Source organism: Phacochoerus africanus, chromosome 8 (genome assembly GCF_016906955.1).
Source record: "Phacochoerus africanus isolate WHEZ1 chromosome 8, ROS_Pafr_v1, whole genome shotgun sequence".
Lineage (NCBI taxonomy): Eukaryota > Metazoa > Chordata > Mammalia > Artiodactyla > Suidae > Phacochoerus > Phacochoerus africanus.
In genome coordinates, this window is record NC_062551.1 from 120,908,186 (window position 1) to 121,052,364 (window position 144,179).

The window sequence follows — 144,179 nt, forward strand, 5'->3', positions numbered from 1 at the left end:
TTTCTTTCTTTTTTTAACCTGGAGGGAATACAACTTCAGCATCTCCACCCACTTTATAAATACTTTGACAAATGGTTTCTCTGCTGCCGTGCTTACCCCAAGCAGAGGCATCTGTCATTTTGGAAGCAACTGTTTACAGCCCTTCCGACCTTTAATGCAGAGTCAGCGTGCTGGGGGGAAGGGGGGTGACATAGAGGAGGGGGTGGGCAGCCAGGCCACTGTAGTTCATCAGGCCCAGAATTTAAAAAACAAAAGAAAGGAAGAAAGAAAGGCAGAAAAACCTTACCCAACTCAGAGTAATTGCCGTTTCCTTGGCAACGAAGCAGCAGTCTGGGGCCCTGGGCTCTGCCATCCTTCCCAGGTCTGGGGAAGGCAAGGGACAGCTGGGAGAGTGTTTCCCACCCTCCTGTGGCATTTGGAAGAAGGATCTGTTTTCAAGTCACTCTTCAGGCACCTTTATTGTTTCTCTCGGTCTCTCAGCTGCAGTTCCTACTTTCCAGCCCAGCATTCAAGGGAAGCATGGCAGGAGGTGCTATGGTGAGGACCCTCCGAGCCAGTTCCCTACCATCAGTGCTTCGTTTGAGGAGGTGAGTCTCTCCTCCACTCCCTCCTCCTCTCTGACTTCTCAGGAAGTGACTTTCTCTCTGGGAATCTTGCAGAAGGACTTGGCCTTTGGGGCCCATGAGTATACCACTGAGAGCAGGGAGCTGAGGGGAGGGGCCTTTTTTTTTTCTCTTTAGGGCCATGCGGCACATGGAAGTTCCCAGGCTAGGGGTCAAAATGGTGCTGTGGCTGCAAGCCTACACCATGGCCACAGCAATGCCAGATCAGAGCTACGTTTGCGACCTGCACCACAGGTCATGGCAGTGCCCAATCCTTAACCCACTGAGCAAGGCCAGGGATCGAACCCGCATCATCATGGATACTAGTTGGGTTCGTAACCTGCTGAGCCACAACAGGAACTCCTGGGAAGGGGCCTTCTGAGACATGCGGAAATCCTAGAGGCTGGGAGCGGTCTGGTGTGATCTCATGGCACAGGGAGCCAAGCAAAAGCAAAAAAAAAAAAAAAAAGCTTCCTCCAGAGGTTCGGCAGGAAAGGAGGAAAATTCCACCTGCCCACCACCCACCAACCACCTGGACTTGCTGCATGTAGAGACTGGGGATGGAGCAAAGGCTTCCCTTCCCCAGTATGGCTCCCTTCATCCTTCTAGAGTAAGCTCTGGTCTCCCCTTCTCTAAGAAGTCTTCCCTAGTTGTACCACCTCTAACAGCGCCATCCTGCCCTTCTGCCTGCCAGCCACACCCCTCACATTGAGTGCCTGTCTGTCATTTGGGAGGTGAGGTGGCCCCCCAGACAGGGTAGGAGCAGCCTGAGAGCAGGGCTGAGTTTCATCTTTCTGGGTGTCTCTGTGATGACATGGGTGTTCAGCAAACCTGTGTCCATGAATGAGGCATGGGCTCATCCAGTCAGAGCCTTACTCCAAAGAGAAAGGCTCCCAGAACTATTGGACAGGGTGAGGACCATCTTACTGAGGAGCTTGCTTTTCTCTGTTCTTGCAGTTATCCCAGGCTTTCCTTAACCAGGACCAACCTTCTCTTTCCTGTTTCATCTATTAGGCTATTCTCTGCAGCTCTTCTTACTGTTCTGAGACACACCTGCTCATTCCCACTACTCCGCCCAAGTTCACGCTGATCCTAGCCCCTGGAATACTCTCCCTGGTCCTTATGCTTATTTTTATCCAACCTGTGCCTTCAGGCCAAGTTCAAATGCCCCCTCCTCGATGGAACCTCCCTGAGGTGTTGAGGAATCTTTTCACCCATTGTCCTGCTATAACAGCTGCATTCCTAATCAGTTTTCCCGTATGTCCTCCAATTGGTTCATGATGATCTAAGTCTTTCCCTTTCATGCAGGTGGATTGTATGTGTGTGTCTGTGTGTGCGTGTATGTGTACATGTAAGCCTTCTGACAGGTGTGGAATGGGCACCTCTGAGCCCAGCAAACAGAAGAGATGCTGACATTCCTGGAGAAATGGTGGAATCAGTGTGTCTAGTTCACAGCGCTTCTTAGTACCTCTGTCTGCATCTTCCCCATCCCAACCCATCGCAGATGCCCAGAGCTCTTATGATCTCTGGCCCTGGTGTTCAAGGTAATCTGCTCTTTGCTCCTCTTCCCCTCATCTGAAGGGGTCCTTGACTATGAGCAAAACATGAGGCCCCCTCCCCACTTCCACTCAGGAAGAAGGTATTATAAGCAGGAAACAAAACTGCCTGTGAAGGTAGCAACAGTTCCTGGTACCCACTAGGTTGGCAAGTGAGGGCTTCTCCACAGTGTGGCACATGATTGGCAACTATTTATTGAGCACCTACTGTATGCACAGCACTGCTAGATGCTAAAGAGTGGGAAGTGGAGCTTCCTTCTTTGGACATGGTGTTGACCTCAGGGAACTCAGAGTTCACTTGAAGAGCAAGGCTGATGCACAAACAGACAAATCACATGAGGAATCAGGGGGAAGTAAAACTCTGTTGGCCACTCATCTGAAATTGACCCACTGGGCCCCAGTCCCAGGCCCACAGAGGCCCTTGTGGTAAATAAACATCTTAAGGAAAGCAAAGGGAATTAGAATTTTAGAAACCTTCCGGTGGTAATAAAATCCGGGGTGTAAAATGGGTTAGGAAATTTATTTTTTCAATATATGATTTTTTGTTCCCTCCCTCCTCTGAAAATCCACATATCTATTTCGCTTCAGGTTGGGGCTCCTTTAAACGGTTTTATTAAAAAAATCATTTACTCTGGGCTTTTCAGTTCAACTTTAACTGGACCGGGTGGAAATTAAAAAAAGGATATTTTAAAAATAAATTATATAAATTACAGCCCTAATTATAAAGGAACTTTTAAAAATGTATCCAAGCATTACAAGAAATTTTTTTTTTTAAATGCCCCATTTCCCTGTTCCATTGCAGGAGCATAATTTAGAGACTTTTAACAAATCCTCATCTGTTGGAAGAAGCGGGCACTCCAGGCCCATTTGACTGTGTCTCTTTCTGCGTGCTATTATTATTTGATAACTTTGGGCTTAAATCTGCATGAGAGCCAATTATCTCTCTTTGTCATCGAGCTGGCTTGCTGTTCGGCCGTGGTTTTTACAGTACGGTGAAAGCCTGACAGAGCCTGGAGGAGGTGGATTTGCGGTTTGGATCACACTCGGTTTTGCCTCCCCCGTGACTTCCTTTAGTCCTTTTTTGCTTTCTGCTTTTCGCCCTTCCCAATGCAACAAGTAAGTCCTCCTCCCCATGCTGTGCGGCTCTCTCTGCCCCGCCCCCCCCCCCCAGGAGTGCAGCAGGGCCCCTCATTCATGGAGCTCATTGTCTTCCCCGTGAGACCAAACAGACCTACAGAAGGGATGGACACAAGGCTGGTGCTGGATCAGGAGCTTGGCAGTGAACTGAGGACTTCCTTAGAGGTGGGAGTGCCACTCTCTGTCCTAGGGTCCACCTCAGGCCTGGGAAGTTCCTGTTTTTGTTGCTCCACCAAGAAGAGAGGGGAGGTGATGACCAGAAAGGACAGACAGAGCTTCCAGAGGGGGTGGGGGGCCTCAGCCCTGCCCTGAAAGACTGGACCGGGTGGAGGAAAGGAAAGAATTCCTGGGCATCGGGGGGAGTAGGGGTGGTAGTAGAGACAGGACCCTGGCTGGACTGAGGTACTTCGTCCCACAGGAAAGGAGATGCTCGGTCTTTGCCACCTGGATTGGGCTGGGCACCTGGAGGCACCTGATATATTTTGGTGGAGTGAATGAATGAATGAATGAATGGATAAATGAATGATGAAGCTATGAAGGGAAAAGGATGGAGAGGCTGGAGATGGATCAGGAGGGTTAGGGTCTTAGATCATTCCTCTTCTGGTTAAAAAAAGAAAAAAAAATCACTTTCTGACTTGCTATCATCCTAAGCACAGCAACCTAGGCTGTGCCTTCCCTGTGCACCAGGCCTTCGCCTCTGCTCCTTTCTGGGCCTGTACACATGCTGTTCCCTCTGCTGGGGGGTTCTGCTCCCATCCACCTGGGTCTTTCTTCCATCACCGTTGCACCTCACTTCCTCTTTGAATTTCTTTTTGACCCCAAAGTCCAAGTCAGCTCCCCAGTGACTCAGGTTGTCACTAACTCTTCTCTCCTGGTGCTGACTCTAACCTGGCTCCTGGCCAGCAAAGGGAGCTTAGGGAAGACAGAGCCCTGACCATGGCCACGGACTAAGCCTTATCTCCATCTGGGCATTTCACACAAAATATAAATGACCCTCGACAGTGGCTAGAATTAACTACACGTGGACCAGGTGCTGCGGTCAGCATTTTATATAAGCTGTCGCACGATTCCTCAAGCTGAGCTTTAGAGACGGTGAATAACTTACTCAAGGCTAAACACAACAGACATGGTCGGAAGCTGATTTAGAACCCAGGCAGGTCTGGCTCTGAAGTCTTAGCTATTTCCACTCCGCTATTGGCTATGAGGGACTTGGGCTCAGAGAGGGTGTCTCACCCCACAGCTGTTGTGGCCTGGGCAGTGGTCTCCCACAGTGGCTGTCCCCTTAGCTGAGAGCTTGGCCCTGGGGTACATCATTGGGCTGCCCCCCCTTTTCATTTCCCAACCTACCCTCCCTCCCCCAGGAGATGTATTAAGACAATAAGATGGCCTGTTTTATCTCCATGGGCGACTGCCTAGGCCTGAGAGGCTGTGGGGGCTGTGCCTTCTACTTTTGGTACCACCCTCTGCTCACCCCCCAGCATGGGGACTGGGTGGGGGGGGCAGCTGGCTCTGTAGACTCTGTCTTCCACCTGGCCCTGAGTGAGCCAGGAATTCAGTGGGAATGAGTTGCTCCCCATCGGTGAATTCAGTTGGAAGGCTGGCATCTCCAGCTGAGTGCCCTGCTCTCCCTTCCCACTCAGAGGGTGCCCAGCAAGGGGCCAGCTGTTTGCATTTGGAATTCTGGTGTGGTCGTATTCCTGCTAGAGGGCATTTCTTTTATTTTTCAAATGAGGGCTTCCTGGGAGGTGATGGGAAACTCCACAATTTTTGCAAGAGTTATTGGGCGGGGGTGTGGGGGGGTGGGGTGATATTGTTCCCAGAGTGGCTACCAGGCAGGGGTGGGCTGGGTCCCCCCAAGAGCTGCCTGGTGGAGGCTGCAACTTTCAGCCCACTGCATGGACCATTTTCCTGTTATCATTTTAGCACAAGAGGTCACATGTCTGGGAACCCTCTCAGTTCAGGTCACCCCCTGCCCCTTGCCCTGGTCCACAGGGTGCAGCTGCTGTGGGCACTACTCCCAACTTCACTTGCCTCTCTCACTGGTGGAGTCTGGGAAATGGCTCGTCATGGGTGGTGGATGGAGCACGGCTGTGTGATGGATACGGCTGTCGCTCTGGTTAGGATGTACACTATGTGGTGATATCTTGCTCTGTGGACCCCCTGGGGCCAGGGACGGGCACCTTCAATCCCACATTCAAGTCCATCACCATTGCACAGGATTCGCTGAAGTGGGTCACCTGAGTCTCCTGGACATTTTAGGGGAGGCAGGGTTGGGGTAGAGATAATTGCACAGCACAGATGAGGGGCTGTAACAGGGGGAGAGTTTGTTGCAGTGCAAGAGACAGTGCTGGGACTGTGGGGGGTCCCACGGCTTGCTGGGTGGGGCTGGGTCCCATTGGGTCCTCCATGCTCCCTTCCTGGCCACCCAGCTCTTGATCGAGTGCTAACCACTCCAGGGCACTCTGTGGCCCCCCGGGGGGAAGGCCCTTTTGGTGGCTGCTTCCTGGCCTCCCACTGCTGGCTGGCAGGCAGGCGGGTGGGCGGGCAGGCGGAATATTACCCCTAAGATAAATGAAGAAGAGTTTCAGGCCTTATTGGATTATAGTTTTTATTGAACTTTATAAATTCCAATTAGCAGACCCCTGGGCAATAAGCGACATGCAGCCCGTGGCTCACTTTATGGCATGATTATGACCCTGTTTATCCTCCCCTGAACGAGAAGTATTAATGGAGGAAACAGAAGAAGTGGGGGCCCGAGAATACATAAAAACAGATATTGGTGACACAGAAATAAACAGACAGGGTCAGAGAGAGAAAATAACCTCCGGGCAGGCTACGGGGGACGGAGGACCAGAAATGCCGAGAACCCACGGCATCAGAGCCACAGCCAGCTTGCATGCCCTCCTGGCCTCCCTTCCAAGGCACGGAGCCCCCTGACCCTTGACGGCTGCTAGGGCCTGGGGAGCACCCCCCCCCCCCGCCCCTGCCACCCCCAGGCAATCTTGTTTGGGCTAGAGTTTGATTTACTAAGTGCAGGGCCTTGGTTTTCACTCTTGTACCGCCAGGTAGCCCGCTGACTCAAGAGGCCCCGACTCCATTGCTGAGCAGCTTGGGGGCAGCCCAGTGGTTTCTTAATGCTTCAAAGGCGTCCCTTGCTCTTTGAGAATTGGATGGACACTCAAGGCATTTGTCCTAGGAAAATGCCCCTGGTGCAAGCACAGCCATGAATGCACGCACACATGTATGCACACAAACAAGCCATTTGGCATAGAGTTTCAAGGGCGGCATTGGATCCCTGAAAACTGATCATGGATTTCCCGCCCCTCTCTCAGGGGATTAGAGCATCAGGTGAAGAGTCCTGGAGTTGGATGAAACACAGACCTGTTTCTTGTTATTTCCACCTGGAGGTGCTAAGAGTCTGCAGAGAGATGGGCAGCTTCTATGGTCCTGGCCACAGAGATGGAGGTGGGGGGTGCTCTGAACCCACCTGCTTTTCCTTTCTTCCTGGACACTTGAGTGTGTCCTCACTGTACACCACCACCCCCTTCCCCCCCAGCTTTAAGCCTTTAATAGCTGGGACCCAGAATAGCAACTGGGGAGAGGGGGAGTTTGCGGGTCAGGGGTGGCCACCTTCTCCCAGATTGGAACCCTTGCCAGACTTGCTGCATTTCCTGAGAGAAAGAAGCTTGCTCAGGGGCGCCGTGCCCTCCTTATTTTGTCTGGCTTTGTTTTGTTCCTTCCTCCCCCTTCTGTGGGTCATCTTTCTTGGAGGCTTCAGTGGAAGATTAAAAAAGAAAAAAAAAATTCCTCCTATCAGCACTTTGCCATTGTATGGAAGCACGAACACAGAGGTACCCAAGGAGGCTTTTGTAGTTTGAACAGAATGAAAAATGCTTCAGGTGTTGTCAGTCTGTGGCGGTATGTAAATAAGACACTGCGGAGATCTGTGAGCAGCCCAGGCCTCCCCTCTGTCTGTCTGGGTCCCTTAGGAGTTGTTGAGGATCCCTGGCTGCCAGTGTCCCCCCAGCGGGCCCGAGCCTCACTTGCCCTCTGTGCCTCTGTGATTTATGGAGCCCTGCCAGGGCTTGTCTGACTTCAGATAAGAAATGTGAATGTATGTAAGTTCCAGTGGTCATGAACCACCCGAGCCAAGACTTTTCTAATTCCTGTCCTCTGGAGGGAGGGTAAGCCGGGGGGGCCAGAGCAGGAACTGGGGACTTAGGTGAGGGCTGCAAAGTCCTGGGCTGGCCGAGTGGTGGGAGACCAGGTGTTCTCTTGAGGCCTGGGGAGAACCACGAGTGAAGATGGGCCTGTGGATGTTCTCAGGGACCAGGATCCTGTGTCCCTAACCCCTACGGTAAGACTAGGGCTTCCCAAGAACTTGTGGCCCTGGAGGAGGGGGGTTGGGCTGCCAATCAGAGAGACCATTCCTCAACTTCCCAGGTCTGTATTCTCTCCCCTCAAGCCCCAGGCACCCAAATTGGCTGAACCTGACCACAGAAGAACAGGCTGCCTTTTGCCCTGGCCCAAGCTCCCAGGAACAGCTCCTCCTCTCTGCCTACATCCTGGGCCCTTGGCAAAGGCCAGTGGTGCACAGGTCCAGGCCTGGAGCCACAGAAAGCACCCGAGGGTGCTTGTGGGCATTGTACCTTTCAGAGGACATTTTATGGGAGTAGAAAGAAGGCCTAGAGAGGGACTGTTTGGTCAGCTAGTGGTTACTTCCGAGCATTTCAGAGAATAGGCTTTTACTCTGGTTTCTCTGCTCCAGAAGGCCTCTAGGTTACCTGTTGACCCAACTGGTGGAGGGCAACAGATTTGGGGTTTTTTTTCCCCTGCGTAGTTGAAGCAAGACAGGTTTGTGTGGGCAGAGGGATGATAGGACCCAAGCGCAGAGCTGGAGCCTAGAGGCCTCTCTAGCCCCGCCGGCTCCTTGGAACCCGGAAGTGCTTTCCAAGGAAAGGAAAGTCCTTTCCTTTCAGGGTCTGCCTAGTTCTGTTGGCACCCACACGAGCTAGGGCAGAGGCTTCAGCCTAGATCCTAAGACATGGGCTTATCCCTTCCCACCTAGACTGAACAGTCTTATGACATCATATGTTCCTTGGTGGTCACTTGGTTCCCATCATTCTGCCATAGCCCTAGCGGATGTTCAGCCCAGGATCTGAGCAAGCAGAGGGTCAATGCCAAGTTCGCAGGTGTTGGAAGCAGATGGGCAAGCCTCAGGGCCTTGAGGCCTTTCTTGGCCCCTCTGCAGTCACCCTGCCATGGCCCTCCAGGCCTTGTTATGTGAAGGGTCCCTTCAAAAAAACCAGTGGACCTCTGAGATCCTTTGAAAGAGATGAATAAGCCATTTGCCCAGGCAGCCTCTTGCCAACTTGGGATGGGGGGAAATGAATGTACCAGGGGGCTTTAGGGCTTCCACCAATGACCTTCCCCAGCTTCTGGAGGCCTTGGGGACACATCGTGCAGAGTGGGCATGGAGGCAGAGCTGGCCTTCACAAAGCCTGGGCTCTACCCCACCTCTGTCACCCCCTAACCAAGGGACTGTGGCCTTGTCACTCCCCTAGCTGGGCCTTTGTTTTCTCATAGCAAAGTGAAGGAGTGTGCATGGCCGATCTCTGAGGTCTGTCTAAAATACATGGATTCTCGCCGCTGATGTTGCAGGCACAAACACAAATTAGCACATATGGAAAACTGTGGGTGAGTGATAATGCCCCTCAGCCCCCGCCCCAAACACACACACGCTCTTCTCTTTCTCTTCATGCCCCCTGTAATAGATCATACAGGATGGATTACATTAATTTTCTATAAACTATATCAACTTGAGTGACATGTCCTTAAGGGTTGGCTGATTGATATCTACAATGCGGTCTTATAATCTAAAATCATATTAATATTAATATTAAAGATTTTCTGTCCTTTACGCGCACCATTAAATCTGGAGTATAAGGTGAAATTGACAACATACATTTTGACAGCTTATCTATAATAAATATGCAAATCTTGATGCCCACATGTCATCACAGATGCACCGCAGCTCTCTGAAGATCAGAGCCTGCCTGTCTCCCGCGTGACATTTCCAGCAGAGGATCAGAGCACCCGTCTAGGCTGCAGGAGCAGCGCTGTGTGCGCCTTTGCCGGCGGTGACCCTGGCCTCTCCTGTCTGCCTGTGAAAGCCTGTCCTTCATCTTGCCACACAGGCAGGGGGGCTTGAGGAATGACAGTCACCGAGAGCAGGGGACGCCATCTCATGTACTCTAGAGAATGCAGGAGAGTCCAGCTTCTTTTAAGTCACAGAGGGATACTAGATGCCCCCTTCATCCCTCTGGTTACAGCAGTTTGTCATCACTCAGCACCCAGTGAGTTTAAGAGTTGGGGCCCTTAAGTTGGCAAACCTGGGTCCAACCCCATCTCTACCACTAACTTCTGCTTTTTTTTTTTTTTTTTCGCTTTTTAGGGCCACATCCATGGCATATGGAAGTTCCCAGGATAGGGGTGGAATCAGAGCTGCAGCTGCCAGCCTACATCACAGCCACAGCAACACGGGATCTGAGCCACATCTGCAGCACCACAGCTCACGGCAATGCCGGATCCTTTAACCCACTGAGTGAGGCCAGGGATTGAACCCGCATCCTTATGGATACTAGTTGGGCTTGTTACCACTTAGCCACAATGAAAACTCCACCAACCTCTGCTCTTAACCTCCCATGGCCAGTTTCTGCACCTGTAAGCAGAGAGGGGAAATGTGAGAACTGAATGAGATCCTAGAAGCTGGGTGCCCAGCACACACAGTGATGCCTCAGGAAAGGCAGCCCTTAGATTGTTTTTTTCTAAAAGTGTCCTACTTCCTCTGACCCCTGCAATCCTTCCTATTCCTAATTCCTTGCCCTTGTCACACAGAATCTACTGCTTTGCACACCGACCATCTCAGATTCTTCTCTGCTTCTGGCCTGTGCTGGACGTGAGCACCAAACCAGCAGGTATACACATCTCCCTGTGTCCCCAGACCTGGCCCAAGACCCAGGGGGAGCTGAGAGGGGATGGACTGAGATTGGGACAAAGGAATCAATTGCAAGGGGAACATCTAGTCACCTCTCTGCTGAGACTCTGCCAGGTTCGACAAGATGGTTGTGTGTGTGTGTGTGTGGTGTGGTGTGTGTGTTTTGGAGGGGGACAATGAAGTGAGCTTGTAAAATGTATTATCCTTCTCACACTAATAGGAAGGTTGGCAGAAGAGCTGAAAGTGGTGCAGAGGGATTTTAAACAGGTGCATCCTTGTTGATTTGATAGAGCTCCAGGCCCTCTCAGTGGTCCCACCCTCATTGTGCATCTGCTGACAGGGCAGCAGGTGCCCACCAGGGGCCCTGGGGCCATCCTTCTGATCACTGGCTTCCTTCCAGACTCTCTGAGCCCACCTTGCCAGGTGACATTGGGTCTCCTGGGTTTGATCCATTGGTTTGAGCCTCTTCAAGTTCCTGGCATTGCATTCACCCTACTCCCTGTCCACTCCCTCCACAAAACCATCCCATATCAGGCCAGCCCCAGGGAGCTGTCTCTGAACTGCAGGATTTCCAGAGTGAAGACCCATAGGACAATGCTCCTTGTCACCTCCTTGTATTGTTCTGTAATTGGTTGGCAGTGGACCGTTCTCCACAGCTAGACTGAAAATGAGGGGGGTGGGGACTGCTTTCTCTTTCTGATCCTCTGAGTGGCTCACTGTGTGGTCAGGCACAAGTGCAGATGTGCAGGTTTGCACCTTTCAGCACTCTGGCTCAGAGTAGGAACAGACGTGAGACTCCATGGATCTGGAGATGGGTGGAGAGGTTCAGCTGTCAGCATCTCTTGAGAGACAAGATCACTGTTGACCTGGACCCACTTTCATGCTTCTCTGGGTCTCTTCTGGGGCCAAAGGCAGGGCTCAGAGGGATCCCAGACATTCTTCTGGGATGTCAGAAAGTCCCTTCATACCTCCTACCTCTCCTGCAGGGTGGTGTTTTGGAGGGAGCTACATTGTTCACCATTTGTACCTGCCATGCATCTCCATCCCTGGGCTAACCCTGGCTCTGGGATCCAGAACCTGCTGCCCTGACCAGGGCTAAGAAGGTTAGTGAACCAGGCTGGAGGGACAGGCTTGCTGGGGGAGGGCAACTGCTGGGAGAGCCAGCTAGCAGGTACCTGTCCAATTTGGTCCTGGGAAATTCAGGCTCATCGTGGGGTACTCGTCAACAGACTCCTTCAGCTTAGGTAGCGAGCAGAATGGATCCTAGGGAGATGGTGGGACCCCATGGTTTGCTGAGAGGAACCCTACTTACAGAGATTTTTCTGGGCTCCCATACCCATTGTCTCACAGAATCTCTTGCCACGAACCCCTCTGGTCCTTCATCTCAGTGTGAAACTTGAGTCTCCACACTGTCTTTAATACAGAACCACCGATCAATCATCTACGATGAATCAGTCAACAAAGGGTAAAGAAGGGAGGAGGCGGGATGGAGAGGAAAGAGTGTGTGGCTTTGGGCAACTCTCTCGGGTTCACTGAGTATCCACAACATCTGCCCTACACATTACTGCCCATTGCTTTGTATATTCATTCCATCTTTCAACAGACTCATACTGGCTCTGAATTACACAGGCTGCCTTGGATGCTGTGGATGGGCTGGGGGTGGGGAGGAGATGGACCCTGCCCCTGCCCCATGCCCTCAGAGCCTGTCTTCTGGGGCTGTAGAAGAGGTTAGTTAAATGAGCTAATGTTTGATAATCCCCGGGTACAGCGCCTGGCAAACCTCCATAAAGCTGGCTCCTCTCTCTGCCTTGAATGAGTCTCATCTGGTTGGAGAGAAAAGGCCACTTAAAGTAGGACCAGATAAGATTATGGGGGAAAGCTAGGTAAGGAAATGGGTCAGGCTGAGGGGTGCCCATGGCGTTGGCGTTGGTGGCTGGGGAGGGGGCGGTGACAAGGTGGGTGGAAAGAAGGAAAGTGGCTTTGAATGCCAACCCCAGGAATTAGGATTCCATGCCTTTTAAAATTCCTTTCTTTCTCCCTTCTCATTCATCCCTTCCCTGCCTCTCTCTTCCTCCTCCCGCTCCCTCCTCCTCCTCCTCCTCCTGCTCCTCCCCTCTCCTTCCCACAATTAACCCCAGGCTGTCATGATTGCTCCCTGCGGTGACGAATGTTTCTCCTCTCTCCCCATCCCCCCCCCTTTTTTAAAATTTGTGTTGACTTGACTCGACAAGCCCTAATCCCTGACTCAGCTCCCACTTCTTGTTAAACCAAAGGTAAATTCTCTCGGCGGCCGGCGGGGCGGCCTGGAGCAGGAGGATCTACACCGCGGAGCAGCCGCGGGAAATATTGATATTAGCCGACCTCTGGCGCCGGCCGCCCGCGGTGAAAATAGGACGCGAGGCCAATCAATTACAGAGCCATTAAGGGCAGGGAGGCAGGAGGCAGCGGAGAAAAGACGGGGCTCCCCCCTCCAGGCATCGCCCCCTGGGGGTGAGGAGCTGCATCCCGCGCTGCGCTCCCCGCGCACTCCGGCTACATCCCCCAGCGGTCAATGTCAGTGACCTCATCGAGCGTTGGGGAGACCCCAGTCGGCCCGGCGGGAGGCGGGGGCGCTCCGAATCTCCGCTCGGACCTATCCCGCCCTAGGCTGGCGCTCTCTTTGTCTGCACCTCCCGCCCTTTTTCTGGAGTTCCTGCTCTCAAGCCCCCTCTTTCTCTCTCAGCCAGCCCTCCTCCTTCTTCTCTTTGTTACAACCTCTTCTCTTTCCTTGGTGCCTTTAGCTCCTCGGACCACCCTGCTCTTGTTTTTGTCTGCCTTTCCCTTCCTCCTGAGCCTGCCACGGGGTGGCTCCTGTCGCCCAGTGTGTTCTGAGCTCCAGTGGGACTGGTCCTGCAGCATTCTGGCTGGGATGCTGGCTGGTCCCTCCCTTCAGATCTCACACCCATTAACATCTGTTTTCACCGACAGGAACCAACATCAGGTCTTTCTGATTTGGGGTCCATGACTTCTGGAAACACTTTCCATTTGTAATTTGTTCCTTCTCACTCAGATAATAGCCACATGTTAGGTGAGGACCCCCACACCTAGACCAGGAAACAGCTGTGCTCATGACAGAGCCCTCGGCTGCTGGATTTCTGAGGGGTGTGAAGGGGAGTGGGAACAACCTTCAGTGTTTGGGTGGCTGTGACCAGGTTTGTGTGGGTGGAGGTGAGGGGCTGGGAGCAGACAGGTTGTGGACTTGAGCAAGCACTGTACTTTTCTTGAGCTGACCTTTCTTATGGGTGTGGAGAGAATGAGGTATTGGACTCATTTGGTGATTGGTTGATAGGTCTATAATATTTCTCCAAACTTCCACAGATTCTTAGACAAACAAATGGCATTCAGGAAGGCTTAAATTGATCAGCTATGATGCTAGAGGGAGTAAGTTGTACTTTTTCCACTTCAAATAAAGATTCTGCATTTTACAAAATTTGACAATGTAATAGCCATATCCCTTTCACAATGTCCTTTGTTCACCGTTCTCAAAGTGTGGCCCCAGACCTTCAAAATAAGCCCGTGGGCCTCACCTGGGAAATTGATTAGAAAGACAAATGCTTTTAGAAATTCAGATTCTCAGGCCTTCCTCTGAGGAGGGGCTTGGCCATCTGTGTTTCACAAGCCCTCTCTGAAGGGCACTGAAATCTGAGTGTCACTGACCTCAATTATCCCCTCAGCTCTGGAAGGCAGATGGGGTGAAAATGATTCTATCATCATTTTACCTCCGGAGGACCAGTGGCAGAGGACCATTGCATGGCCAGATGGTAGCAGGGTCAGGGGTGGGACAATTCTTGGCTTCCGTGTGAGGCAGCCTATAAGGGTGTTAGAGGTGCATTTTATTTCAACTCTCAAGCACTGCTTCGTGGAGGTAAATATTCCATTCCGAGAGGTGACTGTCATTTGCCTGGCTGTGGGTCTCCTGTGACCTACCTGTAGGAGGTAGAAAGTTTCCAGATTTCTGAGGCTCCTTTGGCCTCAGTGCTTTGGAAGTGGGGATAACTTGAGGGGATAGCCACTTACATGAAAAATAGTATGATTCTTTATGATTGATTTTTTCATTGGGCCATTGAAAGCAGCTTGCGGTCGAGCTGTGTCTTTCACCACCCACAACCTACCCCAGGGTCATGTCTGGTGCTCCAAGGCCCCCACCTGACAAACAGGTTCCAAAGTCCAGGGAGAAGGCAGTTCCGAGGGCTTGGGGGGCTCTTGGGAGAAGCTTTGGTGTCCAATGGGTAGAGTTTAGACCCCAGCTTTGCCCCTGACGGACTGTGTGGGACCTTGGTCAAGTCTTGTATCCTAAACATCTTGAAAGAGCCCAACTGGTAGAGTGTGGTCACCACCCAAGTTCAGAAACCAGCTTCTCTGGGCCTCAGTTTCCTTGTCAGCAGCTGGACCAGGAGCCTCTCCAGCTGTAACAAACTGCAGCTAATACTGTTAATGGATATAAGCCCCAAATAGCAGAATCCCCAATGCACTGCAATGGTTTTCCCTCTGTTCCCACCTGCTGCCCAGGAAGATGAGCCAGCCTGCCGTCAATGAACACAACCATCAAGGAAAACACAGCAAGCCCTGTGCTTTGGAGAGCTGACCCAAAGACAAAAAATGACACCTAACATCACCTTGCCACCATCAATCCAACTTGCGGCCCTCTGGCTACAGGAAGGCTTGCCTGCTGAGGCTGTCAGTGTGGAGACGACAGATTTGGATCCCACACCGGAAAAGGGTCACCTACCCTGGGCTGACTGAAGTAGGAGAGGAGCTCAAGCCTCCAAAAAACTTTTTCTTTTTTAACCTTCCATTATCCAGAAAACAAAATTAATTAGACCCCTCCATTTTCTGAGAACTTGGGTTAATTAAGGTTTATATGTATGTCGTGATCCCCCCTGCCCCCAGTAGTACAATGAAGTGATGTCTCCATGAAGAACACAGTACTTAGTGAAACTGCTGGGATGGGAACGGATCTTCACTGAGCTGTAACGTCAAATCATGCTTGCAGACAAACCTGGCATTTCATTGAGTTGCAGCCCAAGGTGGGCAAAGAAGCAGACTGTGAGGTGACTGCAGGGGAGAGAGAGGATGCCAGCTGACTTTCCAGGCTTGGGGTGAGGGTGGAATAAAAATGTTTGCTATTTTCATGTCCAGCAGACGTCCTCTGTGCCTTTTCCTGCCCCTTCCGTGCAAGTTCTGCCTCCTCCAAGGAGCTGCCCCAGCTACGGCTCTTTTGATCCCTCTCCTGTGACCGTCAAGCCAATAGCCTGAACCACACGAATCTGCACTTGATTTTGGAATGTCCCAAGTTGCTCCTTAAATCTCTGGGTGTGTTCCATTCACTCCCCAGCTGGGTTTTCGGTTCTTGCGGGCTAGGAGAACTCCCAGGTCTCAGACAGTTTCAATGCACAGCAGGTGCTTAGTAGATACTTAGAATCACAGACAGGTGGAGCTAAAAGCATCCTTACAGATCAACTGGTCCACACTTAAGCTTGAAGGTGAGGAAACTGAGGCCCACCATGCAGAATGACTTGTTGAAAGCCTCATAGCCGGTGTCAGGGCAGGAACTGAAACCCAAGTCTTGGCAAATATAAAGTATTTTCTGACTATGCACTATGTTACTAAGGAGGTTGGGAAAGCAAGAATTTAAAAAAAAATGATTTAATGAGAGCTTAACTAGGTACATTCTCTTTGGAAATAAATGTCCATCGAAAGGTAGGAAGCTCAGAAATAATTTCACTTACAAGAATTTATTTTACAGGTGGGATCACACATGTGTACAAGTGGTGTGCACAAAGATATTGATTGTGTATTATTTATTTATGTCTTTTTAGGACCACACTCAGAGCAAATGGAAATTCCCAGGCTGGGGTGGTGAATTGGAGCCGTAGGCCTAGGCTTACATCACAGCCACACACAGCAACACCAGATCTGAGCCTCATCTGAGATCCATGCCATAACCTGTGGCAATGCCGGATCCTTAACCCACTGAGTGAGGCCCGGAATCAAATCCAAATCCTCATGGTTACTAGCTGGGTTCCTTACTGTTGAGCCATAATGGAAACATGTGTGTGTGTGTGTGTGTGTGTGTTTTAATAAAACACAAAACTAGAAATGGAATGTTTCTCAGTAGGGGCCTGGCTATGTAAATGAGTAAATATCTGGATAACTGAATGCTCTGCAGCTACCAAGTGGGATGAAGAGGCTCCACATGAGTGTCGATCTGGAAAGAGCCAGGATATACTGGAAAGTCAAGGTGCATGGCAGTGTGGGAAGCATGTCCTGATTTCCACAACAGAAAGTGTCTGTGGGTGTGTTTGCGTGTGCCTGTCTGTACTTGACATATTTCTGGCAGAAGACACAGGAAACTGCTCCTTCTGGTGAGTGGGAGGGGGTCTGGAGTGGGAGGGGGAATCACACTTCATTGTACACCCCCTTGCACTTTTTACCATGTGCATGTGTTATTTTTATAATAATAATAATTTTAAAGCCTCAACATTGCAGTCTGCTGGATCTGTGTTTCCCCTCCCTCTACCCAGTCGCCTCTCTTGCTGTTATTCTATAAATTGGTAACTTGGAGTCTAAGCATCATCCTTTCAAGTAGGTAATAAACAACAAACAAGCCATCTGTTCTTAGCACATCACTTTACTTTTTAAACCCCCAGATTTCTGCTTTTCCAGGGGGCTGAGGCTCCAGGGTGGAGCACCCCACAAGGTGGAGGTGCAGTATAGGGTTAAGAACCAGGCTCTCAAGTCCAGTATTTATTAGGCAAGACCCTCAGTGCTCTGTGCTTCAGTCTCCTCATCTGTAAAATGGGGATAGTAACAGTTCCAGCCTTCCTGGTAAGCAGGAACAGAGCTCCTGTCTGTCCAGCGCTCTGTCCCAGACATGGGTCAAGGTACCTGTGAACCTGGAGACACTGTCTCTGACCTTGGGCAGTTCAGACCTGGATGCAGCACAGCAGGCTTGCTGCATGAAGGAGCCTACCCAGGAAGCAGATTAACGAGGGCACACCTAAGGAACCCAGCCCCAGCTCCCTCGTGATGGAAAGTGGGGAGAGGGAAGTGGGCAGGGACAGAAAAAGGGAGATAAGATGCTCCAGCAGGTGAGTCAGCCTGGTGCCTTGCCTTTCTCTGGGTCCAGGAAGCTATATGTTTTGGATTTTCTTTGCGAGCAGCTGGCAGATCTCTGGACAAGCCGGTCATGACCCTTTCGGGGAGACTGTGGTTTGATACTGGTTGTGAGATAAGAGCCTAGATTCTATTCCCCAGGGGGGTTCCAGTACCCAGCTCTCCACCCAGCGGCCCCCAGAGCTTGGGCAGGAATTTGACTCGGTCTCGGTATCTCCACCTGAAAAACGCAGGTACCTGGGCTTCATCTCCAGGGATTCTGACAGTGCAGACTGGGTCCTGAGGGAGCTGCTGCAGACAGTCCTGTGGGTTTGTTGGGGGTAGGGGTGGGAGTCCAATCACAGAATGGATGCTAGTCAATGCACAGATTCAAATGCTTTCGGTTACATCAGAGTTGACACTGCTAACTGCTGTATTGTCCATGAAGACTGCATTTCCCAGCCCCCGTCTGCCCCACCCCAACTCTGTCCCTCTTGCAAAGAGGACCGTGGACCAGACTCTGGTCCTGAACTTTGGATGAAGGTGTAATAACTATTTATTAATAAGACTAACACTTAGGCTCTTCACAAATAATTCTCACCATGACCCTCTAAGGTTCTGACAATTACTGTGTCTGTTTTACTGGGGGCAGGTGTGTGTGTGTGGGTGGGGAAACAGGCAGGGAGAGGTTAAGGAACTTGTTGAAGGTCTCTCGTGGGTCATCCAGCTCCTCAGTTCCCCTACTGTGTGCCATTCCAGCAGTCCCCTGTCCCAAACAGGCTCCCCCATTCTGGACAGGCAGAATGTCCAGGGCAGTTCCTTGGTGCAGTTTCCTCTTGTGGACGACCCCAGGCAAGGGCCCAAGTGTCTGCAGCCTCAAAAGAGATGAAACCCCTGCCCCTGCCTGCCCAGCAGGCTGCTTTGAGGATGGAGAAGGGCTGACAGGGGGCGCATATGGCCACCACCATCGTTCCCCACCCCTCCCTGGATCCCTGCCCAGACGGACAGATCACATTTGTTTCCTGGGGCAGCCACTCTTTGTTCCCCTTCCTCCTCCTGCTGGTGATGTGGTCACCTTCCCAGGAGATAATGCCCGCGTGGTTCTCTCCTGACAAGCCCTTTCGGCCCTATCTCTAATCTTCTCTGGGTTTAGGATTAATAGACTTTTTCCTCGTTTAGGATCAATAAGTACAGAGAGAGAGAGAGAGAAAAAAAAAAGGAAGGAAAAAAGTCAGCAGGATTAAAAAAACAGGCTGATAAGAATCTTGTCCAGGTCCTAGAACCCTTATGTTGCCAGTGGTATCTTTCAGCTGGGTAGGGGGTTTGGGGGAGTTGGGTGGGGGGAGGAGGAGCTAGGGGGCCACCTGTGAGAAAATAGGCTCACAGGCTTGTGACTGAGGCCCCAGGACCCTCAGCCTCAAGCCCAGGGAAGGTTCCAGCCTGAATCTCGGTCTGGGAGGACTCTCTGAGTCCTGGCTTGCCCATCCTGTCTTCCTCCCACGTTCCAGAAGAAGCATCTTTCCCAGCAGCCGGTCCCCACCATTCGGGAGCTGGGTCCCCAAACTACTGTCTTCTAGGCTCCCAAGATCCCTCAAGGGTGTGGACTGTTTAGCTGAGCTTGGCAGCCCCGAGTCCCAGAACCCGAGCTCTTTCTCAGTATTTCACAAAGCCTAATGGAAACTGCACATGTCCCCTTGATGAGCCTGCATGGGGAAAATAAAAATAGCACCTCGCTGCTTTTAGCAAGAATTATACCTACTCCGTGTGGCTAACACTGGTTGTTGCATGCCGCTCTGCAGCTCTGATTAGCCTTTGATTAATAAAAAATGGGATGGGAATCAATTATTTATTTAATAATGGCAGTTTGTTTTAAAGGCAAAAGCTTTAAGAAAGCAGAGGACACGGGGGTGCAGTGAGGTAGGGTGAGAAGGTGCTGAGAGAGAGGGTCTTTGCTGGGAGGAGTTTGGGGTTGGAGGGTTTCTGTCGTGGAGTTGGCATCCTGTGCGCAGGCTGGAGGGCTGGTTTCCTTGGGCTCTCAGAACGTAGGATGCAGCCCCGAGTGAGGGGAGCCAGGTTCCAGCATCCCGGGATCTGGTGCAGCTGGAGTCATTGAGTGCAGGGGACTGGAGTTCAGGAGGGCAGAGCACTGTCTGCTTTGGTCCCTGTGGGGGCGATGAGTGCGTGAAGCCCAGCCCAGCCCCCTCATGCCCTTCCTGTTACCTCTGGCCTCAATCCCTGGTGGACCAACCCAGGAAAATCTCCTTGAGCAGTGCCTGAGCATGTGGTCCCTGATCGTCGACGACCTCCCGGCCTCTAGGCCTACACGGTTTATGCCAGCTCCCATTTACCCATCCATGCAGGGGCCCGTTGCCCAGCCTGGTCCTGCTCCTCTCTGCCACCAGCTCAACCCGCTTTCTCCTTGTGGCCGGCACTGCTGCTGGTCTCTGCATTTCACAATCACATACATTCATCAAGGCCGAGATGGAAGGACGCCCCGAGCGGCAGCTCCCCAAGTCATCCCGCGGGAGACAGCCTTTCTTCTTCTGAGCATTCCCGGCACTTTGAATGTGTGTTCCTGGGGCAGTTGGGGAAAATGCGGCTTTGTACTTGATTTCTTTGTAGGTATTTTGAGGCCAGGGATGGAATCTCAGTCACCTTTGTTAACCCCTGCCCGGGGTGTGTGGAATATGGATGGAGGGGTGGAGGCTATCTTTGGGGGAGACTGTACCCCATTTACCTCTGAAACCACTTTCAGATTGAGAAATGGACCTTTAATGGAAATGAGAATAGCCTCTTTGAAGGACATAGAGGAAAGAGATGCTTTTGCACCTGAGAGAAGCAGAGTAGAGTACACGGTCAGGATTTTAACTTTTTTTTTTTTTTTTTTTTTTTTTTTGTCTTTTAGGGCTTCACCCACAACACATGGGGTTGGGGTCAGATTAGAGCTGTAGCCACCAGCCTACACCACAGCCACAGCAATGCTGGATCTGAGCCGTGCCTGCGATCTACACCACAGCTCACAGCAATGCTGGATCCTTAACCCAGTGAGTGAGGCCAGGAATCAAACCTGTGTCCTCATGGATGCTAGTCAGATTCGTTTCCGCTGAGCCATGACAGGAACTCCAACTTTTTTAAAAAAATTTCTGGAAGATAAAGCAGGCCAGGGAAAAAAAAAAAAAAAAAAAAAGCTTGATGACACGGTAATATTTCTGATAAAAATGAACTTGGCCTTTATCTATGGAAATAACTGCCCTTTTCCTCAACAGTGATATTCAGGCTCAGTTTCCTCATCTGCCAATTGGGAGGGTAATTAATGTTCCACCTACTCACAGGGCAGTCACAGACTGCACACGAGAGAAAAGCAAAGCGAGAACTTTGCAGAGGAGAAAGTGCTCTGTCTATAGGCATGAGCTGTCTGTTTAGGTAATTACTGATTATCTAAAGTTACTGTGTTTGTGATCCTCTGGAAAGTGGGATGGTGCATAATTATTCAAGCTCCAAAGTCCTTCTTCCCGGTTCCATTATCTGGATATCTCTCATGGAACTTAAATTTCCCAGAATGATCTGGGTTATTGCCATCACTTTCTTCTGAGCTTACTGGTATGGGCGGCTGTTTCCAGCATGAAGCCTTCCAGCAAGCTCCAGATACCACACCCTTAGCTTCAGCTAGGGTTTCGGGTGCAGGTTTGAAGCAGAACTACATGTTTGCTTATGCACAAATGTCTCCTCATCCAGAAAATTTCCAAAATGTCTGCTTTCACAGGCATTATCCTTTGGCCTCACCCCAAATTCCCTGCATGGGAGGTGGGGAACACCAGAGATGGGACCTGATTTGCTGAGCCACATAGAGCCTGTGAGGTGTTCTCCTGTCTCTCACATGGCAAGTGACAAGTTTGAGAGTCAAGGGTTTCCATAGTGGAGTTAGTGTTCCTGGCTCCCAATCTCCCCAGCCATTGTCCCCTACAGTAGTGGTGGTGGTGGGGTCACCTGAATGAGGGGTTTTCCATTCAGAGAATCGGTCACCTGGTAATTCAGGAGTGGCTTGAAGAAGTGTGGCGTGTGGGACCACAAAGCTTTTAAAAGAGATGAATTCAAGGGCGACAATTCACACGGCAGGGGATTCTTTCATTTCTAAAAGGATTTCTTCTAAGGCTCTACTGATGAGCAAACACAGCACATTTCAAATGGGATTCATTGTAAAATAAAGAGGAGAAGAAAAAATGAAGAAGACAAAAAAGAAGATAATAACAATTTGCATTCGCTGTTTGAGGAGCAGCTCTTATGAAAAGTAAGGCCCACCTGTTTCTCATCAAAGCGCCTGCAAGTCCCTCTCCTGGAGAAAGTGGGGAGCTGCAGAGACGGGGAGAAATTTGGGGGACGAGGATAGAGGTGTTACTGTGATCAAGTCTGTCCTTTGATTGGAACGAGACCTGTCATCTCCCTGGCAGGGGGCAGGGGGCAGGGGGCAGTGGGCAGGGAGCAGGGAGCAGGGAGCAGGGGAGGTCTTTGAGGTGGGGGCTTGCACCAGCCAGTTCTCCACTGTAAGCTGCCCGTTGGAATCTGGTTCCATGTGGTGTATGGCGGAGTTTTCCCAAAGACAGATCTGCTGACCCTGCCAGGGCCATGGATCTGGCCACTGGGTCTTGACAGATTCCTCCTCTCTCGTTTGTTACCAATGGGCTCCTGGCTTTGGCAATATTTGCCTCACGGCATCAGCGTGGCATTTCCCGTATTCACACAGTTAAATTAGTTAGCTGGATAGAAACCTCAGAGATGATGTATCTAGTTGTCAGTCGTGACTTGGTGCTAATGGCACTACAATTTGGTTACGGCCCTCGCCGTCATTAATCATCTGCCCCCAGCCGGCTGTATACGGGGTGCTGGGGACGGGAGGGTGGGGCCGGCTCTGGCAGAGAGGTGCCAGCACCCAGGCCAGGCCTCTCACTATTCCTCTGGGCAGCGTTCAGACCCGGTCACTGGGCAGGCCACCGCCCCTTGGTTCCCACCGTCACTGCCGCCACCAGCGCTGCGCACCTCTATTAGCATCATGCTACTTATGCTAATAGCAGACCGTACACTATTTCTGAGCATTAACATCTGCTCCAAGCAGCCGACTTTCACTTACAGAAACTGATTTCAGCTCAGTCAAGCAGATAAACAGAGAAATCAAAGCAGGTGGCTGAAAGTGAAGGAGAAATTCTCAATTCCTGCATTCAACCGATGAACTTCACTAAAACCATAATTAATATTCAGATAACTATATTCCGACACATAGAATAAACAAGATCATTTAAAGGATGCAAAATACATCCCCAGGGCCAGAGGGGAAGGAGAGGGAGGGGAAGAGAGGGAAGGCAAGGCAGAGGGCTGAATATGAATGCAGACACTTCCTGAGCTGGCCTATTGTCTGCATGGGCTCAGCCTTGGAGAAGTGGAGACACACCTCATAGAGCCGACAAGCCTGGTGTTTGCAGAGTCCCTTTTGCAGCCGCTGCGGCCCTGGCCATTCGAAACACTCTACGGAATAAGGGAGCGGAGGTGCAGCATCCCAGAGCAGGGCTGGCGGAAACCGCCCTCTGCACCAAGGAAAGCCAGGCTTCAGTGGCTGCCTCCCCGCATCTAGGCCTTCTCCTGCATGGCATGGCCGGCTGGCAATCCTTCCTGCCCATGATCGGTAATTATACAATTCGAAATAACATCTCTGTATAATTTGGATGAGGTGGAATCTAATTCTTTACACTCAAAGCTATGAGAGGGTATATACCTCATTGAGTTAATTTAAGTTTTTTGTGTTTTTTTTTCCCTAGATGTTCATTTCAGAAATAAGATGAACACCACCATCCAGGACAAACTGAAGGCAAATGTTCCTGTTCTCTAAAGATCAGTGGCCCCAAGGCTCTGAGCGGCAGACTTGCTAACCAGCAGACAGTCACATGTGACTCCCTGATGCACATGGCAAGACCTTGGACCTGACTCACTTTATGTTAGCATAGAATGATAGCGGGAATAACAGGAAAAGTGAATGGAACCCATCATCTGATAGGATGTACATGAGTGGGTGCACATGAGTGTGTGTGTGCGTGTGTGTGTGTGTGTGTGCATGTGCACACAGGCATGGGCCATAGATAATTTAGAGGTGTGATTTGAGTGTATTCATGTACTGTGAGCTCCAAAGGGACAGTAAGTGACAGTAAGTGACCAGTCCTGTTCCAAACTGGAGCCCCACTGGAGACTGAGGCGGCCACCAGGCCATGGGGCAGGGGCGGGGGCGGGGGAGGGGGAGGGGGGTGGCAAAGGAGCTAGATCAGGGGAGTCCTGCTCGCCAGGCTCCGGGTGGGCTGAGCTGGGCCCATCTGACTCCATTCCAGCTGTTCCAAGAGGAGAGCCAGGTCCATCCCCCATGAGAAGGCCCACGCTAACTTTTGCTCTGCTTTTTTTTTTTTTTTTTTGGTTTCTGTGGCTGCAAGGGCCCTGTGGCTAAACAACAATGACAACAAAATATTATTGATAACTTTAATTTCCACCTGGGGGAAACAGCATCTCCCTCCCCACGCCCCTGCACATATGTCCTGTTTATGTCCCTTCCTCTGAGAATGGTGTTGACAATGCCAGGAGCCCCGAGCTGCGTCCTGGGTGCTGTCAGTGCTCCTCTGGAACCACTTGCGCTGTAGTTGAAATCTCCCCTGATGCCTGGAATTTTTTTTTTTTTTTTTTGGTTTCCTTGGAAATGACTCCCTTTCTGAATCACAGCTGTTTGTGGCAGTTGGGGGAGGTGGGAGGATATTACCTGGAGGGCTGTTGGGAGGGGTTGGGAGGGTGGCAAACAGGCTTCCCCAGGGCACTGTGCAGGCCACCATGGCTGTGGGCTGAGGCTTCTGGGCTTCCAGAAGCCCCTGGAGATGGGCTTTCTGGTAAAAGGTGGGTTGGAGCCTGGACAGCCTCCCCCAACCCTTTCGTGCCTGCAGCCTGACTCTCTTTGGCGAGCTCTCCTGGCCCCCCACCCCCTCCATAAAGGATCTGGCTGAGTGGCAACAGTATTCCTGGGCGGGGCTGGTGTGTCCCAGTTACAGGTCCACTGTGGGCCCCTGTGGTGTGCTGGTGGCTTCCTATTCAACTCTGCCTAATTGGAGTGTCAAGACATCTGTGTGAGGTGAGCCAGGCTGAGGTAACCAATGCTGTTCACCAAGGCCAACTCGGAGCCAAGAGAGGTGCTGACACGTCTGAGACAGGGAGTGAGTTAGTGAGACAGGGTGGAGCCCTGGGTCTGGCCCCCAGCCTGCCAGTCAGATGGGTTTGCACTGGCTCCCTCTCACCCCCACACAGCCTGCAGTCGTGCACATCACAGAGCCATGGCACCCCCGTGCATCTCTCGCTCACCCCTCATGCACACACAGCTCCGTGGGAGGAAGAAGAAGATGCCTCTTGGTGCATGAGCTATGGGCTGTGGAGGAGGCAGGAGGCACCCCGCCTTGCCAGGTGCCTGATTCACAAGACTCATACACTTATAACCGAGGCAGACGTGGCCCGGCATGGCCCTGTGCCGTCCAGCCCTCATGGGCCTGATGCCATCTCACAGCAGTGCTGGTGGATGCAGGTCCTCAGCCTGACATTCCTGACTCTCTGCTGGCCTCTTGCCCCCCCCCACCCCCGCCTTTCTCCTCTGAATCTACTTCATCCTCCATCTCCTCCTTTTTTCCCTTCACATCTCCGGCTCTGCGCTCTGCACCAGTTATCGCCACCTCGATTGTCACTGTCATCTGAGTCTCCAAACTGTCATCTCCCAAAAGATGATTGCTGGTTCTCAGAGCCAGAAGAATAGCTGATTCAGACCCATCTCCTTTGGAGTTAGGGAAATTTCACCCAGCCTGGACAGAGGTGGGCCTGTGCATGCTCTGAAGACCCTGGGCTGCTCAGCAGGGAATGGGGCCTGCTATTCATGAGAGAGGGTCCCTGGGGGTGTCTTCTGTGGAAGAGCAGCCCAAGTGCTACCTGGCTGTAGCCTTTACCACTGAAGCAGAAAGTCTGGTGCCCGTTCAGGTCTCTAGAGAGGACAAAGTTCCTCTGTCTGCAAAAGGATGTGAACACTGCAGGTCTTTGGGGACCGTTTCAGCATTCTCTCTCCCCCTACCCCCACCCCCCAACTCCACACACACAGACTAGCAGGAGCTCTTTCTAGCCTCTGGATTGGCTGTGGGGGTAGGCAGATGAACCCCAGAGGTGGTGACAGATGGCGAGTCTCCTCCCTTTGCCTTCTCCAAATGGGAACTACTTGAAGCACGCCCATTTTATGTCACAACCAGGCTCAGGCTCGTCTTGGGAGAAACCTCTTTTATTCAACTGCAGGTGCCACCTTTATGAATGTGCCTGGTTCTGGGAGGGCCGTGAGATTTCTCTTGCCCACCCAAGCGTGCCCCTCTGAGCTGCTTGGATAGTTCTCCCATCTGGTATCCCACAACGGCACACCCCACGTGAGTATGTGAGTCTGTGCCCTGTGCGCAGAGGGTCCCAGGCTCTGAATCCAGAACCAAGGGTGGCCACTCTATGGTGGAAGCTGTGCAGTAGTCCTGGTGCCCTCTGCTGGCCACATCTGAAAACACAGGCAGCCTCCAGCCCGTGGCTGGGCAGGACCTTGTGTGTGGAAGTCTTCCAGGATAGCCAGGGCTGGTTGAGCCGGGATGATTCTGATCTGTCCCTGCGAGCATCTCTGAGGGACCCGCTCTCTGAACCTGACACACCAGGATAGGTTTCCCCCTTCCCTCATCTCTCCATGGGGAAGGGGCCTCATGCCTGGTTCTGGTCTTTAAAAGCCACATGGTCCTGGATCCCACCGCTCTGGACCTTATTTTGTCCTCTATAATGTCTCAGCCATCCTCAGAGCCCCTTTCCAAGGCCACTTCCGGTTTGTAATCTTTCTCACACAGGACCCTGCCCACATGGAAACATCCACCTCACCTCTGGCTGCCAAGGCCTTGGGCCCCTTTCTCAGGCCCTCAATTCCTGGAGGGCAGAGACCTGTTCATATCTTTTCTATGGTGGAACTCCTGGCAACAGCCACAGCTGATTTTACACAGAACAGGCACTCCGCAAATACCTGTTGAAGATTTGCTTTATTATTATTTATATATATATATATATATATTTATTTTTGGCTACAGCATGTAGAGGCATGACCTGGGATTTTAGGTCCCCAGTGAGGAACTGAACCCCGGCGCTGCAGCCCCAACCACTAGACCACCAAGGAACTCCAGATTTGCTTTAAAATACCTGCCCTGGACCAGAAATTCCCTCAGGTGGCCCCTTCCCCCTCAGCTCTGATTCTTGTTCCCCTGTCACTTGCGGGTTGATCTCATCTCCCAGGTGAGATATTAGATCCTAGAGGGCAAGGTGAGAGGGAATCACTGTCCTGCTGCTTCACCGAAGAGAGAAGGCAACGCCAGATCCAAACCATGTCTGTGACCTGCACCACAGCTCACAGCAATGCCAGATCCTTAACCCACTGAGCAAGGCCAAGGATCAAACCACAGCCTCATGGATACTAGGTGGGTTTGTTACCTCTGAGCCATGACAGGAGCTCCAAGAGAAGGAAGTTTTGACTTTGTAGGACGGTCATGCCCATAGCTCTTTCTCTCCATCCCAAACAATAACCTCCTCAGAGCAAAAGAGAATCTGTAAAGCACACGAGAAGTCCCACCTCCATCTAGATTTTAACCGTCCTCCTCCGTGTACACCTTTCCTCGTCTGCATCCTCCTCCTTGGCCCCACACCCATCTCTGCCCCACAGGGCAGTCCCCCTGCAGCTCCTCACAGGCTCACTCCCCAGCCCCCGAACTGCACAAGGATGAGGTGATTCTTGTGTCTCATCAGAGTTCTCAGCACCCCCCCACCCCCACAAGTGACTCTTCTCCAAGGATGCCCCACCCAGCAAACACACTGCCTCCTGGAAACGGCAGGAACAGCCAGTGTTTATTAATAGCTCCCGATGTGCTGGGAGCCACGCTGAGAGCTGTGTGCGTATTATCCCACGGAACGCTCCTAACAACCCTCTGCCACGCTCTGTTATTCTCTTGGCTTTATAAAGAGAAGGCTGAGGTACAGAGAAGTTAAGTCACTTGCCTAAGGTCACACAGCTGGAGAAGGGGAGAGAGACAGCATGTGAATCCAGGCAGTTTGATTCTGGAGCCCGTGTTCATAGCACTCTTTCAGGTGTGGCAGGAGGTCCGGGGGGTAAACAAGGACTCGGTACCTATAGGACACACACACACACATACACCCACACACACAGACACACACACAGCAGTGAAGCCTGCTCCTGCCCACGTCAAGTGTCCACACACACACACACACACACACACACACACACACACAAGCACACACATGGTCAGGTTGGCATGCACACATGTGATGTCCCCCTGCCTTACCCACCTTCAGTACTTTAGAGCAGTGCTGTCTGATAGGGTGTTCTGCCCTACAGGGAAGGTTCTACACCTGCTCTGTCTATCACAGAACCACTAGTTGCTTGGAATGGTTACTGAATGCTTGGAATGTGGCTAGTGCGACTGAGGAACTGAATTTTTAATTACTTTTCAATCAATGTACGTGTAAATGGCCACATGTGGATGCCAGGTGCCCAGCTGGTGACGTCATGGGATGGTTGGGGGGATGAAGAGCTGTGATGCGGCCATGCAGGCACTGCGGCCTGGCACGTCAGAGCGCTTGGCAGTGGGTGCGTTTTTACTATCACTTGGTGTGCTCTAAGGGTGCGTCACTTTACGTCCCTGCCTGTCCTCCCATCCTGCTACCCAGGGGCCTTTTGAAGCCCACCCTCCTGACAGTGGGCTCTGACCCAGGTGTGGCCACGACGGTGACAAGAAGGGACAGTTTGGCTCTGGGGTGTCTGGCCCCTGGAAGAGTCAGGGGGTTGCAGGCCAGCAGAGGGTGGCCTGTGGCTCTGGGGTGGGAGGAACCTTTCACTCCCAGTCTCTCTTGTCCCAGTCCAGCCTCCCAGAGCCTTCCAGGTGCCTAGGGAATGATCTCAGCTCTAATTTGTAAGTAAAACAGCTTATTTCATTGTGTGTTGCTTTTATTAGTTTCCACTTTAAAAGAGAGAAAGAAAGGGCCAGCAGTCTGTCCTGGGCATTTGGTGGTGGCTCTGGGGGCCACATAGAAATCCCTGCAGGGTGCTTCTCTTCCAGAGGTTCAGAGCAGTCACTAGTGAGGTCAGGTGGTGGGGGCGGTCAGGCAAGGGTGTGCGGGCTGCAAGGATGAGGGTGATGGGGCAGGCGGGGCAGGGAGCCTCAGAGGCTGCAGAGCAGGGAGGAGGGAGCTGGGCGACCTACATCTCTGTCGTGAATCCGGCTGACTCACCCGGACAGTCCCTGCTCCCTGTCCTGGGCGGAATGCAACTTCGGCATCCTGGGAAAGAGATGGTGGCCATGGCCTTGGCATAAGCTGGAGGGAATAAAGCTATGTTAAGGGCTTTAGGTGGGAGCCTGAGAAGGACAGATTCAAGCTAAGTTCCTTGAGACGGGGCAAGGGGTGGGGGGATTGAGGCAGGGGGAACAATGAAAAATCGAGGACTGGGTGGGCACCTGCTGAGATGCTGGGAGCAGGAGGCTCCTGGGACCATATCTCAGGCTTCATGCATGGCTGACTCAGTGCGCAGCATGCACTGAGCTAATGATGACCCAAATGATGCTCAGACCACACTGGGGAAGAGCAATAATCGCATCTGTGCAGTCTTGTTAAGTCTGTCCTGTTATAAATAACTTTACATCCCATGATAACAGATACCTCTCACATTTAGACCTCCAGCCCAGATCTTCACTCAGCTCCAGGGTCATAATCCATTTGCCTTCTTAATTCTCCACTCAGATGTCTAGTTGGCAACCCACTCTTAGCATGGCCAAGATGGAATTTTGATCTCCCAGCCCTAAAATGTGCCAGCCCGGTAAATGGCACCATCAATGGTCAAGTGGCTCAAGTCTTTCTGGGCTCCCAACTTTCTTCTCACTCCACATCCAATCTATCAACAAGGGATCCCCTATTTCCTGAGCACACCTTGAACCCAGTTATTTCTCACATCTTCACTGCCCATCCTAATCCACACCCCCATCATCACTCTCCCAGTTGCCTGCATCCACAGACATGCTGGTTCCCCACAGCAGCAGCCAGAAAGATCTTCAGGAAATGAATGTGAGATGAAATGGTTTGCAGCTTTTCATACAGTTAGAGTGCAATTCAGACCCTTCCTTGACCTGACAAGCCTGACATAACCTGCCCCCATTGTCTTCCCACTCCCCTCTCCCCATCACTCCCATGAGGCATTTGTCATACTGGTTTTTCTCCTGTCCCTTGTACACACGAAGCCTATTCCTGCCTCAGGACATTTGCACCTGCTATTCCCTCTGCCCAAAGAGCTCTCTCCATTTCTGCTTGGTGTTTGTATCTCAGTTTCACTGAGCTCCTGAGGGAGACCTTCTCTGCCCACACAGTATAGAACAGCTTCAGTCACCCTATACCTCATCCATACACTTTAATCCTCAGCATGGCTCTTACTTTTTATTTTTAATTTGTCGTCTAACTTCCCTCATAAAAACATAAGCTCCAGGAGAGCCAGGAGTTTCTCTGCCTTGGTCACTGTTGTGTCTCCAGCTGCTAGATTCGTGCCTGGCACTGAGTGGGTGATCAATAACTATTTGTGAATGAATGAATTATTTAATCCTGATGGTGTTTGTCTGAGAAGGCTTTTTGCCTGGGGTAGAAGTGTGAGCTCATGAATGTGTTTCCTGGACTGGCTCTTGTGTACGAATTGCAAGACTAATTAAACTCATACATATTTGTGGAAATGCAAATATAATTTTATTTACCAATGACTGTAATAAAGGTAAATGCTCCTTACTTAAACAAACAATTCACTTTGGGAATAGAGCTGTAAACAGAAGCAATAAATAAACACTCGTTATTGAGTGCTTACTGTGTATGCACTGAACTTCAGGAGCCGGCTCATCTGATCTTCCATCATGGTGTTTACACACCAAGACTTTCTCATCCCCAGACATGGGACTTAATGGGCACAGGCACTCTTAACCTGGTCTGTAACTCTAGAGGGCCCTGTTTGGCATTCTGGCTCTGCCGCTTCCTCACTGTGTGACCTGGGAAATTACTTAAACTCTCTGTGCCTCTGTCTCCCTGTCTGCAAAATAAAGAGGGAATCTGACCCTTCCCCTAGGAGAACTGGGGGCATTAAATGACATCGCTTGGTTTCGTGCTGAGCACATGATAAATGATAAAGGCATGTTAACCATTTCTTTTATTATCTTCTTATTATTATGCTTATTACCATTCTCCACGCCTGTTCTAGATGTTTCTATATATTCTCATTTAATTGCTGCAGTGCTGCATGGAGTCCGTGTGGTTATTTTTGGCTTACAGGCTGGAGCTCGGAGCTCAGGGAATAAAAGGCCTGTGGTCATCACCCAGCTCTTAAGTATTCAAATGCAAGTCTTTTGGACTCCGGGATCCAGTGCTTTCTCTGAGGCACCACCGCTGCCTCCCCTTGTTCTTTGGGAGAAGAGGATGCTAATGAGGCCCAATCACCACTCCCCCTTTATTCTGTTTTAACTCCTGACCAAGCCCTAGTCACAAGCTCTTCAATCCTTCCAGTTACCTCTGACCCCTGACTGTGGTTTCTGAGTGACCCCTCAAATCTTCTCACACTTGCTTCCAGCCTCCAAGAGTCCCTGAGGGTTGTGTGACTCTAGATGCTAAAACCAGCAAGAACCTCCCCTTATAGGTGATAGACTGTGAAACAGGAAACGTTCTTAGAGGTGATCGATTTCCTTGCCATTCCCAGGTGAGAAAGTGGAAATCTCAAAAAGCTCAGTGATTTATTCCAGGGACTCCTGGACGAGAACCCAGGGCTTCTGCTGACTTCCAGACCTTGACCACAGGAGCCAGGCATCCCCCATCTGACCAGGGCACACACTGGTGTCTGATGGTTGTGGGTGGGGCTAAGTTGTGATTCTTTTCTTTCTTTTTTTTTTTAGGGCCGCACCCACGGTATATAGAAGTTCCCATGCTAGGGGTTGAATTGGGGCTGCAGCTTCCGGCCTACACCACAGCCACAGCAACACAGGATCTGAGCCACACCTGTGTGATCTACACCACAACTTACAGCAACGGTAGATCACCAACCCACTGAGCGAGGCCAGGGATTGAACCTGCATCCTCGTGGATATTAGTTGGATTCATTTCCTCTGTGCCGTAAGAGAAACTCTAAGTTGTGTTTCATTTATGCTTTGGGCATTGTTTTCCCCAGTGTTATTTCCTCTCAGAGTCTGTGAATCTCTGAGTGCAGGGGCTGTGGCTCTTCCCTCTGCTTCTCACATGAAATGTGGCCCAGCACTGGGCACGCTGTAGGCGAGCAAGCTCAGTGTATGTGACTTCTGGGTGGAACTGCCAGCCAGACCTGAAGCAAATCACCGTGACGTTCACAGGAGTATCCTTGGGAGTTGGGACAATGGCTGCTTTCTCTTCTTGTCCCTTCCCATCTCGCTGGCTTTTTGTTATGAGTATTGCTCACGATGGAAATATTTATAATAAACTTCATATTAAAAAAGCAACTGGCCTTTGCTGGAACTGGGGTGAATGTGGCTCCAGGTGAAAGAAGGCGGCTCCCAAGAATCTGTGCCTGAGGTGTGTCTGGCTGAGCCTGGGGGGCATCTGTTGGTGGCTCGTGGGAAAAGGAGAGGATGGATGGACACGATGGACACACACTGGCCAGGGGAGGGTGCAGTGGGGTCTGAGGCTGTGGTTGGGGGTTCGAGCTGCTGCTGTTAGAGGCTTCCTGGAGGAGGTTCAGCGGAGGAACAGGTTTGGGTCTGGAGGAGGCAGAGGGAAGAGGGTGCTCTGGGTGGGGACAGTTTGAGCAGAGGTGGAGAGTGGGAACTGGTCTCCCAGGGAGGTGGGAGCACAAGGGCAGCCAGGCCAGAGGGGGGTGTCTGGGCTGGGATCCCTACCCCTTCTTTCTCTCTCTCACTTGTTATACAGCTACAGTTTCTCTCAGGCTTACTGTGTTCTAGGCACAGTGCCAAATGCTTGGCTTAGATTACTGAATTTCACCCTGGAAATAAACCCATTTAGACAGTGTATATGCCCCCATTTGCCAGACGAGGAAACTGAGGCTGGCCTAGTCAGTAAAGTGTCTTGACCGAGGACACATCTTGTCAGTGGAAAAGCTGGGGTTTGACCTCAACACTGCCTGTCTCACAGCCCCTGAGCCCCCTCAGGCGTGTCTACCTCCCACTGAATGGGGTCTGGAAGGCCTGGGAAGCTGTAGGAGGTGTCAAGCAGGGCCATGACTCCATGGGGCTGGGAGCAGAATAGCTCTCCACCTGAGTGTATCTGTGTGTCTATATGTGTGTAAGTGCGTCTGTAGGTGTCTGTGTATGTCTGAATGAGTATATCTGTATGTGTGAATGTATCTGTGTGTCTGTATGTGTGTCCGTGTGTGAAGGTATCTGTGTCTATGTGTGCATCTGTGTGTGTGTTTATCTGTGTATGTCTGCATGAGTGTCTCTGTGTGTGCATCTGTGTGTGAATGTATCTGTGTGTCTGTGTGTGTGTTTCTCTGTGTGAAAGTGCATCTGTAGTATCTGTGTTATCTGTGTGTGTATGAGTGTGCCCACGAGTATATACAAGCGTGAAGGGAAAATGTGAGAGGGTAATCTCTGGACCCCCTTCCTGGGGAACTGTGTATTTCCAGCATTATGGTGGCCTGACGAGGGGTTTTATGGTGTGACCATGTGGTCTTGGCTGTGTGGAGGTCACTCTCCTGGGGAAGAAAGCTGCAGCCTAGGGACCACAAGGCAGGGCACAGGAAGTTAGGGGACACAGGGATAGTGTCCAGCTTGGAGGCCGGAGGAAGTCAAAGTATTCTGAGAATGTGGACTAGGCACTACGGGGCTGGGCATTGCCATTAGGCCACCCTGGGGGTCAGGCATGGAGCCCCCTGAGCTGTTCTTCAACTGCAGAGTCCCTGCCCCATTTTCAGGGAATTCCAAGGTCTGGGGCAGAGCCGTCTTCATTTCTCACCAGATTTCCAGGGAATTTGGATACAGGGGCTCCAGCAAAGGCTAGGGAGGATCAGGGTCTGGCTTCGGCTGCAGGAAGATAAGGCAGGCTTCACCTACGCTCTCTGTGTGCCCGGGAGCTGCCTGCTGACGATGTTTCAGGCAAAGCACAGATGACAGCCCTGGATCTAAGCAGAGGGTAGTGCCCTGGTAGAGGCCAGCATGGTGTTTCCCTCTGACGCACTGGATCTGCGCCTGAGACCGAAGCACCCCGGGCGGGGTAGAGGGAGCAGGTGGGGAGGCTTTCCTCCTGCTGGCCTAGGAGCAAAGTGAGTTCACTGTGGGGCCAGTCTTAGGGAGAGCTTACTCTTCATGCCTGCACCCCAGGAGCTGGATCAGCCCCAAGGGCTCCGAGATGAGGCAAAGGAACAGGGCACCTACAGCTAGACACATGGGCCGGGCTCAGGGACCCTGGGCAGCATCTGAACAGAAATACAGATCTGAGAGGGCAGAGAGGCATTCAGCCTGGGAGCACTTCCTGGGAGCCCCACGCTGGCCTCTTTTGCTCTGTCCTTCCCTCAGGACACACTGCTTCCAAACGCTGCCTCTGGCCTTGCTGATCGGGTTTGAGTACCATCTGCTCCCACCCAGATGGAGGCAGTGGGGAGGGGGCCCTCTCTCTCCTGTAGCTGCTGCTGCCCCCCGCCCTGCCCCGCGCAGCTCCAAGAGGAGCTGGGTGCTTAGGGCTGCATTCCAGGGAGCCCCGACCTCCTCTTCCTCGTCTCCCAGGGGGAAGCTGTGGGCAGAACGTGAGAAAATGCCACAGATGGTCCAGCCGTGCATCCGTGAACGTAGACAGGTCTCTGGAGGACAGGCTCCCCTAGTGTCCCACGCATTCAGGCTGCCCACACCACACGTGTGTGGAACTCTTCCTCCTCCAGATCCTCCACTCCTCCCCCACATTCTGGCCAGAAGCCCCTCAAAAGACCCCACACTCACACATGCTGGCAGAAAGCTGCTGGAGTGCCCCCACCCCTGGGGAGCTGGACCCATCTTTTCCATTGTTTTTCACATGCACTTAGTAAAAACGCTAGTCTGAGACTTACACACAATCTGTCACTCAAAAACTGGCCCACCTGGACCTGTTACAGCCCACACACGCGTGAGTCCACTCAGCACATATGAGCGAACACAGCCAGGCAGCTCCTTGCCTGGGCCTCCCTGGCGGAGATTGCGATGTGCTTATATGTAGTGGTGTGTGGGCGTGGGTGCGAGTGTGCATGCAAACACACACACACACACACACACACACACACATGCACACGCACACACACCTCACAGCAGCTACAGTGAAAGGCTCTAGATCCCAGAGCTCTGCTCAGACCCAGAATTTCAGGATGGGGGCAGAGGTCCTGGCTTGAGATGCCTCTGGGTTGAGAGAATGCAGGAGTGGGGGTGGGGTGGTGGGAGTGGGGGTGGGGCGCTCGTCTGAATAGCAAGTCCCAGGATGAGGGAGCTCTGTAACCAGGCAGGAACAAGCAATAGGCCCCTCTGTTCCCTCCCATCCCTTTCCAGAACCAGGGCAGAAATCACAGCTCTCCTACACACCTGACATACATACAACCCACACGGCATCAGCACAAAGAGACAACACACATCTACACAGCACGCCTCAGACACACCATAGGCCAGAAACAAGTCACACTGACTCTTCAGAGCCATCTCTCTGCCACAGTCCCCAGAGCTGCCCACAAAGCCTCACCCCTCATGAACGTCAGCAGGGCAAAGCCGTGTGGGACAGGGCAACACACCTGGAGGTGCCTGGAGTACCTGCTGTCCAGTACAGCTGGCCCGAGTCTGTACATGGCAGAGCACACCTGCCCCACTGTCCCAGGAAAGCCTCGGTTTCTGAACGGTTTACTGGTCCTTAAGGTGATGATCATTTAATGAACTCATGCCCCAAATCTCAGTTATTTTCTTCTAAAGAAAAGAAAACCACACCTTTCCTATTCTCCGATGATCTCTTCGCTGTTGCTAACCCTTTGCTCCGCGTGTGTGTGTGTGTGTGCGTGTGTGTGTGTGTGTGTGTGTGTTCTCTCAATAGAGATGCGTCTGCCAAGCCTGGGACAAGTGTGGTCCTGCAGATGGACAGGAGCCCTGCAGGCCCAGAGTCGGTCCGGTGGACAGTGCAGGGCTCAGTGTAGGAAGACATCCTTCCTCGCTCAGAGCCACATAGTGAGGCAACCTAAGTGCCAGCCTCCAGGACAGGCCAGCTGCAGACCCGCCACTGCCCTCTCATCTCTTCCAGTTCCTCTTTCCTGGAGAGCACCTCTTTTTCTCATGGGCCTGCCTTTCCATGTACAAGACCTGCCCAGGGCGGATGATATGTGGGCTAGGGGCTGTCCTTGGAAGGCCTGCCTCAGATTTCTCCAGGCTTTTTCCTTGGTCTTGGTCAGATGAGTAGAAATCTGGCTGGGATCCTGCGGGTGGATGCAGGAGGGCAATGGCAGAGGGAGCCTTCTCAGCAAATGCCTCCTGCTGATTTGACATCTAGTGAGGACTTGGCCTTGACCTTATGGGGCTCCTGTGCCATGCAACTGTTAGCCAGAGGACCACTGGCCTCTGGCCTAGGACTGAAAAGTGAGTTGAGAGGCCCTCCCTGCCTCCAAGCTGGGCCCTGGTCATCCTCCTTTCTCAAAAGGAGCAGGTTTTACTTCTCTTGCTAGAGAGTTACATGGCTAAATTGTGTCCATGGCTTTGTGGTTTATTAAGCCTTGTTGAGGTCTGGTGTGTGAGTGTGTGCTTCACACACATAGAGATACACACAGACAGGGAGACAAGAGATGCAGACACTCATAGAGACACACACGGACAGGGACAGACACACATATAGATACACACGGAGAGGGAGACAAGAGATGCAGACACTCACAGAGATATACACAGAGGGACAGACTATATAGATGCATATATATTCATGTCTGTCCCTCTCTGTGTGTATCTCTATGTGCGTCTCTGCATCTCTAGGTTTCTACATGCCTATGTCTGTGAAATGTGTTTGTGTGTTCTATCTCTGTTTTGGGGTGTGTGTGCTGGTGGATATGGATATCTATATGTGTCCATATTTGAGTGTGTTCCTATGTGTGACTGTGAATGGGTATTTCTTCATGTGTCTAGAGATGTGGGTGTGTATGTGTGTCTGTGCACCTGTGTATGCATAAGAGGGTGTGATGGTGTGAGTTATCTCTGAGTGTCTGCAGTGTGTGTGTGTGTGTGCCTATGTGTGTTTTCAGAGCCTTGGTAAAAGATTGTGTGGAATGATTTAAGAAAACGTTAGCCTTTAATGTCGCAGGGCTTCAGCATCCCCATCTGTAAAATGAAGGCGATGGAAGAGATGATCTTTTTATTTACTTCCATAAAGGGAGCTGCACTCATGGAAATGTGGTGGGCTTGAGAATATGACAAATTTGGTTGCACATTCTGGCTCTGCATCTCTGCAGCGTGTCAGCTCCTTCGAGTTACTGCTTTGCGAGCTTCCGTTCCCTTGGCATTCAAAGGGGCACAATGACATCTCTGTCTCAGTTTCGTCACGAGGGTTGGATGAGATAAAATAAGCAAGAGTCCTGTGTGTATGCCGTGTAGTAGGTGCTTCGTCAATATTCTCTCCCATCCACCCTCGGCCCTATGTTCAGCCCGGGCCTCCTATTTCTGAGGGAGCAGGGCTTTTGCAGCTCCCTGTCATCTGACGCGGGTGCCGGCACTTAATACATGACAATGACACTGGAGATTTTAACTTTTACACCTTGTTTTTCCTTCTCGCAGCTCATTCCATCCCAACCATGACCTTATGAGGTGGGGTGAACAGGGGTCACTGCAGTGATTGGAGAAAGGAGAAAGCTGAGACTCTGAGCCAGGCGGCCTGGCAGGGCGAGGACTAGGCATCCGGCTCCACCCTTGGTGCATCGGCCACCTCTGCAGCAAGCAGTGTCCAGCGCGCAAACACTGCCTGCTCCCAGGGGCCCCTCTGAGGATCCAGCCCAAAGCGGAGGAGCCTTCCCACGACTCCCGATGCATGTGGACCACCCATTCCCAATGCACGACTCCTGATGCTGGACAGATGCGAGGAAGTAGCCTTCTGCGCAGGAATCACAGGGGAGCTTTCATGAAGGGTGGCCAGTCACTCCCAGAGCCGGCTCCTTTCTGCCTGCACAGAGCAGAATCCCTCTTTCCTCAAACAGCTGAGGGTGTGGATGCCCAGGGCCAGATTCAGTAGCCTCATCACCCATCTTATTTATCAGATCTGACTCTAGGTGATGTCTGCTGGTTTCTCCAAATCCACATCATTAGCAGAGCAGAGTGGTCTGGCCCCTGGGGGAGGAGATGGTACAGGCTTCACATTCCGGAAGGGGCTCCATCTCCCGAAAAGAGTTCTTCAAAGGCGGGGGGCATTTTATATCATATTTAACTTTGGGTAGGTTTGTGGGAAACAAACAAATAAACTGGCCATTCCTTAAATCCTTGTTGCCCTTTGGCCAAGGGCTGCCCATCAGGCCAGTTCCTGGGAATCTGCCTGCCTGGTCATTGGCCAGGCCTCCACCCTCTCTGGTTCTCTCAGGCCCCTTCCCTAGTTCACCAGTTCCCGTTCTGAGCCTGAGCCACTCTGCGCATCCTGGCAGGATTTGACCAGGTTGTAATTTTCCTTCATGATCCTGTTTCCATTTTTCTTTGTAAAAAAGGTATCAACTCTACCTGGTTGCAATAGGGATGAAAGAGGTAATATATATACAAGAAAGCACTTTATAGATTAAAATGCTATACATGGAAGGCATACTATAATATAAATGAAATATATAATTTAACATCTCTGATACAGTCTATAAGGTGCATGGCCTGACTTTAAATGACCAAAACACCTTTGGGATATAGGTTATCTAGGGATGATGTTTCGTTTATAACGTGGTTGAGAGTATGTACTGTGATCCATCAGATTATATAATATCTTATGACATCTCATATTCCTTGCACAGAGGAAAGCAGAGTCAAAATCAGTCGACATTAGGCTATTTTGGCATTCAAAACACAAGTCCCAGATTTGTGATTTTAACAGCTGAAGCTGGGAGGGAGAAAACTAAAAATACGAATGGAGAAGATATCTCCATCGACCGGCAACGTGGTCCACTGGGCGGGGGGGATCCGTGGGAAGGCAGAAACCCCAAGAATAGGTCCGGGGAAGGGGAGCAGCGGGGAGACGGCCTCTCGGGAGGAGGTGGAAGAGTCACGCTTGGCAGTGATGGTTCTTACTATTTATGACGCCAGATGAGGAGCTACAGGGCTGGTGGTGGCCCCCGAGTCTGCTGATTAGCTGGAGATTATATTGATGATGTAATAAAAATTCACTTTGTCTATTAAGTTTCACCAGGACAATCAGGAGAGATTAGATAAAAATCAGAGGAAATGAATAAGAAGACAGAGGAGGAAAGCCACCAGCCTCCTCCGTCCCTGCCGTGGTCCCTGTGCATCTCCTCTTTTCCTGCCCAAAGTGGGGCATGGGCCAAGAAGCCCCCAGCCCCGCCCCCAGGCAAAGCTAAGCTGGCAACGTCCCAAGGCTAGAGCTGGGCTGCTCTCAGCGAGGGACTCGGCGCTGCAGCTACGGAGCTGGTTTAAGTTTACTGACTGTGTTTAATATTTGATTAGACCTCTGGCTTGGCAGCCTCCTGGGTGCACCGGCCCTGCTGGGAGACTGGCAGGGTCTCAGCCCCTCTGCTGCCCTGTGGCATTGGGTGTTGGAGGGTATTCCACGTGCAGGTTTAGACCGGGGGGCCCATGCCCTGTGAGCAGCCAGAGGCCTCCCAGCCCTACAGTGGTTCCCTCTGGCCTAAAGGGAAATTCTCCCATTACAGAGGTTTCTTCAGGTTATGGCCTGGGCTCTACAAGGTCCTGGTGGAGGCATGTGTCACCAGAGATGGGAATGCATTAATGTCCATTAGCCCCCAGGGACCCATGTGCCCAGTTTGATTTGTCAGATCAGCAAGGGGGCAGAACTTCGAAGGGATAGGAAAGGGAGATTATTTAGGTTGAGGACCATTGTTCCCTGAGAACCCTGGGGTTGGGGGCCTGGAGGGGTCTGGGGGCACTGGAAGACCATGAATCTGCAGGGAGCTTCCCTGTGAGGTTACCCCAGCTCTGTGACGGCGTCTAGCTCTGCTCTTCCCCAGAGGAATCCCAGGGATCAGGAAGATGCCAGGGGTCAACTCCGTGGAAGGCCCGAAAGAGGGGAGTTTCTCTCCCCTAAAGACGTGGCCACCAACACTACCGTGTTCCGGGTCCTAAAGGTCACCTGGTCTCCTCCTGCTCCTCTGGGCTGAGTTTCTCTCCCAGAGATGGAGGAGACACCCTCGCCGATCCTCTGCAGGAACTGGGCTGCCCAGACACCCTGGCACCCTTGCCCAGGAGTGCTGCCCCCACTGGGACCCATGCTTCCTGAGATCTGCCAAAATTCCTCCTGTTACAAGACCACAGTCACCCCAGGAGACACTGTCCCCAGCTTCACCCCCTCTGTCTGGCTGCCTGCAGCCACCCCTGACCTGGGGGCCAGCACAGAGGAAGGGCAGGGGGCCAGGGGAGATTCCAACACCTAGAACACCGTAGTTTACCGGGACATTCAGCTGAGTAAGCCTGTGGGGATGATCTGGATGCCTGCCTAGGTGACAGAGAACATGGGCACGGGTTTAAATATTCCATGAGTAATTTCTCAGCCCAAGTGGGCTGCAAGTGGGACAGCTGAAGGACACTGCAGACCCAAAGCAGATGAGGCTCATCCTTGTAGGTCCACTGTGGGTCACCCACTTCCTCAGAAATATCTGCAACCCACCCACCTACCCCTGGCCATGGCCTCTTCTGCCTCAGATTTCTTTAAAGTGAGAAATTCCTCTCTCCACCAGCCTGAGAACCAGACTTCACTGCAGTGGGACAAAAACGAAACAGAATGGAACAAAACGAAACAAAACAAGCGGGCCGTCAGCAAGGCAGCCTCTTGGCTCTGCCTTACTCCCCTGAGCCAGCACGGCTTCTGCCACCCTCTCTCCCTGGGAGCCTGGGGCCAAGTCCCCTGGGTAGCAAGCTGATACCCCTGTCTGATTACTCCTCTTTTAGGGGTTCCTTCATTCTCTGACATTCACTTTGGGTGGTTTATATTTGTGGGTTTGCTGCTTTCTAGCATACCCAGTTATTTTGGGGTGGTGATGGTGGGTCCCCACCTTCTGAGGAAAGAGCTTGACCCTCAGGAGACAGCCTGACCCTCAGGGCATTTGGGTCCCATGTGAACCTGCCTCTTTGTGCCCCCACCTCACCCAGGTCTTCCCAGTGTGGGGACAGTGTGAGTCTCACCAATAAGGGTGGACACCCCACACGCTCTCTGCTTTGCAGAAGGTTGCCTTACGGGTGGGCGTGAGACCCTGCTGGGGATGGCAGGTAGGTGTGAGACCCTGCTCTCCACATGGGGGTGGTTGGGGAGATGACCTGGAGGCTGATGGCAACTGCTCTTGCCCCTGCAGGATCCTCCTGCCTCTGCCAGCTTTGGGGACCGTCTCCTCCCAGCTGTAGGGTCTCTGCCATGGACTAGATGACATTGGTCAGTACATTCGGAGCTAATATTTCACCAAGAAATGCAGGAGAAAAAAACCCAAGGCTTTGGAGCCTGTGGAAACTACAGACAGAGGTCTCACCCAGAAGAGAGCAGGAGCCTGGTGGCTCCCAGCTCTAGCTCTGTGGCTGCCACCTGAGCCCCTGCTCTGTTGCTCCCTTTCCATCCAGCTGCCTGCCCCGGGGACCTGGTCTGCAGAGTGGTTGCTCACTGCTGCCTCTCGGCACACTTTCCCAGCTGAAACATCGCCTGGTCATCTGTGTTCCCCTCCTCTCTCTCGAGACAGACTCAGCTGCCCTGTCCCATCCAGCCCCAGGCCTCATCCTTTGCTCTTCATCCCAGTGGCTTTTCAAACCTGTCTGACACAATGACAACAGAGCTGACTCTACAATAAATCTAATAATTTAGTTATTGAAATAGTTGAGATGAGAGCAAAGGGGCGGTCTTAGTTTTCCATTAAAAAGAGTTTTAAAATTTGCAAGAGACAATGAAGCCTGGAAGTAAGCCAGTGATGGCTCTCCTGCTCTGTGCCACTCACTCCGATGGCCCACAGGGCTTTGGTTGCTGCCTAGGGTCTTTGCTGGCCCTGGGTGGTGGGTGTGCCAAATGATGACTAACTGATGGTCCTGTGCCCAGGCCTGGTTCATCAGGCACAGGGTTGAGTGCGTGTGTGTCTTGTGGGGCATTTGGAAATCCCTTTGCAGAAGCTGAGGAATATAACAGTTTGGAGTTGGACCCATGCCAGGCCCCTGAGTATGGAAAAGATTCTGGCATCTCAACAAGTGGGATGAAAGATAAAACTCATGCTGAATTGTACACTATTTATTTCTGAAATGAAACCAAACGCACATGTGTCCTGAACTATACAATACTTTTTGGGTTCTCTGATTCTCCTCTCTCGTTTCACGTTGGCTCTGTTTTGCTGGTGCCCCAGGCCCAGGCTCCGAGTCCCACACAGCCTGGTCCTGCAGAGGGCTCCCATGCATAAGAGGAGTGCCCTCCTCATCCTCCTGCCAGGGTAAGGAGTAGGGCGGCCAGAGAGGTTTGGAAGCTGAGCCAGGACTGTGGCAGGAGGTGCCTTGGCTTCAGGGGCCCAGCCAGAGAGCAGGAAGTTCTCCCTCTCACCGTCAGAGGGCAGGCGACCGCTGGGGGAGAGGAGAGCCCTCCCACACACACTGTCTGGGGGCCCCTCCTCAAGGCAGGGAAAGAGTCTACAGGAGGGGTCTGGCTTATGGGCTCAGTCTTTGGGGCGGAGGAGGGGATAGAGCATAGTGGGCAAGGAGGATGCCCTTGGCTGCCCTGAACACCTGATCTGGGCTGGGAAGGGCAGGGTGAGCAAGTCCTAGGTCTGGGAACTGTCCAGGGTAACCTACGTGGCTGGGGCTCAACTAACAAGGCTATGATGTTACACGGGGGAGGGAGCAGAGGCTGGCCAAGGCCCTTGGATCCTACAGCTGGCTGTAAGTCTTGGCGGGACCCTGAATGTGCCCATGGTCAGGAGGGGTAGGCAGGTTAAGAGAGGATGGGGTGTGGATTAGCTGCTGACGCTCAAGTACTCCCACACCAGCCACAGGGACCATTTCCTCTCCTTCCTTTACAATCAAAGGCATCTCCCCTGCAGCTTAGCAGTTCTATTGCCCATCATCACCCCACCATGGAACCTGGCCTCTAAGGCAGCCTCCCTTCCAGCTGCTTCCATAGGCTCTGGAAACAGAGAGAAGAAATAATCCAAAAGCTTACTGGGCTTTACCTATACAACCCTAGTCCCCTCTTCTTCTCTGCTGAGTGCTCCCTGCCACTGGATTCTCTGATATACATACACTTCTCCCTCAGGACACAGAACATGCTTCCAAGGTGCTTCCCAGGGTCGTCAAGGAGGACCAGGAACAGCCTGAGCTGGAGCTCCAGCAGGCAAGGCCGTGAGGGGTCAGGGGCATGTCCAACAGCAATTCTAAGGCTAAGGACACCTGGCCTTCCCTTTCCTTCTCACTCACTGTGCCTGTAGGTGAGCCTCAGTGAGCAATGGTTTCCTGAAGTCCAGACAACCCCAACCCCACTAGCAACACTGGCAGGACAGGACCTCTGAGCTTCTGGTTCTGCTAGTCCCAAGAGCCCAATCAGGTGATGGATTGGATCCAGTGTCTTTCTTCCTGGCACCCCTAAGCTGCAAAGTGCACACATGGACATCCCTGGGGGCTGGTCTCCCACCAGGTAACTGGGGATGTGGCTTCAAGCCCACACCAGCCCTCAGAGATGGAGCTCTTCCCACAGCAGGTCCAGGAATGCTCTCCGTGCCCTATCCGGTGAGACCAAGCCAAGCCAAATATTGATTTGACAGAAAGATATGGATAGGTTGGGTGGATAATAGTTAGGGGATCCTATTTCCTTCCTTTCCTGTTCAGAGAACACCTCTCCTCCACCTTACCCTGCTGGAGGCTGGGTGAGGGAGAGGGTGCTGGTGGGTCACTCAGGGACGCCTCCTTCTCCCTGGGCTCCTTCCAGGGGTTTGAGACCACGGGGCCTCTGGGAACAAGGTCCCCCTTTCCCACCACGGCAAGCACTTTCAACATCTTTGCCTCCCCATGTATTCTTAGAACCAGTCAATATGATTAATTTTACATGGGCATAATTTCCTGCTCTTGCTGTGGAGTCCTCCCCGGCTCGCCCATCAGCAGTGACATGATACAGTTTCTGGTTATATTGGTCAACCAAGATATTGATATTATTAATAATGGATATCTATATGCTGACCTTTGGCCACACAACTGAATCACTCTGGGCTGGCTGTCACATTCCTTTAAGAGGTATTGATAAGCCCATTACTGGAAGGGCACGTACAATCTTAGGTGTGTGATTTCACTCACCTTCAAGCATCTCCTATTAAAATCCACCCTTGTTGGATAAGCTGGCTTGGGGGACATTGGTGTGTGCAAGAGAAAGCCTGCATGCGTGTGCTTCCGTGTGGTGAGTGTATGTGGTGTGTACAGGTGTATGTGAGTATACACGTGAGCTGTGTGTGTGATTGGGTGGGTGAGTCTGTCTTGAACACCGGCCCTTTTAGAGCTGATCAAATAGTCAATTAGAACATTATAGGGAGGTAGCAGAATCAGAGAGTGCCTACAAATACACTGTGATGTAGTGTTTGATCTTCGGATGCCTCTTGTCTCCTAGGACTAGCGCAGGAGGCTTGGCTTTATAAGGATATTATTAGGTTGATGCCTTGTTCTCTGAGTGTACCTGCCAGGCAAGAGGCAGCACTTGTGGGGAGCAGTCTGGCCAGAAGCAGCCACGGGGAGGTGCGCTGAGGGTCACGCTGCAGACTGGACTTTGGGGGCTTGCTGCTCCCCACCTCAGTCTCTTAGCTGTGCAGCAGCAGCCATTCCTCCTGCTCTGCTTTCTTCAGGCCAGAGAGTTTAGGTTGACTCAGCTTGGCCTCTCAACCTTCTGCACTGAAACTCCCAATCATAGGAATGCTCGACACTCCACAAGGCCTTATTTTGTACACAACGGAGGTGTGGACCATTGCCTAATAGAAGGGTGCTCTGGTAGAACGGATGCATTGTGTGCTCATGTGTGTGCATGCACAGGCACACAGATCTCACTGCTACATCGCTCTGTCACTGCTGTCATCTCTGTGATTGCTGTCATTCCTATGTGGGTGGACAGTGGTGTCAGGGATGGTGCCTCCATCAAATCTGTCTACAGTGATCCATTCCTGCTTGGATGCAGACGTGCTCACTTGTCAGGGGAGCCCCTTCACTTGCCCCCCGTAAAGGGAAGCCAGAGAGCTAGAGAGATCTTTTGGATCCTCAGACATAGTGTGTGAATAAACCAGACATGGATTAATTAGGTGTGACTGCATCATTAAATTAGAATAATGAACAAACAGCCACGTATGGCATTCAAATCTGCCTAGAAGGACTCCAAGGGTTGCTTTCAAGTAAGTCACCTGTCAGTTTGGAGGCTTGGGGGACTCTGGAGGGTGAGGTCCCTGTCCTGTCTTGAGAAGTGGATTCTTTAGGCACCACCTACTCCAGCGAGAACCATCCTTCAATGGGCGCCCAGACTCCACAACTGAATCCAAACAATGGCTTGGTTCAATACAGCATCATCTATGCACGCTTCAGCTGCGAGCATTTCTCAGAGTGAAATACGACAGCAGCACAGGTGCTCAAGAGACAGGAGGGAGAAGTTAAGAGGTGTGGGCAGCGGATGTGAAATGTATCGATCCCATAATATTTATGTGGATGTGCCCATAGTCGCTTGTGAATGTGCCCCCTCCCACAAATATTTACACACACACACACACTTACACTCACACACACATCTTTTGCATTTGCATGAACCCCTTTTTTTTTAAAAAAAAATCTACCGACACCTCCCATTTCCAGCCAGACAGATTTGAAGGTGAACCCAGTCTTAGTCATGTAATTTTAGAAACGGCAGCAAAACAGCAGCCCCATGATCTCGGCAGGCAACACCCCTCACCATCCTCATCCTAGGACAGAGCAGCTGTGCAGGAAGATCTGTTTGTCGTTAACAAAGAGGAAGAAGCCACCAGCTAAGAGGAAAGAAAAAAGGGAAGGAAGGTCGCTAGCCTCACTGAGAGAGCAGTGGGATAGCTTAATGCATGGGGGGCTTTGTAAGTCAGATCTGTTAAGTGTCTGGAAACCTTTGATCTGGAGCCACTCTTAACAAAGGTGATAATTAATTAAAGCAGAGTGTATTGCAATAAAGTAACATCGCGGTCAGTTTATGCGCTGTCCAGAGCCGGCCTTCGGAAGTCTCTGTCAATTAAACTCTTGTTGGAGACCAGCGCATTATCAATTTTTTCCCATGAGCTTTGATCAATATTTTTGGCTGTTCTGTCCTTATGGAACCGGAACAACGTCTGTCCCCATGAGGGCACCCATTTATTTACATCTTGCAGATGGTCACATAGGATTTGTTACTGAGCTGAGCTGCTGGGAATCACTTTGCTTGAGTGTCAGTCAGAGGGGAGATACAGGGAGGCTAAGGGAAACCAAAGGTGGAGTGAGTGGAAAGGGAGCAGCTCTGCTAATGTCATGGTCTGAAAACATCCCCTTCTGCTTCCAGGGGGGCTCAAAAAGGAGGGCAATTACCTTGGGGCTGCCCTGGCTGCTTTGTTGGTTTCTGTGGGTAGGGCTGTGGCTTGGGCTTTATACCCATCCAGGGGCCACTGGAAACTGGATGAGCAGAGATAGAGGAAGCTCTTAGGGCAAAGCACATTAACTCTGGGAATTCCTCTGCCACCGTTCCATTTCTACCCCATCATTGTCTTTTTGCCCAGGCATCTTTATGTGCATCCCCACGTTGCCAAGTAGAACATGGATCTTTCTCTTCAGACCCACTGTCGGGTTTTTGAGGGCATCTTAAATAGCAAGGAGAAGAAAGAAAAGAGGGAGATGGAAGAGGATGATAAAAAGGCTCCAACTAAATTGGGGCCTCTGTTCCCCTCCCCTAGGCTATTTAGGTAGGATTAGATGCTTTCTGTGATTCTTGGAGAGTCTGTGTATTTGAAGGGCTGCAGAAAAGTGAAAGAGGTGAATGTGCTTCCCTTGTAGAGAGCCCAAAAGGAGGGCTGCTGGGTCCCTGGCACCCCCAAGTGTGCTCAGGCTAAATGCAGCCCTCTACTTGCAAGGCATCGCTTGACTGACTTGGTTAAGTCCTGTGTGTGTGTATGTGTGTGTGTGCGAACGGTACAAGAGAACAGTAGGTTTAGGATGCCAAGGGGCAGCAGGTGGAGTAGGGAGCGCAATGGGTGGAGGCAGAGATCTCTGCAGAGAGCCGGGCTCTGTGGCTGGACACTCAGGTTTCGGATGGAAGGTCACGATCATTTCTAAAATGAATCAGTAGGTGAGCAGAAGTAGCCAAGCCTTTGAAGGGCGATGAGTAGGGGAAAATGAACCCTCTCCCCAACCTGGACTATTGGGGGGCAGTATCAGGCAGGTGAAGAGAAGCACACCTCCACACTGGAACTAAGATCCAGTTGACAAATCCAAGCCACGACTTCCGAGGTGGGGCATGTGCATAGTCACAAGGACAGTGTCATCTTCCCCTTTTCTTCATCAACTATCTCCTTGACCATGTATACAGCCTTATAAGATGAAACAGCCCTTAACATCATCTCCATGCCACTTGAATTTGTCATGTCTTATACGCACATACATACCCCGCCCCCATACTCACACTCACACCAACACCCACACAGGCTGCAGCATCTTCCCTCACCTAACCCTTCAGTACCCAGAGACACAACACAGATTTTCACACCCTCGAGCCCTTCTCTCAGTATGTCACATGGGATTTCCCTTCCAAGTTCAGAAGCTGCTGCAGTTTCAGCCACTGTCAACCAGCGCTCCCAGCTTCCGGCTGGCATTTTGGCCCTCCAACATTCAGTTTTCCTTTGTATCTGCCTAGGGTGTTGGGCCTCATGTTCTACGGCACCTCACTCCCCTCTACAGACTACTCATTCCAAATCCTCTGCAGTGAGATCCCTCCCAGGTGGGTTTGGAAACTGACCACCTTCTGGTGAAGTGGAAGGTGGAAGTCCTGCAGTGTTTTCCCCAAATCCATCAGAGGCAAGTGTGATGGACTCTTTTCTCAGCCAAAGAGGTAGCGTCTTGGATATTTCCTCAGGCACCACTCAGAAGACCCTCTCCCATCCTGGTCTCTAAATGAAAATAGTGAGAATGACGATGATGGTGATATGGTGATGATTATGATAACACCAGTGTCCTTGCTGGAGTGTGATTAGATCACTGAATGTCAGGAACGCCCCCTAACAATCAGCTCTTTGAAAGCACTCAGAGAACTTTACAATAGGCATGAATGGAGGTGAGGTTTGCATATCTATGGCATCCATTTTTCTAATTGTTTTCCTTTGCCTTATTTTTGAGCTCTGACTTCATTCAAGAAATGCTTTCCCTTTTGTTTTTGCATGAAAAGTCGCAAACATCAGCCAACTAGAGCAGGCAAAGAGGGAGTGAAAGTACACCAAGGGGGTTCTTTCAACCCCATCTAGAATTCCCATTAAAGTCGAGTTGGGGGCGGGGGTGGGTGAAGAGTGTTAACATCTCCGCTGAACTGCAGTAAAATCTAGGCCAGCTCTGGTTCCCATATGTGTGGGATGCGCTTAGTCATGCTTGCTCATGGATGCATATACGTGCACATGTGCAGATTAATTTATCTCTCTGTGTGTATGTGTATGTGTGTTGATTCTGGAAGGAATTCTGTTTAAAAGAAGGAAGTCTGTTTAAAAGATAAATGAAATCATGTACAACCAGCAAATAACCCCCAGAGTCTTAAATAAACTAATCATTTTCCAATAGTTTTTTCTTTGCTCCTAAATAGAATGTCAACATCTGGAATTTGGAGATTTTTTTCTTTTTTGATGGGGGCAATGATTACTATTGCTAATTTTCTTTAGTGAAACTTAATTTTTAAAGTGTTTTTCTACTTTTTTTTATTACAGCTATCACGTTTCTTACAAGGCAAATCTTTGTTTTAAAAGCTATACGTGTGTGTCCAGCCATCCTGCCAGGGTCTCTCTTTGGGCAGAACTGAATTTTTATTCTTCCAAGTATTCTCTTTAAAGTTCCTCTGAACTGAACTGATGCCCATGCTGATACTTCAGCTTTACTGTCTCTTAGACTCATTTGCAAACAGAAATCAGATAGAACCTCACTAGCTTTAATTCACATATCTCAGGAAAAACACCAAAAACAGTGAGCTCTCTCAGCTAGAGTCAATGGCGAAAACTCGATGTTCCAAGAATTGTTACATCTTACACAAAAATATGAGACAGAATTTTATGATAATGGTAACAAAGTGCCAAAATACAATTATAACCCTTGCCCTTTCCCTTTCTCCCAGCTGCATCCCAAATCGAGGGGCTTGAAGAATCTCATACTCAGATACCATTGAAACAAGAGGTTGTGCATCCGGTGATGGGTATATTTTAAAATGATATGCTCTCCGGAGCTCAAAGCACAGAAGGTTCCCTTACTTGGTCTCCACCCTCCCTGTCGATGTAGTATGAAAGTGTGAGGGGGTGATGTCCCCCTGCAGCAGTGGCTCCTGGGTTGGGACCCCCACTCCCAAGTGGGGCTGCCAATAGAGTAGATTTTCCTCAGTGCATCAGGGGAAAATCTCAATGCAGAGAGGTCACCCAGGCCACAGATCTGTTCTGACTGGTTAACAAGAGGGACTGTGATATGGACTTGGTGGTTTAGATTAAAATGCATCACAGGCTCTGGGAACAAGCACACATCAGTAGTAAAGGCTGTTTAAACCTTTGGGGACAGCCCTATGTTTAGATTACATTAATTCATAAATATTATACTAAATACCACTTAAATTGGACTTAAATGACTTCAAAGATAATGCATTATAATATGGCTATCCAGAGAGCACTAGCCTTTATGTCTCCCAGTAACTCAGTCTTTGCTGCCTCTTATCCTGCTAGACAAGACCAAAGTTATGAATGGATTGTGGCTTGTTCATGTGTGATCCATTCACTGTGTATGTATATGTATTAGCAGGCATGACTATGTGTGTGTGTATGTATGTATTTTTAGTTACTGCATCTGTTCTCCAGGAAATACAAGTAATGAAATAGAAATAAATAAAAAGTGAGAGAAGGGAAGAATTAGACCAATGGGTGACCTGTTTCCCTCTCCAGGGGAGAAAAATTCTATAGGAAGGGGCAAAATTTGTCCTCAGCTCACTTCCGTTGCTTTCCTGGGAGTTTGCCTCTCCCCTCTTTAATCAATAGTACAATGTTTTTCTTTTTGGAGCCTAGAAAAACAATCTTTCTCAAAGTGCTTCTAATGGGGGAGAGAAGGAGACTCTGAGTTAGCCGGGAGAGACTTTGCATTAAACTGGGTTTTCTTGGCTAGGTGTTGTTTCTTCAAATTGTTCTGAGTTTTTTTTTTTCTTTTCTTTTCTTTCTCTCTCTGCCTAGCACCCAGATCTCCCCCTAACCATTTCCTTTTTGATCTCCAGGGGGTGAATTTATCTTGACAATAATTACCCCAGACCACAACTGCTATTTGCTGCCTCCCCAGCCCAAGAGCCTTTCTCCGATATGGCTGGGTTTGCTCCACAACACCCACCTACTCCCTCCTTCACAGACTCCCAATTTGACTGGAGTAATTGCCTTTTAAGGTTCACTCTACGCATGGCAGGTATTCCATTAACCCTTAGAACTCTTTTCTTCTTTAGTAACAAGAAATGGTAGGTGGCCAACAAACAGATACCCACCTGAAATCTCATGCACTTAATTTAGTTTTTACTTATTTTTTTTCTTCTTTTAACCAGTAACATACATATTCCATCCACACTGGAGGCCAGTATCCTGTCATGTCTCTCAATTTTATCCCACTATGATCCATTAGAAGTTAGAAATTCAAGAAGGGGAAAGAAAAAGACACAAATATACCCTGAAACCAGGCTTAACAAAGGCATGTGTTTGTCTTTTTTTCCCCCCAGCCTCATGTTGTAATTTAGAGTTGGGGGAAATTTAGAAGCCAAATGCAACCCTCATTCTTCAAGCCTCATCATATTTTTTGACTTAACAGTAATTAATCACCAATGGCAAGCGAGTAATTTTTTTAAGGTGGCCGGAGGCTTATTTTATCAGGATTAGCTAATAAATCAGGCTGTATCACTGAAGAAGGAGTTCCAACTCTTCTAGGACTGAATAAACCAGACCTTGGAAACTGTCTCATTTATTCAGCTCTCTTGGAGCTTCCAGGCACTGTTAAAGACATTGTAGCCCAACCTTGCCTATAAAAATCTGAGGGATGGAGAGGCAGGAAGTTTCATAGGGAGAAATATATGCTCAGGTTCTGAAGGGTGAGCTTTGACAATGAGGCACCCAGCATTCCAGAGCCAACAGGCCTACCTGTCCCTGACTGAGCCAGTTTAGGGAAGATTCTTTAGAAAATGAAGTTTTGCTTGTCCTAGAAATCTTGACCAGATATGTGTATGTATAGATATATGATACAATACATATGAGATAGCTATATCTTAACCTTCTCTACCTTCCTGATGCAAATGATGATAATTCCACTTCTTTTCTATAATACAAGGGAACCCAAATAACATCACAAACAGAGTGATGATACCAGCAAGGGGTCATGAGAATAAACAAGGAATATTGTTTAAGATTATCTTCATTTGAAATAAAGAAGCAAATAAAGTGCTCCAACCCAGATCTCAACGGAAGCTCAGCTTTCCATAACTGTCTTTTTTTTTCCTCTAGTGGGTTATGCTTTTTAAAAAAACTTTAAAATTTCAACCCCCCCAAGAACCTATAATTAGGATGGGCAAAGAATTTCCCACCTCTGCTTTTTAATTTATATTACTGCTACTTTAAAATCTGGGGACATATTAGAATGACAAAGGTTTGATACAAACCTTGATTAGCTTCTAGGGAGCTTGATTGGAAAGGAAAAAAACTACAGAGATACTGTTGACTTGAGAGGGAGGGTGAAAAAGGGAGAAACAGATATTATTTCGAAGACTGCCTCCCCATTCCACCTTTCCAGTTTCTCTTCTGAACAGACAGACATTTTCTCCATATTGAATAAAGGTTGGTTTCTCTCTCCAATACAGCCCCCACCCTCACCCCACCTCAACAAACCCAGTATATTTCCATTCTGCTGTGTTTTTGTGCTACTCAACATGCCATTAACTTTAAGATTTACTCCTCAGCAGGCAAGCTGGAAGATGTTAAAGCCAATAAAAACTGCTCTCTGGGACTCCAACTATGAAGAGTTTGGAGCTCTGCTTAGTATTTGGATGAAGGGAGGGCTGGAGAAGGAGGGAGGTTGTGATAGTGAAAACCACTGCTGCTTAGAGAACCAGACAGCTCCGCGCTCTGCACCTAATGTGCCGGAGGATCAGCTCTGTTCATAGCCCATTTGTGGCCAAGGATGAGGCTGCTCTCTATGTGTGGGTGTGTGTGGGTGTGTGTGTTTTCATCTTTAAAACCACCAGTTCCAAAACAGCATCTTCAGTAGCTCTCCACACTACTGTTTATTAAAAACGGAACGTCCATACACATCCCTTACAACTTCCTTAGCCCGGTGCTCCTTCTCTGCCTGACGATCAATCTCTCTCAGAAAGCATTTAACTTGCCCACACAGCTCCAGCCCCGATTAATTCCCGCTGCACATCCTATACATTACTGTTAGGGAGCAAGCACTGGGCTAATTTCGTCACCCACCAGCCACCCACACACATTCTACAACTGAACACGTTTGGGGATCTGCTTTGAAGATAATAAAACAAGAAGAAAACAAGCAGGCTGCAGATAATTCCCACGACCACTTTCCTAAAAAGTTGCTGGGTTTTAATTCTTTGATCATTCTTTTCCCCCCCTCCTCCAAGCACTCACTGGCAATGATTGCTTCACGGGAAAGAAATAATGCACTATAAACCTCTCTGCATGGTGAGTTTGGGATAATTTAGGATACACCCTCCAAAATGCATATCTTTCACACACAGATTTTTTCCCAAAGCCTTGCTTTTCTGAGGAGGGGATCATCCAGGCTTCCTTGGCCCCCCCACTCCACCCAGGGGAAGGCTGATTCCTTGCTAATTCTTGCCTTAGGTTTTTGTCCCTCCTTCCTTCAAACATCCAAACCCCCCCCCCCCACCACTTACACCACAACCGGATTATTGAGGCACACAGCTCGACAGGGAGAGTTTACTGTTAAATTGATAGCGAAATAAAAATATCTCTTTGCATTTGTCACCTCTCTTCTTTTTAGACGGCTGCGCTCCTGCTACTCTGGCCCGGAGCGGATCAGACCATCCCCTCTTAGTATTTTCAGCACCACGGCGATGGACAGCACCCTAGGTACGCGGTAGGCTGAGAGCCCGCCAGTCTGCTGCCACCGTCCCGGGCTCGGCCAGTGCAGCCGTCCCCATCCCAATCTTTCAAGTCGCTGTACGCAAAAATCCAAGCCCCGTTTTCCCTCGATCCTCTCTCTCCTTTTCTTCTTCTGCTCCCACTGCTCTCCCCAAGGCACCGCGTCTATCAGTTTCTTGCCCAAAACCCAGCCTTGCCCCAGCAAACAGCTCCCCACGCACCCCAGTCCTGGTCTCTGCTGCCCGAGCGCCTCCCTCCTCGGCGTCCGCCCGAGGCTCCCTCTCGCGCCGTCTCCCGCTCGCTCGTTCGTCGCCGGCCGGCCGGCCCGCCCGCCCGCTCCTTCTCCCCGGCAAAGTTGGGAGGGAAAGGTGCACTCACCTTTGTGCATGCCTGTGAACCTGTCCTTCAGGACCGTAAGCTCGTAGATCTTGCCGAACTCCTCGAAGAGGGGCTTGAGGTCCTTTTCATCCAGGTTGCGGGGGATCTGCCCAATGAACAGCTTGATGGCATCGTGGTCCTTCATGGGAATGGTCGACGGGTTCCCCGGGCTGTGGCTTAATCCGTTCATGTGCCCGGTGCTGCCCGGGCTGCTGCCGAGCCCGTTGGTACTGAGGCTCGCGTTGTCAGCCTGTCCGTTTGCTAACGTGGCCATCTTTATATACATAGAGAAAATCTTCTTTCCTTTTATTCTTTCTCGCTCGCACTCTCTCGCTCCTCTCCCTCGCAAGCTCGCTCGCGCTCACACACGCACACGCATACACACACTCGGGTTCTCTCCCCCTCGGTTTCTCTACACCTCGCTCTCCTCTCGCTCTCTGCTCTCTCTCTTTCTCCTCTCTTCTCTCGCTCGCTCGCGCTCGCGCTCTCTCTCCTCTTCCCCCCCCCTCCCTCCCTCTCTTCTCTCTCTCTCTTTCTCTCTTTCGGTCTGAACTGATTCTTTTTTTTTTTTTTTTTTTTTACATTGAACAGACAGGATCTCTGTCCTTTCCGTTTAAACAGGCTGGACCGGTTCAAGTTCCCTATCAGACCAGGGGTGGGGGCGGCTAGTGTGCGCGCGCGGAAGAGGGGGTCGCGGGGAGGGAAGTGGGCTAGATTTGGTGGGGGGGGCTTCGCGCGGCAGCGGGCGGCGGCCAGGAGTAGGGCGGCTTGGGGCGGCGCCGGCCCCGCCGCGCCTCCCCCGTCGGCGGCCCCGGCGAACAGCGGTGGTACAGTCCGAGACGGCCCCCGGCTATAAATAGCGCCAGGCTCATGGCTCTTCGGGAGGCGCTGAGATTCCCGGCCCCGGCGGCCGCGGGGACTGGGTGCCTGTTAGGAACCGGGCTTCTGGTCTCCTCTTTGCCTTTTGGGAGTTCTTTTTGTAATAGCAGCGGGTGCAACTTTTTTTTTTTTGTATTTTAAAAATATTGATTTTCATTTTCGTGTTGGTATGTAGGGGGGCGTTATCCACCGAGCTGCTCTCTATTAGGGCTCCAGGCGGGCGAAGCAAAGGCAGGGATGGCGGGCGGGGCGGCGGCGAAGGTGCAATGGGCTCTTTTTTCTCCCATCTGGTTCCCTTTATTTATTTATTTAGACTAGAAAAAGCGAGCCGGCTTGGAGGAAGTCCGTCCGGCGATCCGACTGCGCATTGATCAGTGTCGAGAGAAAAAAAAAGCTACATAAATATATATTATGTGGATAAATCTGTAGACAAGAGCGCTCTCTCTCTCTCTCGCTCGCTCTCTCTCTTGCTCTCTCTCTCTCTCGTGCGCACTCTCTCTTTCTGCTTTTTCCCTCCTCGCATCCCCAACCTGCCAGAGCAGCCCCAAATCTTCGCCCTCCCGCACGGCATCTACCGCCACCCGATCCACCTTGGAAGACGGGTCTGGGGAGCAGTTGGGCCGCGCCGGGGGGACGGGGCGTAGAGATTCGGGCCCGACCCTCGTCCCAGCCCGCCTGAGAAGGCTGGAGGTGGGTGTTTCCGTCCCGGACGGCCTTCCCGCCCGGGAGCGCGGCGGCTGGACTGGCAGGCGGATGGCGGGAGGAAGGTAGGAGCCGGGTGCCTCGGCCCGCTCGCCCGGCGAGGAAGGAGGCAGGTTCTGGGCACGGTGGCTGGTGAGCCAGCGCGAGGGACTGGCTTGATTTTGCCCTTGTCTGCTTTACTGGTTCAAATTGAAAAAAAAAAATTTTTTTCCCCCCTCTAAATCCACCATCAAAGAAATAAAGCCCCCGAATCGCTCTCCGGGCTGCGGCAGGACCCAGGCTCCCGCTGCGTGCGCTGCCCCCTCGGACTTCGTTTGCAGCACCTCTCGCTCCAGAAGTGCGAGGCTGGGAGTCACGTCTGCTGGCGAGAGCCAAGGGTCCGGCTGCCCAGCCCGGACTCCGCCAGGTTCCCCATCAAGCCCGCCGGGGCCAGGACGTCGGCTGCGAGGGAGAGGGAGTGGCTGGCGCGGGAGCCGGGTTCAAGCAGCCCCGCCTCTGGGGGCGAATGCTGGTGGTGAACTTGGCTTGGGAAAACAGATTTTCCTTTTAATGATATTTACATGCACCCCATCCTCTCCCACATTTGCGTTTCCAGGGCAGCCTCTTCTGGGCTTCAGAAGCCGGAGAAATTATAATAATGCTCCTGCTCCCTCGCAGGTTGCGGGGCAAAGCTGCTGGTGTGACCCTGGCTGGGCCCCCATCGATCCCTTTCCGGTGTTTTGGGTTTCTCTTTTCTTGCCCTCGGATTATGTGACTTTACTAGACGATACGTTAAAAATGTTATTTAAAGAAATGAGACCCTAGCTGCCTGAAAACCGAGACCGAGCCCGTTTGGTACAACCACAACGCCGAGCTCTCCAGCGCCAGGAGGAGGCCCGAGGAGGCCCCAAGGTTCGCAGCCCCAGGCCCCCGAAACCACCGGGGACACCTCTCCCTGAGGATCCAGGGCCAAAACCAAACAGCAAGTACAATTCTGAAAACTGTGGAACTTCATCTTTTCTTTTAAAGATTCTTCTGCCTTTGCTTGATGGAATCTTGTGTAAGTATAGTTGATTCATAACTCGGCTCAGGGCTTACATTATCCAGTGTTATATGATGGTCTAAGAAATGTCAAAGCTGAAGGAATGGAACAGAAACTCACTGGACAGAACCTCTCTGCCATGTGGCTGTGGGCTTGGTGTGCCTGTGAAGTGCTGTCATGAGGCAGTATGTCCCCCTAGTATGCACATGGAAGGTTTGAACTGGTGGCTTGGAGGTGTGTGCATATGTCTGGTCAGGATTGTGAGTGCCTGTGTGGGTGCTGTGTGGATATGTACAAAGACCTTGTCTGTATCCACAATCTGCTGTGTGTGTGTGTGTGGTGTGTGTGTGTACACCTACCAGGCTGAGGTCCCTTCCTCCTCTTTTCCTCAGGACTGTCAGCAGAGGCAGGTAACTTTGTTCAAAACATCTCCTGCCACTGCTCCTTACCTCTCAGGATATCACAATGGCGTGGGATGTATTTTCTGCCATAACAGGGGAGTTAGGAGAGTAATTCCTCCTTGAAGTCTCTTTTTCTCCCTCCCCACGCCCCCAAAGTGAAGCAAGGACAAGAGGAAGAGAAGAAAGCAAGCCAGTGGGGGAGGAGGGCTGAGAAAAGAGGGATCTGCACAGGGGAGGGGGTTGAGGTTCACCATCCACTTCTTTCTGACACCACCCCAGCCCCTCCCCCCAGGTTCATGTAAATTATTCACAGGTGTTTCATTATTCATATTATTATTAATAATAATAGCCAATACATAAAGAAAAGCTATCCCTGGGCAGGAGTGAGTGGGAGAGGAGAGCTGTTACTGAAAGGGGGGCATCTGGTTATTTCAGATGCCAGCAAAAACTCCTCCACGTGGTACAGTTCCAACTGCCTCAAGGGCTGCACTTCTGCCCCCTGCACCAGGGTTCCTCCCTGTGGACCAGAAGCTATGCGGAAGCTATGAGCTAGCTCCTGCCTTAGTGAAGGTTTCTCACTCTCCCCTCTCTCCTATTTGAGGATGGCTTATTTTGGACCTGGGTTTTGTTAGGGGTGAACATATTCTCTGCCTCCCAGCTCTCAGGTGTGTGGTGAAATACCCCACCTACTTGCTGGGGCTGAACTAAGACTTGATCTCTTAAAGGCGCAGAGCAGGATCTCTTAGGCTCCCTCCTCTCTGCCACAGCAAAATGTGAGGGATAAAATAACCCAGACAGGTGTCTCAAAATAATGCCACAAAGAAGTAGAATCCCTTAGAAAATAGTAAGGAACATGGAAATGTTGGCGCTTTGGTCTCCTTGCCCTTGAGAGTCTAGAAAGACTTCAGTTAAATTTTTTTTTTTTTGACCTTAGATCATCAAAGAGAAATGTAATTAGGGTAAGAAGGGGCAAAGTATTACTCACTGTGACATTTAAACGGATTTAAAACTTTTACTCCAAGTGCCACTTCATCGCCACAATTATCCCGGCCACTGAGAGAGAGAAGGCTGTCAAATGAAAGGGGGCACGAGGAACAACTGCTTGTTTGCTCTCTGAGTTTGGGATTTACATTTTGTTACTGATTCATTTCTGGGGAAGTACGGATCTCCTTGTGGTGGGGATCTGGGCTCAGGTGGTGTCCTGCAGGCCTGGCCATTGCCCTCTGCTCTTTACTCCACTTTGCCCTTCCTCTTCCTCAAGGAGGAAGGATGCCCTCTTCATGCATCCCTCCAACTGGGCCACTGTTACTCCCTCCCTTTGGCATCCACTAAACCATGTCCCACAGTCTTGGCCATGGCCACATACCCTCAGACTTGATCTGGCTCCCCTGTCTCTGAAGCTTCTCTCTCTATCTAGATTGTGAAGGAAGGCAGAGACCAAGTCATCTGGCCCCACCCCTTCTCGGCAGCCCCCCTTGACAGGCATGGGCACACAGTAGGTGCTAAAGGATACAGTTTCTAGACACCAATGGCCAGTCTGACTCTGTAGGGGGCTGTATTCATTCAGATGGCCTCTAAGGATGGGGAGCTGCAGAGCCCCAGGCAGACTCTCAGATCCCAGGATGAGAACAAGCAGTTTAGAACACACAGAGCAGCTTGGCTTAGAGGCACCACCACTCAGTCATTCTTGCATTGATCCAATCCTTCCACACTCTCACTGGAAGCAGCAGAGAATGGAAAGGCCTGGAAAGAACCAGGCTGTCTCCTTAGAGAGACCAATGTCATACCAAGTGAAAAGCCCCAGAGTGGAAAACAGCAACAGATGGTTAAATGTCTTCCAGGCCTGAGGAGTTCCACATCCACATGGGAGAAAACAGAAAACAACCTAAGTTGCATGAGATGATCTGTGATGGGGGTAGCAGCCTGGAGGAAAGAGGGGCCCTTGTGAAGGCAGGATGCAGAAGGGAGTGGATGGCCAGAGAGCTGGCCTTGGTGCTAGGAGGGCATGAAGCATCTCATTTCTCCAAGGTTTCATTGAGAACAAGTTGAAAACAGAGCTGCAATCTTCATGGGGCTCCCCTAAGAGACCAGACCTCCAATTAAAGTTTTTCTGGAGTAACTACTCTGCCTAGCCCTGCAGAGGCAGCGAGGGGCGGCTGGAGAGAGCTCTGTATTATTTGGGCAAAGAAACCTTCTCAGAGAGGACTGAGTAATCACACAAGGGCACGACCCAGCTGAGGAGTGGAGTAAAGGTGCCAGAGATTTGTGCCAGGGGATCCCAGAAGGTGGTGTTGGGGTGGACAGAGGCATCCGGGGAGGTGCTCTGATAGAGCTCTGGTCTGGCCCTGCAAGAAGGAGTGGGTCCTCTTGGGAAGAGAGGAGACAGGTTGAAGCAGTGGGTGGAGCTGATGGCCCTGGAGTGGGTAAGGGGCTCTAGGTTCTCAAGTGACAGCGAGGAGGTGGAGGCTTCTCTGTGGAGGTGGGTTGAATAGGCAAGGTTAGGCTTTGAAGGCAGTCTTGGAAGTGTTTCTCATCTTCTCCATAAGTCTAGGGCTTCTGTCCTTGAATAATTTGGGAAGGTTTAGTGATGTAAGGCACACCGATTGAGGTGGGAAAGAAGAGGAAAACAGTGCTTGCCTTCTCTCAGTTAACATTAGCAGCCACCTGCCACCCAGAGTGCATGGTCCAAGGGCCCCTCTGTTCTGTCCTGAGCCCACAGCAGGCCTGGCCGGGGGATCAAACCCCTGGAAGGAGGAAGACAATTGGAGGAAGGATGCTATGTGCTTTGGGAAACCCAGGGCCAGCCCAAAAGGGACTGGCTTCCTCCAGGAGTGCAGACAAGTGCCAGGGCTGGTGAGGAGGGGTTTCTGGGCTTCTTTCCTGGCTAGCTGAGCCCTTGGGACACATGGCCTTGGACTTGTGGGGGCTCTTGTGTCTTGAGCAGTGGTGGAAAATGTTCGGGGGCACCTCCAGCCTTTGTGTCAGCATGGATGTGCCCTCCAGGCTCTGATTCCAGGCTTTCATGTCAATCTGGGCTTTGCCTCATGTTTGCTGAGGGTGGGCAGGAAATGAAAGGGCAGCATGCATAGGAGGCAGGATAGTGGGGCCCGGGCATCAGCTTCAGGCATCCTGCATGCTGCCTGTGGGGGCTGGGCAAGCCTGAACTCAGTGAGAGGGATCTGAGTCATGGCTTTCCTGACTGTAAAACGAGACTGTGGTCCTTCCTTCCACCATCCTTTTCTTCCTCATTTCACATCCAAGAAGGGGAGACAGTGGCGTTTCTGTGAGGCCGACTCAATGGTTCTCATACAAAAACTGTTAAGGGGAGAGTAGGTACTTAGGGTCAAAATGGGCTACAGAAGGATGTAGAGAAAGTTAACTTCTTTGAACTCAAGAGTTAGGAATTTACTCTTTATCTTCCCAGAGAATTTACATAAAAAAAAAAAAAAAAAAAGAGCCAGCCTGGGCAGCTCTCAGTCCAACAGAAGCAGGTACTTTTAAACTGCGTTTACATAAAGCTGGCTTCAAGTTCTGCCTCACTCCCTTACTAACTCTGGGATCTTGGTCAGTTTCTTTAATCTTTTTGGGGCTCAGTTTCCTTCTTTGTAAAAAGCAAGAGGAATAGAAGCTACCTTATAAAGTTGTGATGACTAAAACAGTAGACGTAGGTGAAGCGCTCAGATCAGAGTCTGGACAGCCAGCAATTGTCAGAGCATCACTGATTGGCCACGGGGTAGAGTGCCGGCGGTGCTGAGGGGCTGGCCCAGGCCCCTCCCACATTCTACAGAGGAGGAGGAGGTGCTTCTCCCTCCTGCTGGGGCTTGAGCGGGTCCCATAACTTGCTGCAGGACTGTTTCTCAAAGTGCTCCTGGGAGTGGGCAGCCTTCAGGGAGAACAAGGCTTCCTCACAGACTCTACCTGGGACCTGCCCTGGGTACCAGGTTGTCGGCTCTCCGTGGCCCCTTCTTACCTGAGAGGTGTTGCCTGCCGAGGCAAGTCCTTTTAATTGTGATGTTTTACTAATTAGTTTTTAATTATGTTAATTTATTGTAGGCGAGCCCTGAGGTTTCAGACACACTGGGCTCACTTTAGAACCTGGAATGGTGAGTCCTATTTATTACACACGCAGTGCTGTGGGTAAATGTCACTTTCCTGTGGGCCACGGTTTCTCTGATGATGTTGCTGGATGGACAGCTTCTCTGCCCTCTCTAATCTGAATTCTCCCCACTGCTGCCAGGCTCCTAGTCTGGCATACCATCCTTTGAATAGTGCTAGGGTTAAGAAAACCAGTGTCTACTGGCTCTGAAGTGACATGGAGTGAGTTGGCTGGGAGGGGTCAGGGAGATCCCAACTGGATGGGGACTTGCGTGAGACTGCAGGACATTTACAGCAGGCTGGATCTTCAAAGGGTTGTTCTCTGAGGGTCTCAGACTCACCCCTGGTCCCTCACCCAGCAGCTGAGTGTTGATGAGAGGTCAACACGGAGGCTGTGGCTGCATAGCCTGGGGAGAGTGAAGGAGGGGTGATGAGAATGGAGAGGGCACATGGGCAGTCAGGTCGGGCAGTGATGGCCATGGCAGGATGTAGGCTTGTGTTTTTGACTGGCAGGTGGCCATAGGGCAGGGGTTTGCATTAGGCTGGGCCCATAGGAAAGACTTAGGTCAAGAACTCATTGACCATCTGCTAACCAGTTACTGCTGCTTACATGGAAGAGTGTAATCAGTGGCAGAAGCCTGGGACCAAGAAGGTAAAGACTGGGTATTTATGAAGGGTGGGTGGGAGGGAAGGAATCTAGATATGCTGAGTGGGAGGGGGCACTTTAATGGGCCCATTTTTCATAGGTCATTTTTCCCGTTCAAAGGATAAAGGTTTGCTACCACTAGGAATATTTTAAAAAGATGCTGTAGATTTCCAAAAACCATCCTCTTCTCACCAAATAATTTCCAGATGGCAACCTTATTTTAATAAGTGTAAAATCTTCCAGAATGTATAAGCAAAGATGTATATATAAATTCTGGCCTCTTACTAAACAGACACATTAATATAAATTTTGCACAGAGTAAAATTTAAAGCAATACAGCCTGTAAGTACAACTGGGTATTTATTGCTTTAAACTATGTAAAGACCTCAGTTACTCTAGTTACATACATGCATAATATGTGAATTGTCTATAGAGTGTGAACTTTGAAACCAGACAGGTCTTTTTTTTTTTTTTTTGTCTTTTTGCCATTTCTTAGGCTGCTCCTGTGGCATATGGAGGTTCCCAGGCTAGGAGTCTAATCGGGGCTATAGCCACTGGCCTACACCAGAGCCACAGCAACGTGGGATCTGAGCAGCATCTGCAACCTACACCACAGCTCATGGCAACGCCGTATCCTTAACCCACTGAGCAAGGTCAGGGATCGAACCCACAACCTCATGGTTCCTAGCCCTCAGCATCAGTTTCCTCATCTGAAACATGAGCATGATAACACCATGTATGACTGTCGTGAAGAGATAATAAGATACTAAAAGAGGAGGAAATATTTAGTACTTGCTACATAGTAGGTGTCTAATAAATGTCAGCTATGGTAATTGGAAGTGTATTCATCAAAGAGTAAACTAAGAATTTCTTTTCCAGGAGTTCTTGTGGAGGCTCAGCAGTTAGCGAACCCGATTAGCATCCACAAGGACATAGGTTCGATCCCTGGCCTCACTCAGTGGCTTAAGGATCGGGTGTTGCTGTGATCTGTGGTGTAGGTTGCAAAAGCAGCTCGGATCCCTTGTTGCTGTGGCTGTGGTGTAGGCTGGCAGCTGTAGCTCTGATTCGACCCCTAGTCTGGGAAACTCCATATGAAGTGGGTGTGGCCCTAAAAAGACAAAAGACAAAAAAAAAATTTCCTTTCCAGGTATAAATATAAGCTGCGGCAGAAAAGAGCATTTAGACTATGTGTAATGGGATGTGGAGATTTTCTAAGGAAGAGAATAGTGGGGTTTCTTCTCAGTATGTTGGGGAAGTAAGTGTGGTCTAAGTCTTTCTTTAAGTCTCTCTTGTGGATGCAGTGTTGTTGTGAGGGGGTTTTGGGGAGCAGAGCCAATGTCAGGGAGGGATCCGGGTGAGTTTCTCCCAACACTGCAATTCAGTGACGTCCACTGTATTCAGACTTAGGAAGGGCCCTCGCTGCAGCACACACATAGCACCCCTCCCCTTACCTGGGAGCCTGCACCCACATATCTGCATGTCCAGACCCCAGGGAGGCTTCCACACAGGCCTGCCAGCCCAACACCGCCTCATCGTGCAGGAGAGGGTGGGCAAGCTCCGTGACTCACTCCCTGGCTCTGTGCCCTCTCGCTGAGTCACAGTGTAATTGATCCCTCCCTGCGCCAGGTCCTGCTCTCATGTGACCCACAGCAGGGTCATTTCCAGACCAGGGCTGGGGAGGCCGGGCTAGGGAGAGGCAATCCAGGGTTTTTAGAACCTGAGGATGGCCCTGAGCCTTGCGTGGTCTTTCCTGGATGTCCACGGAGATGCTGCATTCGGAGGAGTTGGGGGTTGGTCCACTACCACCACCATCCTTCAGTCTCTGTCAGGATAGGGCTGTCTCTGGAAAAGCTGCCCCAAGAAATAATAAAGGCAGTCCTTGGTCTGTGGGAATCTCCTTGAAGATACCCATGGTGTTTGTGTGTTAGGGGTGACAGTGCCTCATTCTTGTAACCAAATGGAGTTGTGGGCTTGGAGGAGCTGAGAGGTGGGAGGTGGGGGGCTGGGAATATATGACTCACACATCATATAAGGGCAACCTCATGTCATCCTTGGCCCAGAAAGAAAGAACCACCTCTGGTACTGAGGAAATGTGCAACTCAGGCTAGCAGGGGACAAAATCCCAAATCCTTCTGGCCTGGTGTAAAGTCATCTCTGCCAAGATCTTCTCCAATAGAAAGATTGGGAGCGTGGTCTACAAACCTCCTGACCAACAGCTGTCACCTTGGCCATGCTCCTGACAGCATCAGTACCTCACCGGGGACAAGTCATGTAGTTGCTTTGGGTTTCTGTATTCTTCTATAAAATGGGCATGCAGTTCTGTTTCTGCCCCAGGGAAGGAGCTAATGAATATGCAAAGCTTGGAGAAATAGCTAATAGTATTGTCACAAACCTTTCCCCACCCCCCCCTTTCTCTGTTCCTTGTGCTTGTCTCCACCGAGATCTACACAAAGATCTATGCCCTGTTGGGTCTTTCTTTTAAAATTTTTTTTATTATAGTCAATTTACAATGTTCTGTCAATTTCTGCTGTATAGCAAAGTGACCCAGTTATACATAAATATATACATTCTTTTTCTCACATTTTCTTCCATCATATTCTATCACAAGTGATTAGATATAGTTCCAGGTGCTATAAGCAGACTCTCATTGCTTATCCACTCCAAATGCAATAGTTTGCAACTACTAACCCCAAATTTCCAGTCCATCCTACTCCCTTCCCCGTTGTTAGGTCTTAACCACTGTTCCCAAGTCCTAGTTCTGAGATGATCCCACTCAACCTCACGATCACCCCACTGAGGGCAGAATGGGGTCTTGAAGGGACTTCATGCCAGGAGTCACTTCTGTGGTCATCAGATAACTGAGAGGCTTAGTACTGGCTCTGATGGGACTTGGGAAAAACTCGCTGTATGATTGGGTCACCTATTTCCTTTTTCCGGGCCTTCTCTGAATCACAGGATGGGGACAGTAATCTTTGCTCTGTATACATGGTGGGGAGCAGGGAGGATGGGAGGTAAGGAATGATGGAATTGCTCCCCCAGTGTAGGGTGTTCATACTAATAGGGCGGCTCCTGTACCCACCCATCCTGTCTCTGCCTCGGCCCAGCCCTGGCCTCAGAGCAGCCCTGAGAGCACAAAGAGCGGCTCAGTTCTCACATCCATCCTCCTTCTCCTGATTATTTCTCCCAATCACACTTAATAGCTGCCTGGCTTTTGGCTGCAGCCCGGTATATAATAACCTGCAATTATTGTCCACTTAAGCTGTCCCCAGGGCCTTGTCTGTTGCGCTGCCCAGGCTCGCAGCACTGGCCTGCTGATTTCCGTCAGAATGGGGAACCAATGGGAAGAAAGCTCTGAAGGGTTGGACTGACAGCTTGTTTGGAAGGGCTGCCAACTCCAGCTGTAGTTTCTTTAGAGGTGGGGCCCCAAGAGGTGGCCCCTCCAGTTACACCCTTGTCCAGCCCGAGTGCCCCACCTTTCTGGGGCCTGATACTCTGGGCCATCCCCAGGCTTCCTAGTCCTCTGGCCCCTGAATTTATGCAAACACTGTCCTCATTTAAGCCTCTGGGCCTTTGTTTACCCTTAGCTGGTGCTACCAAATTCTTGCTACTGTCCAGCCTCTGTGTCATTCCTCCTCTCTGCATCCTTATATGGAGGCATTGGCATTTTACATATCAGGCTATAGAAGATCAGAGAGGATAGGTATCTCTCCTAGGGTCACACAGCCAGGAAGTGACAGAATGACAGGCTGATTCCTTGGCTCACTTACTTAACTCATGCTGTGCTGTCAGCTCTCTTTATTACAAGCCCTACCCTGCTTTGGTGGCTCTGCTCTATGCCATCTCCTTTAGAAAGGCATCCCCAGTATGACAGTCTGGTCTCTGCTACTCTGAACCCTACCAGCTCTTGAAATGGAACCTGGTATCCTCGGTCCTATGTGGGCATAGCTCCCATGTCCTTTACCATTTTGATTCACAAAGCATCTCTGTGTGCAGATTGAATAAATCTGAGCTTTTGTCACTGTTCACATCTCCCCTTCCCAACACTGACTTGTATTCTCCTCAGCATCTCTCCTGGGGCTTGAGCCTTGCAGCTCCAGATGAGGGCTCTTACTCACCTATTTGGGTTATCACTCTGACCCAACCTGGCTCTGATGGTGGTGATGGTGGTGGCAAAAGTCAATTTCTAAGCTATGAAAGAACATGCATTTCCTGCGCTACCACTAGCAGATGGCAGAAATTTAGGCTATTTTTTTTTTGTGTGTGTGTCTTTTTAAAGCCGTACCTGTGGCATATGGAAGCTTCCAGTCTAGGAGTCGAATCAGAGCTGAAGCTGTTGGCCTACACCACAGCCACAGCAATGCAGGATACCACCCATGTCTGTGACCTACACCATAGCTCACGGCAACACCAGATACTTAACCCACCAAACAAGGCCAGAGAGTGAACTCATGTCCTCATGGATCCTAGTTGGGTTGGTTTCCGCTGAGCCACAGTGGGAACTCTGAGGCCATTGTTATTTTCGCACATCTCAGAATCTAATAATTAAATGACCAAGGGCACAAGAGAGAGTCCCTACTCCAAGCCAGGCCCCTTATCCTGCGTGCTGGCCATCTTGGCATATGCCTGTGTCTGTCCAGGAGCACATCCGTGCCTGTGTTCACATGGTCTAGAGTGTAGGGGTGACAGTGGGCTGTGGGGCCTGTCAGGGCCTGTGAGGACCAGAATCAGGGGTCTCCTGGTGTGTTAGGCCTCAGGGACCTGGGGGCTGAGAGCACTGAAGACTCCTGTGTGCAGAGGGTCCCCTGGCTGCAGTCTGACTGGCAGTCACATTGGGTTCTAGGCTGTCCACAGAGGAGGACCAGGGGCCTGAGGCCGAGTCTTTGTTGCGTCTACCCACTGGTCCAAGCCCCAGGCTAGTCCTCTGCCTCAGCCCTACCCAGGGTCTACTCCCACTTCCAGGCTCACCTTTTGCTTGAATGTTCTCACAGGCTCCTGTTCCCAGATCTAGATTCTCAGCAAGAGAGCTTTGTGGGGACACAGTTTGGGGTAGCCTGAGACCGCCAAGTCTGAGGCTGGCCTGAAGTTGTCCGGTGCCTCAGGAAGGAGCGGGTTTCCCTCCCCTGTGCTACCATAACTCTTAGGTTCTAGTGGGGCAGAGGCCTCAGCTAGCACCACGTGTCACATCCTCCCTCCCCTGCAGTGGGTGGTGCATCTCCTTGGTGTCTGCTAGCCCTGCGTTACCTCTCAGGCTGGAAATACCCTTGTCCCTGGGTACCTGGCCCTAAGCCTGGGGTAAGACTTATTAGGAAGGGCTGAGCACAGCCTTTGGCAGGGGCAGTGCAGGCCAGGCCAGTTCCAGAGCCAGTCATGCCAGCTACCACCTGCAGTAGCATTTGGGGACTTAACACTGAGAGGGGCAAACAGGCAGTGGCCTTTCTTATCTTTCTTTCTTTTTTGTTTTTATTTTTTGGTCTTTTTTCTTTCTAGGGCCACACCTGAGGCACAGGGGAACCTCCACAGGTTCCCAGGCTAGGGGTCTAATCAGAGCTGTTGCTGCAGGCCTACACTATAGCCACAGCAACGCCAGATCTGAGCCATGTTTGTGACCTGCCACAGCTCAAGGCAATGCCGGATCCTTAACTCACTGATCGAAGCCAGGGATTGAACCCTCAACCTCATGGTTCCTAGTTGGATTTGTTTCCGCTGCGCCACGGTAGGAACTCCCCCTTTCTTTTCTCTAATTGCCATTTTACTCTCCAGGCCCAGAGCCTGGGCTCTTCCGCACTAGGGAGAGAGGAAGGCTTCAAATGTATTCGTTGGTGGTCAGTCACTTTCTTTCAGGGCAACTAGTCTTTTATGGCAAATCCTCCATCTTTGGAGGTTTTTCCCCGTCTCTCCCCTCTGGCCAAGACGGCACTGAGGTAGAGGGAAACTTACATACCCTGTGGTGGGGAGGGAGCCTTGGGTTGTCTTTGTGCCATTGTCTGGGCCTCAATGGGCTTCTCGGGGATCTCCATCCTGGGGGTCCTACAGTGAGAGCTGTCAAGTTCCCCTGCCCATCAGGCCCCAGCTGGACATCGTGGTCACAGCAGCTTCTGAGTCCCCATCCCTCCTCCGCTCACCTACAACCTCTTCCCCTCACCCAGGGGGCCAGGGGCAGACCCCAGCTTCCAGTCCTCTTCCTGCATTTCCCACCTCAGACAGCAACCGGACAGCTTCTGGAATTCTCCCACACCTCAGGCAGGTAGGATGCACAGGGAGAAAAAAATTGATGAAATCTCTTTAGCCCCATTTTCTGCTGAAATCCATTCTCCTTTTACTCACCCCTGGGTGGTAGCCCCAGGGTGCCTAGAACCACCCAAAAGGGAGGTGTTGCCTGGTGCCCAGCTTTCAGCTTCCTTTGAAGATGTGTTTTTTTTTTTTCTCCCTCCCCCTTTCCCACTTAAGGTCCAGCTCTGGGGTAGGAGGGATAGTCTAAATATTAAGTACACCTGCATTTCCTTGTCTCCCCTCTCGGCTCTTCTCCCCAAATCAGGAAGGCTTCTGAGGTGTCTTCCCTCCTCCCTTTGTGCTTGAGAACATGGGGGGATGGTCCTTCAGCTGAGGCACCAGCCCAGCCCATCAGAGCAGGACAACCAGGGCCATCCGGAACCTTCAGTGAAGCCAGGTCCTGCAGAGTCTGCCTAAAACATTTATAACAGAAAAAAACCAAATATGTCCCTCTGGGGTGGTTTTTAAAACTGGTTTTGATCATTTGAAGAGTAAATCCATAGCTACTTAGAAAGCTCGACAATCTAAAATGATTCATTTGTCAAATATTTAGGTTAGTTGAGATTTAGCATTTCCTAATATGTGGAAGAGGTGTGACTATAAATTGATCAGACAAGTTTTATGTGTCAGCTCTAATGTACTCTAAGTGGTCCTTCAGTGAGAGCCAGACCCTGAAACAGAGGTTCTACGTTCTCTGTGGGCACTGTGCGTGTGCGCGTGTGCGTGTTCACATGTTTGTCAGGCACACACATGGGTGAGTGCCTCATCCTTATTGGGGTTTATTATATTTTCTTTGTGCTACTAATGCCTTTGGCCTCTGGGGGTGCTCTATATATACAGATACAGAATTTGAGAAACACAGGATTTTCCACCTGAAAAGAACCTTAGGCATCTTCTAATCCACTTTTCTCCTTTACACATCTGGCAATTAACATCTGAAAAGGTAAAGTGACTTGCTCAAGGGTCAGATACAGAACCCAGGGCTCTATCTCTCTCCCATTTGCTCTCTCTCATACACACACACACACACACACACACCCACACCCACACACACCCTATAGTCATGAACAGCTATTCCCTCATTGTTCAGCACATCTTTGTTTCTTTCCCTATCTTCCTTGTGATTCCTTTTCACCTTGTCTGTCTGTCTGTCTTTCCTCCTCCCTCCCTGCTCTATGTTCCTGCACCAGGAGCTGAGGCTCTATAGGCAGCAGAGATGCTGGCTCCCAGGAAGCCACTGGCCAGGCCAGGGCCCACAGTGTTGGGGGAGGCTGAGGCACAGTGCGCCCTGTGCTTCCTTGTTTGCAGGGAGCCTAGAAGGGCAATGCCTCTGCTCTGAGGGGAGAGGCAAAGAGATGGGAGGGGAGTCAACTCCAGGGCTTTGCAGTCTGAACTGATTTTCCTGGCTCCCTCCCTGGGGGAAGCTGATGTTCTGTTAGGGCGAGGGAATGGGCTCCCTCCCGCGTTGAGTCCCTTTTTCTAGCCTGAGCCCTGTGTGGCCTCCAGTTCAGATACCCTTTTAGGGAAGATGTATGTGTTCCTAGCCTCATGTCCAAGATGCCTGGGAAAGTACTCCCCTCCCATCCAGCCTGATGCCCTAGTGCTGAAGTTTGGCTCCTCAGCCTTAATAGACTCTGTGGAAAGGACTATTTTGATGGGGCTTGTCTTCCAGAGAGGTGTGGAATCTCAGATTGAGAAGGGATATTAGAATTTATCTTCTTTGTGCCACACCCATCGGAGGACTCCATCCTCGAGCATCCCAGGAGTCTCTCCTGTCTGCCTAACCACCTCCAGCCATGGGCCAACTCCTTTGAAAAATCCTGCCATGCCTCGTTTCTCTCAAGATGTTCCCATCTCTTCCCTTTCCTGTGCCAGAGGTCTTGAAGTAGGTAGCTACCCTTTGCTGCCTCTACTTTGTTTCTCATGTGTTCTGTAATAGGCTTAGACTGGCTTCTGTCTCTCCCACTTTTCCAAAATTATTCTTACTCATGACATCAGTGGCTTCCTTAGCCAAATCCAGTGGCTACAATTTTAGTCTCTGTGTTAATGTGACTAACCACTTCTTCCAATCATCTTCTTTCTCTTTTAAGAAATACATTGTTCTCTCTTTCTTCACCTGCTACTTCCTATTGGTCCCCCTGACTGGGTCCTTTCTCTGTTTAGTCCTTAAATGCTGGGTAATCCTGGTCTCAGCCTTGAATTTTCTTCTTTTTTTTTTTAGGCTTTGGGTCTCCTAGGGCACTGCATTCTTGCACCGGATGGTGATTTTCCTGTCACAAGCTGAAGGTCCTGATTGAATATGTCCAGTCTCCTCTGCCTTACTGACCTTCAGTCTCTTACTTTTAACTTCTAGAGGTTTCCATCGAGAGACCCTCAGACTCAGGGGTTCTCTCTTCCCATGAGAAAAAAAATCTCCCCTACCTGAGGTTGCCGTTGCTATCAGTGGCTCCATGATCTACCCAATCATTCAGCTGGAATGTGAGTCATTCCTGACCACACACTCTTCCTCAACCTCCAGGTGCTCTTGGCCACCGAGCCCTTCACATCTTTACCTCCTCCTTTCCAGGCCCTCAGTTTCTCTCCCTTAGGCTATTGCTGTAGTCTTCCAGCTGGTCTCTTTGTCATTGGCTTTGCCTTCTCTCACCCACATGTACTTCGCACAGAATGGGCTGTCTGAGTTCTGGATCTTCTCACACAAACTTGCCTCCTCAAAAGCCTTTGATGGCTCCCTATTACCACCAGGATAGAGCCCTATCTCCTGGGCTTGGTATTCCCTCATAACGCACCCTGTCCTCTGTGATTCCTTGAGACCTGTCTTCTGTCTCTTTTCCCTTCCACCTGTGCTTGGTTCTCCCAGCCCCAACTGCCACCAGTCTCTTTTTTATAGTCATCTGCACAGTTGTCATTCATTGATTAATTATGGGTTGATTCCTCCCTGCTCTCCAAGCCTCAGTAGATCGTAAGCTCCCCAAGGGCATGACTGCATCTTTCTTATTCAGTTCTCCACCTGGAGCCTGGCATCCTGTGTGCACAACAAATCTTTATCTGACTGGGTGACCAAAGAGCTTATGTCAGTTTGAGTAGGACCTTGATCCTGTAGATGAGCAGCAGGGCGCAGAAGGGCATCCTCACTACAATGGCAACTTGACAGGGTTTTGCGTTTCAGGAAGATTGCATGGGAGCTTCAGGCAGGATGGGGTGGAGGCAGGTGGTGTCGGGGACCAGGGACTGGCAATAGTACAGGCCTGGGGTGCTGGTCTGAAATGAGCGACTTTTCTTCTCCTATCCCATATGTTTCCCATGGAGAGCCGAGGAGATGGAATCAATTTGTGCGTAATTAAAAATGAGCAGAATCCAGGAATGGACCTATAATAAGCTCAGTACATAACTGTGAAATGACCTTACCTTACTGTGGGAAGGCTTTCTCTCATTTTCTGGTCTTTCTAAATCTGTTCTTATTTTATTCCTTGGTCCCCATCTCCATCTCTTCCAAGGGTGGAATCCAGAAGAGATGCTCTTTGTTCAGAGTAATGTTCTGATGGGCTGCTAATTTGTTCATCTTGCTGTAACTCTCTGTAATACACATGCACCTTTTGGATACCACATCTGGAGGCTTCTACCCTGGGGAAGAGTAGCATTGCAGTTGGAAGAGTACAAAAAGTGACTGGGGTTCTGAGGTTCAGATTGGCTAAATTGGTAGTTTTTCCTAGCTATGATTTCTGTGATAGGAACAAGAAGCATGAGCTCATGCTTCTCTCTCCCCTGGCCCATGTTCTCCAGCCCAGTGACAATTTAGGAGACTGCTTTTCTGCTCTTTGTTATACTAGGTTCTGCCCCATCTCTCTAAAGCAATCTTATAAATCATTGATGAGAATACTTCTATTTTTGTCTTAAATATCCTAGCCAAGAAAGCCTTATGAATACTTTCCAAATCAAGTGCTGGCATTGCACGATGCTTCCTCATTGATGGCAGCCCCATTTCATTGTTTTTGCACTTCTTGGCTCTGCCACCCATGCCAGCAATGCCAAGTCTCAGCTTGGGGGTGGGGACTGACCCTGGCGCTGAACCCTCTGAGGACTCTATTTCTTAGGCCGAAGCTTCTTTCCTTCTATCCCATGCCTGTCCCCAAACTTCTAAACCTTGAAATGCTGTAAGTTATGACTGGAATTTATTCCCAGTAAGGTCCTTCCATACAACCTGCCTCTGAACCACCGCCCTTCCATCTCAATCATCATCCATTCTGTGTCTAGGAATTCAGTGCACTTGAATGTCAACCTACATTTTTTTTTTCGCCTTTTTAGGGCCACACCCACAGTGTATGGAATTCCCAGGCTAGAGGTTGAATCAGAGTTGCAGCTGCAAGCCTGTGCCACAGCCATAACAACGTGGGATCTGAGCTGCATCTGTGACCTACATCACAGCTCATAGCAATACCAGATCCTTAACCCACTGAGTGAGGACAGGGATTGAACCAGCATTCTCATGGACACCAGTTGGGTTCTTTATTGCTGAGCTACCACAGGAACTCCTCCACCTACATTTGAAGGTATGAAGTTCCAAAATTTAAAGACCCTCTCCTGTAGTACATTCCAAACCCCACTAGTTCATAAAGACCATGGGCTTCACCACCATATTCTGGGCATTAGCATAGGGCCTGGTACATGGTAAGCCCTCAACAAATATTTGTCGAGGAATGAATTGAAAAATACATGAATAAATGGATGGCCTAAAGGATTAGAAGCCCTACGTGCTGGATGTCTGCCTCTGCCAGAACCATCTGGACCTGACACCCAAAGATGGTTAATATAGGGTTTTCTGAGGCTCATTGTTAGTCTCTAATGAGAAATTGAGATGGTTCAGAAGTATCTTCCCTGTTCACCCTCCACTTGTTTGGATTTTTTTCTCTTCAGTTTTTCCAAAGCATTCATGTTAATAACTTACATTACCTGTTCCTTGCTTGTGTATTGTTTAGCTTGGTTCTTTCATCTGAGTCAGTCTTGTGTTCCTGACCAGAGCAGAAACACCTGGAAGGAGAAATTATGTCCCTTCACTTTGTAGCTCAACTGCAAGAGGGGGCAGTGGGTGTTTAATAAAAGGTTTCCAATTGGCTGATGGAACAAATGGGGCTCAAGCCTGATAACTGTTTTTATTTTTAATGGTTAATGGTTAGAATTGAAGCCTAGGAGGGAATTCATGGTTTATTTTTGGTCCTCTTTATCATGACTGGCACACTGTCTCTGCCTGGTAGTAGTAAGTGTAGCAGATTTACATAATCTGTTTAATTGTTTTTCTTTTTAGGGCCACACCTGCAGAATATGGAAGTTCCTGGGCCAAGGGTCACAGCTGAGGCCTATGCCACAGTCATGGCAACATCAGATCTGAGCTGCCTCCATGATCTATGCCTCAACTTGTAGCAATGTCTGATCCTTAATCCACTAAGTAAAGCCAGTGATTGAATCCACATCCTCACAGAGACAACGCTGGGTCCTTAACCCACTGAGCCACAATAAGAACTCTGTGTAATCTATTTAATTGGTAGGTAGAGATTAGGAAGAACATTAGGTAAATCAAAATTATCCAGGGCACTGGACAACTTCTGGTATATCTTTGCAACAATTAGATACTTCAAAGAATTCATCCCTTGGTATTTTGAATATTGCTTCAATAATTTTCTTTGTTGTGATGTACATGCCAGTGGAGAATCATGACCCAGGAACTCTGGAACTGTCCATCAGTCCAATACAGATTGGGGTGACGCTCGCCATGATCAGTAACGGGGCTTGCTGACATCAATGGCTTACTCCCTACCCTCATGGAGCTTACAGGGCTGGGGGAGGCAGATGTGGGGGCTTGCTGACATCAGTGGCTTACTCCCTACCCTCATGGAGCTTACAGGGCTGGGGGAGGCAGATGTGGTTAAGGCCAAATGTAAATATTTGAGCACACAGAAAAGGATGAAGTTACTTCTCATCAGGAACCTCATGCGGAAGTCTGTCTACACTAATTGTTAAAGGAGAAATTTGATCTTACAAGCCAAACTTGTACCTAATTCCTAGTAGGTGCTTCAGAAATGTTTGTTGGCAGCCTGAGACAAGACAGTAGTGTTTTAGGAGAAGGAAAAAAAGAGAGGGCTGAGCAAAGCTCATTTTGGACGTGGTAGATTGTGTTCTGGGCCTGAAACAGACGCCTAGGGTGTCTGAGCCAGTAACTGGGGACAAATCTGGTTGGTAGGTTGGAGGCTGAGTATCAAAGTTCTTTTCATTTTTTAATTTTTTTATTAGAGTATAGTTGTTGTGTCAATTTCTGGTATACAGCATGGTATCCCAGTCATATATAATTTAAATAGATTATACAGCACAGTATATATACATTCTTTTTCTCATACTATCTTTCATCATGTTCTACCCCAAGATATTGAATATAGTTCCCTGTGCTGTACAGTAGGCCCTCATTGCTTATCTTACTTCTTGAGTTGAGCTGCAGATTTGAGACTTCAATCCCAAGGCAACAAGTGTCTCTGAATGCCTTGGAGCAGATCCAGGCTGTGTTTCAGGGAGGTCAGGCTGTATTGATGAGAGGGCTGTGTTGGGATGGATGGAGCCGGAAGCAGAGGAATCCGTGTAAGGCAACTGCAGACAATTATGTGGGGGTAAGCAGGGTCCTGAACCCCAGTGGTAGCTGAGGGTGGCAGAGGGGCTTTGTGAAGACAGTATCTGTAGGACTGGGAGCTGCCTTCACCAGAAGTGTATCCTTGCAGCCTCTCCTCTCCTTCTCCCATCACTGGCACATTCCCTAATGTCATCTCTTCCAGGAGTCTGGCACCTGCACCTCCCACTCCACAGGGAGGCTCTCACTCACAGAGGAAACTGGCTTTAGGCAGGTGTATGTGAATGTGAGTTCACCACCGTCCCTATTTATTTATACTTAGTTATTTAACACCTTCCTGTGGCCTGTAAGGATTTGAGGAGGACAAGGTGAATGTACATAAGCATGTTTTCCCACCAGGTGGGACCTGCAATTCTAGTCTGATTTCTTGTTCAGCAGCACAGTTGAAGGTAAGAACTTTGGGGTGGGTGAGTGGGTGTGAATCTCAGCTCTTCCAGTGGCCAGCTGCATGACTGTCACCAAGTTATGTGTCTGCTCTGAGTGCCAGTGACCATACTTGTGGAGTCAGCATGAGCATAACTAACTTAACTGCCTGGGTTTTCTGTAGGGATTGAATGAGATCAGACATGTCAGATGCTTAGTATGGTACCTGGGCCACAGGAAGCACTCAGATGGAGAGTCAGTATCTCCAAGCTCTTTACCTCATTGTGACTATTATTCTTTTGGGCATTAGTGGTTCTTCCACGTGGGTATCCTTCACTTTCTAAGCCCTTGCCAGGTTGTCCTGTTTGGGACCACCTACCTCACTGATGAGATAAAGAAGCACATATGTTCCACCATGGCACCACCTTCTGCCTAGTTCCTGCTACTCCCTTGCACCAAATCCTGCCCATTTTGACAGACTGACCCAGGAGACATACCAGCAGGTGATAAAGGGGCTAGCATTTCCATTTAAGACTCATTCATTAGGAATACAAAATAAAACATGACCTCTGTTCTTAGAGGCTTCTTAAGGGGAAAGGGAGACACAAGCACACAGATAATCACAGAACCATGAGGCAGGTGATAAAGAGATGGTGCAGAGCTGTGAGACAGCCCAGCTGGGTTTTCATCTGAGTCAAGAAGGAGCAGGTGGCAGTTCCTGTTGTGGCTCACCAATAACGAACCCGACTAGTATCCACAAGGACATGGGTTCGATCCCTGGCCTCACTCAGTGGGTTAAGGATCCAGCATTGCTGTGAGCTGTGGTGTAGATCTCGGACCTCTCTTGGATCTGGCATTGCTGTGGCTGTGGTGTAGGCCAGCAGCTGTAGCTCCGACCAACCCCTAGTCTGGGAACTTCTATATGCCTCAGGTGTGGCCCTAAAAAGACAAAAAAAAAAAAAAGTAAAAAAAAAGAAGGAGCAGGTATTCACCTGGCAGACAGGGGAGGGAGGCATTGTGGTTCATGGAAAGATCAGTAATCCAGGAGCACAGTGTGTTGGAGAATGTTGGGGAAACCCCAAGTAGCTCAGGAAAACCAGACTGTGTTTTTTCTCTTCAAGAAGATGAGAAAAATCTGTTGGCAAGGATGTGGAGAAAGGGAACCCTCATACACTGTTGGTGGGAATGTAAACTGGTGCAGCCACTATAGAGAACAGTATGGAGGTTCTTCTAAAAGTTAAAAATAGAACTACCTTATGATCTAGCAAATTTCACTTCTGGGTTAATACCCCAAGGAAACAAAAACAGGATATCTGCACCTCCATGTGTATTGCTGCATCATTCACAATAGCTAATGATGGAAATGACATAAGTGCCCATCAACAGATGAATGAATATGGTTTTATGTATAATATATAATATTATCCAGCCATAGGCAGAAGGACATCTTGCCCATTTGTGACAAGATGGATGAACCTTGAGGACATTATGCTGAGTGAGATACATCAGATAGAGAAGGGCACATACTATATAATATCACTTACATGTAGAATCTAAAAAAGCCAAATTCATAAAAACAGAGAGTAAAATAGTGGTTACTAGGGGCTCTGGGGTGGGGGAATAGGAGAGATGTTGTTTAAAAGTCCAAACTTGCAACTAGTAGATGAATATACCCTGGAGATCTAATGTACAGTATAGTGAATAGAAATTGCATTCTTTAAAAAAATGAAACTGCATTCTTGTATTATAATCATCAAACTTGCTAAGAGACTCAACCTCCATTTTTCCCACTACAAAAAAGAAATGATAATTATGTGATGTGATAGAAATGTTAACTGTTGCTACAATGGCTCTCATATTGCAGTATGTAAATATATCAAATCCACATGCACACCTTATATTTACACAATGTTATATGTCAAATATAAACCAATAAAAACTGAAATAAACCATGTTAATTCTAAAAAATCTGCAGAGTTTCTAATGGGCTATTTTTGCATCAGGAAACATTCAATAATGGGAAAATCGAGAGCAGGTATGGGGGCAGGTGGACTGGGGACTTTTAATGGGCCATCCAGGTGAACCTCAGATCACCCCCAGCCCATTACTGCTTTCTTTTACAACTGGTCTTTACAGTCAAGCTGTATACTATTTTGCCTGGTATGAAACTAAAATGAAAAATGAATAACTTCTTTTATTTTCACAGATTTATATAAATGTCTTAATTTTAATTACCTTTTATCCTTCTTTGACTCTGTCGAGAGGTATTCAGTGTCAAAGACTTTCTGGCTTCATCAGCTCAGGGCATCACATCCATCCAGCCCCACTTCCTATCCTGGGCAGAGGGTGACAGCGCTGTTAAACAGCTGTCCTGAATGAACCTGGACAGCCTGTCCTCACACCTCCCTTGAGGCCCTCTGATGGGCTAGGGGCTCCTCATTGGTATTCCCACCTCTCATGATGCTGTAGGAGTTGCCTCAGTGGGTCCATCTGAGAAGAGCTTGCAAAGGGTCAGGGGAAGTGTTGTGTGGGCATCAGGACCCTGCTGGCTCCAAGAATTGCCCTAGTGACTGCGGGGCAGACTGGACCTGCTCTGGGACCATCTACAAGGGCCTCAGGTCCACCACTAGGTTTGGTGCCCTCTGGGTCTTTGATTCCCCATCTCACATGTGTTCCTTTCCATTCCTGCTAAATGCTGAAGGACCAAGGGGGAGCCATTGTTGTTGTTTTCCCTGTGGAGTGTATGAACAGTTTAGCTTCTTCCTCATGTAATTCAAGGGCCATGAGATCTGAACCTGCTGACCCTCCGGTATCATTTCTCTTTCTCAATTCAAACCCTTTGCCCTAGTCAGGCAGTGTCCAATGTCTCATTTCCAACAGGACCCTTTGAGCCTGTAGCTCTTGCCTCTGCCTGCGATGGCCCCTGCTCTCCCTCATGAGCCCCATCCCAGTCTGCTCAGTCTTTGAAGCCCAGGCCCAGGATCAAACCTCCTGTGAAAGTCCCTGGCTTTGGTGCCCCCACATCTTTTCAGAAATATGACCTGGGAGTCCCAAGAGCGTTTAAGGGCTGAGAACTCAGGCGGGAACCTCACTGTTAACTCATATCCATGAATGTGATTTTGGGGAAGCCAACTGCTCCATCAGCTTCCAAATGGTGGGCACTTTGTTCTCCTGTCTTCTCTGAGATGGTCTGCACAGGACAGGCTGCAGGAAGGCAGTCAGCACGAGTGGCTTAGCAGTGGGCTGCTCACTTTTGTTTTGTTGAATTTTCCTCTTCAAAATAAGCATTTTCATCTGTAGAGAATGAAGTATGAAATCCAAGCCTTGGAGCTTGAGGGGCACTGACCAGGCTTTTGCTGTATTCTGACCTTCACGCAGGGGTATGTCCAAACCTCTGAGCAGGTCCTTGCCCATCCCATTGAGCAGCTTCTGTTGACTGTCCCTGCTCTGGAATTGTATTTGGCAGAATTGAAGGTCCCTTCTATATGTCTGACCACAGCCTCCACACCAAAGGGCCCAGTGTGCAGCCTCCTCCATGCCAGGTTCTGAGGGTAGATGGGGAACATCTCAACAGAGACAGAGACTCTGCCTCTGGAAGCTTGGGGTATGGCTTCTGTCCTGAGGGCAGTGCTGAGAGGGTAGGAGATTTGCACAGCAGTAAGGCTTCCAGATGTGGGAGAGGAGCCAAGGCTAAGTCAGGCCTATTTCCTTTTGCCTCTGGTGCAATTTCTTTCTAGTCTCTTCTCTCTGGATCTCTGTTTTCTCCTCTGTCAAATGCACATTACCCACTGCTCACTGACCTACAGGATTGTGGGATGATGACTTGAGGTGAGGTGAGGGGAAATATACTTTGGAGGATAAAGGCTGCCTCTGAGTGAGCAATCAGCACCCTCTCGCCCTTTGCGTGAAGTTAGTGCTGCCTCACTCAAATTTAAACTCTGTTGATTACAAGCTTTACCATTCTTGTTTTCATAGGTTATTGGGTGAGTGGGCTGTACTCTTTTTTAAAATCATCTTAAAAAAAAATCCCTGGATGTATGGTTTGTGCATTGGTATAACATGCAACCATATTAGTTCATCATAGCAGGACCCATTCTGTGTGTGTGTGTGTGTGTGTGTGTGTGTGTGTTGGGGAAAGTCACACCATGGGGGCTTCTTTTGGCTAAAAAAGAATGCAGAGATGTTGAGGTTTATCAATAGGGAGTTCTGTGGCTTCCTACCCCATCACTTTTAAAATCAGCAATGAACTAGGCAGAACTTCGATAGAGGTGCCCTAGAGGACTTGGAAGTCTAAACCAAGGCAAGGTTTCATTTGGGAAGTAAGTGTTTATTCCTAAAACATCATATTGTGCTCAGGTAGAGCTGCTTTCTCAGCTGTGGAAAAAAAGTCTGTCCTCAAGCCTTGGAGGATAAGAATGGGACCCTGTGAAAAGGCCTACATTTGAAATGGAGTCCATTTGGAATCACATCAAAGATGTCTTTGGATAGTGGAATTATCAGACCTGCTCCTTCCTGTTTTATTGGAATTCTTATGACCAGGGTATGAGTTTTGGAAATTTGACTGATTTTGTTGGTTTGATTGATGATTAATTAAGTGCTCTGGCCTGCAGATAGACTTTTAATTTTAATTCATTTTTTTTCAAGGACTGCACTCACAGCATATGGAATTTCCCAGGCTAAGAGTAGAATTAGAGCTGCAGCTGCTGGCCTCTACTGCAGCCTAGCAATGCCAGATCTGAGTCTCATCTGTGACCTACACCATAGCTCATGGCAATGCCAGATCCTTAACCCACTGAGCAAGGCCAGAGATTGAACCCTCATCTTCATGGATACTAGTCAGATTCGCTTCTACTGTACCACAATGGGAAGTCCATAAATTTAGTTCATGGTCAAGATTTTAAAAGCCAGAAGCTGTGGAAGGTCTGGATCTTTTAGCCCTTATTCCTGGGGCTGAGCAGAGAGGGTACTTTCTTATAGCCTGCTTCCCAGCTGTCTTCTCACTTTAGGTCACTTGCCTGGGTCTCTAAGGGTTTGCATTTACAGCCCTGAGATGGTCAGTTGTACTGGTGGATCTCTGTGGGCACTTTTATGTTGACAGGCTAGAGATGTTACGTATATCTCAAACTCTTTGTCTTAGCTGGTCATAACCAGCTTTCTGAACTCAAATCAGTCATTTCCCACCCACTGGGCTCCTGCATTTTCTCCACTGTATTTCCAAGTATGGGTGACTGAATGTTCGTGTTTCCCCAAATTCATATGTTGAAATCCTAACTCCCATTGTGATGATATTAGGAGGTGGGCTTTGGGAAGTGATAAAGTCATTAGGGTGGAGCTCTCATGAGTGGGATTAGTGCCCTTTCAAAGGGGCCTAGAGAGCTCCCTCACCCCTTCTGCTATGCAAGGATGCAGGGAGAAGATAGCCATCTATAAAGCAGAGAGTTGGCTTTCAACAGACACTGAGTCTGCTGGCACTTTGATCTTGGACTTCTAGCCTCCAGAACTATAAGAAATAAATGGTTGTTGTTTAAGCTACCCACATTTTGGTATTTTTGTTACTGCAGCCCAAACAGACTGAGACACTGGGTGTGAGGCAACAGCCCCATGGGCTTGGGCAAAAGAGAGGGCAGGGCTGACCTTGGCTGGATCCCAGAGAATTAAGCAGAGGGATCAGCTTTAAAAGTGGTTCAGGTGGTGGGGTTGCAGAGCAGAGTTACTCAGTCCTGGGTTGGGAGTCTGCAGGGACATATGGTGAGCCTCTAAATGTGTTCCATATTTGAAATTCCATTTGGCTCTTCATATGTAAATTCTCTAGGAGTTCCCATTGTGGCTCAGTGGGTTAAGGACCCAACATCGTCTATGTGAGGATGCAGATTCGATCCCTGACCTCAGTGGGTTAATGATCCAGCATTTTCACAAGCTGCAGTGTAGTTATAGATGTGGCTCAGATCTAGTTTTTTCTTGGCTGTGGTGTAAGCTGCAGCTCCAATTGGACCCCTGGCCCGAGAACTTCCATATGTCACATGTGCAGGCATAAAAAGAAAATAAATACATAAATAAATGAATTCTCTAGAAATTTAATCCCTTTAGAAAAAAAAAATTCTCTCCACAGGCATTAGAAATGTGGGAGAAATGAAAATGTATGTAATCGTCTTTTAAATATATTTTTCCATAATACTGTCACTTAAAAATTTATGAATGTAAATACTTATTAATTATAAATGGTCGATAATGTATGCATAGAGATATGAAAACATAGAACAAAGTCATATGCTTTGAGTAGAGAATGAAGAGATCTTTATTTAAACAGCCATATCTTTTCTAGAACAGAGCACATCCATTTTAGATACTTAGAGTCCTAGACCAGGGGACCTCTTAAGGCTCTGAAGCCCTATGAAAATACATCTTCTCATTTTCCATCCAGTGAAATGGTTAAACAATTCTGTAAAACTCTGTCTGTTTATCGGTTATGTTGTCTCTAGCTGTGCTCTAACTAACATTGCACTAAGAATTGCATTTTTCTCTCTCCTGACTTAGATTTAAATCTTGCAATCACCGCTGGGAAGTGAGCTGTATCATCTTGAGAAATCAGACCACAGAGACAGGCCTGCAGCTGGCAGGCTGGGTCATCTTTAATCGCTTAACCCTTCATATCAAAGGATGGGGTGTAGCAGCAGATTCCTCCTCGAGAATTTGCCATGGCAGATTTTTCTCAAGGAAAAGCTGAGAGTTGAAATGAAACAGTGTGTATAGCAAGAACCTTGCCTTTGAATGGTCTTTTGTGCTTATACAAATGACTGGTTTTACATGTATCTCCACATATCTCTCTTGTGGTTGTGTGGCTGTGTCTAGGGGCATGTGAGACTGTGATGCGTACATACATGTGCTTTTATGTGAGACTATGCAGTGAGTCTTTATGTGCATGTGCATGTAAGTATGTGCGTGTGTATGGATGTGTGGTGTATCCAGGGAGAAATTTCCCCTGTATCATAAAATGAGATCCAGGCTATTTAAGGCTGGTATAGCAGATTGTATGAAAAAGTGTCTGGGGAGTTCCCATCATGGCTCAGCGGAAATGAATCTGACTAGTATCCAAGAGGATGCAGGTTAGATCCCTGGCCTTGCTCAGTGAGTTAAGGATCCAGCATTGATGTGAGCTGTGGTGTAGGTCACAGAAGCAGCTGGGATCCTACATTGCTGTGGTTGTGGCGTAGGCTGAGCAGCTGCAGCGTCAATTCGACCCCTAGCCTGGGAACCTCCATATGCTGCGGGTGTGGCCCTTAAAAAAAGAAAAGAAAAAGCATCTGTGATAATTTCTCCTTGTATTTATACTCTCCTAAACTGGCTCTGGACTTACCCAACTATGTGCTTGTCTTCAGTCAATGGGACATTATCAAATGTGACACAAACAGACCTGGGAAGCAAGGGCATGTTGAAGCTGTTGTCTTCATCTGATCTTGGAACCCTTAACCCATGCAATGTCAATGAACAGAGCCCACTGGAGATATGTAGCCCAGTGGCCCCGGCCATCCCAACTGACAGCCACCATCAACTGCCAGACATGTGAATGAGGCCATCTGGACTAGGCAGTCCTCATCTCACCTGTAAATTTTATGCAGCCACAGGAGTGATCCCAGGGAATCCATCAAGAGAACTACCCTGCTGAGCCCCACCCAGACTGCTCACCCACATTACCATGAGTTAGTATGAAATAAGTGGCTTTTCAGGATTTCCTGTTGTGGCTCAGTGGATTAGGAACCTGACTAGCATCCATGAGGATGCAGGTTTGATCCCTGGCCTTGCTCAGTGGGTTAAGGATCCAGCTTTTCTGAGAGCTGTGGTGTAGGCTGGGGGCTGTAGCTCTGATTTGATCCCTAGCCTGGGAACTTCTATTTGCCACAGGTGTGACCCTAAAAAAATTTGAAAAATGGTGTTTCAAATTACTAAGTTTTGGAGCGGTTTGTTACACAGAAAGAGCTAATTCACTGATCTACTGTGTAATAGAGGAAAACCTCTCTCCATTGGAGGAAGGGGTGTTGGGTGAGAACTTCCATGTGTGAATCATAGGGAGACATGTTATTCCACAGACAAAAGAAATAAAAATTATCCAAATTGTAAGATAAGAGGTAAAATTGTCACTGTATGCAGATGACATGATACTATACATAGAAAATCCTAAAGACTCAACCCAAAAACTACTCGAAATGATCAACAAATTCAGCGAAGTGGCAGGATATAAGATTAACATTCAGAAATCAGTTACATTTCTGTATACTAACAATGAAATATTAGAAAAGGAATACAAAATATAATACCTTTTAAAATTACACCCCCCCAAAAAAATCAAATACCTGGGAATACACCTGACCAAGGAGGCAAAAGACTTATATCCTGAGAACTATAAAACATTAATCAAGGAAATTAAAGAGGATGCAAAGAAATGGAAAGATATTCCATGCTCCTGGGTTAGAAAAATTAATATTGTAAAAATGGCCATACTACCCAAAGCAATCTACAGATTCAATGCAATCCCTATCAAATTACCCATGACATCTTTCACAGAACTAGAACAAACAATCCAAAAACTGATATGGAACCACAAAAGACCCAGAATTGCCAAAGCAATCCTGAGGAACAAAAACCAAGCAAGAGGCATAACTCTCCCATACTTCAGGCAATATTACAGAACCACAGTAATCAAGACAGTGTGGTACTGGTACCAAAACAGACATACAGACCAATGGAACAGAATAGAGAACCCAGAAATAAATCCAGATACCTATGGTCAACTAATCTTCGACAAAGGACACAAAAATATAAAATGGGGAAAAGACAGTATTTTCAGCAGGTGGTGCTGGCGAAACTGGAGAGCCACATGTAAATCAATGAGCCTGGAACACACCCTCACACCATACACAAAAATAAATTCAAAATGGCTGAAAGACTTAAATGTAAGACAAGATGCCATCAAACTCCTAGAAGAGAACATAGGCAAAACATTCTCTAATATCAACCTCACAAATGTTTTCTCAAGCCAGTCTCCCAAAGTATGAGAAATAAAAGCAAAAAAACCCCGATGGGACCTAATCAAATGGACAAGCTGTTGCACAGCAAAGGAAACCATAAACCACCCCCCCCAGAAAACAACTTACAGAATGGGAGAAAACAGTTTCAAACAAAGCAACTGACAAGGGTTTAATCTAAAAATATGAACAACTTACACAACTCAACAACAACAAAACCCCCCCAACAACCCAATTGAAAAATGGGCACAAGACCTGAATAGACATTTCTCCAAAGAATATATACAGATGGCCAACAAGCACATGAAATAATTCTCGACATCACTGATTATTAGAGAAATGCAAATCAAAATGGCTATGAGGTACCATCCCACACCAGTCAGACTGGCATCATTAATAAGTCCACAAATAACAAATGCTAGAGAGGGTGTGGAGAAAAGAAAACCCTCTTGCACTGTTGGTGGGAATGTAAATTGGCACAATAATTATGAAAAACAATATGGAGGTGCCTTAGAAATCTATACATAGAACTACCATATGACCCAGCAATCCCACTCTTGGGCATATACCTGGACAAAACTTTCCTGGAAAAAGACACATGCACCCGCATGTTCACTGCAGCACTATTCACAATAGCCAAGACATGAAAACAAACTAAATATCCATTGCCAGATGATTGTATTAAGAGAGTGTGGTATATACACACAATGGAATATTACTCAGCTATAAAAAAGAATGAAATAATGCCATTTGCAGCAACATGGATGGAACTAGAGACTCTCATACTAAGTGAAGAAAGCCAGAAAGAGAAAGACAAATACCGTATGATTTCACTTATATCTGGAATCTAACATAGGGCACAAACGAACCTTTCCACAGACAAGAAAATCATGGATATGGAGAACAGACTCGTGGTTGCCAAGAGGGAGGGGAAGGTAGTAGGAGGGAATTTGGGGTTAATAGATGCAAACTATAGCCTTTGGAATGGATAAGCAATGGGATCCTGCTGTATAGCACTGAGAACTATGTCTGGTCACTTGTGATGGAGCATGATAATGTGAGAGAAAAGAATGTATACATGTATGTGTGAGTGGGTCACCTTGTTGTGCAGCAGAAAATTGACAGAACACTGTAAATCAGCTATAATGGAAAAATAAAAATCATTATAAAGAATAAAACAAAACAAAGAAAAGCATTCTTCATAATCCTGTTCTTACTTTATGAATTTAAAAATGTGAAAATTAGCTCTTATTGGAAGACTCACCATTAATTCTCACACAGAAATGCATGTTAGCAAGACAAGCTCGAGCACAGGACGATGGTGCTGGCATGCTCCAATACTTTACTGAGTTCTTGGAAAGAAAAGCCCAGGGAGGAGGCTACAGTACAAAATCTACGTGGAGGCTGCAACTTGTTCTTTGGAAGGGAAAGGATTCATCTCATCCTAGCCCCCAGCCTGTCTGCATGGGATGGGCATCCCTTCAGCCGCTATTACCCAGGAGCTCACCCCAGGCGTCTTGACTCCTTGAAGAACAGCGCCTATCAAATGAGGCTCTGAGAGAAACAAGATTCTCTTCCTTGCCTGAGGCTTGCCTTTCAGGAGCCTGACACCTCTTTGGATAATTTACTCTAGGGATGATTGTCCCTCTTAAGGGAAACCATGGGTCTTTCAGGGACAAGACCTTTACCCTCCAGATGCCCAGGATATCAGGATATAATGTCCAGCCTCTTCTAGATGTCGACTTACATGCAGAAGTAGAGGTTGGGTGAGAAAATGTGTGTGTGTGTGTGTGTGTGTGTGTGTGTAAATGCAAGAATTTTGGCTCAGAAGTCAGGGCACATGACTTTGGATTCCCAGCTCCAGTCCTATTTGGCATGACTTGAGGGGGTTTAGGGAAGAATCTAATCCACTACTTATACCAGTACTTTGGGTCTGAAAGATATTTTATTTCTAAGAATCTTCCCTCAAAACAGAGGAATACTCCAACCTTTGTTACCTGTTAATATCTAAATAGGAAATAGCAGAGGTAAGGCCGTGTTAGAGGTTTTGGAGCTCTTAGGGGACTCTGATGCATGCATAGACTCCAATACTTATTGCCTGTCTTTAGGTTTAATCTAAGTCTGGTCCTGACCAGTCTTCTTGTAAATAAATACATCTCACATACTGCCCCCAAACATGTGTTGCATCAGTTAGGTCAGAGGCTCAATATGACTCACTTTTTTAGGGGGTGGGGATTTAAGGATATTATGTTTAGGAGAGGAAAAAATGGAATTATTATATTATTATTAAGACAAAAGAAACTGGCTTTATTAAGTACTAGCTATCGCCAAGCCCTATACAAAGCCTTTTGCTCATCGGTGTGTATTATTATTGCTCAGATTTTACACATAAGGAAACTGAGATGCTTCATCGGAAAGTTCAGGTTCATCTATGGCTACTTACTGGCAAGTGTCAGAAAGAAAAGTTGAATACAGCAGGTCTGTCTGATGTTAAAGCACTGCTTTTCTAATTTTAATAAATTATTATGAAATATTTCAATCATACAGAAACCTTCAGAGAACCACATGGCAAGCACCCATGTGCTTATCACCCAGTTTTATTTAGCACCCACAGAAGGCTGCCTTCAAGCTCTGTGCTCTGTCTTATTGTTCTGTTGCTGTGCAAGCACTGCAATGTTGCTTTATTCTAACTCTTGATATGGGCAGGGCACATCTCTTCATGTTCTTCCTTTTTGTCCTTATTTAATTTTGACCTCTTACTCGTGCCTTTTAGGATTGGCTTGTGTCTCTCCACAAAACGTCCTGTCAGATTTTGGATTGTAATTGCATCTAATTTATACATTAGACTGGAGGGTGTTATTAGACCTTTAGAGTCTTCTCAATAATGCAAATGGTATATCTTTTCATTTATCTGTTTCTTTTATGATTCTCAGTAACATTTTGAAGTTTTTCCCTATAAAATTAATTTCTTCTTTCCTTCCTTCCTTCCTTTTTTAATTTTTTTGCTTTTTAGGGCTGCACTTGCAACATATGGAAGTTCTCAGGCTAGGGGTTGAATCGGAGCTATAGCTGCCAGCTTACACCACAGCCACAGCAGCTTGTGATCCAACCACGTGTGTGACCTACACCACAGCTCATGGCAATGCTATATCCTTAACCCACTGATTGAGGCCAGGGATTGAACCCACATTCTCATGGATAACTAGTCGGGTTCATAACCCACTGAGCCACAACAGGAACTCCTCTATAAAATTCTTACCTTTATTTTTAAAATTTTCTTCTTAGGAGCTTTATAGATTTTCTTGCTATTGTAAATGAAACTTTTTTCCCTACTATTTCTTCAAATCATGTATAGAAACATTATTCATTCTCCAAGGATTATCTTTTGTAAATAAGGATTGCTTAACTTTTTTGTTTGTTCTAATACTTAATAGGAGCCTTCAGGTTTTCTATGTATACAAATTATTATTGCACATAAGGCTAGGTTCTTTTCTAATTCTTATATCTCATTCTTTTAATCTTGATATTATTACTTGGCTAGGACAACTAGTACAAGTACTTTTTGTGTGTCTGTTGAGAAAATCTTATGCATTATCTTTCTATTAGGGCATCCTTATATTCCTTTGGTAAACGTATTTGGTCAGACTTCAGAAATTATATTCCTGAAGTTTATTAGTTACTATTTTACTTAGAATTTTCATATATGTGTTCACAAGAATGTTTTATAATTTGATTGATTGTAGTGTCCTTGTCACATTTTGATACATACTTTGTGTCCCTGTCACAACTGATAAAATTTGATGGGTAACTTTCCTTCATTTTTTTCTTTCAAAATTTTTGTACAGGACATAAATGGTCTATTCCTTGCAGATTTATTTACTAAGTCATTTTAATACTGTCTGTTTCTGGTATTTTTTGGCAAAGAAGATTTTGATATTTGATTCTACTTCAGTGGTTCTTAGTTTATTCTATTTCTTCTTGAGTCAACTTTACTCCTTCATATGCTTCTTAAAAACTTTCCATTTCTGGAGTTCTCATCGTGGCTCAGTGGTTAACAAATCCGACTAGGAACCATGAGGTTGTGGGTTTGATCCCTGGCCTCACTCAGTGGATTAAGGATCCGGCGTTGCCATGAGCTGTGGTGTAGGTCGCAGACATGGCTCAGATCTGGCATTGCTGTGACTCTGGCATAGGCTAGCAGCTACAGCTCCGATTAGACTCCTAGCCAGGGAACCTCCATATGCCGCAGGTGAGGCCCTAGAAAAGACAAAAAAAAAAAACAAAACCCAAAAAAACTTTCCATTTCAAGGATTTTGTGGTTGCCTCCAGCTGGATGCATGTGTTAAGGCTCTTGCACAGTAAAATTGAGGTATTTCATATCCAATCACAGGATCTCTCTTTGTCTAGTCTCACTTCCTGGCCACAATTATGACCTTTTCTTCCTAGAATTTCATTGGTCAAATATCTTCACAAACCTGTTGCCCCTGGCTTTCAGCTCTGAGAAGTACACTTAGTCCCTTGATTTTCTCTTCTCTTTCTTGGCCACAACCATTATCTTGCTTTTGAGCTTGGCTATGTTTCTATTGATATTCTCATAAAAAATTTTAACTGCTTGTAGTAGAGAGGGTTGTTAAGTGAGAATGCACAGAGTCATCTTGATTAAAAGTTCTCCAGCACCCAATTAACCATGAGACTATGATACCTTTTTAAGTAATCATATCCTTAGGCAATATCCAGTGATCCAGCCCTAATATTGTTGACATTTAAAACACACACACTATTTTTCCTTGGTGAGTGTGTGGATGAAGTATACATACCTATACACCTACAATTACACACCACAGGGATTTTTTTTAAATTAAAGTATAGTTGATTTAAAGTAAGTGCCAATTTCTGCTGTACAGCAAAGTGACCCAGTCACATACACACATGTATATACATTCCTTCCTTCCTTCCTTCCTTCCTTTCTTTCTCTCTTTCTCTCCTTTTTGCACCACACCCGTGGCATGGAAGTTTCCCAGGCTAGGGGTCGAATCAGAGCTATAGCTTCTGGCCTACACCACAGCCACAGAAACGAGGGATCTGAGTTGTGTCTGAGACCTACACCACAGTTCATGGCAACTACAGATCCTTAACCCACTGAGTGAGGCCAGGGATTGAACCCACATCCTCGTGGTTCCTAGTAGGATTCATTTCCGATGCACCACGACTGGAACTCCTACATTCCCTTTCTTATAGTATCTTCCATCGTGGTCTAATCCAAGAGACTAAGTGTAGTTCCCTGTGCTATACAGTAGGACCTTGCTGCTTATCCATTCTAAATGTAATAGTTTGCATCTAGTAACTCCAAACTCGCAGTCCATCCCACTCTCTTTCTCTCTCCCCCTTGGCAACCGTAAGTCTGTTCTCTAAGTATCATCACAGGGGTTTGAACACAAAATAATTGTATAGTATTTCCAGTGCTTAGAATTGGGTTAATCTTTGGTCCTTGACAAACTCGTATCACTGTGTGTTTGTATGTAGACTCTTTTTGCTGCGTGTGTGTGTGTGTGTCATAAGCACCCAAACTTATGTACCCACACAAGTGTCGTAAGAACTAAACAGTGGCACACCTTGCCCAATCTTCTGTGTAGTTTTTCTAGCTCTTCATTTGCATCCCTCAACATAAGCTAGTCACTTTTCTGAGTCTTGAGCTCATCATCCCCGTTAAAAGATAGGTTTATTATGTATGTGCATTTCTAAGACTATATTGCTTGGTTGGTTATTTTAAATTTTTCAGAAAAAGAAATGTTGTCTGTAGTCTCCTGGAACTAACTTTTTTTCAACAGTATGGTATTGCCAAGAGTCAACCATAGACTTATGTGTAGCTGCAGTTCATTAGTTTCAAGTGCTTCACAATATTTCATTGTGATGTACTATAGAATTTCCTTATCCATTTGGAATGTTTCCAGATTTTTTTCTTCCAAGAGTAGTATTGCTAGGAATCCTTTTGTACATCCTTCCTGATGCACATACATACGAGTTTCTCTTAAGTACATACCCAGAAGTGGAAATTGGGCCTTGTAGGATACAGGACTGTTTAACATTATAAGATAACGACAAATTCTTTTCCAATGAGGTTTTACCAGTTTCCTCTCCCCTGTCAATCCTTTGTATCCATAGTGTCTCTAATGTTTAATAATGTCATCTTTCTTAATTTTGCCAGTTAAATGGGAGTCAGACACAACTTGTTATGCAATTCCTTGATATTTCCTCAAATGTTTATTGGCCATATGTGTTTGGTCTTCTGTGAAGTGGTTCTTTATATCTTCTGTCCCTTTTTTCCTGTCATTCCATTTGCTCCTTTCTTACAGATTTATAGCAGTTCTTTGTACATTCTCCATACTAATCCTTTGTTGGTGATATGTATTGTGATTACAAGTTTTTTTTTTTTCAATTTGTAACTTACCTTTTCCTACATTCTGTGTGTCAGATCTCATTTTGTCACTTTCTTCCCTCTTTTCACCTCCCCTCATTTAACACTATTAACTGTCCTCGGAACAAACCAACTTGACATAGTCTTGTACTTTATTTCTTAATGTATCTGCATTTTGGTTCCCATGATTTCAAGGAACCACCTGTTAAACACCTGTTAGTATTCCACTGGTGGACAAATATCTTCAAGTATTTAGGTGAATTTTAATAGGGGGTCCTGAGGCCTAGGATTGTGACTTGGAAGAAATATTTCTGGGCCAAGTGGCCACCATATCTCCACTCTTAACCACCGCTCCATGGGTGGTTAAAATATGTGTAGGATTCACATCCTACAGAACTCTTTTGAAATACAATTCCCTGGGAAGCTTTCATTTTTCTCCAAGTAGTAAAACTCCCACTTCCTGATAGTTTGGAAGATAGGTTTTGTTGTCATAATGCTTTCTCTGTGTGCTGCTTTGCAATCAGAGTTTTCACCACTCAATGGATCCATCACCGAGTAGCACATTACAGCAAACGCATATCCGTTTGCCTCTGTTATTGTCATAATCAAAAGGCGGGGCTACACTGAAATATTTGCTTCGTGCATGCATATCTGTTATCCGAAGGGCCTTTTAACCTAAATGGTGTGCTTTCTGTAATGTCTTTGGTTAATGAATGGGTCTGTGAGGGCCTTAGAGCGGTGCAATGTGGGAAGAATGCTATAATTTCTTTTTAACATGCAGGAATTTTGAATACGAGAAAATGCATGCCAAATTTTATTGCTTCTAAATCTGAATAATTGTATTTCTGGGCTGTGCATCTGGGTAGATAATAAAGCCACAAAACAATTTAATGAAACATATAAAAAATAAAATGACATTACTAAATATTATAATATGAAGAAACTATTTTTTGCATATTGTCACCTAATCTTTCAACCATATAGCAACAAATAATGCAACCATAATTGAAAGTTTTATTATCCATCTGAGTAAATTGAGCTCAAATTTACCTTGTTCTCGTTGGTTGGTGGGCAAGCCTATTGGGGCTACTGACAGGATTTCATTTCCGTGGTGAATTATTTTTTTCTCCTTTTCTATAGAATCTAAAGTGGTCAATAAATAGCCCTGCTGCTTAATCGATTCTGAACCCAGCTCTTCAGAAAGCCACTCCTTGGCCCTGTGACCCATGCTGGCAGCCAGCCCTATATCTGCTGAGTTTCAGAAACTAGTTCCCCAGATCATGATGCTTCCTGGTTTTAAAGCTCCACAAACATACCAATGACCCAATCAATGTCTTTACCCTCTGCTGTATGCCACGTTCCATTCACACTCCACTTGCGCAGCCCTGGAGGGTAATGCTCCATCTATTTTTTTTTCTTTTTTTCTTTTTAGAGCTGCACTTAAGGCATGTGGGATCTGAACCTGCATCCTCACAGACACTCTGTTGGGTTGTTAACCTGCTGAGCTATAACGGGAACTCTTGGATTCACCATCTTGTATGTAGGAAATTTGATTGGATTTCTGGAGCAGAGACTGGGAATATGTTGACCAGTGTGGGCCTACTGAAAATGTCTCTCATTCCACTTTGTAAAAGGTCCACCAGCTGACTCCATGGTGTCAGATGGGGTGGGGGCTGTGCCATTGGAAGAAACCTCCTAGCACTTTTGATCTTGAGACTCACATGTGATCCAGCACTGCTGGAACTCTGGTCCCTGAGTTCTCAGTGTGGGCCATGGGGCGTGGGGGACACCAAGACTTGTGGAAGTTGGCACATCTTTGTGGGAAAAGCTCTAGTGATTTCAAAAGTGATTTTTGGTTAGGTTTATTACGAAGTGTTCCACATTTTCCTGGAGCCTCAGTTTGGAGAATCAGTCAACCCAGCTTTTTCCCTACTTCCAAGTCCAGTGCAGTGGACCTCTTGAGTCTGCCTCAGCTGTGGGCGGCCCTGTGAGAGAGGATGCTCTTTTATCAGCATCCTCTGGATACCTCACCACTCACTGGGCTCCAGTCCTCACAACTCTTCTTTCTTTCTCTCATGTCTGCACTGGGGAGAGTCAGTTAGCAGGATGGGCTAGCCTTAGGCAAGTGACACTTCCAGAACGGTTCTCCTCCTATACAGAGCCCTGGGATGGGGTCTGAGCCCTGTTCCATTAGAGTTTTTTTGTCTTGTTTTATTTTGTTTTTCAGGGACCTTGCCCTCCTCTCCTGCCACTTGGCCTGGGTCATGCCAACTCTGTTCATCTGGTGTGTTTCTTTAACGCCATACTTCAAGAGGAAGGGGTTGGGGATTTTCATCTCTTTCCTTCCAAAGCCTTGATGTACTTACGCAGCTGTATGTACACCTATACCCCCAACTTCTGGCTGCATATACAAAAGGGTGGGTCAGAGGAGGAGACCCAGCACCTCTGGACTCACTGCTGCTGGAGGCCACTGACCAGTCAAAAGTTTCCTTCATACACTTCCCCTCCCCAGGCAAAGCAAATCTCTGGAGCATCTTAGTGATGCTTTTTATCTGCATACATGTCCTAAACTTCTTGAATGTTTTCCACTTCAAAGATAGTGAAATCTCATTAGGATTAAGAAAATCTGAAGTTCCCCTTGTGGCTCAGTGGGTTAAGAACCCGACATAGTGTCTGTGAGGATGTGGGTTCCACCCCTGGTATTGTTCAGTGGGTTAAGGATCCAACGTTGACATGAGCTGTGGTGCAGGTTGCATATATAGCTTGGATCTGGTGTTGCCATGGCTGTGGTGCAGGTCGGCAGCTGCAGCTCTGATTCAGCCACTAGTCTGGGAATTTCCATACACTGCAGGTACAGCCATAAAAAGGAAAAATAGTCACCACCCAAAACCCTACACTATTGGCAGTAAGGTCGTGGTGGTACTTTGGAGAAAACATTTTCAAATAAGACTTCTAAGAAATGTGCTGCTGGCTATGTACCAGGGCTTTTGACTCATCTTCAGATCCTGGAGGGGGAAATTGGGGTAGCCAGGAAGGGGCAATGAAGAAGCCAGTTTACTTCCTCTTGCCTTTTGTGTGATTCAGTATGAAGCTTTGAAAACAAGTGGTTGAGCCAATCTTTAATTTGCCTAGGAGCTCTTTGGGGGAGAATATAGGCTCTCCACTCCCCCAGTGAGGACATCTACACTCCTGACCTCTCCCCAGGCTCCCTTCCATGGGCTAGGGGGTGGAAGTGAGAAGTGGGGATGGTGGTGGAACACTCAGGCCTTGTGCTCTCTCTGGTCAGATGCAGTCAGTCTGTAGGATTCTGGCCCATGCGTTCTCCAACCTGGTGGCAGAGCAGGGCCAGCCAGAGCCCCTTCAGCTTTGGGGCAAAGGACTGGCTCGTACACTTGGCCACAGAGCTGAACTATGTTGACCTTCAGTTGGACTCCTATGGACCTCTTTCAGTTGGCTTTGAGGGGACAAGGAGGAAAGGCTAATACTAATGTGCCTGACACTGTGATGGAGAAGAAACTGAGCTCAAACGGAATTTGGAAGTAAAGCTTAATAGGAGCGCAGTTCTTTTTTTAATATTAGAGTATAGTGGATTTATAATGTTGTGCCAATTTCTGCTGTACAGCATAGTGACCCAGTCATACATCTATACACATTCTTTTTTGCATACTCTCTTCCATCATGTTCTTTTTTTTTTTTGTCTTTTTGTGTTTTCTAGGGCCGCACCTGTGGCATATGGAGGTTCCCAGGCTAGGAGTCTAATCGGAGCTGTTGCCGCCAGCCTACACCAGAACCACAGCAACACCAGATCTGAGCCATGTCTGTGACCTACACCACAGCTCATGGCAACGCTGGATCCTTAACTCACTGAGGAAGGCCAGGGACTGAACCCAAAACCTCATGGTTCCTTGTCGGATTCGTTAACCACTGAGCCACAACGGGAACTCCTCTTCCATCATGTTCTACCATAAGATTGGATATATTTCCTTGTGTTGTACAGTAGGACGTCATTGCTTATCCCTTCTAAATGCAATAATTTGCATTTACCAATCCCAAGCCCTCAGTCTGTCCACTCCCCCTTGCCTACCTGGCAACCACAAGTCTGTTTTCTTTGTCTGTGAGTCTATTTCTGTTTTGTAGATAGGTTCATTTGTGCCATATTTTAGATTCCACATGTAAGTGATATCATATGGCATTTGTCTCTCTTTTTGGCTTACTTCACTTAGTATAAGAATCTCTAGTTACATCCATATTACTGCAAATGCCATTATTTCATACTTTTTATGGCTGAGAGTTTTCCATTGTATATGTGTACCACATCTTCTTAATCCATTCATCTGTCTGTAGACATTCAGGTTGTTTCTGTTCTTTTAGAGACTTTTTTTTTCCTCAATTGCTGTAATTTTTAAAAAACTGAGGTAAAATGCACATAGCATCTACCATTCTAACCATTTTAAAGTATACAGTTCAATAGTGTTAAATGCATTCACATTATTGTGCAAAACTCTTCATCTTGCAATACTGAAACTCTGAACTCATTAAACAATTCCCCATTTCCCCCTCTCTCCATCCCTGGAAAACTGCCCTTCTACTTTCCGCCTCTATGAATTTGACTCCTCTAGGTACCTTATACAAGTAGAATCATTCATTATTTGACTTTTTGTGACTGGCTTATTTCACTTAGCATTATATCCTCAAGATTTATCCATGTTGTAGCATGTGTTAGAATCTCCTTTCTTTTTTAGGCTTATCCTTTTCTTTATCCACTCATCTGTTGAGGAACACTTGAACTGCCTGCACTTTTTGGCTATTGCGAATTATAATTCTATGAATATGAGTGTAAAAGTGTTTCTTCAAGATTCTGCTTCCGGTTCTTTGGGGTATATACCTAAAAGTAGAATTGCTGGATTATATAGTAGTTTTTTTTTTTTTGTTTTTTTGTTTTTTTTTACAAAGTATCCTTTAAAATTTTTTTTATTTCCCCAATACATTACTTTTTTTTATCCTTTTGTCTTTTTAGGGCTGCACCTGCAGCATATGGAGGTTCCCAGGCTAGGGGTCCAATCAGAGCTGTAGCTCCTGGCCTATGCCAGAGCCACAGCAACACCAGAGCCGAGCTGTGTCTGCAACCTACACCACAGCTCATGGCAACGCTGGATCCTTAACCTACTGAGCAAGGCCAGGGATTGAACCTGCAACCTCATTGTTCCTAATCAGCTTCATTTCCACTGTGCCATGATGGGAACTCCAATACATTATTTTTTTTTCTGCTGTACAGCATGGTGACCCAGTTACACATACATGTACACATTCTTTTATCTCACATTATCATGCTCCATCATGTGGTATATATACACAATGGAGTACTACTCAGCCATAAAAAAGAACAAAATAATGCCATTTGCAGCAACATGGATGCAACTAGAGACTCTCATACTGAGTGAAGCAAGTCAGAAAGAGAAAGGCAAATACCATATGATATCACTTATATCTGGAATCTAATATACGGCATAAATGAACCTTTCCACAGAAAAGAAAATCATGGACTTGGAGAATACGGTAGTTCTATGTTTGACTTTTTGAGGGACTGCCATGATATTTTCCATAGCAACTGCACCATTTTACACTTCCAACAATACTACACAAGGGTTCCAAATTCCATAAACATTTGCTTCTGTTTTTCTTGAAAATGACCATTCTAATGGATATGAGGAAATAGCTCATTGTGGTTTTGATTTGCTTTCCCCAAATGATTAGAGCTATTGAACTTCTTTTCATGTGCTTCTTTGCCATTTGTTTATCTTTTAAAAAGAAATGTCTATACAAGCCCTTTGCCCAGTTTTAATCAAGTTTTTTCCAGTTGTATGAGGTGTTTATATATTATGGGTATTATTTCCTTACCAGATATATGATTTGCAAATATTTTCTCCCATTCTCTGAGTTGCCTTTACATCCAGTTGATTATGCCCTTTGATGGGCAGTTTCAAATTTTGACATGGCCCAGTTTATTTATTTTTGCTTTTGTTGCCTGTTCTTTTCATATCTGAGAAATCTTTGCCAAATTCAATATTGTTAAGTTTTCCCCTATGTTTTCTCCTAATAGTTTTAGTTTTCGTTCTTATGCTTGGATTTTTCATCTATTTTGAGTTGTTTTATATATGGTCCAAGGTCCAACTTCATTGTTTTGTATGTGGACATCCAGGTTTACCAGCGCTATTTGTTGAAAAGACCATTCTCCTGATTTCATGTTCTAGACACCCTGTTGACAATTCATTTAACTATATATATAAGGGTTTATTTCTGAGCTTTCTATATGATTACAGTGGTTTATAAATCTGTCTTTATATCAGTTCTGTACTGTTTTGATTACTGCGGCTTTGGAATAAGTTTTGAAATAAGGAAGTATGAGACCACAAACTTGTTCTTTCTCAAAATCTTTTTGGTCATTTTGGCCCCCTTGAAATTACACAAGAATTTTTAGATGGTTTGGACTATTTCTGTAAGAAACAACATTATAATTTTGACAGTGATTGCATTAAATCAGTAGTTTGCTTTGGGTAGTACAAACCTCTTACTGACATTATCTTGCAACTGATGAAGACAGGATGTTTTTCCATATATTTGTGACTTCTTTAATTTTATTTCAGGAACACTCTGTAGTTTTCAGCGTATGGATCTATAACCTCCTCAGTTAAGTTTATTTGTAAGTATTTTATACTTTTTATGCTATTGTGAATGGGATTGCTTTCTTTATTTTTTGGATTGTTTATTGTTAGAGTCTAGAAATACAATTGATTTCAGTGTGTTGACTTTGTAGCCTACGAGGTTGTTGTATTTGATTACAGGCTCTAATAGGATTTGTGTGTGTATGTATGCGTGTAATATTCAGAGTTTTCTACCTATAAGAACATTTTTAGGAACATTTAAATAAATATTTCCTAATCAATCTTGCAATTCCTCAACAGGTTTTCTTATCTCTCACCTCCCTGACTTTTTTCCTGGTATCCATTTCTGGGAGCTTTCTTTGTTTCTAGTTATGTTACTTTTATTAATCAATTTTGGTGATTTCAATGTCTTTCCGGTAACCTCTGGGCAATGCCCCAACTCTTCCTTGGTGGGGTTAAGAAAGGCTTCAGGATCTGGTCTTGGCTCCAGAAACCCTGAACTATTCTAGTTCTTTGAACATGCTCTAATTGCCTCAGAACATTTGCATGTTTCCCTCTGCCTAAATGCCTACCATCTCCATGACCCCTATCTCTGGCTCACCCCATATGTCAGGAAGCCTTTTGACCTGGTATAACTGGGTTAGGAGACCATAGTACATGGGCTTTATCCCATGATATATTCACGCAGTGTTTTCATTGTTTATTTCTGCATATCTCCCTGACTAGACTGTGGTGCCTGCATTGCATACAGGGTACTGTGGCTTGCCCCTTCATGTCCTTGGTACCCAGCACAATTATGGACAAAGAGAAGGTGCTCAGGAAGAACACACAATGTGCAGCTTTGGAGATAAAGTATTCCATCCTCCAAGGGAAATGAGGCAGCATGGGCTGGAAGTCAAGGGAGCTTGGGAGGGGTCTGCTCTCCCTTTCCAATCTATTAGGACGGGGGTAATTCTACCTACTTCATATAGTCCACACCAAACCAAATTTCATGCAAATAATGCTTGTGAGAATCTACTACCGTCTTCTTCCTATAGAAGAAGATGGTACACCAAGATGGAAATGGGTAAGATAAGAAACAATATTTACTTGGAAACTGATTAGGGTGAAACATCCTAGGGAAGAATGCAAATGAATGCAAGGACATAACACACAGTAAATACAGAATTGAATAAACGGGGAGGGGAGGAGGATAAAAGAACCAATGTAGGTGGAAGAGGTTTGACAGTGTAGGGAAGAATGCAACTGAATGCAAGGACATAACACACACTAAATACAGAACAGAATAAATGGGGTGGGGAGGGTGTTAAAAGAACCAACGAAGGTGGAAGAGGTTTGACAGTGTAAAGAGCAGACTGGAACCCAGTGTCATAGTTTACAGTCCCTCCAATAAAGACTGTAGAGGGCTTGGGGCTAGGGCATAAACCATGAAATAGACAGGAGTCCTGCTCTGTTTTCCAGGGTTAGGGAAGGACCTTTCTGGGGACAGCATATGGCCCTTTTCATCAGTCCAAACTTTTCAGTCTCAGTCATCCCACGGAGTAAGGATTAGAGCTTCAAGAAAGAAAATGCTATCATATGATGAAATACTGTGGTTTATTAAGCTGCCATTGTGTCCTAGGCTTGGTGCTGGTCCTTGCATGGCTGTTCCATTGTTTTTCTCTCACTAACACCCAAAGGCACTAGCTCCATGTGACAGATGAACCACTGAAAGTTGTAGACTTGATCCACTTCACAGTGATAGGTATTTCTGGAAAGCATTCCATTGACCATGTAAAACTTGATAAGGATACTTAGGGACTTAATAACCATTTGGGGGCTGGAGGCAACTTTTTTTTTTTTTTCGAAGTATAGTAGAGGCAACTTTTAATAATATATTTTTTGAAACTACAAAACTGTTAAGATGATAATTGCAAAGACTTCTACCTCCTTATCATTAATATTTAAGAAATCAGGTAAAAAGTATCTTCTACTCCCCTGTTGTGTGTACCATGCTTGGTTTAGCACTTTGAGAGCCAGGAGAGAATCTGGAGTCAGCGTAGCCTTACAGACCTGATGTTGGATGTATTTTCCCACATACAGCTCTGAAGAATATCAGCTCTGAAATCAAAGGGGTTTTTCTTTTGTTCTCAGCTGTATCCTTATAGTCAGAAAGTGCCCAGTACATAGTAGATACTCAGTAAATGCTTGTTGAGTGAATTCATCAATACATGAAGTTGCACTCACAAAAGACAGTTAAAAGCTGTACAAAAATAACATGAAATCCAGATCCAGGATGTGTTGCCTGAGCATTCTATGTCCAAAATGAAAATGACAGTACCTCTGCCATTACTGGAGAAGGTCAGCTGCTTCCACTCACTTGTTCTAGTTGTGGGCCTGGAGTTGAGTATTGAAGGATGGACAAGTGGCTGGGAATAGGAAGGGCAATTCTGGATGTGTGAAAGGCTTGAGTTAAGCAAAAGATGTGGAAAGGAAGATGAGTACAGATGAGAAAACTGAGGCTTCAAGTGGGAAAGGGACCTGTGCAAGATGTGCTGCCTGGGGAACAAGTAAATTAAAACCCAGGCAATATGATTCCAGAGCTTAGCCCTCATTTCTTTGATAAAACTAGATGATGGCTGGGAGGAGAAAGTCTGTGAAGATCTGTCTCAAAGGCACAAAGGAGCTGTAAGATACAAGATTTACGTATATTTCCTGTCCATGGAAGTCTTCTCCACTTAGGATATGGAAACAATACCTGTCCATTTCTAAGTAGGTGAATATTAATTAGAGAACAATTTGGAAATTTTGGGATTAAAAAGTAGTGCACAAAGACAGGACATTTCTGTACCAGCAAATGGTGAAAAATAAAGGGTATTACAAAGAATATTTTCATACAACTTGATTTCTGCATAGAGAATTCAGACAGACTGGTTTTGCAGACTTCAATAATCCCAGGATAAAAGGTACTATATAAATGCAAAGTATTATTATTATTATCCAGTGGTAGAAAAGAAGGACATTTCAAAGAATGTTTCAGTAGAATACAATTTTGTTTTGCACAGAGAGTTCAAGGGAAAAAGCTTTATTTTATAGACTTAAATAATATCGTTATGGAGCTACAGTAAAATAAATAATACAGATATGGTGTTAAAATAAATAATACAGTTAGGAGGCTTAAATAAATAATGGTGGAGAGAGAAGAGAAATTAAGAGTCCTGGGAGAAGGCGGGAGGGAGATGCAATTTTGAATTATAAGTGGTAGAGAATCGAGGTCCAAAAGTCCTAAAATATTCAGGATGTTTCTACATTGACCAAAAAGATGGCATTGGACAGTTCACAGTTTGGGAGTTGATTTGACAGTGTGTTTTTATTTTTTAGTGATAGGCTCTTCTCATTGTTTCAGTGATTGAACTATTAAAACTTTTGGCTGAAAAAATTTTAAAAATAATTAAATTGACAATTTTTTGGCATTTACATGAACAACATCCCACCCCATCTCCCCCAATACTTGTTCCTTAATCCTCTATTCTTTTGTCCAACTATGGAAAAAGTGACCTCATTTTCTGCAAAATTCAGAGATGCTTCCTTTAAAAAGCCCATCCCATCCTGTATTCCAGAGAGCACTCCCACCTTCCTCCTCAGTGGATGTGGGTCTTTGCCCAAATGTTGTGGTTCTGATGTTTCTTGAGGGTCTGTGTTCCCATCTTTTTATAGAGATGAGGTCGCAACATTCTGGGCAGAACAATGGAAGCTCTTGCTCAGCCATCAACTTTTTTTACGACCTGAATTCTGAGGAGAATGATATGGGTACTCTTAAGAAGGAGCAGGGGAGGAGTTGCCATTAGCATGATGGTTGGTTCTGAGCTTGGGGTGAGGACCGCAGAAATCAGGCTCCTGCAGGTGGGAGAATTGGAGCCACCGGGGGTCAGAGATCCAGAGAGCTGAAGGCAAGGTGAGGTTTTGCATTCCTAAGGAGGGCATGGGATCCTGAATTCTCCAGGCTGTGGGAAGGGGGAATGACTTCAAGGTGAAAAGGCCAGAAGAGGCCCATACCTATGCTTGGAGGACAGAGAGATTGCCAAGAGGACATGATCTTGAAGTCTGGGTCAGTTCCAACCTGGGGGTGGGGGTGGTGGGGGTGGGTTAGTCCTGGGCTGGAGGTGGAGATTTTAGCATGGACGAAAGGGCAATTTCCAGCCCAAGTACTGTCTTACTGGACCCTCCCTAAATTGGAGAGGTATTTATTTTTTAAAGATTTTTATTTTTTCTATTATAGTTGATTTAAAATGTTCTGTCAGTTTCTACTGTATAGCAAAGTGACCAAGTCATATATATTCTTTTTCTCACATCATCTTCCATCGTGTTCCATCACAGGTGACTAGATATAGTTCCCTGTGTTATACTGCAGGACCTCATTGCTTATCCACTCCAAATGCAATAGCTTGCATCTACTAACCTCAAACTCCCAGTTCATCCTACTCCCTCCCCCTCCCCCTTGGCAACCACAAGTCTGTTCTGCCAGTCCATGAGTTTGTTTCTTTCCTGTAGACAGGTTCATTTGTGCCATATATTAGATTCTAGATATAAGTGGTATCATAAGATATTTGTCTTTTTAAACTCTTGGGGCAAGAGAGAAATTCTTGCTCAGAGCATCAGTTCCCTGCTGGGGATTCTTGCTAGAGTGTTACCTTTCATTCTCCACTCAGATGTCCTTAAACACCCAGGTGTCATTGCATTTGCAAAGAACAGCGTCAGGGAAGCCTCATTTCCCAGATGACAGGGTGGTGTCCCTCTGCTCTCAATGGCTCTGTCCTCTACTGGTCCTTCAAAGCCTAGCATTGGGTCACAGCCTCCTTTAGCTTGACCTTGGTCCCCTTCAGCCCAGCTCTGGTGGCCTGGTGGGATAAGAGCTCACATCATCGCTTCTCAGATACTTTCGTTTTTTTCTTTCTCAGTCAGTAAATAGAGGATGGACTCCCATCTTCTCTCACCTCTATCAGCTCACCTTGCTCCAATGTAAGGCATGTGGTATTTATCATTGAAGAATTATGGATTTAAAGAGAGGCAGGAAGCTGTGGCTAGCTTTGGAGTTGGGGAGGAGTGGGGGGAATGGAACGAGTCCCAGTCCCAAACCTCCTGTCCTCATGATGTTGCAATGCCCCTCTGAGTTTCCTCCTTGGCTCTTGAGGTTACAGGTCAAGTTGGACAACCCCACAGGAAGAGAATCTGGAAAACCTCTGGTGGGAGCAAGGGGAGGTGTTGGGGGGGTATTGTTTCCTCCCCGGGAGCAAGGAGTTGGATGTGATGTTATGTAACTTTGAGGGGAAAGAAAAAACACAACAAACAAAATAGAAAGTCAGGGAAAATATAAATAAAAAAGAGTGCAAAGTTTTATTGTCAACTGCTGCTGTCACCTCCTGGAACTACAGTCGTATCTAAGAAATATGTGACATACTAATAGGAAGTAATTTACCCAAGGATGTTTTTGTGCCTTGAATTGCCTTTCCCACTCAGCTGTGGGAACTTTGTGACTGTATATGCATGAGAACCGGCGCAGTGCCTCAGAAACTTCCCAATTTGTGCACAATGTGACTTTTATAAGGCCATTAAACTCATCTCCGGGAAGAGTGCTCTGGAAAACAGTGATCCACGAGATCTCAAGGAGGCAGACAGAAATGGCAAAATGATGACCAAACCCTCTTGGCTAAAGTGACTTTGAGGGGCTTCTCTTCCTCGTCTCACCTGACTGTGATCTCTCTCTCTCTGTCTCTGCCCTTGAGGTCTTGCGATGGCAGGCAGGCTTCCTCTGTACCGTTTTTAATTCAGAGGTCACTGCCATTTTTTTCTTGCTGTGGTTGGGTGGGGCCTGAGGTTGGGACTCAGGTACACAGGGCTCAGTTCTCAGTCCAGTAACAGCCACAGAGCTACTGTGACCTCAGGGAGCAGTGGTGAAGCTCCCATTTGGCCCCTCAGAGGCTATGCCTACAAATGGGAATCCAGGCATTTAAAAAGCTGGCAGATCCTCAGTGTTTGGGGAGGAAGGTCCAGAAAGAGGAAAGGTATAGGGAAGCTGGACGGAGAGCACAAAAAAGGAGGAATGAAGAAAGCAAGGAGGTTCTTAGAGATGGCAAGAGGGGAGAGAGGGGCGGAAGGTGGATAAGAGAAGCGGATAGTGGATGCAGCAAAGGAGGACAAGGAGGTGAGAGAAGAGGAAAAAGATCAGGAGACTGACCTGCTTATGTTTTTCTCCTCACGTGCCTTTGTGTGCTTGTTCTGTAAACACAGGCAGGGCCACGATCAGAATATAATCAGAATATAGAAGCCATGAAGAAATGAATAGCATCAAAGTCAGGAGAGCTTACACCAGGGTGGGTGTGGCCATGGGGAGGGCAGGTTCTTTGATCACCTCCCTGCTTCTCCAGCAATGGTCTCAGGTCCTGCCACAGTCCACCTCGGATGTGGCATGCGCAGTCCAAAGCTGCTGGAGGACTGGTTAGGCGTCCTCCTGGCTGAGAGGGGCAGCGGGAAGTGCTGAGCATCCAGAATGGCTGGGGTTCAGCAGAGATGAGAAGTCAGGGATGGGGGTGAGGGGGCCGGGAGGGGGCCAGTAAGGAGTTGAGAGAGGGGTGGGGCAGGCCTCTATAGCCTCATGGCTGGACCATGGAGCAGGCTCTGTGCGCAGAGCCACCAGGAAGAGAGACCTGAGGGTACTCACAGGGTGTGGGTGACTAGGCAGGGACAAGGGAGGGAAGGAAGCCAGGTGCCTTTAATTTGTACTCTGGCCTGTATATCTCTCTCTGTGTCCTAGCTTGGGAAAAAAAGAAATGAGCCCTTTATCAATTTTTAATAAATTGAAATGACAAATAATCCATTTAATAAATTATTAACTGAGAAAATTACTGAAAACTGAAATATCAAACAATCATGAGCAAATGCTCGAAGCAGCGTGTTTATTAATAACAAGTCCTGCCTTAGAAAAGCACTGATGCTGTGGTTCAGACGTGGTCACTGTCCCCACACCTGCTGGGGCCTCCACAGGGTGGAGACCCAGACAAGGGGAGCAGTTACTGGAGCCCTTGGAGCCCACAGCTTGATATGCAGGCAGCTCTTGGGGAAGTGTTACCTGGATGTGTCACTTTGATGGGCAACAGGACAAAGTCCCCAGTTTCTGCCATCATGATCTTGGAAGGGAGCTGGAAATAATCCCATCCCTGGGGTTTAGTTCTTAAAATTAAGAGCTACACGTTCAGAAAAAATTGAGTGTGTGTGTGTGTGTGTATATATGCACGTGCATGAAATTCTGTATATATAAAGGATGACGTCAACCCACAGTCTGCCTGGTGTGATGATCCGCTGAGCTGGCTGTCCTACAACGGGCCTGACAGCCCACACAGGAGGCCTAGGATGCTTCATGGTGGCAGAGGATCTGGCCTGGGGTCCTGGTTGGGGAGGGCTCAGTATTGAGCCAGGAGGGGGCTCCAGTGTCGATTTCAGGAGTCCTATCATAAAGTGCTCTTCAGTGCTCCTGAAAGGCAGTTTGAGGTTGTGGAATCTAGGCCATTGTTTACTCTGGGAAATGGAAGTTCAGAGAGGTGGGACTAGCCTGCAATATCAGGGCTAGTGGTGGAGAGGTGGAACCATCCACAGCCCAGGTTCTTGGTCAAATGCCCTTTTGGTTATGGCTCCAGATCTTCAGGCTGGTTCTTTTTTTATTTTTATTAAAAATTTTTTTTTTATGTTTTTAATTTTGAAATTAAAGTGTAGTTGATTTACAATGTTCTGTCAATTTCTTCAGTACAGTAAAGTGACCCCAATATATATACACATATTGTTTTTTCTCATGTTATCTTCTATCATGTTCCATCATGTTGATTGTATATATTATAGTTCCCTGTGCCATACAGTAAGACCTCATTGCTTATCCAAAGCCCAGTTCTAAGCTTCTGGTCCCCAAGGAGCTTCCCTCTCACCCCAGTGCTTCCCCTCTGCCCTCTGGGAACTTCTGCTTCCACATGGAGTCACACAGATCTGTCCAGGGCAACTGGCTCAGGAGGACTCTTGCCACATAGCTGACCACCGCCTTCCTTGCAATGGCCCTGGCCTGTGGTCAGAGACTACAGGCATCCCCTAATCCTGAACACTTCCTGTCTCTAGAAGCGTAACCAAGGCTGCCTGCCTGCTTCTGTTTTCCCAAGGCTGCAGTAACCCGGAAGCATGGTTTCTCCATTATATTCCTGCTGTGGGGCTTGGGGCTAGCCAGGTGACCTCCTTGTGTCCTAGTTCCTTTATCTGTAAAATGGGGATAATAATAAGTGGGGTAATTTGATGACTGGGATTGAAACAGTCCCATTATAAAAATACAATGCAGCAGTTCGAGATGACAGGCTGTATGCTTGAAGATGGTGCTGCAATGGGTATTTTTAGGAAGGAGGGAAGGGGGGAGGGATGGGTGGTTTATAAATGTTTGTTGCATTAAAAAATGTGCTAGTTGGAATTGTGCGGAACAGAGTATCATTTGTTTCTCGAAAAATTCACTGCTGTGGAAATGAATTAGTTTACATTGAATATGTGATGGTTCAGAGAAAGGGATATTAACCCAATTTGCATTTCTTTGAACTGAAATAAATTATTGCCGTGTTTGCATTAGTTGGGTCAACTGGCTGTGATTGGGCAGACCCACAGTGGGGAGGACTGGCCCTGGGCTCAGAAGGTTACAATAGGGTCAATGTGAGCTGATCAGCAAGCCTTCTCCAAATCAGGACTTATTAACCTTTTGGAGGACTGTGGACCCCTTTGGGATCTGATGAAAACCACTCTCAGACCTACCTCATGTAATTGTGCATGGATCTCAGCAAACTCGAGGTCCTTCCACCTGTTGTGGTCCAAGGTGTGGTCTGTGGTCCAAGGTCCAGTGTTCATTGCCTTGGTGTCTCATGCCCAGATCATAACCCAGGTTGGTTAGAGCCCAATTTCTGAGGCCCCAGCATCCATGGAAATAAAAGAGGGGGACAGCCAAAGACAAGCTCATATGTGTACTCAGAGCTGGGGGCTGTGGACATATCATATTCCTCTAAGACAGTCCCAGAAATGAGAAGAAGCTGGCTATGCCACCTGCACCTTATCAATCACCAGAATTGGTTTGGGGAGCCTAGCTGGCCAGCCACCACCCCGCCCTCCCTTCTCCATGGCTGTGTCTGCTTTCATTGCACGCTGAGCAGAACAAACAGTGCCCCACCTGACCCCCTCTCAAGGGCAAGGAGATGCCCTCCAAGCCTGCCCCTGGCCTGCCCCCAGGAGTTTCCTATCAGTGTGGGAAGGGCAGCATTAGCATAGAGCCACCCAGCCTGAAGCTCTGTATAAGCTCATTCGTGCCTGACAAATGGGGCATGAATCAGTGAGGGGCAGTTTGTGAACCCCATTCAGCGTATGTGGACAGCAGGGGCCTATTGTAGATGGGCGTCAAAAGTCAGGTCAAGGTAAATCCAGAAGAAATGGAAACTAGAAGGATTCAGGGACATGTGCCTGGAATTTGCTGTTAACTGTTGGACCAGAGCAGCCTAAGCACCTGAACTCTGTAACATTAGAGGAGTGAGGTCATTAGATGGAAGAGGATGGAGAACACCACTTTGCCTTTCCCCCAACAGAGGCTGGTCAAACTAGCTAATTAGCAACCAGTGGCCAGAGAGCCAGAGAGCCTTATATAATGAGTCCCCAACCTGAACTCACTTCTGTTGGAAAGCAGCAACTACAGGGCAAGAAGATGACAAGCAGGGACTTAATTTAAAAAATAACTTCAGGGTGAAAAACCTTCTATATCACTTCTCTGCTTAGAACCCATTAATACTGCTTTAGTGATGTCAGGATAAAGCCCAAACCCCTTAACTCAGTATATGACTCACCCACTCCTCTTGACCAGTGGTACTGAATTTCCTGAAGGTTTCAGGCCCCCTATTACCTTTAAACTTTTATTTCTGCTGCTTTCTCCACTGGGGCATCCTCTCCTCCTTTGCATGGATGTCATGCCTTCTAGGCATTTTCTCTGGACCTTAGACTGGGTTTATGCCTCTGTGAAAATACCCACTTTTTTATATTACCAATAGCAGGAGAGGCTGATGGGGACAAGCCAGCCAGAGGGCTCCTTGGGGAGAGCCATGATTTTATTTTATTTTTTTTTCTTTTTAGGGTCACATGTGTGGCATATGGATGTTCCCAGGCTAGGGGTCAAATCAGAGCTGCAGCTGTGGGCCTACGCCACAGCTACAGCAATGTAGGATCTGAGGCACTGAGTTAATAAACATAAAATGCAGTGCCTGACATTCACTAAGTGCTCAATGAATGCTCGGTATTATTGTTCTACACCATGGCTCACAGCAATGCTGTAGGATCTGTGACCTACACCATGGCTCACAGCAATGCTGGACTCAACCCACTGAGCGAGGCCAGGGATTGAGCCTGAACCCTCATGGTTATTAGTCAGACTCGTTACCATTGAACCACAACAGGAATTCCAAGCAGATCCACGGTTGATTCTCTGTTGGGTCCATTGGCCAGCCAGCCTGGCAGGAGGAGCTTGGTAAATGCATCTTGAATGCATGCATCCATAAGGTAATGACTAAATGAAGCAAAGGACTTCAGTCTCATTGTCTTGCATTTCACCCAACCCACTGACTCCTTCTACAGCTTCCAATATGGCTTGTATTTACTAAGCCTCTCTCATCTGTAAAGTGGGGCTAATACTATTTACCTGATGATTTTTTTGTGAGGGAAAATGAGTTAATAAACATAAAATGCAGTGCCTGACATTCACTAAGTGCTCAATGAATGCTCGGTATTATTGTTCTCCATAGATAAGCTGAGTGAGACCAAACCAATGCTGTCCTGGAAACAAGAAATATCACTTCCTTAATCATCAGACCCACCGTTAACAACTAGTTAGTGAAAATGCTTCTAGAAACCAATCTCCAGGAAAAAGTAGAACTCAGACGTGGGACCAGGAATCAGACCTTTGGGGACCATCAGAAGCCACGTGGGCTGCCAGTGTTGCCAGATGTTACCTGACCCATGGTGGTCAGGCAGGGATGGAGGAAACTCTTAGTGGATCCTGTGCCAGCCCCTGGCTAGGCTTTACTTAAGTCAGGGAAAGAATTCATGCTGGGTAAATGAGGTAATGAATGTGCAAGTGCTTTGCAAACTGCAAAGTGCTATACAAATGTGAAGCATTATTACACTCATCTATTTCTCTTCTTTGTGCTCCTAGGGTTTCCTAATAAAAGCTCTTTTTGAAAGCCCTAGGCTGGCTTTAGTTTAACTAAAGGGAAAGGGGGTGTGCAGTGTGGTAGGTAGGGGGAGCCTGGGTACCCTGAGGGTAGCTGAGGTCAGGGTTAGAAAAGGGGGACTTAACTGGCAACAGGAACTGGGATATGAAAAAACAATGTCCTGTGCTGATTCACCCCCCTGTCCCAGGGCCATTTCCCAGGGCCAGGGCCATCCTGACACTGCTCAAATCATTCTAGAGACCTCCCTTGCTACCACCTGTCTGAGGCAGGGGGAGAAGTTATTTTCAAGACAAATCGCAGGCACCACAAATAAGAGTCATAAAGTTGCCACTCAAAAAAAAAAAATCATTCTAGAAAGACATAATGGCTTGTTCAGAGAAGGTTGAGAGCAAAATCTAGGGCCCTGGTGGCCATGAATAAACATGGAGTGGAATGTTGTGGGCAACATCCCTAATTCCTGCCTTGTGGTTTTCCCAGGCCATTGAAAACCATATCTGTTTTGTGAAAAGGACACAGACTGGCCTGGAAAAGGGAAGAACTCTGATCCCTAATGCCCTAACACCAGGCTCATTTGCTTCTACCTATGTCCAGCCTACTGCTGGGCCTCCTTCCCTACCTCACAGCCATGGTAACCAGGCAACCACAGGAACTCGTGATGGGTTATATCTCTACTTCAACAAGGTCCAGACAGCCTGAACAGGGGACCTCAGGCACCAGACCCATTTCCAAGGCAATTATTCATGAATTAATGGTTAAACTCAACTTGCTCAGTGTGTATATATTTGACAGGGGCTGAGTAGCCCCACCTAGAGAGAGTCAACGTGAAATCTCTTATATCCCATGGGGGTATGAGAATGGAACCTTAGATGATCATAAGGATAATCACCAGGATAATATCTATGATTCTTTATGAGAGCTCTGTCTCCTTAAATTCTTAGGAGCTGTCTATACCATTGACTTTGCAAAGCGCTAAGCTGGAAACAGTAGATAGCTCTTAAGCTATAAAGCTTTAGCATGAAGCAAGTATTGTGTCTCCATATCTGCCTGTTCACTGCTCCATACCCAGCACTTAGCACAGTTCCTCATTAGGATGGGGTCAAATGTGCTTGTTCAATTAGTGAATAAATGATAGAATGTGAGTGGACCATCCCAAGGCAAATTTCAAAGGTTTCAGTAAGACAGTGTTGAAATAGGTGCTTTGCCCAAATGTCAACTGATTTTCACATGATCAACCATATAATACTATCATTTCCTCAAACAAATGGGTGTGATTTGGAGAGGCCGTTGAGGATGCAAAAGGCAAGGTAGGTGGTTGCAAAACTTTATAAGCCAAAAAGAATTTTATAAACTCATGCAGGGAGTGAGCATGGCACACTCAATAGACAGTGAAAACTGGAGGGGTCAGATGTTAAACACTATTTGAGTCATTGGTTTTGTTCACCACTTCTTGAGGTCTTAGAAAACTACATCCATTCTTTCCCACTCCACACCTCCCCTAAAGGCATTTAAAAACTGCACTTAGGAAATTGCCATTTTGGCTCTGAGGAAATGAACCCAACTAATACCCATGAGGACGCGGGTTTGATCCCTGGCCTTGCTCAGTGGGTTAAGGATCCGGTGTTGCTGTGGCTGTGGTGAAGACTGGCAGCTGTAGCTCTGATTCGACCCCTAGCCCAGGAACTTCCATATGCCACAGGCATGGCCCTAAAAAGGCAATAAATAAATAAATAAATAAATAAATAAAAACTGCACTTAGAATTGAAGGGGGGAGGGCTAGAAAGTCATTGTCTGGTCCTGCTGTTCTCAATATTCAGAGCATATCAAAATCATCTGTGAAACTTTAGGAGCCATAGCTGATGAGGGTCCATCACAAACCCACTCCATCAGGCCTTCTAAAATTAGCCCCTGGGGTACATGTTTTCAAAAGCTTCATGGATTATACTGATGTTCTGAGAATGACTAGCAGGGTCCTTCATTTCACCAGTTCCACTGAGTACTTCTACGACATAAAAATGCATTGCTTATTTATATAGCATTTTCTAATTTGTGAACTTTCTTATAGAATGCCCCAAAGCAGTTTCCATATTCCACGTGCCCTCCGATCAGGGTATAAATCATCCATCAAGAGAGAGTTCCTATTGTGGCTCAGAGGGTTAGTATCGATGAGGATTGGGTTTGATCCCTGGTCTTGCTCGGTGGGTTAAGGATCTGGCATTGCCATGAGCTGTGTTGTAGATAACAGATACGTCCAGGGTCTGGCATTGCTGTGGCTGTGGTGTAGGCCAGCAGCTGCAGCTCCAATTTGACCCCTAGCCTGGGAACTTCCATATGCTGGTGTGGCCGTAAAAAGCAAAAAGCAAAAGAAAATCAACTGCCAAGAGCAGGCTGACCACTTGCTCTTGTTTTTAAGGTTGAGTATACTGAGAGGTCTAAGCACAGCACAGATGAGTTTGGATGATGATAGAATGAAAGATAGAACACAGGGCTGTGGCAGAGAGGGTCAGGGTGTGTGTGTGGGGGGGCAGAGCAGAACACCTGTGGCACTTCCCCAAGAGTTTCAGAGGCAGCATATTCCAGGCCCAGTTGATTCACCTATTTTTCCTTCATTAATCAGTTGTTTACCAAAGTGCCTACTACATGCTAGGCACTGCAGACACCACGGGGTGTGGGACAGCAACTCAGCCTCATAAAACTGACAGTGGGGGTGGAGGTGCAATGGGAAGAGAGAGAGATAATCAATCAATAATTTTTATATAGATTTTAGTAAGAATGACAGTCAATAAATAAAGCCCCAAGCTACATGTTGCACTGCTTTTTTTTTTTTCTTTTTTAGGGCTGTACTCACGGCATATGGAGGTTCCCAGGCTAGGGGTCAAAATGAAAGCTACAGCTGCTGGCCTACAGCCACAGCAACGCAGGATCCAAGCCACATCTGCAACCTACACCACAGCTCACAGCAACACCAGACCTTTAATCTACTGAGTGAGGCCAGGGATCGAACCCATATCCTTACAGATACTAGTTGGATTTGTTTTCATTGAGCTACAACAGGAACTCCGATGTCACACTGTTTTGACTCTACCCAACCTGCATGTGTTGATGGAGGTGGCTACCTGTATCCCATGATGCACTGGGCCATTACACCTTGTTCTTTCCCAGGGACCTCTTCCTGTGAACCCTCTATCCTCCACCATCTCCCTCACTTTCTCCATATAACTTACATTTTAACATTTGGTGATGCCAAATATTTTACAGATGAGGCAGCTGAGGTCTGAAGAGCTCACAGCCAGTGAGTGGGGTGATGTACTTGGCTTCGGCCATAGGAACCACCCCCCGCCTCCCCCAGTCCTTTTTTCTCAAGCCTCTGCCTAACTTGGTCTCTCTTCAGCCTCCAAAGAAGGTTGCCTCAATTCCTTCTCTTTCTTTTTAATTTTCTTTATTATAGTCAAGACTTCAATTAACTTTTCTCTGTAGAATGACTGTATTAGGTAAAAGTTTGTGTGCGATCCAATAAAACGTCGGATGATATTGAGCATACGTCAGGCAAAGCCTGCAGCCCAATAAGTTATTATGTGTAAATGTTACAACTTTATTTTGAGGAGAATACATGTGTACTATCAAGCCGTTTTATGGATACGCAGCGTGATTGATTATAGCACGCGGATCTGTCACAACAAGATAAACTCAGATAGAATAATCTGTGGATATTTAGGCCTCTGCAATTTGTTATCAAAAGACGCCTCTAGAAATGATAATTCCTCTCATTTCAGCAATTTCTCTGTGCCACTCCCCAATAAAAACCCATTTCCAAAGAGCTGACTTCTGATGCTCGGAGTCCTTGTCTGACTTGTGCCTTTTACCTGTTGTTCATGATGAGCCACGGAAAGTTGTGTTTTCCATCAAAGCCATCACTGGCAGTTGGGACTTGGCCCAAAGGGCAGGTGTTGGAGGCGGGGATCTAGGGCTATTGCCTTAGAATGGCTTCAGTTTGTCAGCTAACAAACAAACAAACATGAAAAAAATGGCCGTGATTTTAGCCCTTAAAACAGTTTGGGTAAAAATGGATTACATCGAGTAGCAGACTATTTTGCAGATCAGCCCCAAGCAACTTGATAAAAAATAACTAGATGGAATTCATCAGCAACTTTCCAAATAACCATTTGTTTGTGTACAAAAGAGTTGCTTGATTGAATTAAATCAAGCTCAATCCCCCAGCATTTCCTCGAGGCCATTGCTGACTTCATGGTGGGGAGAGGGGTACTGTGACTTTCTCTAGTCTCCTCAAGGGTCTGCGGCCACTCTTTTGATGAGTCATCAATGTGCATTCCCCCTTGGATTCCCATCCAGGGTTATGACCTCTCTCTAATTGTTACACATTTTTCACAAGTATGGAGAGGAGCCTGGTGGAAGGGATTTCTAGATCTGGAGGGGAAAGCCCTGTGTTGGCATCTTCCTCTACTTCCTGTGGCTTCCATGACCCTGGACAAGGCACTTCCTCTGAGTTACAGCCCCATCCTCTGCAAAGCCGTCCTACCTAATTTGCAGGGTTGTGAGGAGAAAATAGGCAAATAAAATATTTAAAGGCACCTTCTAACTGGTGCAGTTCCACTCGAGAAATACCTTTTTTTTTTTTTGCCATTTCTTGGCCCGCTCCTGTGGCATATGGAGGTTCCCAGGCTAGGGGCCCAATCAGAGCTGTAGCTGCTGGCCTACGCCAGAGCCACTGCAATGCGGGATTGGAGCCGCGTCTGCAACCTACACCACAGCTCATGGCAATGCCGGATCCTTAACCCAAGGCCAGGGATCGAACCTGAAACCTCATGGTTCCTAGTCGGATTCGTTAACCACTGAGCCACGACGGAACTCCAAGAAATACTTTTGAATATACTCAGACCACTTTGCTTGCTTTGGATGCAAACATGGTCACTTCTGTTTTATTGTCCAGTTCAACCACTAAGACCTCACTGGCTTTTATTATCAGAAAGTCCGGTTCCTTATTTCTTACTCTGACCATGCATATTCTCCCAAGAGCAGGGAGAGAATTGAAAGCTCCATCTGATCATGACGCTGCAACTTGGGTGTGGTGTCCTTGCTGTATTCTGGTCCACAGGGCTTATGTTTTCTGTTGGGTGTGTTGGTTCCTCTCCTTTTGGGCCTTCAACTTCTATCAGACTAGATGGGGCTTCTTCACAGGGTTGTCTTGGGGCTCCAGAGGTGGCAATATAAGAAACTAGAAGACATTTTGAAGTCTAGGCTTGGAAGTCACATTTACTGTTCAAATCCACCTCTTGATGGAAGATGATTTGCTGCTAAGTATTTGTGGTTATTTGCAGGTAATGACAATAGTAAACCTTTTTCTTAGGGCAAAGGGCTCTTTCTCAGTTTCCATTTGTGTTCTAAGAGGGTGATTTCACTTTTGCTAAGACAAACACACTGGGTAAAAAAAGATCAGGTAGTCACAGAGTACTTAGGGACAAGAGGAAAGAAAGGCTAGAAGTACTGTGTTAGTGTCTGGTGGGGGCTTGAACCTGGTCCCGGGAAAGTAGAAAGGCCTCCTTGAGAAAACAAAGTTAAGACTGAGTCCTGAAGGATGTCAAGAGACAGCTGTGTTTGGGGGTGGTAGGGAGTAGAATGTAAAGATCAAAACGAAGTTACATCTCCTGCAATGGGCCACACCAAGGGACCATTTCCAGCTTCCAAGCTGCATGCAATATTTCAGAAGATGCAACCACACAGAATTTCACCAGATATTATCTTGTTGCAAAAAGGTACAAGAAGCCGTGAACCTATCATCAAGTTTCTTCAACACTTGAATCTTTGTTGAATTAGAAAAGTATGGCAGGTTGTTGGTTCTCCTGGTCTTAATTTCCACCAGACAGAAGTCAACCATGATCTCCATCCCTGGCCATTGCAACACTGTACTCTATATTTAGCCTTCCAAACCTCCTCAAGTCCATCCTCTCTTGGAATTCATACAAAACTCTGTCTAGCCAGATAGGAAAGTCTTCATTGAGTGGATGAAGAAATAGAGGCTCAGAGGGGCTAAGAAACTTGCTCGAAGTTTCCAATTAGTGAGGGCTTGATCAAGGACAGAGGGCCAAAAATAGACCTTTCATGGAGAAATACACAGCAAGAAGCCTCCAGCTTGGCATCAGACCCATACCCTCAGGGTCTCCCTTGCACAGGTCTTGCTAAACCCAACCAATCTGAATGTCAGTACTTTCTTGAGATGTTCTTTTCAATTTACTTCCCTACACATGGCCAAGTGCCTGACCACAACATTGATGTGGTGCTTCCAGCCCCCACGTGGCCAGAGCATGTTGTCAGTGGAAAGCAAAGGATACAAGGCTATTATTACATGGCATAGACGCTACAACTTCCACATGACAAGAGGTCAGTCTCTGGTGGGCAGGCGAGGAACCCTGGAGCCATGCCTTATTTAACCAAATCAGTGCACACAGATTGCCCAGCTGTTAGACATGGAGGAAGGACCTTGGGAGCTCCAAGGGAGAGGCCTGGATTAGAATATTTGACAAGGGGATGATGATTAGACTCCCTTTGTGCTGTTGAGAGCAGAACTAGGGCAAACTGCTGAGCGTGTCGGGAAGCAAATTTTAATCCACCACGAAGAAGAACTTCCTACCCCTTTAGAGCTGCCAGAAGGAGAAGATTTTGTCTTAAGTGATCTCTTATCTGTCATTCAGGGGAGTTGCCAGTCCCATTGCTGAAGAGTGAGAACTGACAGAAGAGGCTTTTTCAGTCAAACTAAAGCCCATCAATTTTTCTTTATTAGGCCCAACCATTGGTCCTAATTTTAGATTCTGGAGCGGCATAAAATAAAGCTAATCACTCTTGCACATTTTACAAGAGGGGCTTGTAAATGAGTTTCTAATTGGTGGAGTTTCGGCATGGTTCTAAAGTGAAATGAAGAATTTCAGGCCAGAGGGGAGATATTTTGGGGCAGTGTGGTCTTTTCAGAGCCCTTAAATCATGCTGCAAAACTGACCAGCTACCATCAGGGAGTGGGTGAATAAATGAGAAATCCATTTAAATTTCAGTGGCTGATGACTCTTTTGGTGGAAACCAAGTAGGGCTTTAGAAGTTTTCTTGGAGTCTTCAGTAATGCCCCGTGTTCATTAAGCTCAGATTGTGAAGCTGAAGTTCCCAATCTAGGAATTGGCTGCACTGGATGGGGCAGGGGCGGGAGAGGGCTTGGAAATGATTTCTGCCTCTTGTCCACATGAGTGGGGAAAGAATGCAAACTATGAGTGTAAGCAATGCTGACTTTACCCACAGGTTGAGCTTGGGAGGAGCTTCATCCCCTCCTCAAGTCCCTGGCACTGCACATGGAGTGTCATTACTGGAGAAGCCCTGGTGGTCACTGTTTGCTGAGAGAAACATTCCATATCACCTGAGAGGTCTTTGAGCATCTTGCTGGAAATCAGGCAGGGACAGGTGTCACTGTCATCAAGATGTGTGTTTAGGGCCTCCGCCTCCCTTTTCCCTATTACTCCCCTTCTGCTCTCCTCTCTATGCTATTATTTTGGGCCACTTTTGGTCTCAATTATTGCAGAAGCAAAAATATTGTTTAGATCTCATTCTGTGCAGCCCGTATGCTTAGCCCAGGGAGGGTGGCACAATGAATTTCCTAGGTTTTTCCTGCTCTATCAGTCTTTTTTGTTTATTTAACCAACAAGTATTTCTCCTTCTTTTAGGTGGTAGCTAGGAAACACAGCCTGGTTCCCTGGGCATGCATCCATCCATCAATGCATGCATCCATGCATGCATACCTTTATTTGGACAAGCACTTACAGGGCTTTGATATAGTCAGACACTGTGATAGACACTAGGCACACTCTCAGAGTAAAATAACCTCCTTGAGTGAGGAGCTGAGAGATAAACCTGCAAATACTTACTGTCCAGCATAATGATACAGTAGCAGCCATGGAGGTGTGCACAAAAGGCAGTAGGATCCAGGAGGGGCCAGGCTGCCTGGAGAAGTCAGGGATGGTATGAAAGAAGTTTTAATAATTGAGTCAGCATTTTCCAGACAGAGTAGCAGGCAGGGAAATCTCTGTGCAAGGTCCAGAGGTAAGAGGCAGCATGCTATGTTTAAAGAGAGGTTCCAAGAAGGTAGGGTCTACATCTGCTCACCTTCATATAACTGTTCATAGTGAACCCTTGCCCTTTCTAGAATGCACAGTTGTGCATATATCATTGAATTTATGTGCATGAGTTAATTTTTTACTTTCTAGCAAACTAATACTTGCGCATGATTACAAAATGCAAATTTATGACAACACTTACAAAAACCTAGCAGTTCCTTTGCTTCCTGGTCCTCACTCCTGAGCCTTGTTTCCTAAACAACTCTTTGTTCTTCTAAGAGCTAAAAATGGTCAGATTTAATAATTTGCCTAGTTTTCTATATACCTACCATTGATTCTTCCCCAAACTTTCTGGCAGAGCTTTGAAAGCCCCTTAGACATAGTCAAGCCCAGTGGGTGACTGAATGGTGTTGTTTTTTTCTTAGGACCATCCCTCTGGGCCCCCAAGCCCTGGCTGTATTGAATATGGACTGGTCCCTTCTAGGTTTGAAGCATCTCTCATGCCTCGGTTTTCCCCACATTGTCTCATTGGATGACTTGCTCTTTCCTGGATGTCACATTCTCTTTGTTTCACCTTTTTACTTTGCTGAAGATCCTCTTCCAGAAGCTTTTCATGAAAGCACACATGGGGTACAATTTTAGAGCTCTTGCATATCTAAACATGTGTTTATTATCTCTTCACATTTGACTGACCACTTGACTAGATACACAATTCTAGGGTGGAAATACTTTGCTCTGCTGTATTTTAGAGTCTAGTGTTGATATTAAGTCTGATGTTTTCCTGACTTTTGCCTCATGTGTGTGTTCTCTTTTTTATCCCCCCGTGAAAATTTTTATTTCTACTATTTATCCCTGGTGTTTTGAAATTTCATACTGAGAGATGCAGTGTACATCTTTTTTCCATTCATATGTTTGGATTTTTGACAGAAACTTTATGTATGTATGTATGTATGTATGTATGTATGTATGTATGTATGTATGTATTTATTGTCTTTTTAGGGCTGCAGCCACGGCATATGGAGGTTCCCAGGCTGGGAGTCTAATCAGAACTGTAGCCCCCTACCTACACCAGGGTCACAGCAATGTGGGATCCGAGCCGCATCTGCAACCTCCACCACAGCTCATGGCAACGCCAGATTCTTAACCCACTGAGCGAGTCCAGGGATCAAACCTGCAACCTCATGGTTCCTAGTCAGATTCATTAACCACTGAGCCACGACAGAAACTCCTGATGGAAACTCTATATCTGGAATTTCACATCCTTTAGTTCTGGAAATCTTTTTGGGATTTATTCTCTTAACTGCCTTCCTTGTTCTCTCTGGGCTTCCTTTTTAAAAATTTTTATTTATTTTTGTTTTTTATTTTTATTTTTTTGCTTTTGGGGGCTACCCCTGTGGCATATGGAGGTTCCCAGGCTAGGGGTCAAATCAGAGCTGTAGCCTCTGGCCTACACTGCAGCCACAGCCATGCAGGATCTGAGCCGCATCTGCAGCCTACACCACAGCTCACAGCAACACCAGATCCTTAACCCACTGAGCAAGGCCAGGAATCAAACCTGTGTCCTCATGGATGCTAGTCAGATTCGTTTCAGCTGAGCAATGATGGGAACTCCCTCTCTGGCTTTCTTATTTGCGGGGAGCTGAGAAAATACAAGAAGCCGAGGAAGGGATCTTGCCTGAATGATACAATTCCGAGGGCAAGCTCATAATCAGGAAAAGGGGCCTGTCTGAACGGTACAATTCCGAGGGCAAGTTCCTAAACAAGGGGATGCCTGCCTGCACGGCATAATTCCGAGGACAGGCCCCAGAAGACAATAAGGCTCGCCTGCTGACATAGGTGGAAAACTAAACTTCCCAGAAAATAATTTCCATTTTGTGTTGCTGAGTGGGGATTGTTCCATGGATGACTTAGTCTTTTTTGTTTTTCACTTGCTATTCAGTTTTCCTCAGTCTTTCCTGATTATTTGCTTATTATTCTTATTTCCCATTCTTATTTTCCTGTGGTGATTTGTGATTTCACTTTCCCCTATTCATATCCAACTTAATTAAAACAGAGTGTTTATCTACGAACCAGTTATACAGTAAACTTTAGAGTTAGGATTTTACTGAGGTCTGTAGAAGTTAGACATATATTATTCTTGATCAAAAGAAACCCAGCTGTGAGTCTTGTCCTTGATTTTAGAAACTTTTAGTGGTAGCTGGCTAAGTTGATTTGTATTTTCTCATACTGTCTCCCTGCCAAGGATGCTTTAAAGATAGACACTAGTCTAAAGACAGGATTTTTTGTTTGTGCCTTCTTCAGCTTGTGGGAATTGGCTGGCCATGAGATGGTTTGTGCTGGGTCTTCTCTTTCCCACATGATATGCTGCACCTGTTTGTCCTTGAACTGTACTCATTAAATTTAGTTAAGTTGAAGATTTTAGAATGTAATGTATTGCTACTGTACCATGTGATCAAAAAACAAAGCCTAATAGTTAACCAATGTACTTTTAACACTATGATGTAATCTGTAGTGAAAAACTGTCTACATAATCCACCACTGTTGCTAATAAAGTTTGAGCCGTCCAGCGCCCTGAAAGAAGGGACAAAGAGGCTGTCTCTGTTCCATTGCCAACGTCGTCCATCTCTGATTGGGATGTATATACCCTGGCTGCTGGAGTTGGCCTCTGGCACTTATTGAAATGTATACTAAGAGACTATTGCACCTCCTTGAAGGATGCTTTAATTTTCTTATTATTTGTTTTCTTCACTCCATCTCATTGTCTTTTGTTGACTTGGTAGAGATTTCTTAGATTTATCTTCTAGAAGTCTATTTAATTTTGCATTATAGTTATTTCATATGTAATACCCATATGTTTTTATTTTCCAACTTTTATAATAGCTTTCTGTTCTTGTTGCATGGCTACTTACTTTTTCTGAAGATATTAACTATAGTTTTTTTCAAAGGAATTATTTTGCCTCCTGTTTCAACTTTGTTTCTTAGGTCCCTTATTTCCAATTTTTTTTTGTTTTGATTTTTGTTAGGTTCTTCTTAAATGTCTGCTGATCCTTGGCTATGTGTTCATAGTTCAGAGTAAAGAATCATGTTGCTGTCTGGAATTCTGTGGTTAAGGGTGGACCCTGTTGACTGACAGGCTTCAGTGTGGAGTGATTGGGCCCTGGAAATTTGGTTAGTCAACTCATAAATATTAGACTTTCTAGTAATAAACCATCTGGCTTTCTGTTTTATTGTGAGTCTGCTGAGAGCCCACAAGGTGAAGGAAGGTGGGGGTATCTCATCATTGTGTCTTTATTTTGTTTATTGATTTATTGTTTTTTTAGGGTGGCACCTGTCAAATATGGAAGTTCCTAGGCTAGGGGTCAGATCAGAGCTGTAGCTGCTGGCCTACACCACAGCCACAGTCTGAACTCACAGTAATGCCGGATCCTTAACCCACTGACCAAGGCCAGGGATCAAACCTGCTTCCTCATGGATACTAGTCAGATTTGTTTTTGCTGAGCCATGATGGGAACTCCGTTATTGTATCTTTAGACTTGACTTTATGTGGCTGCTTTACGTGGCTGAAAGAGACAGGCCTGGGGCCTCACCCTTAGACAATCCCCATTTAGGGAAGAGGAAGAGGGTGAAATTAATGAAGGGGCAGAGGAGTAGTCAGATGTCAGGAAGAGAACCAAGGAGGGGAATCTGATCGACAGCCCAGATGTCCAATCAGTTTTCTTTAGACAACCACTGAAGATGTTACAATGGAGGCAGAATCCAGCTTGTGGGGAAAAAGGACATGGAAGAAGGAAAACTAAATTGCCCTTTAGGGACTGAACTCTCCACCTCACTGGAAACTTGTCCTTCCCTCGGCATAGCTGGCTTCAGTTCATGTTCCTTCTGAAGGTTTTGAGTATATTCTAGAGAAATAAGGAATGCATGCACATTAGCCATCAGAAGTGATTGACAGGAGACAAGAGGGATTCTTAAATGTATGAAAGTAAAACAAACACTTTATTTAAGGAAAAGGCAACTTGAAAAAAAAAAGGCCTAATAAATAACTCAGTACAGCTGGCTTAAGCACTTTAAAGCCAGTGTCTGTGATAAGCAATGAAAACATTAATATAAAATGCTTCACCATAAATGAGTACAATTCAGGCTGATGTATTGCAGCTGAGCCGGCTGTTGGATGGCATGCTTTTAAAGTGATGTTTACAATCAGTATTTTTTCCTTTGGTAACTAGAAGGAGGCAGAAATGGCTGGAAGCTTTGCCAGGGTGTGGCTCTGAGCCTCGGGAGGGAGGGAGCTCCGCCAGGCGGCTGGCCTTCCTCTACTGCTGTTCCTAACCAGCTCAAGATGGGGCAGGCAGGAAGCTCAGAGCAGGGCGATATGGGGCTTGAGTGCAGAGCTGGGAGCCTGGGTCCAATCAGGAGCCAGCTCTGAGGTCTGTAGACAGTGGATCTGGCATTCTGGGCTCTCTATCTCCCCAGCTAGTCTGGAGGTCACATGGGATGTCTCCCAGGTGCTCTGAGACCAGTGTCTTCATGCCCCAGCTAATTCTCCTTCTCTGCCCTGCAACTTTTTTTTTTTTTTTTTGTCTCTTTAGAGCCACACCCACTGCATATGGAGATTCCCAGGCCAGGCATTGAATCAGAGTTACATCTGCTGGCCTAAGCCACAGCCACAGCAACTCAGGATCCTAGCTGCCTCTGTGACCTACACAGCAACTTTCAGCAATGTCAGATCCTTAACCCAATGAGTGAGACCAGGGATTTAACCCATGTCCTCATGGATGCTGATCGGGTTCATTACTGCTGAGCCACAACAGGAACTCCTGCCCTGCAGCCTCTTTGCAATGATGCCCATTGAGCTCCTTACCTCTGAAGTCCATGCAAAAGAAGCAAGTGCTTCACTCTGACATTTAAAAACATAAAAATGGAAGGGAAAATACTACCATTCTACCCCAGAAGAATCAGATAAAATGGCCATACAAAAAGATGTAAATCCTTCTTTTTAATGTATGGGAAATCTGATAATCATCCTCTAAAGGATATTCCTTTTTTTTTTTTTTCCTGGCTGTGCCTCAGGCAGGCAGAAGTTCCAAGGCCAGGAATTGAACCTGGGCTACAGCAGTGATAACATTGAGTCCTTAACTGCCAGGCCACCAAGGGAACTCCCAGGACATTCCTTCTTATTAGGCCATAACAATAATAATAAGAGCAGCTCACATTGCTGAGTGCCAACTTATGTGAGGCCCAAGCAGAGCACTGGTGGTCCCTTCTGGGGACATATCCACCTGCTTCCTGTGGTCCTAATTTTGTGCCTGTGTAGGCAACCTCACATCTGAAAGCCCTTTCCTTCTCCCTGTCTCAGGCTTCACCAGGATTCTGCTTCTCCCTTGTTGCCAGAACACTCTATGCCAAGTTTCCGGCAGCCCTGCTGGGTTGGCTGGGGAATTGGAGCTGTTCTGTTTTGTTTTGTTCTTTATCATTGTTTTCCATGAAATAAATCATAAGACCCTTTAAAGTGTTCGACTGTCAATCACTATTGGGAAAATACAACAGGATAGATGGTGAAGAGGTCAAAGATGCTGGGTCCTCTTCGTACCTGTAACTAGTTAGTGGCCCCTTCCTTCCTCCCTCCCTACTTTTCTTTCTTCCTTTCTTTCTTCCTTTCTTCCTTTCTTTCTTTCTTTCTTTCTTTCTTTCTTTCTTTCTTTCTTTCTTTCTTTCTTTCTTTCTTTCTTTCTTTCTTTCTTTCTTTCTTTCTTTCTTTCTTTCTTTTTCTCTCTCTCTCTCTTCCTTCCTTCCTTTCTTTCTTTCTTTCTTTCTCTCATTCTTTCTTTCTTTGTCTTTTTAGGGCCGCACCTGTGGCACATGGAGGTTCCCAGGCTAGGGGCCAAATCAGAACTGCAGCTACCAGCCTACACCACAGCCACAGCAACACCAGATCCTTAACCCACTGAGCGAGGACAGGGATCGAACTTGCATCCTCATGGATATTAGTTGCTGAGCCACAACGGGAACTCCCTGAATTCTTTCTTAAAGATGACTCCAAAGATTCCCAAGGAGGGGGCTGAGAGCCTCTCTGGCTGTGTCTGGGGTCCCACCGACAGCCCTGGATGACTCTGGAGCAACACCAGCCTGTTTAGGCTCACCTCTAACTCCCCCTGCTAAGTCCGCCCAGGTTAGGAGCCTCCCCACTCCTCCCAGCTCCACATCAGGGGTGGGTGGATGGGGCTGCTTCTCTGGATTTCTCTCTGGACTTAGACCACCCTACATGCTTTCCTACTAGCTTCCTATGGCTTTTGCCGCAAGAAACCACAAACATAGTGACTTAAAACAACATAAATGTATTATCTTATAATTCTGGAAGTCAGAAATTTGGTACAGGTCTCGCTGGACTAAAATCAGGCTGTTGGCATTCCTCCTGGAGTGTCCTGAAGTGAATCATTCTTCTTTTGTGCCTTTTCCAGCTTCTGGAAGCCGCCCACATTCCTTGGCTTATGGCCCCCTTTTATCTTGAAAACCAACAACATCTGGTTGAATCCTCACACCCAGTCACCCTGGGTCACCCTGATGCTGACACTCTGCCTCCATATTATACCTTTTAGGCACCCTTGTGATGACATTAGTTCCACCCGAAGAATCCAGGCTCATCTCCCTATTTAAGCTCAGCTGATTAGCAACATTATTTCATCAGCAATAAATTACTTGCTTCATCTCCCCCCTACCCCACCACATAATAGGATATAGTCACAGGTTCTGGGGATTGGGACATGGGCAGCTTTGGAGGGGGGAGGCATTGTCTCGTCTACCACAACTGTCCACAATTGACTTCTGCTCCTTGAAATTCCCCCCTTCTTGAGATATAGAAGATCAGCTGTAAAGACTGCTTTCACTTTCAGGTAAAACTGGCCTTTACGTGAAGTTAGGCAGACTCACCTAAGTTTCTTGTGAGGCCCCATTGATAGGCAGGTGCCAGCTTTCCAGGAGACTCCATCACCTAGCAACTGGAAGTCTCTTCTGAGGCTGCAAAGATCCTCTGTCCCTATTATGTCTCACTATCAACTCACTCTTCTGGTCTAAGGGAGCCTCTGACCACAATACAGTGGAGTGGCTGAGGGGCTGTTGTGCCTGGAGCACCACAAAGTGTCCTGCTGCCGGCTGTATTCATTCGCAGGGACTTTATGATGATATGCTCTAGTGTTCCAGTCCCAGTCTGGGAATGGTCTCCTAGAATGCTCATTTGTCATCTAAAATGATCTGAACGATCAGAACCAAGAAAAAAATGTACACACACACACATATATACACTTATATGTGTATATATATATACATACATACTGTATGTATATACACACACACACATACACATACATATATATGTATATGTTCTAAGAAGGAAAGGAGAAGGATCATTTTGCCAACCCTCTATCAGAGGAAGGCCATTTGCTCCCTCAGACATGTTCAGGCTGCCATTACATCCAGTGCACATCATGCAGCTCTAGGACCATGTTTTGGATCAACCACTATGTCACCCTGGGCAAGTTACTTCATCTCTTTAAGCCTCAGTTTTCTTGTTCCCCAAATAGAAAGACCTAATGTGAAGAGGGAGGGAAAAAAACATACCAGATGTGGAATTCTCCTCTCCTTTCTTCCACCACTAATAGCCTCTCCTCACCTTTCAAACTCAGTATCCACACTTACCTCTCATTATCCTTATCATGGTTTTGTTTTTTTCTAAAAAGCCTGGGAATAACACATAGCTATTTTCAGGCTCCCCTCCCTCCATGTCTCTCTCTCTCTCTCACACACACACACACACACACACACACACACACACACACACACACACACACACGCCTGGTTTGTGAATGGAGAGATGCTAAATCCACAGGAGGAAAGAAAGAAGGATGGAGTAGGGAGGCTCAGGAGGTGGAATCATGGATGGAAGAGGGTTCAGAATCATCTAAATTAATTGCTCACACAGCTTTTAGATTTGAAAGTCCATTCCCAGGGCCCAAGGCTGCTCCCTAATCTCTTTCTCTTCTTCCATAGGGGATGATGATAGCTGAGCATCGTCATTGAGTAGGAGGTGGAGTAGGAGGTTTTTCAGTGGCTGAATGCACCAGGAATGATTTCTGGACAAAAACCAGCCCAAATAACTCCCTTCCTTGTAGAAAAAGCTTCACACAAAGGGCAGGAAAACTCAGCTCTTTGGCATTCTCCAATCACCCATGTGCTTTTTTCCAGACCCAAGTTATAAATCTGAATTGAGCAGATGTATTATATGGAAATGCTTTAAAACATTATTAGGAACAGCTTTTGCATTAGTGGTAATAAATCCATACCTGTAGTCACTCTTCATTTCTGCCTCATTCGTTGATAACTTGAAAAATGTAAATTCTGTTCTAGTGTAAATTTAAGCAAACGAATTGGTGCCCCACCCCCCTCACTCTTCTGCTCCTGTCCCTCCTGATCCACTTGTCCCACTCCCACAGGCCTGCCCCACAGCACCACTTGGGAAAGAGAGGAGGGAGGAAGTGGAGAGCTCAAATCTCCAATCATTGACCTTGACTTCCAGTCCACTGTATGACCTTGAAGGACTTAGGCACCTTCAGTGCCTCATGAGATCAGATACTTCTAAATGGGTCTCAGTGATCTCTGGCTGGTGGTGTTGCCACCATCTGTGTGAACTAGACCTAGGGACCTTTTCTTCCTCTTCCTCTCCTTCCCCTCCTCCTTCTCCTTCTTCTTGTTCTCCCTCTTCCTTCCCTGTCTCCCCCCTCCTCCCTCCCCTCCTTCTCCTCCTCCTTCTTTCTCCTCCCCTTCCTCCTGCTCTTCTTCCCTCTCCCTCTTTTGGATTTTTAGGGCTGCACTGGTGACATATGGAGGTTCTCAGGCTAGGGGTTGGATTGGAGCTATACCACAGCCACAGCCTCATGGGATCTGAGCCACATCTGTGACCTACACCACAGCTCACCAACACTGGATCCTTAACCCACTGACCAAGGCCAGGGATCGAACCTGCATCCTCATGGATGGTAGTCAGATTTGTTTCTGCTGAGCCAAGACCGGAACTCCCCCCTTCTTCTTCCTGTTCTTTTATTCTTGTTCTTGTCCTTGTTCTTCTTCCTCTTCCCCCCTCCTCCTCCTTCTTCTTTTTCTTATTCTTCTTCTATGGCTGCATCCATGCCACATGGAAGTTCCTGGGCAAGGGATTGAAATGGAGTTGCAGCTGTGACCTACACCATAGCTATGGCAACAATGGATTCTTAACCCGCTGTGCCAGACCAGGGATCAAACCTGTGCAACCCAAGCTACTGCAGTTGTATTGTCAAACCACTGCACCACAGTGGCAACTCCAGTACTTGCTTCTAATGAACACAATATTGTGAAAGTGATGGGAGGCCACTTCTGAGATTAAGTTATAAAAGATTAACTCTCATATCTCTTCTTCTTCTCTCTCTCTCCTTGGCTTGCTGGCTCCGATGAAGCAAGCTATCAGAGTAGAGAGGATCTGAAGGTCACCTCCGGTTAACAGCCAGTGGGAAACTGAGATCTTCAGTCCAATGACCCTTAAATAACCCAATCCTGCTGACAATTGCTGTGTGAGCTTGAGGCAGATCCTGCCTCCTCCGAACCTTGAATTAACTGTGGCTCCAGCCAACACCGGGATTGCAGCCAGTGAGAGATTCTGAGGCTGAAGTTATGCCCAGATACCTGATACACAGAAAATGGAAACTATTAGAGGTAATAGCAAATAATAAATGAGGTTAGTTTTAAGACACTAAGTTTTGGGGTAATCTGTTATGCAGCAGTATGTAACTAACATGCCCCTTATGTCACAAATCTGTAAAATGGAATCGTTCCCACCAGCCCTCCTAAGTATATCATGAAGAATATTATGACATATTTCAGGAAGTTCCCATTATGGATCAAATCTTACAAACCTGACTAGTATCCATGAGGATGCAGGTTTGATCCCAGGCCTTGCTTAGTGGGTTAAGGATCTGTGTTGCTGTGAGCTGTGGTAGAGGTCAAAAACATGGATTGGATCCCATGTTGCTATGGCTGTGTTGTAGGCCAGCAGCTATAGCTTCAATTTGTCCCTTAGCCTGGGAACTTCCATATACCAAAGGTGCAGCCATTAAAAAAAGCAAAGCAAAAAAAAAAAAAAAAAAAGAGACATATTTCAACGTTGACACTTCGTTCTGATTATTGCATCAGTAATAGTCATTGATTTATCCCATAAATACTTACTGAGCACCAATTATAGTTTGATGCTGTGCTGTGAATGTTGGCTACAAAAATGAAAATGACATTCTTGTTTCCTTTGATGAAGTCATGGCCTTTATGAGGAGAGTGATATATCGTTTGGAAATAGAGTGAAATACGATATATTAAAGGTTCTCAAACACCCTAAAATGATTTGGAATTCCAGATGCCATATATAACCTTATATAACAAAATTGTTTACTAAAGTAGCAAATCTCTAAAGAGTCCTATTCCTCCTTTCCCAGTAGGAGTGCCAACAAGAAAGAATGCATTTAAGAAGAACAGCAGGCTTAGGATTTGATGAGGCCTTTGGGCATAATTCCATAGTCTGTATAGATATGCTTTGTCATTTTGAACTCAGATCCTAGGAAACACTCGATAGTGGCCCCCACACCATTCCAGACACTTGGCTCTGGCCCCATAATGTGCTCCATCCACAGCAGACCCTTTAACGCTATAGTCCTTTAACACTATTCCTAATCCCTCCAGAGTTTGCTGTGATTTCTCCCTCTTGCTGAACCTCCAAGAATCCCTGAAAGTCTAACTACATATTCCAGTATCAGATTTCTCTTTGGTTTCATGTATGTTATTTGCTCACCCATTCACACCTTTATGCCACAAAATGAAATGGAGGCTCCAGCTCCCCCCACCCCCCCGAAGGTGAGCGCCAGTGCTGGGCTCCAAAAAGAGTGGACTAAAAAGAGCATTTGTTGAGGACTGGTTGTTCGCCCAGAACCCTTCCAGCACCAAGCTTCACATTGTGACAGGAGAAGAGAAGTTTAGTCTCTGGATAAATTAAACCGCTATAGCCCAAACCAGGACATCCCATTGCCAGTGAGCCTGAGAAGATTCCCACTCAGCTCTGCATCACAACAAAGGCTGAAATTGTGGTACCTTAATGACAAGAGAGCTTAAATGAAGACCATGCTTAGTTTCATTGCTTCCTTGTGGACAACACTTAAATTGGTCATCTCCATCCATGACCACTCATGGATCCAAGTATTAACCACTTGCAGACTATCTCTGTTCAGAAATTCCAGCTTTAATGCAATCACGGCCATGCAAACCCATGCAAGTTCTCTCAGCATCTGGTCCCCACACATCCAGGCAGCAAGTGCCTTGGGGCCTTTGCACTGTCTTTTCTCTGTCTCCACACATAGACATGGCTTCTTACACCTCAAACCCTTGTCCTGACTTCACTTTCATAAATAGTCCTTCTCTGACCATCTTATTAAAAATTGTGATCCTCATCCTCCTCCCCAACCTTGAGCAGCATTTGGCCTGTAGTCATCCCTCAATAAATGTTTTCAGAATGAAGTGGAGTGTTTGAGCAGGGGCCGGAAGCCCATATATTTTTTTTTGTATGTGTGGTAAAATATGCATAAGATAAAATTTGCCATTATAGTCATTTTTAAATGTACAGTTCAGTGGCATTCAGTACATTCACACTGTTGTGCAACCATCCCCACTACTATCCATTTCCAGAGCTTTCCCTATTATTCCAAACTGACACTCTGAACACATTAACTCCTCATCTTCTCCCCCTCCACTCCCCAACCCCTGGAAACCACATTCTACTTTCTATCTATGAACTTGATTCTTCTAGGTGTCTCATGTCAGCGGAATTTTTTTGCAGTTTATTTCACTTAGCATATTGTTTTCAAGGTTCAACCACATCACAGCATGCATCAGAATTTCCTTCTTTTTACAGCTTAATAATATTCTATTTAAAATATAGATCACATCTTGTTTATCCACTCATCTGTTGATGGTGGAAGCCCATATTTTTTTGCAGAGAGGACGCATGAAGGACTATAATGTGGGATGGCAGGTGAGCTTGGTCACCCCTTGTGTTCCTCCTGATGGGTAAGAGCCACAAAGCTGAGTCTCCCACAGATTTGTGGTGCTCATTAAAGGACAGGGACTTCTGAACCACGAGAGGAAGCCCCTACATTTTGGGTATGGAATTACTTTTTTTAAAAATATTTTTTATAATTATTTTTATTTTTTTCATTATGGCTTGTTTACAGTATTCTGTCAATTTTCTACTGTACAGCAAGGTGACCCAGTCACACATACATGCATACATTCTTTTCTCTCACATTATCATGCTCCATCATAAGTGACTAGATATAGTTCCCAGTGCTATACAGCAGAATTACTCTTTTTTTTTTTCTCCAGTACTACAATGAAAGCTGGTGATAGGATTTAGTGAACACTGTGAGGATGAGTTATGTACCTTATGGTTCATAAATAATTAAAAAATGGACTCTATATCTCCAAACATTATTGATATCAATTCTTTATCAAATAGGTGACTTCAGGCTAAACACTAAAACCAGAAAAGCAAAACTTGAAATAAAAACAACAATGACTACAGTCTGGAACAATAGAGACATCACCTTGCCAGTGAGCCTGAGGGGATTCCCACCCAGCGCTGGCAGAACCCGGGGACTTGCTGGCTGGTTGGGTACCATCCAGTCCCCTGAGAGGGCCCTCATGTTCCCTCAGCCATGGCACTGCCTCTTTTACCTTCTCTCATTCTGTCTTGTTTCCTCTTGTTTGTTCTGTTTTTCACTCAAGAATGTACCCAGGAATGCTTATTTAAAGGTACATATAACTGTTTTTCTTCTGATTTGACCTTGTACCCCCAGGTAGCATTTGTTCCTTCTTGGATGTATTTGATGCAATTTAGGGCACTAAGGATGCTTCTTGAGACAATTAAGTGGGCATCCTCCCACCTACTTACTGTCCTTGGGCCCCCCTCTTCTCTCCACCAGCCACTAAGGGCCTGATAGAACACACTAGGGGAGCTACCTGCCTCTCAGGAGAGGTATTTCCCCACTGCTTTCCTCCCTAGAGGCAGGACAAGCTGGGGGACATCTGTCTGATTCCCTGCTTTGGATCAGTGGGTTGTGGGAAAAAGCATCATTTGATTGTTAATGGCAAGATGTGGAAGAAAAGCAGAAGACTAATGAATTCCTGAGGTGTGGGTGTTTGGGACTTGAGATGCTTTGAGGATCCATCTTTTTGGGAACTGGGAGAGATCCTGGGACCACTATGACAACCGGCAAAGGTGGGATTTGGAGGAGAGGAGAAATCCCCAGCTAGAACTCTAAATGAAAATGTTGGAGTCTAGGGTGCCATTAAGACAGTATTGGACTCCAGTTCCATGGGGTTTCTACAGGCTTCTGTGGGCTGTCTGGGGCCCCAACCACCACGCACAACATGGTTTCTATGAGAAAATGCATTTTGAGTACCAGAAAAATGACATACACTCAAACTTTTGGAGCAGAGCCTGCTCTTAAGTTGGAGACTGCTTGAATACCACATTCACAGCTAAATTATATGGATAGGCCTATTTTTAAGACATATGCCTATTTCCAAGACACTTAGCTTACGTAACAATGGGAATTGGAAGAAAGAATTGGTAGAAGTATAAATCGTGCTCTTGGTGGGGAAGGGGGAAGATGTGAATATTCACTGTCTAAAATGCATTTCATTCTATATAGAAGGGGAGTAGAAGACACAGAATATCTAAAATATTTCAAGGTTTGTATAGTTGCATTTCAAGGGCTTTCTTCTAAACAGCGCCACACTCATATGGTTTTTAATTTTATGACCAACATTTGAATTCTACAGTAGCAAAGAAGATTGAATTAAATGAAGAGGTTAAGGTATGACCATGGTCTGCACTCTATAGGATTTGCCCAAGTCATGAAGTACCCTTAGTCTCTTGTCTCCCATTGGTGTGTGGGCTTCCAGGATGATGCATGATGGAACACTCAGCATCAGATCTAATTTTTGTTGCCCCAGATGGGCCTAACCTGCAGAAGCCAGGAATAGCTTTGCATAGGACCCTGTCTTAGTGCCAGTTTTCCAGAGACATGTGCTGCTCAAGGTCAATATCCATACCCATTGATCACCAACTCAGTGTTAAAAACCCTGGCTACTCTGAGTCTTGAACTAACTAGATTCAGTTCATTTTACCTTACTTCAGATAACTCAGTTCAACTCAGTAATTCATGGAGTTAAATGAACTCATTTCAGTTTAGCTACTTGAAATCAACAACTCAAATCAGCTCAGATGAGAACAGCATTCAACATCCCAAGCATTGGTTAAACCACTTTAGTTGGCTGGTGGAATGTTCTTAACTATGGAAAGTCACGAAGATGGTTCAGTTGGCCTTTGGGTTGGCAGAGAGATGTAGGATGAATTGTCTCCTCCTCTCCAACTGTGTGTATTTTATTCATAGACTGCCCTTGTATCCTCTACAAAAATAACCAATGTAAATGCTGTTGTTTTTCAATTGTGAATTTAAGAAGCAGAGTTTTAGTTCTGATTCATGCCTCCTGTTTGGAAGAGTGGATGGTGTCTCATGACACCAAGAAAGATATGGAGGAAAAGTGGGCAGGACCAGTACCTGAATTCTTGGGGAAAGCTGGCTCTTCTCCACTGTGTGATCACCATGGCATCTACACCCATTCCTTTGCCTTCAAGTGGAGGTGGCCTCTATATCTGGAAAGGGAAGACATGCAGTGTATAGCTTCTCCGTGCCTGGCATGTTCATTGATACAGGCCTGTTTCCCATAGGAAGAGCTACTCAAGTCTAGAAAGATGGATCTATGTGTTGAGAGGGGCAGTGAGTCAAGGAGGGAGGGAGGTATGGATGCTTTCTTGTATCTTGATCGTCACGGGGATGAAGAACTCCAGCAACATGGCAAGAACACTAGGCACTGGGTTAGGAGGCCTCAGTTCCGCTTTGTGCTCTGTAACAAACCAGCTGGGTGATCCTGTGCCATCACTTGCCTTGTGTGCAAGCCAGTTGCTAACTTGTCTTTTAACTCTATAATCTGAGCCAATAGTGGTAGCTATGAAGGAAAGATAAGCTGCCTACGTCTCTGGGCACAGTTTTGGCTGGCTCTAACATTGGATAGCTGGAGCTGGAGCAATTTTCAGCTTACATTTATTTACTCTCCACCTTAATCCTGACCAAGCAGGATAATTTTCAGTCCCCATGAGCCAGTAGAATCTGAAATTGACAGTTTGGTTGTCAACAGCCATAGATGTCACTGTTAAATTTTTTCCTTCAATACCAGCAGTCTCATCGCTGCCATCAGCACCATGAAGATACTATAAATATATGCCTGACTGTATTAATTACTTTTCATTCACTATCTCATTTAGTTTTCAAAATAGTTCCATAGTGAGGTAATCTCCCCATTTTTCAAATGAACAGGCTGGATTTCAGCCCACATCTACATGATTTTGATACTCAGTCCCATAAACCCTAAAGATAAAACCCCCAAGAAGGGTTTTCTGTTGCCCTTTTCTATATTGCCATCTAGTTCTTTGGAAGGGACAGAATATTGTCTTGAAATCCAGCCTTGGGCTTCAAACTTGAAACTCCTGAGTTTTGTCTTGACTCTCTAGTAAGCTTTTGCCTAGACTTTGAGTGTGGATTCTGTTCCTTGCCTTCCAAGGTAGTAGATAGTTTCTGGCTCTAAGCAAACTAAAGACCCCTGGCCAGGATACTACTCCCACCTGAGTTTGATAACACTGACCATCTGGGCCATCCTGCTGGATCTCCCCAACCTCTAAACTGAGGATCTCAGGGTCCACTGGCGCCAAGACTGACTTCATCACAAAGCTTTGGGGCTCTTCGTTGCTGACTTGAAGTCAACCCTATAGGTTTTGTAATTTCCTGAGCCCTCTCCTGGGTATCCTCCCTCGCCTTCACCACCTGCCCTGCTGCCAAGCCCGCAGTACAAGTCCCATTTGAGTTCACTTGATTTTTGCGGAGCATGGTGATCAGCCCCAGACTGGATGATGACCCCAGGGGATCAAGTTAGCGTGGCATGTAGGGATTGCCCAACAGAGCTCTATAAATATACCTTTTGTTTTAGTCTTGTGTTCCTTTCCACACCCACTTGCTTCTTTGCCCAGGGAGATCTCTTGAACTCAGAACCACAGGGGAGAGAGAACTTTTCATTGAGGTGGCCCAGTCTTGTTCTGCCTCTGCTCCTTGTAGAATTTTATTGTCTTCCATCTTATTTATACTCCTTGCATCAGTTGCTGGCAGGCACACCTTTAAAGGAGTTTATCTTAAAATCCACTCTCTCCTGAGAGAAACAATCCTGTGAACTTAGATTTCTAGGGATGGGTGTGTAGGAGTTTGTGCATATGTGTATGTGTGTAATTAGTGGGATGGTTTCCACTAACTTGGGAGGTCAGAGCTTGCTAACATGGGTTGGGGATACTTAAATGCCCCCTAGCCTTAAGTCTCATCAAACACACAAACTTCTGCTTGCTATACCACTATTGAATTTACTGGCAGTAATGTTGATATTGTGAAGGGGAGCCAGGGCTTATTAGTGAGTTAAAAATGGGTTACAGCACCATGAGTTTAGATCATATTTGTCTAGCTTAATGACTAACTATAACATATTTTTGGGGGCTAAGACTCTAAAGATCCCTAACAATGCAAATATCATCCTGTGGAAATATCAGTTAACAACAATTAACCATTCACATTCTTGTATAAAATAACTCGCAGATAACTCAATTACCAAGTTCAAGGTCTTTCCATATCTGCAATAACTAATAGATGATCCATTTACTCCATGATTTACTCATCTGAGAATATTTTTCTTATGCTCCCACTGTGTACTCTGTCCTATACAGGGAGACCAAGAGAAGGAGAAAACCTGGTCCTTGAGGGAAGTTTTTGGGGACCTAGAATTCCCAGCAGGAAACAATGGAACACGATACAGATAAATTATAGTGAGGAGCTAGATGGTGTTATAGACAGCTGCAAATGGTTGAGTGAAGCAGGTTTATATGGGGCTGAGATTAGCTCTGAGGAAGAGCTGAGGTCTGCACTGAAGTTTTACTCTTGGAATTGTCCACATAATGTGATGTGATTCAAGTCAGAATGAATAGTATAAATACTGAAGAAGGTGAAAATGGATGGACTGCAGAACCTAGAAAAAGCAGAAGGCTTTCATTAAACGTAAGGATTATGCAATGGTAAAGCATAGAGAAATCCCTTGCTCTTTATTCCCTGTCTATCCGCCTGATTTTATTCTCTTATTAACACTATGTCTGGTGTGAATTTCTATCTCCCACCCAATTCCCGCCATCAACTCTACAGGTAGGCATGATGTTCAGCTTACACATAGTAGGTGGCTAATACATATATTGAATCAATGAATAAATGAACCATAAATAGGTCGTCTTGAGCATATTTGCTAAACCAGACTTATTTTAAGTTCTTGGTTTTGATTCTTCTGAACTAAGGTGGTTTATTCCAAACCTGAAACTGGACAGGAAAGGATATTCTCACAACAGATGCTACCTCCCAATCGCTGGTCAGTGTTCCTAGTCTCTCTCTGTCCCTCACCAGTGTTCACATAGCCTCGCTCAAATTCAGCCAGACACACCAGTTCTTTATTTTGCCATTGATGTGGTTAGCTGCTGTGGAGCAATCAAGCCAAAAAAAAAAAGTCACCCTTGTCTTCCAAGAACTTAAAATTGGTCATTAGTTTTATATGATAAGCAGCCAGGATTTTTCCAGGAAGAAAGAAATTTTAGATCCAGCCTATGATAATATGTCACTAAAAGTGCATGTGATTCTGATTTCTTTGCTAAACATCAATGCTGTGGTTGCTCATTAGGTTATACCTTTCAGAAGGTAAAACAGCTGAGAAAGAGGAGTGTATGTTCCTGACTGATGCGTAATACTCTTTGGCTATGGATCTCTCCACTCAGCCAAAGGTCAGGCTGAGGATGCCCTTCCCCCTCACCCCCTCACTACAACACAGACACCGTATCTCCTAGAGGAATGTGGTGACTCAGGGTCCCCTTGGAATTCTGTGGGCCCAGACATGTCACCATATCTAAAAACTTCGGGTGTGATTGAATGTACAGCCCCTCAGCTTCTACAAAAGGGCCCCATCAGAGGGCCTCAGCCTCCAGAGGGCAGTTTCCTTTCATGGAGATCCCCCTGGGGTCCACCCACACCCTGGATTGGGAGACCTGCTCCTCAGCTCAGTTCCCAGCCCGAATGAGGAATCTGGAACTAAGACCCAGGCTAAGATGCTTTCATAATCCATTCTTTCCTCTTTCTCTTTCTTTCCATCTAGGAAGGCAGAATATTTAGACTTGTGCCAACTTGCAACTAGTTGGCCTTCAAACCTGCACTGTCATTGCCCAGGTCTTTTCCCAAGGGGAAGGTGCTGGACTGACCATCACGATGGCGCCTAGAGAGGATGGACAACTGCTTCCTGCACACCATGATGATAAGTGTGTGAATCCTCCTGTCTACACTAGCTGGGTGATTATAACGATAATAACTCAGACAGCTTTGGACTTTGCAATGATTTTATAATCCAGCAAGTGTCCAGCAGGACAGAATTGGAGGTAGCAAGGTTCATACTGGAGAAATAATGAATAAAATCAGACATAGCCCAGGAGGCCAGGGTGGGGTCCCACTAGTATTTGGATGGAAGATGCCCAAGTGGAAGGGGACAGCTTCCAGGACTGGATCTGCATGGAATCCAAACCAGGAGAGTCAAGGAGAAAAAGGGGTGAGTGGACATAATTCTCATGGATGGAGTCTTGACAGGAGAGCCCTTCCTAGTCATTCTATAAGGCTGATAAGATGCAGACACATTTTATGAAGCCCTGTTCCCAAGGTGAGGTATCTCTCTTCTGGGATAGATCCCAGCTTCCCCTTTCCCCAGGGAGTGAGAGCACAGATGGAACTACACTTGGGATGTAGGGTTTAGGACCAGGGCTGTGTCAGTACCACACCCTACTGCTTCCTGCCCCAGGTGAGGCCCTAGCCCATGCTCTGTGTTGTCGCCATCTATACTTGCTTCTCAGCAAACCTGGCCCACCCTGCCTCCATTTGCCTCCTCCTCATCCTCTTGTATTTCTCCATCCACAATGCGGGACAGCATCACAGGGGCTTAGATTAAGGGATGATTATTTCATAGATGACTCTGGCTCTCTCAATGTGCTTAGTATTTGCCTCCTTTTGTATTTTCAGCTGGAGGTCTTGGGGCTGGCCCACAGTAGGTCCTCTGTCATGTTTGTTAATTGATGGTTTGATGTTTCCTTTTTTATTTATTTTTTTGGTCACACTTGTGGCATATGGAAATTCCTGGGCCCAGGATTGAATCTGAGTGGCAGCTGCAACCTACACTACGACTGCAGTAGCGCTGAATCCTTAACCCACTGTACTGGGCTAGGGATTGAATCTGCACCTCTGTAGGGACCACAGCCATTGTAGTCAGATCCTTAATTCACTGTGCCACAGTGGGAACTCCAATGGTTCCTTATTTTCCACACCACTCACATACCTCCCCCCCAGTTCACTAATTTCTCATGGCAGTTGGGACTGAGGTGGGGCTAAATTAATTGACCTTTTTTTTGTCCTTCATTAGAACTCTGCTTGAGTGTGGATTTTTCAAGCTGCCTTTTTGGTTGGCCCGAGCTGACTTCAGTACATCAGATATGCCAATAGTGCCTTTGACCCTCCTGGGTATAAAACTGGTTTTATTGTGTTTGTAATTTCTGTTGGCTCATTCTTAAGTTAGTAAGAAATTTGAAGACAGCCAGGCATGGGCTGGGAATATTGGGATGAGGAAGACCTCGTGTGAGAAAGATCCAAAGCTACCAATTGAGGAATGAGAACAGAGGCCTGGAGGGACCGATCTGCCCCATAGGAAGTTCCAGAAGGAGATCCAGGCTGATGAGTACAGTGCAGTGTCCCACTGGTACAACAATCACAGGCCACATTTCAGAATTAGGGGCTGGATCAGCAATGGAGTACCGAGATAGGTAACACTCATGAATGCAGGCGCAAAGTATATCTCAAGGCCCTGGGACAGCTGATAGCTACGGACCCACTCTCTGGTATCTAGAAGGAAATGCCAAGAGCTAAGAAGCACCACATCCGAGGAGGGACTGGGATGCTTTCTTCCTCTCTTCCACCTTTACTTCCTTCATCAAATAATTAATGAAAATGTCTGTAACTGCTGGGTCCTGGGACAATTTGGTGCATGAACAGACACTCTTTCATGGTGCTTGGAGGGGAACAGAGTAGAACTAATAACCAAATAATGAAATAACTACACATTGTGAAAAGATCTGTGTAGGAAATAGCACTGAGAGAGTAAATAATTGGTAGTAGGGGTGATTAAAGAACCATGTACAGCATAGCGAACAAAGCTTAGTGTGAAAGACCAGGAAAGCCAAGACTTGAAGCATGAGATGGAGCTGGCCAGCTTCAGAACATAGAGGAGAGAAACCCGATGAAGAGAACAGCGTATGCCAAGGTTCTGAGTCAGAAAAGCTATGGCTTGTTGGAGGAAGTAAAGGGGATCAGGATGGTGGGAGCATGGGCAAGGGAGAGAGAATGGGTTGCTGAAGCTGACATACCTAAGGGAGCTGTATCTGGCAGTTAGCTTTTGGAAACAAACAACAATGACGCTTGTAAAACAATAATGATGTAGAACAATAAAGATTTATTATTTCTGATGATTCTATGGCGTTCTTCTTGTCTGGACATGTAACTGGGGCTGGATGGTCTAGAATGGCCTCATTTACATATCTAGGGACTCAGCTAAGGTGGCAAAGGTGGGGGGGCACCTGGGCCACCCTTGCCAAGATGCCTCTCATCCTTCTATAGGAAGCCCGGGCTTGTTCGCATGGAGCATGTAGAACTCCTAGCAAGAGAAGGCAAGCTCCACTGAGCAAGAATTTTCCAAGACTGTGCTTGCATTTATAGTTGCTGATATTCCATTGGCCAAAGTAAGTCACACAGCCAAATCCCATAGCAGAGGCCAGAAAAATCCATCTCTTGATGGCAAGTAATGAACAGTATGGAATTTTTCAATATAATCCCAGGAATGAAAGCAGAAGCTTTGTTTGTTAATTGGGTACAAGGTTCAAGTTGGGGTTCATTCAGTTATTCCTTCCTTCCTTTCCACCTTTTCTTAAATAAAAAAAAATTATCTGCTGTGTGACAGTCTCTGTCCCAGATCTGGTGAGCAAGCATGGACTGTGCAATCAGGTAGTTCATATTATAATGCAATAGGTTCATAAACAGCCACATGCAGTGCAAAAGCTCACAGTGCACGGTGGCCTTATCAAATAGTGGAGCATCTTTGTATTAGGGATGCACCAAGGTGTAATGATGAGAGACAGAAGAGGAAACATGACTTTAAAAGGGGCCCTGGAAGAAGGCTTTCCTGAGTGTGATGATGCCTGAACTGAGTCCTTTAAAATAAGGAAGAGAGGAAGCATTCATGGAACAGGAGGGGAGCAAAGCAGACATCTGAGGCCAGTGATGACTGGCTGCTGGGCCAGAACATGTGAACCTTCAGCTTCAGCTCATCCTACCTCAGGTCATGCTTGGTCCTGAGCACCTCCAGGATGCACAGTGGCAATGGTGGCAAAATCAAGGGACCCTAGCAGTGCAGATGAGTTGGAACAGGGCTGGGTTGAACAGTGATGGCAGACAGTCCTGGTATCTACATCTGCACCCTATGCCCAAGGCTCTCTCATCAGACCTTGGACACCTGAGTCACAGAGTCAGTGCAGGTGGGACGGCCTTAGCAGAGCCCCAGGACCTCTTTTCTACAAATAGTTTCCCAATTCCCCAATACAGACTTTGTCCTGAAGGGACACCAGGGTGTGAGTGTATCATTCTCTGCACTCTACATGTATGGGAGGTGGGGGTTGGGTGGGGGCTGAGAAAAAGAAAGCTTCACAAGAAATGTGTATATTTATCCTGGCCTTGCCTTAAGAAAACCCAGCCACCGATCCATCAAAAATGAATTTGAGTTTGGATAACATTAGCGTTTAAGGCAATGCTCTTCTCTTGTATTGATTCTCTGTGGGTTGAAATGGAAACAATTTTAGAAATGTAGTCTTAGGTTTCCTTAATCTGTGTGGCTCAGGGAGGAAAAGGCTGTTGTCACTCATGCTAATAACCACAAGGAACACAGTTCTAAAGTGCTTAGCTGGAAAATGAATTCCAGAAGCCAGCCTTGGCCATGCCTCCAGGGAAGTTGTTTCCTAAAAATTCAGCCTTTTTTTTTTTTCTTTAAGGGAGTTGCCTCAAGTACAGGACCACTTGGGAAATAAAACCTAACATGCAGAATGGAGGATTCCCAGGAAGGGAAGAGTGGGCATGGGGTGGGGTCCACATGTCATTGCTCGGGTGAGGGGATGTGGCTTGTGCCGTTGACTTTGGAAGCCCAAGGGAGGCTGCTGCTTCCCACCATCCAAAATATATATTTGCTTGGAGTTCCATTATGAGATGCTTCTCTTTTAGATTAAGGCACTGAAGATACTTGTTCAGATATGTATGATGCTTGACTGTCTTAGCAGGAGGTGTGTTTCATGTTACCATTGGTCACCTATTCAGGGTCCTGAGGTGAGGGACAAGATGGGTGGAGGGTGGAGAGCAGAGAAGGGAGACAGGTTTGTTGCATGGGGCACTTCCTTGAGAAGAGAGAGCAGTGTGGAGTCAGCAAGGAACAGCAAGAAGCACAGGGTTGACTCACGGCAGTGAGGCTAGCTGCCCCCTAAAGGGTGCTCTGGTCCTGCTGAAGAAGCTGTATCTGTTTGTAATTTGGGCTGAGCTTCCTAGAGGCCCAAAATTTGAAGGCTTCTGTCCTAATCCTTTGATGGTAGGGGAGGTAGGGAGGTCAAAATTAGAGAAAGGATAGAAATCAACAGCTCTCATCTCTCAGAACTTGCCTTTTTGCCTCTGGCAACTAGTAGAGCCCTTGTGGGTATTTGCATAATATGGGCTCTATTTGCATAAAGTGTTGGCACAGTTTGTAGTGTCCTCTGGAGGAGCAATCTGCCCTGTGGCCTTTTCCCTATTTGTCACCTGAGGTTTGTCACTTCACACCTTTCTTTCTTCTCGCCTCCCACTCATCTTGACCCAGATCTGGGGGGCCAGATCGTGGTAGGAGGTTGGAGGGTGATGACAGATGGGTGGACCTGTCTTTCAGGGCACTGAAAAGAGTCTAAAGCCCATGTCTCTCAGGTAGTGGCCTTCCTTTTCCTCTTCCCAGGCAGCCATGTGCCTCCAGTATAACACCTGAGTTTTACCATAAGTAATTTGCTTCTATGGATATGATCCATGTCTCCATCATCAGCCTTATGTGGACTCAGACCTCAAGCTGTGGATGGGGCGGCCTCCCTGAATGATTATCAGCTGGCTGGACTTCTGGTGATTGGGCCTTCCCTGTTGCACTGTTCACTCTTTAAGGAAGAAGATACTCAGTTCACATCAAGAGTTGGGATTTATATTGGTGGGGCCACCAAAGGTATGGACTGAGCCTCCTAGGACAGAAACTCCAGAGGGCCATGCTGAGGCTGTGATGCTCCATGTCTGGGAAGGCTTTCATATTCCAAGCAGGCTGGGACTGTTGCCCAGGTTACCTTGGTTCTCCCTGAGAAGTAGGAGCTCATAATCTCCTGTTCCTTCCATTAATGACCAACCACCTCCTCTATCACTCTGTCTGGTTTTACAGTTTATGTTTACTTGTGCTTCTACTGATTTGAGCAAAGTCAAGGCTTAAGGCCTTAACAGGTGGGCTGCTTTTGGTATGATTTATGTGGTCCCATTATCCATTGGCCCACTTTTTTCCTATAAAAATTTCCAGCAGAGAAAATATGACATATTCAGATAATTACCACTGAGCTTATTTGGCCACGATTTGGGTGCCCACTCCTTCAAAGGCTGGTGACCAACATAGGGATTGTCTTTCCCTGAGTTAAGTGCTCATCACCCCAGATCTGACCCAATCCAACCAGCTGTGGCAGACAGTTGGAGGGGAAAGGGGTTATGTGGTTACAGAGACCCATGTAGGAAGAGCCCTTGGAAGTCTTCTGATAGCTTATCCATTTGTCCAACTCAGGGCTTCCAATATCTAAAGCAATACCTAGCAACTCAATCCCCAACAACTATTTGTGGAATAAATAAATGTATACTACCTAGTTTTTCATGAAAATATTTCCTTTTCACTGACCTAGATTATAAGCATATTTAGCCTTGGAACCCTACCTAAGAATCTAAACACTTAAGGATCAGGTATGCAGCTGGAGATTATTAAATGCTTATACTGCTTGGTAACATAGCAGAGATTTTAAAGGGTATGGCTCACCAGCCGTCCTCATGGGGACTTTGGAGGATTTTAGCTCAGTTTTTCCAGTAGAAAATAATTAGACCTTTGAATGAGGAGGCTGAGCAGGTGGGATAGGGGCCTGAGGAAATAAAAAAAGGTCTTATTCTATGGTCTCATGGGCAGACCATGGACTCATTTGACTATAAAGAGAATGACCCTCTTAGACCTCATTAACTCAACTCCACTAATTTAGAGTAAGCAATCACTCAGACCCTCTGAACTGAATTTTGCTTTCACACTTTGAAAAATGTATCTGCAAAGTCAGTGAGCAGTGTGAGAGGAGAAGCAGGAAGTAGGAATTGGGGCAGGATCCAGGTGACTGCTGACTTCTAGGCATAGGCCCAGTGTCAATGCTCAGGAAGCTTTCCCTGAATTCTTGTTCCGTAGATACTCAGGGCCTTCTGTCTGCTACCCTCCATCATGGCCCTTAGCCCAATGCAAAAGTCTAGGAATCTCTTGAGGACGATGACCCTGGTGCCTTTTATGTGTATCCCCAGGTCAGAGCCTGCCAAAATAAACATTTTTTTTCCCTGAATAAATAAAGCAAATCTTCCACAGAACAGTCTTTATGTAAAAATGAATCCTGTGTTCATTTCAAATAGGTGTTATCTTAGAAATAGGGTTTTATAGTTTTTTTAGCCAAGTCCTGGACAAATTGGTCTCCCAGCCCTAGTATTACCACTGTAGAGTCAATGTTGTAAAGGCAACATGATTTTAAATAAAAGTCAAGAGCTTTTGAGTAGTTAACCTATTGGTAATTAGAAGTTTAATGTTATGTTTCACTTAATGACAAATGTGCCTATTTCCTCCTTCACTCTGGGATCCCAGGCATGAGGAAGAAAGGAGTGAGTGAGTGAGTGGATGAATGAATGAATGCTTTATAGTTTCCTTCATTGTGCTTCAGGTCCTTTACCTCATGCAGTGGCCATGTTTCCTTCTGGTGGGATTGGGTGCATAGAGGGAAGGTCTGATGGGATTTGGCAGCCTGAACAGGACTGGCTGGAGCCCAGCTAAAGGTAAGAGCATCTCTGATGGGTTTGTGGGAGAAGGTAAGCATGACATCTTACTCCTCTGCCATCTTGATTCTTCTCCCTCTGTGAGAGCATCTCTGGATGGGCAAACCTAAGGGCAAGGATAGGAGGAAGGCTAGCTTTGCAGAAGAGACTCTTTTGGCGAGTGATGAGGAGCAATGATGCCCTGACAAAAAGCCTCAGGGGAGTCCTATAAAGGCCAGGAAGAGGGATCATGTGTCAGAAACTGAGGACCTGGCCAGTAGATGGCATCCTGTAACACAGGCAGGTTCCAGGGTCCTGGCCTTATACCCATGGTGCTGCTGTAGTTCAAGGCTAAGAAGCTCCTTAAAAGAAGCAACATAGAGATCCAGCTCTGGAGGGTTTGGAGAATAGGGAATGTCTTTTGGTGCAAAGAAAAAGACATGATTACATTATACATTAGGTACAGACTTTAAAATATTTATTATTTTCAAGAAATTAAAACAAGATGAAAATTTCAGAAGAGAATAAGAAACTATAAAATTATACGACAGATGTTATAAATTAGATACATAGAAATCTAAGTCAGGAACTTTATGAAATGGTTTACCTGAAGATTAGATATAACTGAAAAGAGAATTATTTAACTGGAATATATGTCAGAAGAAAATATCCATAATGAAGCCTAGTCATATGAAAGGTAGAAAACAACCAAGAAAAATAGGGCAAGAGACATAAAAGAAACAATGATATGTTCTACCACATTTTTAACTAAAATTCCATAAATAGAGGAGAGAAAAATACTGTATTTCTTTTTAAATATAATATTTGAAAAAATAGTATCTGGGAAATTTCCAACAATGTTAAAAGACATTAAGCCAAGCCTTAAAAATGCTAAGCAAAAAAATTCATAAGCAAAAATTTTAAATCTCATGTAACACATTACATTAAAATTTCAGAAAACCAAAGGCAAAAGAAACTTAAAAACAATCATGAGTGGAAGGTTAATTACAACCAAAGTGCAATAATAAGACTGAAGAGTAACTTTATAATAGGAAAAAAAAAGAAAGAAAGAAAATGGGCAAAAGACAATAGAAAGGGGTTTTTAATCTGCTAAAAGAAAATAACTGCAAATCTAGAATTTTACACCTGAGAAAATGTCACTCAAGAATTAAGGTAAAATGAAGATCGTTTTAACAAACAAAAGGGAATTTGTTACCATCAGTCTTATACTAGATGAAAAGCTAAGGACATTCCTCAGGGTGAAGGAAGATGAACTTAGATGGAAAAATGAAGATGCAAGAAAAAATAAAGCATTAAAACACAGAGTAAATATGTGACCAAATCTAAATTACTAGTGATTGAACAAAACAATGATAATATGGTCTTGTGGGGTTTAAAATTAATACAAAGTTAAAATAGATGAAAAGGTGGCATGAAACTTAGGAGAAGGATAAAAAAAAAAGAGTACCCTAAGGTCTTTTTCCTACCCAGGAAATGGGTGAAGTTGGGCAACTTGCCATTAGACTTTGATAAGTTAAAGATGTAAATTGAAGTTTCTAGTATAACCACTAAGACAAGAGAAAAATGAATTTATAGCTAACAAGCTAATACTTGACTATCCTCTAAAAAATCAAACCGTAAGAGAGAAAGAAAGGAAATAAAAAGTACAGAATAAGAGAGATAGACACATATAAAAATGATGAAGTGATAGATTTAAACTCACATATATTAAATACATTAAATGTAAATGGACTCTAATGAAAAGACAAAGACTGTAAGACTTAAAAACATCTCAGCTGTATTTGTTTTTTAAGATGTAAAACTAAAAACAAGAGAATAATAACAAAAAGAAAAACATACTATATTAAGATCAGAAAAAGTAAGATAAAAACAAAAACATTGGCATTCCTGTCATGGCTCAGTGGAAAGGAATCTGACTAGCATCCAAGAGGATGCAAGTTTGATCCCTGGCCTTGCTCAGTAGTTTAAGGATCTGGCATTGCTGTAGCTATGGTGTAGGCCAGCAGCTGCAGCTCCTATTTGAACCGTAGCCTGGGAACCTCCATATGCCTTGGTGGTGGCCCTAAAAAGACAAACAAAAAAAACGAGCAAACGAAAACCCCAAAAACCATTGCTAGATATAGAGAAGATGCTTTAATAATTAAAGGTTCAAATTACTAGGAATAAATAACCTTTCAAAATTTGCACGTACCTAAAACTATGTAAAAGTTGACAATCCTAAAAGGAAAATATATTTTATTTATTTATTTATTTATTTATTTATTTATTTATTTATTTATTTTTAAAATGTATTACTTTTATTCCCTTCTTAAATCTGATTCTTCAGGTGAGTTTATTATTTTTATTTTTTATTTTTTTTGTCTTTTTTTGCTATTTCTTGGGCCACTCCCACATCATATGGAGGTTCCCAGGCTAGGGGTCCAATCGGAGCTGTAGCCACTGGCCTACACCAGAGCCACAGCAATGTGAGATCTGAGCCGCATCTGCAACCTACACCACAGCTCATGGCAATGCTGGATCGTTAACCCACTGAGCAAGGGCAGGGACTGAACCCGCAACCTCATGGTTCCTAGTCGGATTCGTTAACCACTGCACCACGACAGGAACTCCTCAGTGTATATATTTTAGCATTTCTGTTTGTTTTAGCATTAGAACACATTACGGTGATGTCCACTCTTACCACTTTCATTAAACATATTTTCGGAAGTCCTAGCCACAGCAATCAGAGAAGAAAAAGAAATAAATCCAAAATGGAAAAGTGACAGAG

The 144,179-nt window shown here is 46.8% G+C and overlaps 1 pseudogene; it reads right to left on the reverse strand.

Annotated features, from left to right (window-relative positions):
* Positions 1–6,985: 6,985 nt before the first annotated feature.
* LOC125134626 (uncharacterized) lies at positions 6,986–53,819 on the reverse strand (annotated as a pseudogene).
* Positions 53,820–144,179: the final 90,360 nt, after the last annotated feature.